General features: G+C 37.4%; 28 protein-coding genes, 1 long non-coding RNA gene, 3 other non-coding genes and 3 pseudogenes across 49 annotated transcripts in view; 19 read left to right on the forward strand and 16 right to left on the reverse strand.

Moving 5' to 3' along the window:
* Window positions 1–4,288, reverse strand: part of LOC130494485 (sister chromatid cohesion protein PDS5 homolog C-like) — a 4,773-nt gene extending 485 nt beyond the window's left edge. The window contains exons 1-14 of one of the 6 annotated variants that reach the window (XM_057003502.1): window positions 3,983–4,288; window positions 3,564–3,767; window positions 3,286–3,467; window positions 2,869–2,995; window positions 2,602–2,793; window positions 2,398–2,436; window positions 1,372–2,304; window positions 1,170–1,283; window positions 845–918; window positions 657–708; window positions 412–492; window positions 294–328; window positions 155–214; window positions 1–64 (exon numbers count right to left, since the gene is read on the reverse strand). The exon at window positions 1–64 is cut by the window's left edge and continues 485 nt beyond it. In XM_057003502.1, the coding sequence (XP_056859482.1) occupies window positions 1–64; window positions 155–214; window positions 294–328; window positions 412–492; window positions 657–708; window positions 845–918; window positions 1,170–1,283; window positions 1,372–2,304; window positions 2,398–2,436; window positions 2,602–2,793; window positions 2,869–2,995; window positions 3,286–3,467; window positions 3,564–3,767; window positions 3,983–4,084 (2,259 nt within the window). In that variant the 5' untranslated portion in view covers window positions 4,085–4,288. Of the gene's footprint in view, window positions 65–154; window positions 215–293; window positions 329–411; window positions 493–656; window positions 709–844; window positions 919–1,169; window positions 1,284–1,371; window positions 2,317–2,397; window positions 2,437–2,574; window positions 2,794–2,868; window positions 2,996–3,285; window positions 3,468–3,563; window positions 3,768–3,982 lie in introns of all 6 variants that reach the window. The other 5 variants (XM_057003500.1, XM_057003499.1, XM_057003498.1 and 2 more) reach the window with 5 other exon arrangements.
* Window positions 4,289–6,877: 2,589 nt separating this feature from the next.
* LOC130508186 (U-box domain-containing protein 14-like) lies at window positions 6,878–9,944 on the reverse strand. 2 transcript variants are annotated; one of them, XM_057003503.1, is made up of 3 exons: window positions 9,132–9,944; window positions 7,909–8,813; window positions 6,878–7,297 (listed from the first exon to the last, which is right to left on the reverse strand). In XM_057003503.1, the coding sequence occupies exons 1-2, from the start codon at window positions 9,776–9,778 to the stop codon at window positions 7,913–7,915; spliced, it is 1,548 nt and encodes a 515-aa protein (XP_056859483.1). In that variant the 5' UTR covers window positions 9,779–9,944; the 3' UTR covers window positions 6,878–7,297; window positions 7,909–7,912. The 2 variants fall into 2 exon arrangements, with proteins under 2 accessions (XP_056859483.1, XP_056859484.1); XM_057003504.1 differs by having other exon boundaries at window positions 6,878–7,325.
* A 9,509-nt stretch (window positions 9,945–19,453) lies between these two features.
* On the reverse strand, window positions 19,454–21,306 carry LOC108831417 (UPF0725 protein At2g20620-like; annotated as a pseudogene).
* Window positions 21,307–23,248: 1,942 nt separating this feature from the next.
* Window positions 23,249–26,387, reverse strand: LOC108842132 (uncharacterized). 2 transcript variants are annotated; one of them, XR_001948231.2, is made up of 6 exons: window positions 25,837–26,387; window positions 25,698–25,760; window positions 25,018–25,133; window positions 24,464–24,938; window positions 23,682–24,267; window positions 23,249–23,601 (listed from the first exon to the last, which is right to left on the reverse strand). It is a non-coding gene; the product is annotated as an uncharacterized LOC108842132 (long non-coding RNA). The 2 variants fall into 2 exon arrangements; XR_001948230.2 differs by having other exon boundaries at window positions 25,851–26,386.
* Window positions 26,388–26,992: 605 nt separating this feature from the next.
* On the reverse strand, window positions 26,993–30,628 carry LOC130508187 (two-component response regulator ARR10-like). Of its 4 annotated transcripts, XR_008942760.1 has the most exons (7): window positions 30,313–30,626; window positions 29,689–29,841; window positions 29,251–29,601; window positions 29,078–29,154; window positions 28,209–29,000; window positions 27,997–28,134; window positions 26,993–27,580 (listed from the first exon to the last, which is right to left on the reverse strand). XR_008942760.1 is itself a non-coding variant. In XM_057003506.1 (6 exons), exons 1-6 carry the CDS (start codon window positions 30,437–30,439, stop codon window positions 28,084–28,086), a joined length of 1,545 nt encoding a protein of 514 aa, XP_056859486.1. In that variant the 5' UTR covers window positions 30,440–30,628; the 3' UTR covers window positions 27,905–28,083. The 4 variants fall into 4 exon arrangements, 3 of the variants coding, with proteins under 3 accessions (XP_056859486.1, XP_056859485.1, XP_056859487.1); XM_057003506.1 differs by lacking the exon at window positions 26,993–27,580 and having other exon boundaries at window positions 27,905–28,128; window positions 30,313–30,628; XM_057003505.1 differs by lacking the exon at window positions 26,993–27,580 and having other exon boundaries at window positions 27,905–28,134.
* Window positions 30,629–32,451: 1,823 nt separating this feature from the next.
* Window positions 32,452–34,144, forward strand: LOC108840539 (deSI-like protein At4g17486). The gene is made up of 3 exons (XM_018613366.2): window positions 32,452–32,835; window positions 33,167–33,454; window positions 33,548–34,144. Exons 1-3 carry the CDS (start codon window positions 32,691–32,693, stop codon window positions 33,814–33,816), a joined length of 702 nt encoding a protein of 233 aa, XP_018468868.1. The 5' UTR covers window positions 32,452–32,690; the 3' UTR covers window positions 33,817–34,144.
* A 588-nt stretch (window positions 34,145–34,732) lies between these two features.
* LOC130508879 (small nucleolar RNA R21) lies at window positions 34,733–34,816 on the forward strand. The gene has a single exon (XR_008943064.1). It is a non-coding gene; the product is annotated as a small nucleolar RNA R21 (small nucleolar RNA).
* An 84-nt stretch (window positions 34,817–34,900) lies between these two features.
* On the forward strand, window positions 34,901–34,984 carry LOC130508878 (small nucleolar RNA R21). Its single transcript, XR_008943063.1, has one exon. It is a non-coding gene; the product is annotated as a small nucleolar RNA R21 (small nucleolar RNA).
* A 1,110-nt stretch (window positions 34,985–36,094) lies between these two features.
* Window positions 36,095–36,911, forward strand: LOC108840882 (60S ribosomal protein L39-1). The gene is made up of 3 exons (XM_018613691.2): window positions 36,095–36,191; window positions 36,358–36,461; window positions 36,724–36,911. Exons 1-3 carry the CDS (start codon window positions 36,189–36,191, stop codon window positions 36,770–36,772), a joined length of 156 nt encoding a protein of 51 aa, XP_018469193.1. The 5' UTR covers window positions 36,095–36,188; the 3' UTR covers window positions 36,773–36,911.
* A 220-nt stretch (window positions 36,912–37,131) lies between these two features.
* On the reverse strand, window positions 37,132–39,985 carry LOC108841249 (aspartate aminotransferase, chloroplastic). 2 transcript variants are annotated; one of them, XM_018614024.2, is made up of 13 exons: window positions 39,852–39,985; window positions 39,618–39,694; window positions 39,454–39,504; window positions 39,115–39,309; window positions 38,982–39,020; window positions 38,802–38,891; window positions 38,613–38,721; window positions 38,408–38,517; window positions 38,185–38,328; window positions 37,925–38,091; window positions 37,577–37,841; window positions 37,359–37,481; window positions 37,132–37,185 (listed from the first exon to the last, which is right to left on the reverse strand). In XM_018614024.2, the coding sequence occupies exons 2-13, from the start codon at window positions 39,675–39,677 to the stop codon at window positions 37,150–37,152; spliced, it is 1,389 nt and encodes a 462-aa protein (XP_018469526.1). In that variant the 5' UTR covers window positions 39,678–39,694; window positions 39,852–39,985; the 3' UTR covers window positions 37,132–37,149. The 2 variants fall into 2 exon arrangements, with proteins under 2 accessions (XP_018469526.1, XP_056859488.1); XM_057003508.1 differs by having other exon boundaries at window positions 37,132–37,481.
* Window positions 39,986–40,070: 85 nt separating this feature from the next.
* On the reverse strand, window positions 40,071–43,066 carry LOC108840412 (probable receptor-like protein kinase At1g80640). The gene is made up of 10 exons (XM_018613243.2): window positions 42,708–43,066; window positions 42,323–42,472; window positions 41,949–42,154; window positions 41,747–41,879; window positions 41,503–41,566; window positions 41,317–41,413; window positions 41,067–41,169; window positions 40,659–40,777; window positions 40,480–40,569; window positions 40,071–40,358 (listed from the first exon to the last, which is right to left on the reverse strand). The coding sequence occupies exons 1-10, from the start codon at window positions 42,847–42,849 to the stop codon at window positions 40,230–40,232; spliced, it is 1,233 nt and encodes a 410-aa protein (XP_018468745.1). The 5' UTR covers window positions 42,850–43,066; the 3' UTR covers window positions 40,071–40,229.
* A 5,700-nt stretch (window positions 43,067–48,766) lies between these two features.
* On the forward strand, window positions 48,767–50,153 carry LOC108843102 (uncharacterized). Its single transcript, XM_018616197.2, has one exon. The coding sequence runs from the start codon at window positions 48,880–48,882 to the stop codon at window positions 49,450–49,452; it is 573 nt and encodes a 190-aa protein (XP_018471699.2). The 5' UTR covers window positions 48,767–48,879; the 3' UTR covers window positions 49,453–50,153.
* Window positions 50,154–51,034: 881 nt separating this feature from the next.
* LOC130508188 (uncharacterized) lies at window positions 51,035–53,818 on the forward strand. Its single transcript, XM_057003509.1, has 5 exons — window positions 51,035–51,734; window positions 52,899–52,955; window positions 53,052–53,111; window positions 53,197–53,265; window positions 53,364–53,818. Exons 1-5 carry the CDS (start codon window positions 51,339–51,341, stop codon window positions 53,556–53,558), a joined length of 777 nt encoding a protein of 258 aa, XP_056859489.1. The 5' UTR covers window positions 51,035–51,338; the 3' UTR covers window positions 53,559–53,818.
* A 2,062-nt stretch (window positions 53,819–55,880) lies between these two features.
* Window positions 55,881–57,977, forward strand: LOC108835469 (homeobox protein knotted-1-like 5). Its single transcript, XM_018608717.2, has 6 exons — window positions 55,881–56,474; window positions 56,695–56,815; window positions 56,936–57,135; window positions 57,215–57,346; window positions 57,429–57,568; window positions 57,675–57,977. Exons 1-6 carry the CDS (start codon window positions 55,965–55,967, stop codon window positions 57,688–57,690), a joined length of 1,119 nt encoding a protein of 372 aa, XP_018464219.1. The 5' UTR covers window positions 55,881–55,964; the 3' UTR covers window positions 57,691–57,977.
* A 508-nt stretch (window positions 57,978–58,485) lies between these two features.
* LOC108835470 (uncharacterized) lies at window positions 58,486–62,923 on the forward strand. 2 transcript variants are annotated; one of them, XM_057003511.1, is made up of 18 exons: window positions 58,486–58,574; window positions 58,708–58,922; window positions 59,022–59,166; window positions 59,260–59,396; window positions 59,593–59,696; window positions 59,799–59,894; window positions 60,184–60,277; window positions 60,522–60,642; window positions 60,716–60,906; window positions 61,099–61,190; window positions 61,276–61,331; window positions 61,432–61,521; window positions 61,624–61,723; window positions 61,863–61,967; window positions 62,059–62,131; window positions 62,245–62,408; window positions 62,502–62,547; window positions 62,664–62,923. In XM_057003511.1, exons 2-18 carry the CDS (start codon window positions 58,730–58,732, stop codon window positions 62,714–62,716), a joined length of 1,860 nt encoding a protein of 619 aa, XP_056859491.1. In that variant the 5' UTR covers window positions 58,486–58,574; window positions 58,708–58,729; the 3' UTR covers window positions 62,717–62,923. The 2 variants fall into 2 exon arrangements, with proteins under 2 accessions (XP_056859491.1, XP_056859490.1); XM_057003510.1 differs by having other exon boundaries at window positions 58,491–58,574; window positions 58,691–58,922.
* Window positions 62,924–63,270: 347 nt separating this feature from the next.
* On the forward strand, window positions 63,271–65,790 carry LOC130494694 (calcium uptake protein, mitochondrial-like). Its single transcript, XM_057003512.1, has 7 exons — window positions 63,271–63,715; window positions 63,803–63,870; window positions 63,950–64,173; window positions 64,252–64,335; window positions 64,531–64,744; window positions 64,974–65,270; window positions 65,356–65,790. The coding sequence occupies exons 1-7, from the start codon at window positions 63,322–63,324 to the stop codon at window positions 65,557–65,559; spliced, it is 1,485 nt and encodes a 494-aa protein (XP_056859492.1). The 5' UTR covers window positions 63,271–63,321; the 3' UTR covers window positions 65,560–65,790.
* Window positions 65,791–66,420: 630 nt separating this feature from the next.
* Window positions 66,421–69,500, reverse strand: LOC108843452 (protein PHOX4). The gene is made up of 3 exons (XM_018616654.2): window positions 67,257–69,500; window positions 66,978–67,170; window positions 66,421–66,798 (listed from the first exon to the last, which is right to left on the reverse strand). Exons 1-2 carry the CDS (start codon window positions 69,352–69,354, stop codon window positions 67,007–67,009), a joined length of 2,262 nt encoding a protein of 753 aa, XP_018472156.2. The 5' UTR covers window positions 69,355–69,500; the 3' UTR covers window positions 66,421–66,798; window positions 66,978–67,006.
* A 785-nt stretch (window positions 69,501–70,285) lies between these two features.
* On the reverse strand, window positions 70,286–70,988 carry LOC108839568 (uncharacterized). The gene is made up of 2 exons (XM_018612319.1): window positions 70,931–70,988; window positions 70,286–70,602 (listed from the first exon to the last, which is right to left on the reverse strand). Exons 1-2 carry the CDS (start codon window positions 70,986–70,988, stop codon window positions 70,286–70,288), a joined length of 375 nt encoding a protein of 124 aa, XP_018467821.1.
* A 3,025-nt stretch (window positions 70,989–74,013) lies between these two features.
* On the reverse strand, window positions 74,014–74,564 carry LOC108839569 (uncharacterized). The gene is made up of 2 exons (XM_018612320.1): window positions 74,504–74,564; window positions 74,014–74,321 (listed from the first exon to the last, which is right to left on the reverse strand). The coding sequence occupies exons 1-2, from the start codon at window positions 74,562–74,564 to the stop codon at window positions 74,014–74,016; spliced, it is 369 nt and encodes a 122-aa protein (XP_018467822.1).
* A 2,084-nt stretch (window positions 74,565–76,648) lies between these two features.
* On the reverse strand, window positions 76,649–79,350 carry LOC108822637 (hydroxyproline O-galactosyltransferase HPGT2). Its single transcript, XM_018595769.2, has 12 exons — window positions 78,979–79,350; window positions 78,712–78,775; window positions 78,564–78,613; window positions 78,289–78,479; window positions 78,158–78,218; window positions 77,965–78,037; window positions 77,758–77,881; window positions 77,579–77,666; window positions 77,443–77,493; window positions 77,230–77,301; window positions 77,030–77,142; window positions 76,649–76,940 (listed from the first exon to the last, which is right to left on the reverse strand). The coding sequence occupies exons 1-12, from the start codon at window positions 79,110–79,112 to the stop codon at window positions 76,918–76,920; spliced, it is 1,044 nt and encodes a 347-aa protein (XP_018451271.1). The 5' UTR covers window positions 79,113–79,350; the 3' UTR covers window positions 76,649–76,917.
* Window positions 79,351–79,762: 412 nt separating this feature from the next.
* Window positions 79,763–82,083, reverse strand: LOC108822977 (ER membrane protein complex subunit 7 homolog). The gene is made up of 7 exons (XM_018596197.2): window positions 81,918–82,083; window positions 81,654–81,700; window positions 80,968–81,067; window positions 80,782–80,845; window positions 80,579–80,695; window positions 80,367–80,475; window positions 79,763–80,185 (listed from the first exon to the last, which is right to left on the reverse strand). Exons 1-7 carry the CDS (start codon window positions 82,010–82,012, stop codon window positions 80,100–80,102), a joined length of 618 nt encoding a protein of 205 aa, XP_018451699.2. The 5' UTR covers window positions 82,013–82,083; the 3' UTR covers window positions 79,763–80,099.
* A 613-nt stretch (window positions 82,084–82,696) lies between these two features.
* Window positions 82,697–84,155, reverse strand: LOC130508777 (vesicle-associated membrane protein 711-like). Its single transcript, XM_057004446.1, has 4 exons — window positions 83,735–84,155; window positions 83,391–83,581; window positions 83,125–83,288; window positions 82,697–83,029 (listed from the first exon to the last, which is right to left on the reverse strand). Exons 1-4 carry the CDS (start codon window positions 83,952–83,954, stop codon window positions 82,942–82,944), a joined length of 663 nt encoding a protein of 220 aa, XP_056860426.1. The 5' UTR covers window positions 83,955–84,155; the 3' UTR covers window positions 82,697–82,941.
* A 1,637-nt stretch (window positions 84,156–85,792) lies between these two features.
* On the forward strand, window positions 85,793–90,093 carry LOC108851323 (PX domain-containing protein EREL1). Its single transcript, XM_057003514.1, has 10 exons — window positions 85,793–86,187; window positions 86,511–86,621; window positions 86,885–86,983; window positions 87,103–87,189; window positions 87,414–87,522; window positions 87,610–88,409; window positions 88,527–88,691; window positions 88,810–89,052; window positions 89,179–89,373; window positions 89,606–90,093. Exons 1-10 carry the CDS (start codon window positions 86,095–86,097, stop codon window positions 89,861–89,863), a joined length of 2,160 nt encoding a protein of 719 aa, XP_056859494.1. The 5' UTR covers window positions 85,793–86,094; the 3' UTR covers window positions 89,864–90,093.
* On the reverse strand, window positions 90,068–96,051 carry LOC108842315 (pantothenate kinase 2). 2 transcript variants are annotated; one of them, XM_018615185.2, is made up of 23 exons: window positions 95,938–96,051; window positions 95,352–95,639; window positions 95,036–95,260; window positions 94,891–94,943; window positions 94,541–94,657; window positions 94,296–94,415; window positions 94,108–94,202; window positions 93,936–94,029; window positions 93,737–93,868; window positions 93,547–93,659; window positions 93,255–93,447; window positions 92,257–92,465; window positions 92,130–92,174; window positions 92,009–92,057; window positions 91,811–91,893; window positions 91,624–91,740; window positions 91,469–91,532; window positions 91,234–91,380; window positions 90,993–91,154; window positions 90,827–90,910; window positions 90,547–90,741; window positions 90,375–90,446; window positions 90,068–90,301 (listed from the first exon to the last, which is right to left on the reverse strand). In XM_018615185.2, exons 2-23 carry the CDS (start codon window positions 95,626–95,628, stop codon window positions 90,200–90,202), a joined length of 2,748 nt encoding a protein of 915 aa, XP_018470687.1. In that variant the 5' UTR covers window positions 95,629–95,639; window positions 95,938–96,051; the 3' UTR covers window positions 90,068–90,199. The 2 variants fall into 2 exon arrangements, with proteins under 2 accessions (XP_018470687.1, XP_018470685.1); XM_018615183.2 differs by lacking the exon at window positions 95,938–96,051 and having other exon boundaries at window positions 95,352–95,833.
* Window positions 96,052–96,537: 486 nt separating this feature from the next.
* LOC130508190 (uncharacterized) lies at window positions 96,538–99,546 on the forward strand. Its single transcript, XM_057003515.1, is given in 4 exon segments — window positions 96,538–96,862; window positions 97,161–98,169; window positions 98,172–99,343; window positions 99,345–99,546. Coding segments are annotated over 4 exon segments (2,283 nt in total). The 5' UTR covers window positions 96,538–96,796; the 3' UTR covers window positions 99,381–99,546.
* A 313-nt stretch (window positions 99,547–99,859) lies between these two features.
* On the forward strand, window positions 99,860–100,821 carry LOC130499065 (ATP synthase subunit b', chloroplastic-like; annotated as a pseudogene).
* A 968-nt stretch (window positions 100,822–101,789) lies between these two features.
* Window positions 101,790–104,565, forward strand: LOC130508191 (E3 ubiquitin-protein ligase KEG-like; annotated as a pseudogene).
* LOC130508192 (uncharacterized) lies at window positions 104,522–106,017 on the reverse strand. 2 transcript variants are annotated; one of them, XM_057003517.1, is made up of 6 exons: window positions 105,942–106,017; window positions 105,649–105,851; window positions 105,471–105,570; window positions 105,280–105,379; window positions 105,062–105,156; window positions 104,522–104,989 (listed from the first exon to the last, which is right to left on the reverse strand). In XM_057003517.1, the coding sequence occupies exons 2-6, from the start codon at window positions 105,794–105,796 to the stop codon at window positions 104,686–104,688; spliced, it is 747 nt and encodes a 248-aa protein (XP_056859497.1). In that variant the 5' UTR covers window positions 105,797–105,851; window positions 105,942–106,017; the 3' UTR covers window positions 104,522–104,685. The 2 variants fall into 2 exon arrangements, with proteins under 2 accessions (XP_056859497.1, XP_056859496.1); XM_057003516.1 differs by having other exon boundaries at window positions 105,921–106,007.
* A 64-nt stretch (window positions 106,018–106,081) lies between these two features.
* TRNAR-UCU (transfer RNA arginine (anticodon UCU)) lies at window positions 106,082–106,154 on the forward strand. Its single transcript has one exon. It is a non-coding gene; the product is annotated as a tRNA-Arg (tRNA).
* An 89-nt stretch (window positions 106,155–106,243) lies between these two features.
* LOC130494532 (FBD-associated F-box protein At5g22730-like) lies at window positions 106,244–108,282 on the forward strand. Its single transcript, XM_057003518.1, has 4 exons — window positions 106,244–106,457; window positions 106,555–107,549; window positions 107,647–107,778; window positions 107,860–108,282. The coding sequence occupies exons 2-4, from the start codon at window positions 106,833–106,835 to the stop codon at window positions 108,136–108,138; spliced, it is 1,128 nt and encodes a 375-aa protein (XP_056859498.1). The 5' UTR covers window positions 106,244–106,457; window positions 106,555–106,832; the 3' UTR covers window positions 108,139–108,282.
* A 4,579-nt stretch (window positions 108,283–112,861) lies between these two features.
* On the forward strand, window positions 112,862–114,041 carry LOC130494291 (auxin-responsive protein IAA29-like). Of its 3 annotated transcripts, none has more exons than XM_056991728.1 (4): window positions 112,862–113,196; window positions 113,330–113,613; window positions 113,709–113,803; window positions 113,891–114,041. In XM_056991728.1, the coding sequence occupies exons 1-4, from the start codon at window positions 112,964–112,966 to the stop codon at window positions 113,900–113,902; spliced, it is 624 nt and encodes a 207-aa protein (XP_056847708.1). In that variant the 5' UTR covers window positions 112,862–112,963; the 3' UTR covers window positions 113,903–114,041. The 3 variants fall into 3 exon arrangements, with proteins under 3 accessions (XP_056847708.1, XP_056847707.1, XP_056847709.1); XM_056991727.1 differs by having other exon boundaries at window positions 112,863–113,196; window positions 113,709–113,799; XM_056991729.1 differs by having other exon boundaries at window positions 112,863–113,196; window positions 113,441–113,613; window positions 113,709–113,799.
* A 1,636-nt stretch (window positions 114,042–115,677) lies between these two features.
* Window positions 115,678–118,121, forward strand: LOC130508193 (probable clathrin assembly protein At4g32285). The gene is made up of 2 exons (XM_057003519.1): window positions 115,678–115,850; window positions 116,007–118,121. The coding sequence occupies exon 2, from the start codon at window positions 116,026–116,028 to the stop codon at window positions 117,928–117,930; it is 1,905 nt and encodes a 634-aa protein (XP_056859499.1). The 5' UTR covers window positions 115,678–115,850; window positions 116,007–116,025; the 3' UTR covers window positions 117,931–118,121.
* Window positions 118,122–118,438: 317 nt separating this feature from the next.
* Window positions 118,439–120,247, reverse strand: LOC130508194 (glycosyltransferase BC10-like). Its single transcript, XM_057003520.1, has one exon. The coding sequence runs from the start codon at window positions 120,029–120,031 to the stop codon at window positions 118,877–118,879; it is 1,155 nt and encodes a 384-aa protein (XP_056859500.1). The 5' UTR covers window positions 120,032–120,247; the 3' UTR covers window positions 118,439–118,876.
* A 1,158-nt stretch (window positions 120,248–121,405) lies between these two features.
* On the forward strand, window positions 121,406–122,967 carry LOC108842396 (uncharacterized). 2 transcript variants are annotated; one of them, XM_018615296.2, is made up of 5 exons: window positions 121,406–121,587; window positions 121,695–121,809; window positions 122,067–122,181; window positions 122,278–122,512; window positions 122,592–122,732. In XM_018615296.2, exons 1-5 carry the CDS (start codon window positions 121,487–121,489, stop codon window positions 122,662–122,664), a joined length of 639 nt encoding a protein of 212 aa, XP_018470798.1. In that variant the 5' UTR covers window positions 121,406–121,486; the 3' UTR covers window positions 122,665–122,732. The 2 variants fall into 2 exon arrangements, with proteins under 2 accessions (XP_018470798.1, XP_018470797.1); XM_018615295.2 differs by having other exon boundaries at window positions 122,278–122,967.
* A 5,903-nt stretch (window positions 122,968–128,870) lies between these two features.
* Window positions 128,871–130,173, forward strand: part of LOC108838963 (G-type lectin S-receptor-like serine/threonine-protein kinase SD2-5) — a 3,237-nt gene continuing 1,934 nt past the window's right edge. The window contains exon 1 of the mRNA XM_018611814.2: window positions 128,871–130,173. This exon is cut by the window's right edge and continues 1,934 nt beyond it. Coding sequence (XP_018467316.2) covers window positions 129,436–130,173 — 738 coding nt within the window. The 5' untranslated portion in view covers window positions 128,871–129,435.

A 130,173-nucleotide genomic window follows, 5' to 3' on the forward strand; every position in this document is an offset into this window, starting at 1 on the left:
GGACTTCTTGCCGGACTTGGAAGCAGGAGTAGCTTTAGACTTGCTGGAACCAGCTCCCCCACCCCTGAATCAGAAGCAATATTTGCTTATCAGCAAAAATAAAATTAAGAGATTTCCACGCTTACTTTAACTATTTGCTTTCAGTTTCGTTTACTTTTTCCCTGATGATCCCATCTTTGTTTGCTTGCCTGTCTTAGCTTTCTTACTCTGGGGCCTGCATGGAGATTTACCAAGCTTGGTCATCACACGAATAGCAAATTCATCTCGTAACAACGTATCATCATCACACTTACTCTGTGGAGGCTTCTTCCTCAGCAGCTTCTTCACCCTGCTGACAGAAAATGTAAGTTACAGCAAAAAGGGAGAATGAAAAATAGAAGTCAGAGATGAATGAAAGTTAATGTGCCCCACCTCTGTTTCTGATTCATCCAGAAAATGCCACTTCTGTTTCTTAAGATTCAAGATTTCTTGATCTCCATCATCATAGATGACCTGAAAACGAAGGTAGCAACAACGTACAACAAATAAAACATACCATAAAATGCATTGAATCTAGTATTTAAAAACATGTAAAATCAATAGGCTAATGGGTCACCACAATCAAAAGAGACGGAACAAACAATAGTTATTGAGTTGACTAATAAAACTGGGCTTACCAGATGTCTCTTCTTAGCAGAATCATATGAATCGACCACACCTTTATAATACCTGCGGCAAAAATCCAATGTTCAATTACAAGTAACCACAACTACCCAAGGTGCTAGTTCAGTATCAGCTATCTAAAGGAAAAGACAAACAAACTATAACTGATTTTTATTCTAAAGAAAGAGTACAAAATTCTTACGCTTTATCGATAGGCCACCAGACTCTGACCCTCGACCCAACTATATTTCCGTCAGGGTTTTGGAGATCAGATGCCTGCCAAGGACAAGGAATTGATTCAGTATGAAGAAGTCTAACAAAAAGAAGCAAAAAATAAAATCTCGCACACAGCACATGAAACCAATACGAATAAAAGACTAAATAAGAGATACATAAGCTCCAACATGAAGATATTAAGCTGTAATCGTGCACAGTTACTACTGCAAATGGCAATTGGCAGAACATGATTTTTCACACATTCCTTTATGTGAGCAACAATCATAATAGGCAAGATTACGAAAACTTACTTTCTCTTTGCCTAGACTTCGTTTTCTCTTTGAGCTTGTATTAGGACTTTCTTCTATCGGTTCCTTCACTTCTTTCTTTGACTTTGAGGCTGACTTTCCAGAGGAAACAGCTGGCTGAAACACAATTAAACAATTTCGATAATAGTAAGCGGACAGGGAGAAGGCAGATCGATCGAATCATACAGGTCAGGGAAAAACTTACTTTTTCACTATCACCTGAAGAAGTATCATCCATGGCTTTTCCACGTCCTGGTTTTTTCTTTTCCACTTTTGGCTTCGAGGATTCTTGTACATTATCACTCTCAACTGCCTTCTTCTCTGACTGCTTAGCAGCTTTTGTCTCAGAGGCGCTTTTCTTTGAAGGAGAAACAGTAGACTTGGCCTTACTTGAAGAAGCAACCTTTTTTCCAGACTTTTTTGTCATTTTAGCTTTAGAAGTCTTTGTTTCTTCGGAAGCTTCTTCGGTAGCACTAACAGCTGATGGCTTGGCCTCCTTCGTCGAGCTCTCGTTTTTCTTCTGGTTTGCAGTCGTCTTAGGCTGGATTTCCTCAACAAGATCTTCAGCCTTAGATGGAGAACTGACATTGGCAGTTTCATCAGCTGATGTCTTTGCCTCCTTCGTCGAGCCCTCCTTTTTCTTCTGGTTTGCAGTCGTCTCAGGCTGGATTTCCTCATCAGCCTTAGATGGAGAACTGACATTGGTAGTTTCATCAGCAGATGTCTTCGATGGCACAACCTGCACACTTGTTTCCTTATCGTTTTCAGAAGCGGCAGCGTTAACAGATGAATCATCAGTAGGCAAACTTTGCACATCCTTGCTGTCCAAGAGTGCTTCAGGTTCAGTCTCCTCCTTTATATCTGAACTTTTTGATGAATCCACCTGTTTGACAGAACTGGGTTCTTCTTCCTGAGTTTGACATTCAACAGCTGCATTCTTTTCAGATGTATTATCCAAGCCAGTGTTGCTATCAAGTTGTTCAGGCTCATCTTTAGCACTCGTATCATCTAGCTTCTTTGTAGACTCAGTATCGACAGAAGAATCATTTTGTTGCGCAATGCCATTGCTGACTCCTGACTTACTTGATTCATCCTTAGGTGGATCAGTTCGCTCGGGTGTAGAAATTACTTCTGCCTCCTGTTTATCCTGCTGATTAAAATAAAAGCCAATGAACAATCTACTTGAGCAGTTTTATTTCTCAATGCTGATTTAAGGGAGAAAGAAACATACCTCTACTTCTGCTTCCTTTGTTGAAGGACCTTGACTATCCTGCGGCGTACAAAATTGGGAGAATGTTATAAGAGCATACAATGTAACTAGGAGACCAAAAAATGAGTTAAAGTTCCACAGAAAAAAACAGGTGAGATATACAACAGGCTGGGTAGAGAAACAGATGAGAAGGCTTACTTCTTTCTCATTATCAACAAGTTGGACTTCTTTCTCATTCTCAACAAGTTGGTCCTGCTGCAAAGCAGTGAATGTCCCTTCACATATCGAAGCAACTATCTTACTATACTTATCTAAAGAGACACCCGAAGATTTCACAGCCTCAGTCAGATAATTTTTGAGCTTGCTAGCACATTTACTGAGAACTTGTTCTGCTAACGTCCGTGATACTTGGGGAACCTGAGGAAAAGTTGAAAGAGTTACAGAAGAGCATCGATTACTGAAACATAACTACCAAGACCATCAATGTATCACCTCATCATCCTTTCTAACATAATGTAGAATTGGTGAAAGCATCTTTGAAGGTATCTCCTCGCTTTCTTCTAAAACAAGTGTCATAATGTTCTCCATAGAAGAAAATAAGTTCCCTTTATGATGGTCCCTAAAATTAATCATCAGAAAACATGATATCGAGTGAGAAGCTTTGAGATGCACGGGGGAAAGTTAAAACAACGTTTCTGTAAAGAAAAAGTAATCAGTCAGATAATAGATGATCTGATGTGCCGAGTGGTAACAACAGCATCTAAGAATCAATGTGGCATAAAAGGAACAACAGTTTAGGATTAATAAGCAATGCACAGAAATCCATGTATGTGGTATACTTCCTGGACCTTAAACTGTCGCTAAGTTCAACTATAACAAATATCGGAATGAATTTAAGATTAGTTGTACCTTACGGCCTTCAAGAAATTCTGGAACATCTCAATAAGAAGTGAATCACACTCGAGATCCAACATCACAACGCATGACCTGACCTTGGCCACAGTTTCGAGGATCGAGGTCCTTTTGGAATAGGAGCGACTAGAGTCGTCGTCTAGATTTTCAAACGACGATACGATTAACTTAAACACATCCTGCGCATCATGAAACAGAAGAAAAAGAGTCACCTTTATGCCCCCATTCATTCCCTCTTTAAGAAAAAAAACTACCAAACAACAAACAAACATTACCTTCATCTGATCATCATCGTAAGGAGCATCGGGAGCAGTTATTCTAGTAATCTCACTGATGCAAGCAGCCACTGAAACTTTCACATCGGTATCGGAATGCTTGACGAGTTTACCGTCGACTAGTGCTGTCATCAAGGGAGAGAGTGCGTTCTGCATTGAAGCGGGAGGTGACTGCTCAACATCTACTAAGCAGGTGAAGATTTTCTGCTTAATCGATACACATAAAAGAAGGATTATCAATCGATCCAAAACAGAGAGATCTAAAACAGCAATGCAGTAGATTCGCAGAGCCTAATGAAGAAATCAAACAAGAGTTTAAGACGCGTATCGAGAAATCTTAAACACTAAAGACATGCACACAGTTAGCATCGGAGTAAGCCGAAGAAGAGATGTAAGGGAATGGTGAAGGGAGGTCTCACGTCAAGGAGAGAAAGAAGCTCATCGAGTGAAGAAGGTGGATCGATAAGCTTCTCCCCTGCTTCCAGAATCTGATTCTCGATCTCCTTTTCAGAATCCGACATCACTCTCCCTCTCCTCGTTGTGCCTATCTAACAATCAGATCTCTACAAACCCTAAGAGGCGTAGCCGGATTAAGCTATGAAACTACGAGAAAATCACGCTAGGGTTTTCTCCTCTCCTCTCTTTTCTTTTTTTCTGTTTTTTTTTTCTTCTCAGTTTACCGGAAACCAAAATTAAAATTAAAGAATCGGGAGAACCCTCAAGCGCCGTTAAAAAAGATAATATAAATCTTCTGAAAACAATTTACAAGTATTTTATTTATTAACTGGTCGTGAATGTGTTTCCTTCTTTTATTTTTTTGACTCTCTCTTTTTGGGCTTCTTTATAAGGGAATCCAGTACCAGTATTGTGATCCTTTTCCCTTTACTCCGGATTTCACTAAGATTTATCAACTCAGGTTAAGCTAATATCATGATTGGCTTTTAAGTCCGATTATGAAAATATTTTTGGGCAAATTTGGTGGCACATAAAATTCTCAAATAACTGTAGGTTTGTTTACAGATTGCTTCAGCATGAGATTGGATTTAAGGGTTAAAGAGATTCATGTAAGATTTACTTTTGCTTTAAAAGCTATCCGGAACAAGATAATAATTTAGAATTTGTAAAAAAAAATGTATATAGCATTGTAATTAAGGTGGAAGTTTTCTTGGTCCAGGAGTTTTACTAAGAATTTATTATTTTTATATTACAAGATCTTGGTTTTGATTCTTATAAAATGTGGAATTATACAAATTAATAGATAAAAGACCTAAAAACGTTGTAATTATGATTTTTCTATATTTGTGAATCTATACCATTATATATAGATCGGTTAATAATATCAAATTAGGATATTGTGTGTTTACTATAAAATATTTTTCATTTTCTGTTTTTGTTTTTATTAAAAATATTGTCATGTTCTTTATATTGTCGCTGCGTCAACATCAAATGGCTATAATTTAAATGTTAAGGATTGACAAATATAAAGTAGAGAATTTAAAAAAAGGTGACTGCGATTATTTCATCGAGTGTTGCCAGTGATGTTAATGACGCTGAATAAAACAATGTTCATCGGAATTATCCTTGTAGTCAAATACCGGTGTCAAGCTATTTATTCTCTACATCCTTGCCTCAAAAAACTTGCAATTAAGCATTATTTTGAATGCTTGATGCATCTTTTACTGAATAGGGCTATGTATAATACTATTTTACATTAGTATTCTTAACGCATCAGGGTTAGAAATTTGGGAGGTGTTATTGATTGATTTAGAAATTCATTTAGTATTTATAAATCTAAATAAAATATACATATTTTCAATTTCTCTCAGATTAGTATTTACAAATTTTGAGGTTTTTTCGGATTTGAGTTTTTATATTTTTAACAAAGAAATCCATACGATCTATTATAAAATCAAATCTATTAATAAATTTATATGATTGAATAATAATTGGTTTGAATTAGAATTTATAAATCATTAAACTAATAATACATGATTTTAATACATATTTTAAAATTATGGAACCAATAGCACTAAATTTAATTTTGAATTTTCAAATCCATTAAAATACACTGACCAATAACCCCACTTACGATGTTTATGAGTCAAATAATTAAATTTGGAAAGCAAGAACGAGAATTTTTTGGTTTCAAAAAAAAAGAACGAGAATTTACATTTGTAGAAACAAAGTATTTCCTTTGAAAATTATGTAAACATTTATTATTTTTGTGGATTTTAGACAAAATCTAATACTATAAACAGTTTCCAGCTTAATTTTAAAAAGACTAAGATACTATCGAAAAACAAAATTAGTTATACTGCATTTTCTTTGGTGTTTTGGGGGCTGAAGAAGTTTGATAGTGGATGAGCTTGTTCCACTTACAAGAGTAATTCGGCCCAATGATTTATCGGGCTATGTCTGAAGTCTAACCCAATAGTTTACGACTGAATCCTGAAAATTCAGAAACCACATGAAGCACATAATCGCAAGAACTTAGTGGGCCAAAACCCAAAGTCGACCCAAAGTCAAACCACTTGCATCGCTCGAGCTTGGAAGCCTGGAATATTTTGAGTTTCATCCCGAAACCCTCGGAAACCAAAATAATAAATAACTGTATCCAATAGTGAAATACAGAACATATGATTCATTGGTGGTGGGACTGAAGATCATATTATATTGGTGAAGTCGTGGGGAATTGATCGAGTTCACATTCTCTCGGAAATAGACAACGACAAGTTAAAGCTGTTCTTTAGGAGACTTTTTATGCACATAGAATCAATCTCTAACAGTGTGAATGCATTAATGTGAGAGAATAATTTGATATGTCACGAACACGTTTAGCGCATCTGCCTCTCTATTGCTATTCATACATCTACTGAGCTGTTAGAGAGTACATAAATAGGTTTTAAGTTGAAAAATATTTATTCATTCGCTATCATTTGGTTATACTACCAGAGTAAATTTTTATATGCCAGTTTTGAGTCTCAAGTGGCTTAAGTTGCATAAGTCTATACATTATCAAATACCAAAGAAACGAGTTTGAAAGTGACACTAACCATAAGAAATAGGATACCTAATCTAGTATAATAATTAGCGGGAAATGAAAATGTAGTAGATAAGTATAGTGTCCATATACATAGACAGCTAGTACAGCTTTCGTAAAATGATAGTATCCACAGAAGAGTGTATTCCGTAACATTTAATCATATCATATCATATCAAACCCAATAAAATAGACTGCCTTTAATGATAGCAGTCACACTCTCCACATGCCTCATCCACCGTTCATTTATGTTCTTAATTATTTGGGACCATCGTTAGAATACTTTTAGGATTTTTTATCAGAAGGAAAAACATAGACAAATGTATAAACATACTCGAATGTTTTATTTTAAGTATGCGAATACTCACGATCCAGAAAAAGATATATACACACCATATAATAAGACTAGAAAAGCTGATAAAATTGGTAGATGTAAAAGCTAACAAAGCCCATAACTTTATAACATACCACTAAGGCTAGTAGACGTAGTGGGTATTTTTACTTTTAACAAAACCACTCACCCAAACAAAAAGAAGTAACTCCACATGGACGATTCAACGACACGACGTACGTAGGGTACACCGTACACTAGATGCTAATTAGATTGTGTCTGCTTGGCTGTTTTCAGAAGCTGAATAGATCTGTCGAAGCAACACTCTTCTTCTTTCAACGTGGAGTTACTTCAAAATGACACCTACAAGACGTGATGCCTTGTTATTTTTCTACTCATTAAAAAAAAATTCGTTACCAAACAAAAAAAAAAAATTTCGTTACCAAACAAAAACAAGAATAAACAAATTTAGTTAGATCCACAGATCCAAATTTCTCCACGCCGCCACATTGTTTATTCAGGCAAACTCTATTTTCTATTCGGAAAACGATGGCACAACCATAAACTATTGTCTCAAAAGACTCCAAAACTCTATTTAAGAAATATTTCACTGAGACAATAAAATCAAAATTAAATACGAACAATAAAAGCATAGGCAATAGTGGACCGAGCCATACTTTAAGAAAAAGAAAATGACCGACACTTTAGGCTGGCAACTTGGTAATTTTAAGACACAAGATATGTGGGTGGGGTCTCGATGATGTCTGATAAACTGGTGAAGTGCATGTGAGTGACTAAGTCAATGCCCTCTAATCTTGCATGAATTTACAACTGATGCCACTGTCAGTCAGTGAGAGACAGAGCATGGAATCAAAAAGCCTTGTGAAGAAAGTAAACCAAACTTATTATCAATGTGACAATCTCTACTTAATTTAATTATTTAGAAAGTGTGACTAATGATGAAAAACACTTACATTCTCAAAAGGGGAGGCTCTTCGAAGTGGAGCTTATAGAGAGTGATTTAAAATGCTCCGAAGGAACAAACTCTTGTGGCAAATTAGCTCTCTTTGCTATTCTCTTCATGTTGCTCTGTAAACTCTGTTGCACTAACTGCTTCACTGCTTTCCTCTCTTCGCTCATCATCAAGTCGCTTTCCTCTTGGTCCAAACCGTTGCCTCTGGTCCCGTAGATTGGTGCGGATAAGGCTCCGCATGATCCGGTACTATCCAAGACTTGCTTCCCTTTGTCTACTCTAAGACACTCTAATATCCTCGAGGCTCTCTTCTGAGACAATGCACTTCCCAAAAGGGTCAACTCTAGCAACGAGGATTCGATTCCCGCCTCAATCATTGCTTGTCTATCTCCATATCCCTTGTGAGCCATCAACATTAGAATGTAAGTCGCCTTCTCTTGGCACCCTGGAGAGTCAGTCCAGTTCAGTACATCGACCAGAACCGGGAAGGCATCGCATACTGAACTGATCGCTTTCCTTCCTTCCGGGACTGCCACTAAATTGCTCAAGATGGCGAGGATCCTCTCGCTCACTTCCATATCTCCCAATGTGTTCAGGAGAAACGTGATTAAATCCGTTTCGAGGATGAACGAAACGTTTGGTTGATATATAGAGAGGTTGTAGAGAGCTCTTAACGCGTCTTCTCTAGCTTGCGAGCTGCTTGTTTCGTCCAAGTTCTGAAGAGTTTTCACTAGGAAGATGATTGCTCCTGAAGAACCGATGATTGGTTTGTTCGAGTCTAGAGCGCTTAATCCGAGGAAGTTAGCGACCACAGCTTCTGCGATAGATTGATCAGGTGTGTTTGGAGACTCGATCAGCTTCAGCATCTTGTGAACCGCACCTGCTTTAACAATTGCTGCTTTGTTCCTGCAATAAAAAAAAAAAAGGTTACTTCAGAATCAAGGAAGATCTAAAAGTGAACAAAAAATTGAAATAAATGCTTCAAGTTATTCACATTGTTCATATTTTTAAAAGAAGTATGAAACCAATTTAATTTTTGGCCGAGAAACACATAAATTATTTCACCCAAACAAACAAACAACGACGAAAATATCCACATAAAAACAAATAAAACGAAAACAACAACAGTGTAGTAAAAACAGTGAAAAACATCAAACAATGTAGTAGAAAGAACAGTAAAAAAACATCAGACAATGTAGTAAAAAGGAACTGTAGTAAACTTACGCGTCGTTACCGATGCCAAGATTGAGCAGTGCGTACAGCGAAGCGATCTGAGCGTCTGCGATTCGCGACTCGTCGATCATACTAACAAGCGGCGGAATCGCGCCGAGCATCGCCAGCGTCACTCTCGCCTCCGGATCCTCCTTCGCCAGCAACCTCACCTCGCTCGCCGCCGCTACTTTCTTCCGACAGCCTCCTCCGTCTTCGTCGTCAACTCCACGCGCCGCCGCAGCCTGTAGCTCCCCGACCACGCGCTTCAGCGCATCGAGCGCTTCCTCCTTCATCTTCGTCTCCACGTCGGCTTCCACCTCCGCAAGATTCAGCAGATCGCAGAGCTTCTCCGACTTCTTCCCTTTCTCCTCGAACGATACGCCATTCAACGCCGCGGCGATGGTGTTGGCTTTTGTTTCCCTCGGTTTGACCGTTGACTTCTTCTCCGTCACCGTGACGACGTAGCTTTCTTCTTTGTCCTCTTCTCGGAGCTCGTGACGGTAACGCGAGCTGCCGCCGCAGCTAACGGCGTGCAAGATCTTCCTGCGGAAAGAGGATCTGGAGAAGGTGCTCCAGAGGCGGAAATGGTAGCCGGAAGAAGTGGTGGGAGCAGGGTCGTGAATGAGAGATCCGATGTTGTTCCGGTGACACTTGGCCATTGTTATCGCTGATCAGTTCTCAAGCTTACCTACATTGGTACAAGCCCAGCAAAGAGTGCGGAACAAGATTTTTTCTACTTTCTTTTTTTTAGTGAGAAAGAGAATTATTTTTTTTGTTTGTTTATTGAGAAGCGAAAACAGAGGAGACGAAAGATGAACTTCGAGATTAGCGACCTGTTTGACTGTTGATTTATTCCTTCTTGGGTTTTCCCTAAGGCCGTGTTTGGATACAGTCACTAACTAGACCACGGATAAGATTCAGGTATCTTGACTATTTGTATTTTTTTATAATGTTTTGTTTATATGAAATTAATGTGTATTGATTATTTATATGTTTGATAAAAAAGGATTATTAAGTTATTAGAAGTACGTGGATAATGTCTTTTTATTTTTTTAGCTTTAGAATTTTTTTTTTTGCTTTAACAGCTTTGATTAATCTATTGAAATTTATTCCAAAAACTGTATGTATACGAAGAGTACAGTGACATATGCTAACGTGAATAATGTTTTTTTAAAAGCTTTAGAGAACAATGTCTAAAGAAATTTCTGTTTTACATTGGTTTTTAATAGTATCACTTTTATTCATATGGTTTAGTATTCTTTTTTGTTTTGTACCACCAAATGGGTTAGTACTCAAATAAACCATTTTGGTTCGAACCAGATCCTTTTTTTTTTGAATGAACATCACAAAGTAAATACATCTTTAAAATATATAACTCGCTATGAGATGGATTATGGTTGGTACAATACGTATTTTACTTTATTTATGTTCATTAATGTGCTATGAAAAAAGTTATTCGGTGAGGCCATCACTGATTAAAGAACTAACGCAAAAACCAGTTAATAGAAAATAATAGAAAGAGAAATGGTAGCCTCGAAGTTCGGGACAGGGAGAAACTATATCCTATGAAAAATATGATAGTGAAGCTGGTCGAGATTTCTCTCCCAGGCACGAGCGACGAGGAGTTGACATTATAGCTTGCTACACTCTTTCCCATGATGGCGACCTCACGTAAGGCTTACCGCTTTTAGTAATACACTAAAAGAACCGCTGGTTAGTTGCAAGGGCAACCCTAGTTCTTTACCGAAACCAGCATCCTCCACCACTCTTCACTCAAACCTCAACCAAAGCTCAAACGCCTGCATCTTAGATCTGCAACATCTCACTGAGAATCTGGAACTGGTGCACACTCGTTCCACTTCGTATAGGAGAGAGCTACCGTTTGAACTACTTCTCAACACTTTCCACCAGATATTACTACGCCTAACCATCGGGTTGCAGAGGTTCTCGGAGTCGACGAGTGTTACTACTCCTCCAGAACACGATTACTACGCCTAATCAACAACCCTAGTTCACTTGAAACGACGAACCCTCCCTGATACGTTGCTGCTTCTGAATCAATGGAGCGTCGCTTCACGACTGCAGAGAAAGGCAAAGGGGTTGTCTCAGTAAGCCAAGACACAAATGTCAGGAGAATCAGAGCTCCACCTCTAGATACCACGGATCTCGTCCGAGAAAACGCTCTCACCTTGATAGGACGTTTGACAAACCCTTCTGAACAGAGGATAGGGTCGCTCATACCCTCGCAACCTCGCAAATGGGACATTCAGGGTAGGGTAATCGGGTCCGATATTGGGAACAACTGTTTCCAGTTCAGGTTCGAGACAGAAAGAGACCTCCAAAGAGTACTGGACAACAGGCCCTATCACTTCAACTACTGGATGATAATCCTGCAGCGCTGGGAGCCAATCATATCTGAAGCCTTCCCATCAATAATCCCTTTCTGGGTGCGCATCAAAGGGCTCCCTCTACACTTCTGGCAAGAAGGCATGGTACGCAGCATTGGGAGAGAGCTTGGAGCATACGACACACATGAAATCACCAAAACATCGGCCAAAGTAAGAGTAATGGTGAATGCCCTGAAACCGCTGATAACGGAGACAATTATAGAATTTGATACTGGTGAGGAATGTAAGATTAACCTGGAGTATGAAAGATTGGAGAATCACTGCTCCCACTGCGGACTTCTCTCCCATCTGCCCTCTCACTGCCCTACAACACCAGATGAGAAAGTTGACAAGGAAAGAGGAAAGAAAGACGACGAACACAATATCCAGTACTCTCTTACCCAAACGCAATCGGAAGGTCAACAGAGCAGAGAAGTATCAGAAGCCCGACCATTCCAGCAGAGGGTAGATAGACATGGAAGAAGATATGGAGACAGAGTGAGCACGAAGCAAACACGGGTCCCCCCACCCGTAAACCGACGTAGCTCAGATCCACCTGCTGAAGCGAGAGGGAGAGACAGAACGATGAGGAATGATACCTATCAAAACACCTCCCCACAGTATGTCCATAACAGACGCCATCACCCCTATGAATCAAGCCATAGACGTACACCTTTCCCTCCTAAAGAGATGAAGGAGTGGAGAGCAAAGGGACATGTACCTGAGCAAACAAACAGGACGGCGCATATAGACAACAACCTACCCCAGCTAAATTCCACTCCTGCTAGAATTATGGAAACACCAACTGAGGAAGAGAGAGGGGTGCAAATTCCTACTCAGGAGGAAGTGATGGATCAACTCCATGAAGTCACACTGCAGTATCTCAGCTGCGCAGACCCAACTGAAGCAGCAGCCCGCCAGAGGAGGGTGATAGCGAGTGACAGTAGAGGTTTAACTGAGGAGACTGCAGCAAGAATCATTCGCACAGCTCAATTAGCAACGTCTCAACCTATAAACAGAAGAAGAGATGTCACTACCTCTGAAATACCTACCCTCAGAGATCAGGAGACGCCGCGAAGATCCCGAACACCTCCACCAGTTAGTCAGGTGCACCCCCCTGCAGCAAATCAGATCCTCTATATCGACAGTGGTGGAGTAGGCAACTCACATACCTCCCCACAACTAAAGGAAAATACCAGAAGGGAGGGAATGACTGAACCACAGAAACGGAAGAGGGGGAGACCTGCAAAACTGAAATCGCTTGTGGTTAGTCCTAATGTCCTCACAGGAGCAAGCTCAAAGAAAGTCTTAATGTCTCAACTTAGAAGATCACCTGCAAGGACGGGAGCCTCACCAAATCAATCTCAAAGCCAGAATCAAGCGAGACAACGACAAGGAAGTACAAGCAGAGTCCAATCTACGACGGGCCTTAATCCTCCTATCAACCTGATCCCAGCAATGGCAAGAAAGAAAGGGGATTTTCGGCCATCTCCACACCCGGCTCCTTAGTCGTGGTAAGCTGGAACTGTTGTGGGCTGGGGAACCCCGCAACAGTCCAGCGGTTAAAGGAGATACATCGGAAAAACTCCCCTGATGTTATCTTCTTATCGGAGACCAAAAACGAGACAGACATGGTCCTCAAAGAGCTCGAGTGGTTCCAACCACAGCATCACCACGCAGTTCCCCCTATAAATGCTGGAGGAGGTCTTTTCTTGCTCTGGAAGAAAGAAGTGGAGCTCACAGTATTACAATCAACGAAGAACTTCATCCACACAAGAATTATAACAAAAGGGAAGTCTTTCTACGCTACCTTTGTATATGGCGAGCCAGATCACACAAAAAGATATATCCTCTGGAATGAGTTGTCCACTCTCCGACCCCCAATAGGAGAACCTTGGTTCCTCACTGGCGACTTTAACGAAATAGTGAACAACGAAGAGAAATGTGGGGGCCCCAGTCGAGCAGAAGGTACTTTCGTCGCATTCAGAACCTTCATTGGTCGCAATGATCTGTATGATCTCAAGCACCATGGAAGCTTCCTCTCGTGGAGGGGTCAGAGACGGTCCCATCTGGTACAATGCAGATTGGATAGGGCAATGAGCAACACCGAGTGGGCTGATCTTTTCCCTTCTAATAGGTGCCAGTACCTGAAATACGAAGGATCAGATCATCGTCCTCTAGTCTCATTTCTGGATACTAAAAGAAGAACAGGAACTAGAATATTCAGATATGATAGAAGACTGAGGGACAATCAAGAAGTCAAAAAGATCATCCAAGAGACCTGGGACAGGTACGCTGATCTGCAGGTAGAAGAGCGCCTCTCACATTGTAGGAAGGCCATCTGCAAATGGAGCAAAGAGTTTCATGAGAAGAGCAATAGAACGCTGGAACAGCTAAAATCTCAACTAGATACCGCCATGTCAAACCCGATCCCAGAAGAAACCCTTATCCAAGACATAAACACTAAACTTCTACTAGCCTATAAAATGGAGGAGGAGTTTTGGAGACAGAGGAGCAGGCAGCTATGGCTTACCTTGGGAGACGCTAACACGGGGTACTTCCATGCTATAACCAAAGGCAGAAAGACAAGAAACCGACTCTCAGTGATGGAGAACGAAGCTGGAACCCCAAGCTTCGAAGAAGATCAAATCTCAGCTGTTATTTGCGACTTCTATGAGAAGCTCTTCGACTCGCCGGGCTATGTAGTTTCCTCTGCAGTAAATGAGGCGTTAAAACCGTGTATCTCCACAGAGCAAAACGAGCTATTAATCAAGGAACCAACACCAGAAGAGATAAAGCGAGCTACCTTTGCGATACATGCGGATAAAGCCCCCGGACCAGACGGCTTCTCGGCCAGTTTCTTCCACTCAAACTGGCAAGTCGTGGGACCAGCAGTAGTAGCAGAAGTCCAACAGTTCTTCCTCACGGGTGAGCTCTCTACAACGATCAACAATACCCATGTTAGATTAATACCGAAGAACGCAGAAGCAAAGAAAGTTGCAGACTTTCGACCTATAGCCCTATGCAATGTGCTTTATAAGATTATTTCTAAAGTGCTGGCTCTAAGGTTGAAATCAGTCTTGGGGCTAATCATTTCTGAGAACCAATCTGCGTTTGTAGCTGGGAGAGCTATAACAGACAATATCCTCATAACCCACGAGGTTCTACAATATCTCAAAACGTCTACAGCAGAGAAAAATTGCACTATGGCAGTTAAAACTGACATGTCGAAGGCTTATGACCGACTAGAATGGGGTTTCATAGCTCAAGTACTACAAAGGCTGGGGATTCATGCTAAATGTGTTCAGTGGATCATCCAATGTGTCTCCACAGTTACCTACTCTTATCTAGTTAATGAAACGGTGCAAGGCTCGGTTATACCTAGAAGAGGGATCAGACAGGGGGACCCCCTGTCTCCGTATCTATTTATCCTATGCAGCGAAGTTCTATCAGGCCTATGCTCCAATGCAGCAAGAGATGGTACCTTAAAAGGCATAAGAGTCGCTAGAGGAAGCCCACGGGTTAACCATCTGCTCTTTGCAGATGATACCATGTTCTTTTGCTATGCCACGCCAACAAGCTGCGAGACTCTGAGGACGATCCTTAAGACCTACGAGACAGCGTCGGGACAACAAATAAACAACGCGAAGTCATCAATCACATTCTCATGCAAAACATCAAAGGAGATTAAACAAGAAGCGCAGAAAATCTTGAACATCACAAGAGAAGGAGGTTCTGGGAAGTACCTTGGGCTCCCTGAGCATTTTGGCAGAAGAAAACGAGACTTGTTCACCTCGGTGGTTGATAGGATACGTCAAAAAGCAGTCAGCTGGTCCACGAGGTTCCTCTCCAAGGCAGGCAAACTAACCATGCTGCAGTCAGTTCTAACTGCCATCCCATCTCATACCATGTCCTGCTTCGAAATCCCCGTAAGCCTGTGTAAGAGAATTCAGTCAGTTCTCACTAGATTTTGGTGGGATGACACTGAAGGAACTAGGAAAATGTCGTGGGTGGCATGGGACACGATAACTAAACCGAAATCGGAGGGGGGACTAGGCGTTCGAGACATCCAGATTTTTAATCAAGCACTATTAGCTAAACAAGCGTGGCGCATCCTTACTAAGCCAGACTGTCTCCTAGCTAGAGTTTTGAGAGGGAAGTACTGCCATAGTAAATCCTTTCTAGAGGTTTCCCTACCGGCTAGCTGCTCACACGGATGGAGAAGTATACTACATGGCAGGGATCTTCTAATTACGCACCTAGGCAAGTCTATTGGCAATGGACTAGAAACTAAAGTCTGGAAAGATTCATGGATTTCTCTCGATGAGCAAATCAAAATGCATGGACCTCTACAGGAAGAAGTTATTGATCTTAGGGTGGCAGACCTACTCACAACAGACCTCCAATGGAACAAGACAAGAGTCCAGGAAATCTTACCTTCGGTAGCACCTCAGATACTGTGCCTGAAACCAAGCCAAACAGGAGCCTCCGATGCTTTCATCTGGCAGAAAACCTCCTCGGGTACCTATACAACAAAGTCAGGGTATTACTCAGCAAGGATGGATCATGTTCAGCAGGAAGCTATGATAAACTCAGACTTCGACTGGAAGAAGGATGTATGGAAAAACACCTGCTCACCTAAGCTGAAGGTTTTTCTCTGGTCGATTCTAAAAGGAGCTCTACCTCTAGGTGACAACCTACAAAGAAGGGGAATCAACACAGAGGTTAAATGCCCACGTTGTCAGGGAGAGGAGACAACAATACATACATTCTTCCTATGTCCATTTGCAGTGGAAGTGTGGAAGCTGATACCTCTTAGAGATGTAGTTCACATAGCTACGGATGAAGCGATCCCGGAAGTGCTGACGAAATTCAGAAACAGCATCTGTCTACCTCCTTCTGGAATCACCAACAACATCCTCCCCTGGGTAGTCTGGTCGATTTGGCTATCACGGAACGCCCTAATCTTCGAAGCTCTAACCTCTCCCCCTGAAGAGATTGCGACAAGAGCAATAAGATTAGGCCGCGAGTGGACGTATGCACAAGGGATCAAAGCAACTCCTACTAACGTGATTCAAAGGGGGACGAACAGCAAATCTCACCCGGTGGAGACAGAGGGAGAAACTCTCTGTCGGTCAGATGCAGCGTGGAACAAACAAACAAAGCAGGCGGGATTTGGATGGATCTTCACAGGACACGGCTTCACAACGGCAGTAGAGGGATCGAACTCGCAGGATTATGTAGACTCTCCTCTGGTAGCGGAAGCGATGGCGATGCGACTCGCCCTCATCAAGGCAGCGACCCTAGAGATCAAAACTCTCAGGATGTCCTCCGACAATAGAACGCTCATTCGAGCAATCCACGGTGACATGCAGGCTAAGGAAATCAGAGGAATCGTCCACGACATCCTTGAAATCTCCTCTGTTTTCGTCTCAATTTCCTTTTCTTTTGTTTCTCGCGATTTCAACAAAGAAGCTGATGCCTCAGCTAAGCTTTCGTTACGTCGTCGTTCTGTATCAACCCTTAATGGGTAAACTTTGGGCCTGAGGCCTTTCTTTCTGATTAATGAGATCGTATGTGCACAAAAAAAAAAAGAAAGAGAAATGCTAGAGGAGTACAAGAGAACGGTGAGACCATTACTGATTTCAACCGTTAAGATTTATAAATGTGTCAGTGAAGCTTCTCATACAAGTCCCATCGTGTTATGTTGGATAATAAAGTGATACTGTTGAGGTCATTTCTTTGTTTCTTAAAATAATCATTTAGATATATACCACATTTTATTGATTTATTTTCTAGCAATAAAAACTTCACACTCATCTGACGTAATGGACAACCATTGGGAGTATTCTACAATGATTCATCGGTGTTGTTTGCTCACACAACTCTCTCAATTCTCAACCTTCTTCTGGATCGCACTCAACTTCATGTACTCACCCAATCAGTTGTACTCAACCAACTACAGATCTCATGGAGTATCCATCCAGTATTAAAATTGTTTTGCTCCACATTTTCATATGCTTAACTTACATCTTCATGGACAAAACTACTATTCTTTATTTTGATTTTGGTTTGGAGTATCAGAATCGACCAGAAACACTCACGATAAAGACTTCGTGTTGTTTTTTTTTTTAAATACTCTAGAATAACATGTAAATCTCTGTTAATTAGTATCGATTTTATAGTCATAACGTATTTTTAATTTCGAAATGTAACAAATATGACAACACGTGACTAGTTTAGACCACTTATATGGGGCCAGTATACTTCTATATAATTTAAAAAAAAAATGTAACAAATATCTGTATTTTATATTAATTTTACCATCGGGAGTTTAGTTACTGGGAGCTTAAAATGCTTATAACTAGTAATACAATATATGATTTATATCAAAATAAATAGATTTCAAGTAAAACTAAATGAGGGGAGATTGGGAAGAGACAGTGCAAGGCAAAGGGTACGCCGCATGATAATTCTGAGTGAAACATAATAAAGGTCTACGCGCGTGGAAGCTTTGTCTGACTTAAGGAGAAGAACATTGAATAGATTGTTTTACTCGTAAGTCGTAAAACACCATTTATTATTATAGTCACCAAAATTCACGTCCTGTTGAACTTGTCAACCTATAACTTATGGACATACAAAATTTATAGCAAAATCGAACGTTGATACTATAGTGAGAAAATAGACATCGACATATGATATCATTGATATGCAAAACATTTATCAGAAAAATATGATATGCAATAGCATGTAAAAAGCTTATGGGCATTAACCAACACACACACAAACAACTTTATGGGCTGGGGTATGTAAATTCGGAACACTATCAAATGATAGAACCCTTACAAACATCATCAATGCCAAATATACATCTCGAGCTGGTTAATAGGAGATCACTCAAAAACATTGACGAATCACGCCAACCCAAAAAAAAGTCCGAACTGGTCCAGAAGACGAAAATGATACTGCTATTCGACAAGACGAACTCAAGTGGAATATTAAATGCTGAACTTATATAAAACGGTATTGAATGCTTTTAAGTATTCTTAATACCGGTGTTAAACTCACACGTATAATCAAAGATTCCTTTCCGGCATGCACTTGGCAAGTAGAACACAATAATAACAAAAGAGGGATACGTGTGACAAAAAAAAAACAAAAGAGGGATACATCTACTACATCTTCCGTTGTTCCGCATATAGCCCCACGTTGATGACTGCCGAAAGTTCTAACGATTTTGATATAGGACTTTCAATGTATGTCCTTGTTTCATCGTTATTCGTTTAGGCTTATATGCCACAAATGCATTGGTCCAGGGTGAATCTAAATATACTTTCTTATGGCCTTATATGGGTGCACAAAGTGTATAACGTGAATCACTGAGTGCAATAAAAATTTTCTCTTTTATCCAGTATTTTTCTTTCATTTTGTCATACAAAATAAATTTTTTTTTTAAATAGGGTGCACATGCACCCCTTGTCTTTGCTGTGGCTTCGCCACTGCGCATTGGTCAGTACATAAAACTTCATATTATCATCTGCAACATATATATATATATATATATATATATATATAAGCTTATTAAATTTATTGAATACACGTTCGAAGTCAAATGAATCTCAAGAACGGGCGAGGATAATACTCTTTATAATCAACTTTCCAACAGAGCTTAAGTCACTGCCATCGAGATTGATCCAAGGATTGAGAATTGCATACGATGTTATTCTTTCTCAATTTCATGTTGTATTATGTACATCAACAACGACTTCAATATATCATTATAGTATAAATATATGTAATGACATATTAAAATTTTGTATAATTTAATATATTTTAGCTAAGTTAGCTGACTTTATTCACACACAATAATTAGCAACTTAAACATGAAAAGATCCAATACATTAAACAGGAAGAGGAGGAGACATTTCTTTCTAGATCTCAGCATCACACTACTTTCCCAACATGCATGCATGTAACTTCAAGGCCAATGTGTCCTTGTATACCATCCCTTGTTTGCCTTATGATAGCTTTCCACTCAGGACCCCTGTGGGCTTTGAAAGTCATGTAGAAGATTGCATTGCTCGATTTCAGCTTCATGCTCGGCTCCACATCTTCCTTGTACGCACCACCACTTTCTTCACCTCCAACGGCAAATCAGTTTCCTGCAAGTCAGATAAAAAAAAAACTATTGTTGAGACAAGGCAAGAGTTTATGAATGAACGTCACAATCTCTACACTATTTTTTTTTTAAATCCTTACCATGTAAGAGGGCCGCTCTGAGGACAATGCAATTTCAGCGTATAGATTGAGCCATTCGCTATCCTGCAGTTCTGAGTCCTTCACCTGCAAATTTTTGAAACAAATAAACACTTGTGATACATACAGCTCTCACATAATGAAAAATCGGGTAAAGGTCATCAACTCCAATGAAAACACACAAACCTCATGAAACTGAAGCTTATTAGGTCCGGTAAGTTCATCATCCTGTAGCCAATTGGGCATCCTACATGTGTAGAATTCATCTACAGCATCTCGGTCCCATAGCCATGAGGTACGACGTTCTGCATCGGTATTTCCTGTAACGTAATGATTAACTCATATTCAAAAGAAGAAGACACCTAGCTATGACCCTAGAATATTATGAAACAAACAACTAATCTGCCAGAAGTAACAAAAGAAAACTTTTCCTTACACAAAAGAAAAAGAGACTACCAGCAGCAGGCCCTAGAGGCTTTATCCTGCATTGTTTAGTGATCAGTCTCAAGCGCTCTTTGTTCTCGGTGGCAGAATCCCAAACACAGGTTTGGAAAGCAACAGGTGAATGGTTGTTGTCTGGATCCACGGCCTCCAAAGTAATATAGTAATTCACAAATGAAACGGCTTCTGCGTTAACTTTCTTTACAGCCCTGAATTGCAATTTTTTCCCCTTACATACAATAAAGAAGAACTGATGTTAACTCATCAAACACCAAGCGTAAAAGAAAAAAAGAAAAAAGGAGATATTTTTTTTTTTAAATTACATTGTCAATATTGTAACAGTGGAGTCCGAGCTTAGCCAACACTGTGTCGGATTCATTACATCCACAGGGCATTATCCCACCAAATGGATGATAGCAAAAATCAACGTCGAAACCCTACGCACAAAAAATTCAAAAAATCATAATCCAAACCCTAAAAAAGAAAAAAAAAGGTTTAGGAGAATTACATCGGAATCCCTGACTTGCTGATGATACTTGGCCTCTTCCACCGGATCCATCTCGTCCTCGGCTGAATCATACTCGTAGTCGTGGCCAGAATCTTCTTTTACTGGTAGTGCAGGCGGAGAAGAAGACGATTCCACGTTCCGTTCGTCGAGCCACAGCTTGGCCTCATCCAGCATAACATCGTACATCTTCCCATCTCCACCTAACTGCAAGCAAACTCGTTAAGAGCGTACAGACTCTAGGGCTCCTTTTCTTATCGCAACTTACTTTGCCTCTCGCTTTTGTCCTTCTTGTTCACCTCAGATTTAGACTTTAGACCTCTCAACTTTTATTTCTCAATCTATTTTTATCTCCATACTTTTAATTTGATCAGTTGACCACCCAATTGTCTGTTCGAATTTTTTTGTTGGGCCTCCTGGCCTAACTTAAATTCTTGGCACGTTAAACTGAATTGGATTATGAACCGGAAAGTAAGTAACTAGTAACGCGGGTTCAGTTCAATTTGAAAATGCTTTGATTCCCACTTTGGTTACATTATTACCAAGCAACTCTCCATGACGTATCATAGTCTGTACGTCACGTTACCGTGTCCATTGGCACATCAACTGGTTTCTGATTTGCTTTAATTAATATATTACTAGTCCGATGTCCGCGCTACGCGCGGAAAATGTTTGATGTTCAATTGACATACATTATATTGATTTTTTATTTTCTTTTATATGAACATTGTATATTTACGTTGGGGTCATTTAAGATCAAATACTTTAAAAAACTATCCGATGATAAAATTTTCTAAAATTTAAATAAATTCAAGTATCAAATTGTGTGGGAATGAGAATAATAAACTGAATGATGGTTGAACCTCGTCCGTGAAGTAAATCATCGCACCTATGGTCCAACCAATTGGGAGAGAATCAATAGATTCCTTTTCGGGAGCGATTCATCCTTTCCGAACATCGATTCTTTTCTTTTGAGTTTTTTTCATGTGGTTTTGCATGAACTAAAGTCCTTCTTCACTTCATGCTTGATCTCTTATTCGTCCTTTGAAATGCTTGATGTATTCGATTGATTTGTTGAAGTAGAATTTTTTACTGGTGATGAACTTAGTTGTAGTTTGCGTGCAAAATACTGTATATTATTTTAATTGTGTTACATGTAGTATTTTATTAAATCCTATTTTATTAATATATTATTAGTTTAATAATATATTTCTTACGATTATAACATGTTTTTACTATTATGGTAAATAAGGATAATTTAATATATTCATTGTTTTAAGTTAAAACATGTATTTCCTTTTCAAAACAAAGACATACAACAGATTAAAGAAATTTAAAAAAAAAAAATTATGATTTGAATTCACTAAAACTTCCTTAGAAAAAATATATTAGTCTAAGTTTTCAAATTTTTAAATTTAAATTATAATTTTTTGAGTAAGTAATACATATATTGTTTAAAAATATACTATGAATGAACTTAGAAGATTATTTTTTTTAAAACTAATTCAAAATTGGTTGTTTCAATAACACAAAGCATAAGCTTTTAGTCAAAATAATAACACAAAGCATATTTTAGATGTTAAACAATAAGAAGGTGAATATAGAATTAACTAAACCTAGTTGTGATTCGATTGTTTTCTTATTTCAACACAACATTTCAACTTTTTTTCCTGTTTGTATCGTTTAAATTTCTACACTAATAAACCCATTCCTCACCTTATGTGAGACAGTAAAATTAAACTGAAATAGAGTTACTAATAATGATAGAACAAAATGTTATATTTTATAAATATTTTATACAAAAGGTTATTTTCTATAATTTGTATAATTTGTATTTATATTTTAACATATAAAAATTATAAGCTATTATTTAAATATAAATTGCTAGACAATTTTAAAATATTTAAAATTATTCATTTTTTTGTCTTACAAACTTGAACTTTTAATATTTTTGTTATTGAAAACTATATATAAGATGATGAAAAAATGAACAGAAAATAAGTTAAATTTTAATTAGATTTGGTTGGGCTACAGAAATGTTTCAATCACTTATAATTTCTTATAATTTTTTGTTTTGAATTAGCTTTTTAGTAATTTAATGGACTCTTCTCCATAAATCAACAGTCTTAGATTTTTTGTTCAGTTTTATAGTTTTTTAACCATCGGTTTAAAAGTCATAATATTTTCTATAGCTAAAAACACTTACAATTACATCGATAAAAGCTACAAACTAAATTCTTACAACAATTTTCTGCATTATAACCAAACTAATTGGACCCATGATCTAAATATTCTTTTATCTTATTAGTTTTTTATGTGAAATATTGTTTAATGTACAATTTTTTTTTTTTTAGATTTAGAATCATTGAAATCGTAACTTTGAGGGTGTTAGAAATTTTCCTTTTGAATTTACTTCTTCCACTTCGTCCTACATATGTTTTGATGTATGTGCACTATATATATATATATATATATATATATTAATCAGTTTTGAACAATGATCACAATCGTATTATTTTCCCAAAGTTGGTCGTCGATCAAAACATTTACTATCAAAGTATTAAAAAGTTGTGTTGTGGTTTTTGTCACATGATATGCATCACAGGTTTTTCTCTTAGCACAAAACAATGTAAACAACATGTCTAGATCGTGGTTTTCCTTCAGCTCAGTGTTTTCACTTTCATTCCCACATCTTATCTTGGAACCAAGGCTGACTTTTGTGGTTGACAATCCCGACTAAACCACCTTACGTATACACATACTGCTTTTCAATTTGTACTTAAAGAGTTTTGTGAGCTTGTTCATTCTGTGGCTCAACATTTGTACATGTAGCATCACCGTTTGTGGTTTCACTGCCTGCAACTCTGCTGGTGCACAGAATCTCTGTAATCTGTGAAACAATGAAGTCAAGATTGTGAGAATGAAAGATTTTGTTAGGTAAATACAGCAGCAAAAGTAGGTTTGGGTTACGTAAGGACGTAGGCGTTTAGCTCTGACACCGTTACATGCTGTATTCTCTAGATACCTCCATAGTTCTATTTTCTGGACACTTGCATACTTTGCTGAACTGAGGACCACGCAACTGCACTGAAAATAGTGTGAGATGTTGACAAAGTGTGTGCGAGTATACGGACATCTTATCGCTCTAGGGTTCGGACTTATCGCATAGGTTGCATTAAGGAACAGGTGACCTGCAAGCAGAGCTTACTTAGATCCTTAAGATGCTCAGATGAACAGTTTGTAGAATGGAACATGTGCAGCAAAGAACGTTGGTGGAGTGTGTGACTGAAATACATGGTTGCTTAAAGGGTAAAAAATTTTCGAATATTCTTATATTAGCAGTGCAAAGAACTCAACCAAATACCTAATAGTTTGAAAATGGCAAAACGCCAAAAATTATTTGATTAAGGAAAACGACAGCAAGCAACATGATAAAATAAGCTTCCATATTCATCTATTCCGTACAGGCATCCTTAACAGGAGGCTCGATTGAATTGAGCTTTGGATTCTTGGATATGAAGCCATCCACTTCAATAGATCCGTGCATCAGCGTAGACTGATGGAAAGAGCAAAAATAAATATTAGAAAATCCGGTAACATGAAAATGTTTAGAGGGCTAATAGGTAATATGAAAATGTTTAGAGGGCTAATAGAAAAGAATGGTGCTTACATATCAAAACATGAAAATGTTTAGAGGGCTAATAGGTAATATGAAAATGTTTAGAGGGCTAATAGAAAAGAATGGTGCTTACATATCAACACTCATCGATGCTCAGATAGGCAAGGAGAGTGTACGTAGTCGCCATCGGAGTCGATTGCTTAGACAAAATTTGCTTCTGAATATTGCTTGAGTTGAACTGTACATCGCAGCAAAGGGCGGTGCGATATTATAGGTGAAGCTTCAGTCGGTTACGGTGGAATACGAAGAAAAGATTGAATGATCGAAGTGGGAGAAGTGAAATAACTACGGGTAACACAGAGTAAAGAACTGAGTAACGGATGGTGGAGACGTTATGTAGATTGGAATGTCGCTTTAAGCTTCTGTAGGATCGCATCGTGGAGGTACCCCTAGCGAGGTCAAGAGCGAGCTGAACAACAACTTTAAATGCTAAATTTCTTCTTCTGTTCTTGATCAAGAAGGATTTCAAAGCACCACCTTGAAGATATTCAACAACATAACATTGTTTGGCATTGCTAGTGGACAACTCTCTGTTTGTAGTTGTAACCCTGATGCACCCATTGTAGCTCCTATCACTATCTGACAGTGATTGTACCAAAAGGGTAACTGCATAAGTAAAATATGTACCTTAGTAACATTTGGATGGTCCAGTTTATGCCAAACAACAACTTCCTGAGCAAAATCTGCCCTCAAAGACACAATCTCAGCTTCTGATCTATGCCTTTCCTCCCAATCAAGCTTCACTGCTCAGTTTTACCACAATGATTAGCTCAATTTAATTACAGTAATAAAGCTTGTTTTAATATTTGCATTCATGGAATCTATTAGCTATTCATCCCCTTTTTCTCTTTAAATTAAATTCTTGAAAAAGAGAGATTGGGACAACAACAGCTGGAATGACATGAAAGAGATCCACAAAGCAAGAATCATAATTAGCCAAGTAGGCCTTCCTAGTAGCTGAAAACACTTAAACCGGTGTCGGCTTCACGGAGATCACAAGAGTTGCTTCTACCCACTAACGAAATAAACTAAATTTATTTAGCAAACTTAATCAAAGCTTTTTTAATTTTTCTTTTTCTTCCAGAAGTAGATGAATCTGAAAAGCAAATTTTTGTTCAAGTAAAAAACTGTAAGAAAAACCCAGAAACAGCCTTATAGTATGGCTCAATGTTGTAACTTTAAGTAATCTGATTTGACTGTAAGACTAAAAGTTTCAACGTAAACAACACTTTATAGTTACTAATCATATAATCAAAAGGGGAAATACTTAGAAGGATGGAAGATAAAACGACGGTTAGCTGACTCACCGGCGACATCTTGACCGTCGTAGATACCACTATCACTTTAAATTTTGTGACCTGGATTTAAACCTAGAGTCAGATTTTTAACGACGGTTAGGTGAAATACAATATTTGCAAAAACATTAAATTATACAATTTTATCAACCTTTTCATTCTTACTTTTCAAGCCATTGAACCGGGCGTGCTCACTACAAATTCAAATCGTCATCCACAACAGGTGGACCTTTTCCAATTGGTTTGACCGGACCGGAGGAGATTGCTGCTACGCCTTTTGACTTCATCGAGGTGACATCGCCGGAAGAGACACCGGTCTGGACGATTGGTTTGACAGGACCGGAGGAGACCGCCGCTACGTCGTCTTTCGGTTTCATGGAGCTGATGTCGCGGAAGAGACACCGATTTGGACCACAGGTTTAACCGGAGTTGAGGGGACGCCGCTTCACCGTGAAAACTTCTGATGACAACCAAAACACAGAGAATAAGATCTTATATAGAATCTCAGAGGAAGAAAGCGAAAAGAATCCATTAATGTGATTAAAGAGTGAAAAGGAGTGGGGAGAGAATTGATTGTTCGTGGGGAAAGATTATTAACGGAGAAAACTAAGAAGAGAAGAAAAATAGGAAATCAATCGACAATCAATTTGGAAAAATAGGATTTGTTCTTCGCGAAAAGAGAAAGATGATCTCAGCGTGAGATGGGTTTCACAGGCTCATCAAATTTAAACGAAACGGGCCGGTGATTTCGAAGCCCAAATGTTAAAGTCACATATCTGACGTGGTTAAATGCTCTCTTCCTATTGGCCGATTTAATTTGAGGACGTGGACATCTTCTCTATGGCTTATATTTGCCTTTTAGTATTGTATTGATACCTTGGGTTTATAAAAGCATAATATTTCTAGTAATTATAGTTACCTATTCGCTTCATGACTTGAACCAACATAAGAACATCTCCCACCCATTGTTATTTTCATTTTTACGATGCTCTAATGTGCACATGAACATTTAATTGTTTGATGTCTAAGCAAGAATGTTTTACTTGTTTCATCAGATTTTCTAGATACAAGGCACATCAGTTCAATCCTTCCTTAAAGAAGACAATGAGTTTCTATTCTCATTCGCCTGACATGAACAAATGATTTATGGCAAAGGTACACACTTGGTTAGCCCATGAATAACGTTTTCACTGAGAAGTTAAATGTAAAATGAGAAAACATGTTCTTAAGATACATTAATAGTGATCATATTGATAGAATACTTCTCTGTTTATTCATTCTACAGTTGGAGAAGATGAGAAAGACTGAGGCCTCTGAAGCAGTTGATGATGATGACATTGAAGATAATGTGGAAGTACCCAGGAAGCAAACGAAGAAGAGATCACAAAATCTGGCTTATTGCATGGGGGTTGGTGTTAAAACTGAAAATCCACATTCTAGGTAAAAAAAGTTTCAGTGCTAAACCAACGCGTGTTGGCCTAGTGGTAAAGGAACTCCGGCTGGAGTGTCCGCCTTGGGTTCGATCCGCGTTGGCCACGAGAGAATTTACATGGGCTTCTCTCGCCTCCCAGACCACTTCGCGTAACCAGGGGCCCTTAAGTGGAGGCTTAAAAATTCCTGTAATGGCATGGGCATAAGCCCGGTGGGCTAGTCGATCACGCTTAGTGGTCGGATACTGGGTTATTAAAAAAAAAAAAGTTTCAGTGCTTCCTTAACTAATTATATGAGTTACAATCTCTGCATTTGTTCATAAGTGCTTGGAAATGTTGCAGATAATAGAAAACGAAAAGTCATGATGTGATAACGTAGGCTCAAGATGAAGTCATGCAGTAATATGCCAGTGTTGTTCTTATGGTCCTAATCAAGGAAACAAGAAAGGAGGCTTCTGTTGGAACCTGAACAGACACGCAAAATAAAAAATGCTCCCTTAAATACTAGTATTACAATATGTAGCTAGCAAACTCGAGCATCTAAGAAAATAAATGTACTAAACAAGTTATAGCAAAAGCCAATATTAATCTGAAAACCCAATCAAACATATTCTAGACAATTTATCAATTTACTCCATAATGTTTACAACCGACTCTGTTTTTTTACTTGGATAGTTGGATGTGTATGGCATCAGAGGTCCATGAATATTGCCTAGTGTCTATGAGTATTGCCAGGTCCATGAATATTGCCAAGTGTCTTTTTTAAAAGAATGTATTCAGCAGTAAGAATACGTGACCAAATTATTTTAGATGAAATTTTGTTGTAAAACGTAAAACACGTATTTATTAAACCAATGAAAAAACTTGTAAACAGAGCTTACCTTTCCTTCACAAAGAAAGAACAGAGCAAAAATAAAAAGACAGAACCAAAGACTTGTGTCTGAATAAAACACTCTCATGCTGAGCTATTATGCCACCCAAACCCAATCTCCTTCCGAGAACTCGGCTTGGCTCTGTTCCTACTACATCCAATGAACTAATCTTCACATTCTAGAAGTGAAAAAAGAAGAAGAGCAAATCAAATGTTTTATACCTGAGTCATCATGGAATTGACTATATCATCCAAGGAACCGGTATCTGAAGCCATGAAGCCGTTCTCTAGCTTCTGTTGTCCCATGAATAACCGTTCATTACCACTGCTACTTCTCAACAGTTGAGCAACTGTCATAGGACTTAAGATGTTTTCATGCTGCTGCTTCATCTGTAATGGATCAAAAGAGTCTGCTTGGGCAGCATTTGGGGATCCAAAATCTGTGTCTCTGCAGAATGACGTCTGATTTGTTGTATCCAGGTTTGGGCTGGTTGAGTTGCCGAACATGTTCCATTCCAAGGCATCTGGTTTTGAATGAAGATTACTCTGTGGAATGTTGTTTGACAACACAGCGCTTGACCAGTCTTCAAGACGTTTGTTGATCTCCAAGCGAGGAGAAAACCCCTGGTGACCCTCAGGAACAAAGTGATTATTGGGAGAAACTAGCGGAGAGCTTTGTTGTGAAGTAAAGCTCGGAAAAGCCTTGTTGTTGTTGTTGTTATTGGCTATATGAAGAGTTTCTAGTGGAGGAAGTGGCATTCCCTGAAGCATGTAACCTCCATCATTGTGGTTACAAGGAAGCGATGATGAGAACATTCCTGCCAAGGTCCTATTTGAAGGGTAATGCCTCATGGTTGCGGCTCCACCATGGAACTGACTGGATCCAAGAGGTATTGGACGGTAGTGGTGGAAGCTGCCAAGTCCTTTGAGAGAACTCATTTGCTTGAAATGTGAGTCCATGTTAGCTTGTTGATTGGCTTCATTGTTTATTTTCTTCAAGGCTAACCGGAATTTCTGCAAATGGAAGAAGACAATGAAGTTGTGTTAAATGGAAACCATATAAGAATCAGAAGAATCATTGGTCAAATCACCTGAAGGTGGCTTCCAACATTCTCTCTTGTGAGATTGTCAACATTCATCAGCTCAAGAATCTTCTTTGGTACAGCGTCTGCATCATTTTAAGTTTTAAATAAGAAAATGATTATTACAAAGAGAAGCTCATTAGGAAACTATAGTTATATATATATAGAGAGAGAGACATTACTCTTAACGCCCACATGATCAACAGCTGCTAGGAACTTGTTGTGCAGCTCTCGCGTCCAAATAACACGAGCCTTCTTTTCATTCCCTCTTTCTTGTTCGTCTTGTTCTTCATCTTCCTCTTCAAGCTGATCTTTACGCTTTCTGTTTGCTCTCACCCCGTTTTGATCAGAGTTTCCCTCAGATTCACCACTAGTAGTCACAACGCTCTTCATCTTCTTGAACTTGCTTTTCCTCACCACGTGTTGCCATATGTTCTTGAGCTCCTCGATTCGAACCGGTTTAACGAGATAGTCGCAGGCACCGTGCTTGACTCCTTTCATCACATATTTTGGATCGCTATGCGCAGATAACACTGCAACAAACAATCATCATGTGACAAAAAAAACATTCTCTCTAGGAAGCATGAAAAGAAATCAAACTGAAAATAATTTGGACGTACTTATGACAGGTAAGTCCATTTCAAGACCAACAAGCTCAACCAGCTTGAAACCATCCATGTCTGGCATGTCAACATCGCTGATCACGAGATCAAACTTGTTCTTGTTCTCCCTCAACAACTCCAGTGCGGTCTGTGCCTTATCCGTTGTTGTTACTGCACAACATACAATTACCCCCAAAAGTCTTTAGTCTTTATACAGGGCAAGAGAGACTTATTCATGAGTTTTGTGACAGAGCAATCAAAGTATTCAATAATTTTCCCAAAAGTCTCTGCTTTTTTTTAACAGAGCAATAGACTGTTTTAAAAGTAACCAACTTAGAAGATGTAACGTAAGAAGAACCAATGAGCTTAGTGACACATGTGAAGAAAGTAAAATCCGAAACTTTTGGACGTATCTAATTAAATCTTATAGATTCCTCAATCTCATGTTTTAAGAACATATTAATCTACGTAAGAAACGATTTGATGGTGTTTGACAAGAAACGAAATCTGAGGGTAAATATGGTGCCCTGAAGTGAATAACCAAATCCAAAAGCTAAATCAAAATCTAGAAAGTCGTTTCTCAACAAATAGCTGAAAATAATCTATAGTGAAAACATGACACGAGAGAGAGAAGGGGGGGACCGTGGTATTGGCAGCGGTGAAGCAAAGTCTCGAGAATACGGAGACAAGTTTGGTCATCGTCAACGGCAAGAACTCTCATCCCTAGTGGAAACTGGTCCATAGCATCAATATCTTGTTCCACTGTCATCTTCACAGATTCTTTTTCGACAGAAACAAAAAGAAGTAGGAATCGAAGTAGAAGAAGGACAACGTTAGAATTATTGGGCAGAAGAAACCAAAAGTTTTATGTAAAAAAAAAAAAGTAGTTTCTTTTTCCTCTGACGAGAAAGGAAGAGTGCAGAGAAGAATCTAAGCTATATATGTAATGAAAACTCCCGTGTTATTATCAAAATTAAACTCATTTATGGAAATTTTCTCTTTTAATTTCTAACCATTTCCAAAATAAATTATTAACCATTTCTGTTTTTTCGGACGAGACTCTGTTATAAAATTCAGTGGGACGATCAATCATTTGAGCGTGTGAGAATTTACGCGCCTTATGGAACATAGTTTTGTCATTGACTATATAATCCAAAGTCAAAATTATGAGCCTGACCGGTTCGGTTTTAACCAAGCATCGTTTCGGTTTATATGTTTTCATATGAAAATTTTCAAAAATTCATTGCTCAAGAGTGTGATATAAGTCTATCCGAAAATAATTCTCACTGTTCCGAAATATTATGAATAGAATACTGGAGAAACTGGTAAACCGGCTGTGTCTCAAACCAGAATCATAAACGGAATATTTCGGTTTCGGTACATACCCGATTTCACTACATGCCTCTTGGTCTAAACTGATTTTATGTTTTGGATAATTATGTTATTTGAAAAGGAAAGAAGATCGAAAAAGAAACAGAAATTAATGAGTACAAATGGAAAAGTATTTATGTATATGATTCTGTATATCATGTAATTAGATTTTGAGATTTGTTTTAGATATTATACTAAGTATTCAAGGCAGAAAATGGAATTTTAGTTATTGCCATAAATTAAAACAGAAATGAATACTTTCCTAAATCTATGTCTCGAGATTTAATTGACTATCGAAATCGAGTATTTGGAGCTGTGAAAACCGAGATTCTGATAAAATGGACTAACCGTGGTATTAATGCAAATTAATGTAGTGTAAAATTTAAATTTTACAAAAGAAAAAAACATTTTAAGAGAAAGAGTTCATAGGTTTCTTCTTTTTGATCAAAAGAGTTCATGGTTGAACTATGATACTCCATCTGTTCCACTTTATGTGATGTTTTAGGTTATTGCACGTAGATTAAGAAAACACATATTTTTATGTAGTTTATCTTGGTAACATAAAAATACATTAAATAAAACTAGTTTAACCAATAATAAAAAAATACAGTATTTTATAATTGGTCATAAAATTCAAATCATATTAAATTCTACCTAGATTAGTGAGAACATCACTTAAAGTGGGACAAAATAAAAATCCTAAAACACCACTTAAAGTGGGACGGAGGGAGTAATAAACTGTTCCCTCTAATGATTCCATTTGCAATAAAATTCCAAGTGTCTCTTTTAAAGGAATGTTCATAACGATTTGTAAAATTGATGATTTGTAGACTAAAATAGATTCAAAATAATTCTGGTGTAACGTGAAGCACGTATTTATTAAACCAGTGAGGAAACTTGTAAACAAGAGTTCACGGTTCCCTTACAAAGAAAGAAGAGAGAGCAAAAAAAGAGGACAGAACAAAAGACTTGTGTCTTCTTAACAAAACACCCTCGTGGTGACAACGAGAATAAGAAAACACAGATTCTCATATCATATGGCATGTTTTGAGTGAGCTATTATGCCACTCAAACCCAAGCTCCTTCCGAGAACTCGGCTTGGCTCTGTTCCTGCTGCATTCCTGCAAAGGTCCTATTTGAAGGTTAATGCCTCGTGGTTTCGTAGCCACCATGGAACTGATTGGATCCAAGAGGTATTGGACGGTGGTGGTGGAAGCTGCCAAGTCCTTTGAGAGAACTCGATTTGCTTGAAATGTGAGTCCATGTTAAATGGGCTTTTTAGGTATCCAATAGCCGAAGGCAAGTAGCGGGCTTTAAAAGGCCTATGCTAACAAACTTAAAATGGGCTTCCATATATAAATGGTTTAACTAATATTTTTAATATTAAATGCAATGCGTTAAAAAATTTAATTAAACAAATGTAACAGAAAATTAACAGAAAGGGAAGGGGAAAAAGTTATACGGTAACAACAAGAGAGGAGGAAGAAGACGAACCGAACCCCTTGAACATTCGAGAGAGTCTTCGCAATTCCTATTTCCTGATCGGACCCTTCCAATTTATCGTCGATTATACGTTGCTATCGATCTCTCTCTCTCTCTTTATCTTCGCGATGGATTGAGGAGGAGGGAGGCGACAAAAAAAAAAGAAGATGATGTTTTGCAGAAACGTCTTCGTGAAACGGAAGAAGAAGAATCCAGGATCGGTGCCTGTTTATCTCAATGTTTACGATCTCACCCCAATGAATGTCTACGGTTACTGGCTCGGAATCGGCATTTATCACTCTGGTCTCCAAGGTTCCATCTTTTTTTCTTATGTTCTGCCTTTGATTCTTCTTTCTTGACTTGTCATGACATAAATCAATTATTTAATTTTTTTTTTTTTTTTAAAAGGAGAATCCTTTCTCAGTTTTGTTGGATTCTAACATTGAGTTGGGTGGGAATAGCTGAGAAAGATGATTCTTTTCAGGATAGATGTGATGTCTTGATATGTATAGTGTTTTTTTTTTCTTTATGTTTGGTTTGGTTTGTAACATCAATAACTGAATGTTTCTATTGCTCCCATTGGTCAAGAACTTATTTGTTTTTTTTATTTGTTTTGGTTTTGGATTATCCATTTTGTTTGTAGTTCATGGGGTCGAGTATGGATACGGGGCGCACGAGCATTCAAGCACTGGGATTTTCAAAGTGGAGCCAAGGAAGTGTCCTGGTTTCACCTTCAGGAAATCGATCCTGGTGGGTGAGACGGAGATGAAGGCCAAAGAAGTTGGAAGCGTTATGGAGGAGCTAGCAGATGAGTATCAGGGGAGTAAATACCACCTCATCACAAGGAACTGCAATCATTTCTGCAACGATGTTTGTTTAAAACTAACTCAAAAGTCAATCCCTAACTGGGTCAACCGTCTTGCTCGCTTAGGTAGTAAACCCAATCTTTCTGTTTGTTTATCACTAATCTTAAGAGGAGGAGGAGCATTGAAATTAATTTTTGTTTATGAAAATATGTAAAAAGGTTTCATGTGCAACTGTGTGTTACCGGCTAGCTTGAACGAGATGAAAGTGAAGCAGGTAGGTAAAGACGGGAAGCTCTTGGAAGTAGGATCAAGTAAGAAGAATAAAAAGAAGAAGAATAAAAAGAAGGCGGGAAGCAGATCGGGTCCTTTAGCTTCTTCATCTGATTCAAGGGTAGCTAATAATAATAATAATAAAAAGCCTTCACATGCCAGATCAATATCAACCGGTAATCCTCCTTGTTCTGCTTCTTTTTGTCCTTTGAAGTAACAAAGATATCGAGTTCCCTTCTCATGGTTGCATCTGGAGCTCAAGATTAGAAAGCGTAAGCGTGTGAAGACATGATTCTTTGTCATTGCTCGAAAAGCTAACTATATATATATTTGTATATGAACTGAGGGTCCTTGTATTTTATTCACAAGTGTTAACAACCCTTTTGGGTTGGTTTTTATTGTTATAGGAGAATCATCAAAATCTGCCAAAAGAATGTGTGAATTCGACTTTCCTCTTGTATGTTTTGGATGTAATTTTTTTTTTAATATTTGTACAAATTACTTTTCTGAATGTTATCGAATTCAATTGAAATAAGTTTATCTTTCTTTTACATATGTTGGTCCTCTGATCATTTTGGGACAATAAAAGAGTTGCTCTCAAGTCCAAAAGATTGTACTTGAAATCGCAGCAGCCTGTGTATGATGTGGAAGTGTTTGAACTCTGACCAGCCAGATGTCTCTGTCACATTCTTCCTCGCGGATCAGGTTACTCTAAAGTACATACGTACCTTCAGGGTTGCAACAAGCCAGGAAAGTCGATAAGTACTTTACCGAAAAGGTATTTTATTCTTTTATACAAAACAAAAAAAGAGTTGGAAGTTTTAGCTGGGCCTTAACTAACAACCCTAAGGGCTTTACTGTTTCAGAATCACGAGATCCTCCTATAAATACCTTTCAAAGTCCTCTCCTCTCTTTCGCGCAGCTACAACAAAAACCCTAATCCAATGTGCACCTCCAGACTCGCATTCTTTTTTTCTTTGTTGATTCCTTTTCTAATTGCCTTCAAATAGACTAAGGTTCGGTGTGATAGGATTCGTTTTGGCTTTGGCTACGTAGTCCATAGGCTCTGTTTGTGGATACTTGTCATAGTCGAGCTTAAATGTTTTTCTCTGTTTGGTTTGAAGCGTTGGAGAAATCCCTATGATGACTTATTAGTAAAAATGTTAAAAGTAGTGACTGATATCTTCTTGATTAAAAACTATCAGGTCTGAGGGATTTTCAACTGTTTTTTTCTCTTCTAATGCATATGATTATGATTTGAGTTCTTGTTTGCTTAACATTCAGTTGTGTTGCCTTAGCTGGATCCCAATGATGATGAATAAATAAAAAAATGTTAAAAGTAGTGACTGATTATACCTTGACGAACAATCAAATTCTGAGGGATCCAGCTATTATTTTCTTATGGTAACAAGAATATTGTTCTCTAAGTTGAGTTATAAAGAGACACCTTAACTGTTTCCATCCCAGTGATTACTTATGAATTATGATTTTTGTTAAAAGTAAGGTCCGAGTTCTTCTTGATGAATAATCTTCAGATTTATGTTCTATTTTATTTCTATGTCAAAACTCAAAATTTTTTATTTATTCGTTTTGCATTCTTGTGATCATATTCTTATTATTATGTTTTTCCAATATTATGCGTAGTTTCTCTGTCATCATGCCTGAACAACACGGAAAGAAAACTTTCAGAAAAAATCTGGAAAAAAATGAAATCTGGACTCAACTCGTTTGTATCTTAGAAAAAATCCTGCTAGTGTCTGAAACGGGCCTTTAGGGATGACCAGACCAATATTTGAGAGTATTGGTTACATAACTCGACCAGATGAAAACCAACTTGACCTTGGACAAATGAGAAAACTATGACGACACTTCCAAAAATATTGCATTTAATAATGGTAATGAAAACTATATAAGAGAGCCATTTGCACCCTATATACAAAAGTTAATAAATTTATGTAGTGTATAATATTTGAAAGTTCCTAAGGAACATAAAAACAAACCGCTTTTCCAAGCTCATTTCGTCTTCAGCAGCAAAGGATTATCAAATGGTACCGGTGTCCTGCTAAAAGCCGCTTGCTAGTTGTTAGGCCCGTCTCAGTGATCTATGAATATATTAAAAAAACACTATTATCAAGGTGGAGCTAATTCATAGAAAGATACAAAGAAGAGAATAACTTCCATCTTGTGTTTCAAAAAAAAAAGAGAATAACTTCCACTGATGAAATTCTATTTGAAGATTAGAACTGGATGCGATGATGATGAAAACATCATAGATTTTTGTTGGAAACAAAACTACAAAAGTGTGACATGCTAAATCTTATTGGCATCTCAAATTGATGAAAAAGGCCCAACAATAGATAAATATTTTTTTCTTCCGAGGCAAAAACAAACAAGCAAACAACCTATAGAGTGGGCCTTAATCATTGCTCGACTGTAAAATGGGCCTTAAGCCGAAAGCAAATTCATTTCGAAAAAGCCCAGCCATCAGATCACTAGGGTTTTCTATAAGTTCAAAAGGAGGTTAGTCGCCGTTTCTTCTAGCTCATCTTCGGTCCCCTCCCCAGCTGCTGCACATCGCACGACGTCAAGATGGTAAGCGCTCTCTTTCTCTCCCGAATCTAGAATGACGTTTCAATCGATCGTTCGTTTTATCATGTTTGAATTGAATTAAGAGCTTGATATCAGTTAGAAAGTCGAACGAAGTTACTGATTTATTGCTTTGTGTGAAAAATGAAATGGAAATGGAAACGAAACACAGCCGTCGCACAAGTCGTTTATGATCAAGAAGAAGCTGGCCAAGAAGATGAGGCAAAACAGGCCCATTCCTCACTGGATTCGTCTTCGCACCGACAACACTATCAGGTTCCCATTTTTTCCCTCTTCTTCCTTTCCGATCTGTCAATTAGAAATACGTAATTGCTGGTGGGACGATTTAGGGCGAGACTGTTGTCGGAATCCTGAAAATGTATGTAGTTGTCTACGTTGGTTGAGTTAGAGTTTAGCTAAGAAGCGTAAATATGTGGTTGTCTCTGTGGTTTTGATTTGATGGCAGAGACAGTTAGTGAGTTTCTGAATTCATTAGTCATTATCTGTTTTGTAATGGTTTTCGTGTTTGGTTTTTCAGGTACAATGCCAAGCGCAGGCACTGGCGCAGAACCAAGCTCGGATTCTAAGTGAAAGATCAAGACTTGTTGTCTTCTGTTGGATTTAGCATTTCCCTAAGTTTCTGGATTTTTGTTATGACATGTTTACATTTCTGCAAGACGATGTTACCAGATTTTCTATTTATAAGAGTTACTTCTTAGCACTTAATTTTCTTGTTTCTCGTTTGCTTACATTTCCCCTATATATGCAAAAAAAAAATATGTTCCTCAATCTGTTCTCGAGCAGTTGGTTCATGGTAGTTGTTTGCGTTGAGGCTTTCAAATTTCTTGCTAGTTTGTTGTGATTGGTTCTGATAAAGTTATGGAGTAAACAATTTGTATAGTAATAGAAAGTACAATAACATATGTGAAATTATGCAAATACAAAAGATAAGTAACAATTTCTTCTATAACTCGATGGGAGTCTCCCAGTACAACAATGCCTGTCAAACACAATCAAAATAACAAAAGGTTCCTTGACAAAATGTCTAGCTGATCATAGTTTTAAGATAGCTTTATTCATTTAGCTTTCTCTTTCAAATAATATGAAGAAGAAGCTAGAAGGGTATAAATATAGTTCTTATTGTAATCTTCTTGAGACCAAAACTCAGCTTACGTTATGGTACGAGTCGATGATGGCATCAGCAAGGTACTCGCATTTCGCCATAGACAATCCGGCCAACGATATCCTCCCGTCTTTAGTCATGTACACATGCCACTTGTCCGTCATATTATCACTCTGCTCGTTTTTAACAAAAGCAAAACATCAAGACTTGATGATCTCTCAATAAAAGATAAAATGATTCAAAGGAGCATCACAGTTCGAACATATACCTGAGCCTTGTTGAGTCCGGTGAACGAGAACATGCCAATCTGCTTCAGAATAAACGACCAGTCCTTACCACTCTTGTCCTTCGAAACGAGGCTGTCGTACAGCTTCTGTCTCACCGTCTTGATCCTTCCCGCCATCATTTCCATCTCTGCTTTCCACTCGTTGAACATAGCCGCATCGCCCACGACGTTAGCCACGATCCTCGCACCGTGAACCGGTGGGTTCGAGTACATAGGCCGAGCTATCCTCTTCAACTGGCTCTTAACCCTGTAAAAGAAAGTACAATGTTATACTGGTGAAAAGTTTCTACAAAGTTAAAAAAAAACTAATTAGAGTTGAGCGTTTTTTACCTTGTAGCAGCATCGGCTGATGAGCAGACCACGTTGATCGCACCAATTCTTTCAGCGTAAAGGCCCAAGTTTTTACTATATGACTGAGCGACGAAAAACTCCATTCCACGCTCAGCAAATAATCTCACAGAAGATGCATCTTCATCAAGGCTTCCACTAGCAAAGCCCTGGTAATATATTATAGGAGTGCATGGATGATATGGATCTGCTTATACTCTCTTGGGAACACTAGGAAGTGTAGGAATGAGATTGATACATACCTGGTATGCAACATCGAAAAAAGGGATATGGTTCTTTTCTTGAATGACGTCAGCAATTTTCACCCACTGTTCTGGTGTTGGGTCAATTCCAGTTGGGTTGTGAGCACAACCGTGTAGCAAAATGAATGATCCTTCTGGAGCTTCCTGTATAATTTTAAGATAAGGTTAAAGTTCATGATGGACTGTGTATAAGGAGGCAATGTGGTACTAAAGAAAAACAAACCTTAATATCTGCTATCATCCCCTCAAAATCCAAACCAATTGTCTTGGGATCATAGTAGCGGTATTCAGACCAGGGAACTTTGGCGTCGTTAAAGATATTCTTGTGATTACCTGAAAGTAGCAGTTGATAAAAAAAAAGGATGTTTTAAATATGAGAGAGCGTTAACACAAAAACATTTTGTTGGGTCAGGGGTAAGTAAACGTACCCCATGTTGGTGCAGATATCAGAACTTTAGCTCCAGGAAAGTAACGCTCGATAAGAGCCGCTGCTAAACGGAGTGAACCTGTTCCCGAAAGACCCTGAATTGTTGCCACCTGAGCCCAAAGGAAAATGAATTAGCTCAGAGACAGAGATTTGCACCATGAGGAAACATAGACATAAGATCCAGATATACCTTTTGTTCCTTGATAAGAGGATGACCAGCACCAAACAGCAGCTCAGCAGTGGCCTTGTTGAATGCAGCCAACCCCTCGATTGGGAGATACTGCAGATTTTCCATCCAAGCTTTAAGTAAGTTTCAAGCAATATGCTGATGATCTAATTTGCTTGTAACAACACACATTTTTCAAGTTACCTCTTTGTTATCTCCTCTCTCCAACATCAGGTTCTCCGCCTGAAAAGAAGCCATGCGGGTTTTAAGAAATGAATGAATGAATGAATGAATGAGATAAGTAAAAGCATAGAAAAAGGCTAAAAAGCTTCCAAACCTTTTTAACAACATTAAGGACATAAGGCTGGAGTTCCTCAGTTCGGTACGCACCAACACCGAGATTGAGCTTAAGCTCGTTAGTATCAGCTTTGAAAGCTTCGCTGACTCCAAGAATAGGGTCGGGTGGAGCCATGGTAATACCCTCAAAGCGAGAAGGCTTGACTGCAACCGACATGGTCACTCGGCTACAAGACTGAAACCAAAAAAAGCCATTTATTTGATCAGATACGCTAATACAGATTACAACACACAAATCTGATGTATTATTAATCTCCACAGGAGTTCTAGTCAGCTCTAAACGTAGTTCAGATTGTCATAAGGTTGTTCAGACCGTAACCTTTGCTTTAAGGAAGGAGTTTGAACCGGAAGTTCCAAGCTTTAGCTTATCCTGTTCGTTCGAGATCAATTAGGCAAAGGGGCAGGATTGTCAGTAAACGGATGTGGATTATGAACAAAGTGATCTCTCTAACAGTCGATAGAGAAACAACAAAATGAGAGTACCTTGATAAACTCGCGAGGTAACAGAGAAGTAGAACCGAGAGACAGCATTGAAGAAGCCATGGGAATCAATCAATAAGCTGCAATAGATCATCCCAGATCAGTGATATTGGACTTAGTACGTGGATAAGCAATTCAGACACATCACGTGTTCTGAATATGAATATGATCCACGTAATTAGATAATAACTGAAAGAAAAAACAGGTTTAGCTCATAAGAGATGATTGATTTGTCACCTGAGATTCCTTAGAACCGCGCGGTTTCGAAACGATCAGATCGAGATTGGGTTAGCAAGAACAATAATGATTCATCTAGTCAACAGTCGATATGTCCGAAGTTTTATCAAAGCTTGTCTTGAGAGGGGGAGATAATGGTCATTGGGCCATGATTAATAAATTTATGGGCTTACAAAGTTCAAAGAGTGGATTCTTCTTCTAGATAGTGGTTGGTGACAGTTCAGAGCAAAGATGCAAAATGCTAAAGAGATAATAATTGTTTAAATAGCCCACAAATATCGAATATTTACTTGGTGAAAAATACAATATACAAATACAATCATTTACCCCCAAGAGTTCTGCGTAAATACAAGCAACAATGTATTTGCTTTAGGATGATCATGGTGTTAACCGGAGAGTCCCTCCAAGCTCTACCGGAACTAGTGGAACAAGTGAGTGAAGAACATCTGTTATCAACGGTCTATAACTCGGTTCTGGCTGTACACAAAGCACTGCCACGGCTGCTACCTGACCAAAATCATTCCCGGTTTGATTAACAATTTAACAACGGACTGGTGCAATATATATTCTTCTATTGGGTAATCATTATGATTCTAAGCGTAAAACCCAAAAAAAGCAAGACACAGACCTGGTATAAATGCTTATGATCCATTGTATCTTTGATAACCGGATCAACGATCTTAGGAAGCTTCGATCTATCCGTAAGTTGAGGCATTGCCTGCAATGAAAATGCATTAGACCATTAAACATTGATTTCTATTATTTTATTTTCTTTTATAGTAATAGCATCACCCTAAACCGTTTTACCCAAGTGACAAGAGATTGATACTGAACCGAACTCAATTTCTCAACCGGCTTTCTTCCTAGCAACAATTCAAGTAGAACCACTCCGAATGCGTAAACATCACTTTTATCCGTTAATTTACCTGAGCAACATAATCATGTTTTTAATTTAACAACCATGCTAATCTGGTAACTAAACCGATAATCACGGTTTTAATGACCCGCTGACCACTCTCTCTAGCTTGATAATGATTGCATGTGATTAGTTGAAATCAAACATCGATATGATTTGCTTTTCTATCACAATGTTAATCGTAATAAAAGAGAAATTTAATGTTATGGGACACGCGAAAACATATTATGATAACTATAAACGAATACATAACAACGAGTCAAGTCACCAGAAATAGATTGGGAATGTGAATGTTTTACCATCTAGGAGATATTCTGGAGCAACATAACCAAGTGTCCCAGATAGTTTAATGTTGTTCTTGCCGTGCATCCCGTTCGTTACCGCAAGACCAAAATCAGAAATCTGAATGTATGATCGATCACAAAAAGTCATGTTTTGGATTGCTTGGCAAAATGATTCAATCATCAAAATGATTTAGGACTAATTACAAATTGTATCCGGTTATCTCTGGTTTGGTTTGATCAATAGATTCTGATTTCAGTTAGTTACCTTGGCGTTGAAGGAAGAATCAAGGAGAATATTTGACGACTTTATATCTCTGTGGATAACCGGAGGGCGACAACGCTCATGTAGATACTCTATACCTCTGTTTCCAAAAGAAAATACGGTTTACTTAAACATACCAATAAAGAAAACCGGAAAGATGATTGTTAAATGTGGGGATATTGATTGTACCTTGCTGTATCAAGAGCAATCTTCATCCGCATGTGCCATGTTAAAGCCGATCCCCCAGAAGGCCCTTAACCATTAAATGATGAAAATATTAAATGTTATGAACTTATGATTATATATAGAACAAGACGTTATTTAATTAATCATTTTCATATGGTCCCATGATCTATTTTTTTATCTCATCATCTCCCTAATATATCAAGATCCCATGGATTAAATCATTAAAAGTATAAAATCTTGTTTTTACCGTGTAACTGTGCATCCAAAGATCCCTTTTCCATCAGCTCGTAAACGATAAAACTCGAGCTGATTTCACTTGTATGTCCCAAAAGTGAGATGATGTTCGGATGGTGAATCTTACTCAATAGATCAACTTCGTTCTGCAAATGAAAGAACCGGACTCAGACTCTTTAATTATAACCTACTAGCTAGGACTTGTTTTTGGTTACCTGAAACTCTCGTTTTGCTTCTTGGCTGACGTTTTCGATTTTTTTAACGGCTGCTAGAGTGTGATTGTCTAAGCAGGCCTTGTAAACTAATCCAAACCCGCCTCGTCCTATAAGATTACTGTCTTTGAAACCACCTGTAGCTTTCTCAAGTGTCTTATAATCGAAGGACTGCACAAAACCCTTCTTGGATATTGAAATCCCACTCTCTTCCGCATATACAAAACCATACATTCACGTATCAAAACAGATAAACACACATGTTGAAACTTTGATACCAGTAGGATCAATGTATCCAAACAAAAGAATCTTGTTACAAGTGTAATATTAATATATTTCATTCTTGAATTAGTATGGTGAAAAAAAAAGAGATTTACCTGTGTTCTTGGTGGTTTTGGGAGATTGGTTAGACCGATAAACAAACCAAAAGCATAAACAACAGAGAACTATTAGTCCTAGAGACGAGGAGCTGACTATAAGGGCGATTAAAAGTTTATTGTGTTCTTGGCCTCTGCCCATTTGGATTCCTGAGATTACAAAAAGCAAAGAAAGAAACCTTGTTGAGATCTTTTGTGATTAAGAAGGGAGTTTTTTGGGATACCAATTGTATAACTGATTAGAGGATACGTACAAGATAAGGCACTCCACTCAAGGAGCAGCTCAAAAATATAATTGAAAATCAAATTTACATTGGTTTTCGAAATTTATGTCACTTACCAACACATATCAATCCCAAAAAGAAATAAATAGAGAGAGAGATACCTGGAGAGAAGGAAGCCATGGAAGTGTAAAAGGGAGAAGGAGAAGGCTGTGAAGCAGGTGGATAAAATGCTGTACAAGCATAGACACTACAGAGGAATTGAATAACCAAGACCTTAAGAAGTAGATGAAGATTCTTTCTCATTTTGCCTAACAAAATACTTTCGGATTTGATCCACTCTCAAGACTTGTAGGATTTTCAAGTTGAAAAGAGAGAATGATGAGATCTTAGAGATTTACAAAGGGAGTGTGAGGAGTCTTTATCTCTCACTAATGGAGATCTCCTTTTAATTTCATTTCCTTTTCTTGTGTCTGCATAAAGGAGGGAAAGAGAAAGTGGTTTTACAAAAAAGTCGAAATCATTCTCTTTAAGTTCTTTACTTCTTTATCATCAAAATCTAACATGTGGGTTTGAATGCGATAGTTGTTACAGCAAATATCTTTATTTCTTAGTTTACAAAAAAAAAATCTTTATTTCTTAACTAATCAGTGCAGTTCAAACGCAATTTATTACGAGCGTTTGAAACATATTGTTACTGATCATTTACATTGGACCAGTAGTATCTTTTAAGTTGAAAGATAAGTACAAAATTTAGAATGGTCGGTCATATGATCATCTGACCATTGCATGAAAGTTTGTAGCCTGAAAGAGTAGATTTACTGACCAGACAACGACAAAAAGAAGTTGATTTGCTCAAAAAAAAAAAAAAAGAACTTGACTAGTTGCCAAACCGACAAAAAGAATCCACTTCATTGGTAAGTATTTTTCCCCCATTAATGTTAAACTGTAGAGAAACTTTCTTTTCTTCTTATTTGTTGTTTTTTGGTGTAATCTTCTTATTTGTTGTCCTCCTTATAAATACAGCTTTCTCGGAGTCACAAACAGTTGTTTATGTAATGATTAATGAAAATGCCAATACATATAGATAAAGAGACACTTTAGCTTTTCAAAAGTCAACGGATCTAAATATAAAGTAATGGCAAAACTAAACACAAGGACGCTTGTGGAAGAATTTTTTTTTGCAAATACTGAATCTAGAATGAGTGTGAACATAGTGAAATGGCACTCTTCTATTTTTAAATGTTTGTGAGATTTACGTTATAGCTTCTAACCTCTAACCACTACTAGAATGTTTAGATATATTTTATGCAGACAGAGTACTGGAAATCAACCATAATAAAACAACTAACTAATCAATATATTGTAAATCTAAAATGTTTTTAGTGTATGCAATATCGAAGCAAATCACAAATACTAAAATTTTGGGAAGCGAATATTCGATCCGATCCGTCAATATATAAATACATGTATATTTTGATTATATTTAAAATTTTAATTGTATAAAATTATTATTCAACATATGATTTGACAGATTCTATTCATATTATTACTTATATAAAAATATTACATAAAAGGAAAAAAACATTTATGACAATTATAATTTTTTTCTTCAGTTTTGTGTTATTATAATTGTTAATTAAGTTTAAAATTTTACAAAATATGTAGATTCATTGTATCTTTTAATTTTTATCCTTTATATCATGCAAAAAAAAATATTTTCCAAAAAAAATTTGTATCAAATTTTTAAGATTATTTGTATTAATCAAAACAAATGAGATATCCGTAAGTATCCGCAAATATCCGCAAATATCTATTTATTTTCCGGATATCCGTTTTTCCGAATATCCGTATTTTTCCGAATCAAAGCAAATCGGAAAATTAGATATCCGTAACATTCGAAGCAAATCACAAATACCTTCAAAAACCCGGATATCCGATCCGTGCCCAGGCCTACCCAGTGATTGTCATGTGTAAACTTCAGTTGCATCATATATTTCTTAGTTTATAATCTTAAACATAAACATTAATTGATGGATACAACGAGGACTATATTTCACATGCAACCCAAATGCAACCATAAGACTAGTACGGCAAATAGCACGATGCAACATACACGGGAGTGTAAATGTTTAAATGCTCTATTTGAGAAATATCCGCATGCATGTGGCACAAATTCAGTTGGATAATGATCCAAGTTGACCTAGAGGACGGACATGTGAAAAAAAAATAGAAACAAACAGAGACTAAGAGCAAAAAGGAGAACGAGAAGTTAAAACCGTTTGGATCTAAACTTTTGAATTAGCTGAGGGGGATTTTACTCGAACGCTCTGTCTGTCTCTCACTCTCTCTGAATCTTAAGAGTTAAAGGTTACAAGTTAGTAGTTGAAAAAAGGTTACAAGTTAATAAAGAGAAAGGACCCATCTATGGGTTTCAATGTAACTCAACCAAAGAGTTGATTAGAAGGTGTTAGCTACGGATAAGACATTTAAGTAGTTAACGGTCCAACATGTTAAGCAATAATTTCCATTTGACAACAAACTTAACGCATATGCTGAGTCAGTTGAACTTATTATGGTTTAGTGGTTACGTGTGTTGCGTCCCTTTTAGATGTGTCTTTTTATGATCCCAATCCATAACTTTGTCGTTATTTATTTTTGATGGGTTAATGGTTAATTGTGGTAGACTGGTAGTGTTGGTTACTTGGTTATAAATATTGCTGGACGTTTTCTTACGTAAGTTCTTAACAAAATTAAGATTAAGTTTACACAGCCAAAGTAAACTTAATTTTGAAAAGATATTTGCAAGAAAAGGTCCAATATTATTTAATCCACGATGATAATCACGCCAGTGGAAATACGATCTGTAAGGTTTACAGTGTTTTCGATTTATGAACCGACCAGCGGAGACATTTATAATCCTTTAATAATATGGAAGACCATTATGGAGCAGACCACAACGGTCCAGCCATTTGCAGATGAATTATAAAACGACAAAATATTTTTTTCAATATTTGTTGAAATATGGGTGATCAGTTTAGTAGTTTACCAGAAGACAATGCACATTTTTCTTCATAAATTATTGACATAATCTATTTGACTCCTCACTGAGACCGGACACCAAAATAATTTGAGTTGCTGTGTTTTATCTTCAGGTCTTCATGTTATCTGCACTTGATGAACTCACCCCAAGAGAACATGATACTCTTGTACGGTTGAACAAAGGTATGGTCCTCAACTATCATCGGTCCGTTACATTAGGGACTTACTTTATATAGAAACTAAATTTTCATTTCCACAGAGCTCAAAAGGAGGAGACTGGCATCGTCAAATGAAAAGCTAAACCAGGAGCAGGAGGCATCTGGGTTGGATACTTCAGCGAATGCAGCTATCACCAGATTCACCACGACAGGTGAACAATGGGATACGAAGGTTGCAGCCACGACCAAGCACCCAAGACACAGGGCAGGGTGTTCGTGCATTGTCTGCAGCCAGCCACCGAGTGAGAAAGGCAAACACAAGCCGTCTCATACACTCGTACTGTGTGCGAGGCAGTGAAAAGGCAGTTCGAAGACTCTCTCATGCTGCGGGAGCGGAATAGGGAAGAGGCAGGGCAGGCTAGCCAGCAGACGCGGTCAAAGTGCAGAGCTGAGACAGAAGTCGAGAGCATCCCAGCTGTTGAACCAATAGCAGGGGGAAACATTGACTTAAACTCAGACCCAGGGGCTTCCCAAGTGAGCATGATGAGTCTTCTGCAAGCTGCATCATTTTCTCTGGAGACATTTCTGAAACAAAAAGCTGTTCCAAATACAGCAGCAGAACAGCAAAGTAGTGATATGGTAAGGAAAGAGAACGGTTCTTCCTCGCATAAGAAGATGACAGAGATACGAGTGGAGCTCTTGAGCCCCTGAACTAACTAACTCCTTTATAATTATCCATGAGTATTGCCTTGAACTAACTACTGCCCCTTGGATTTTTCCATGAGTACTTATTCTTCAGAGGTATATTTATATATGCATACAACCTTGTTCAGTTTTCGTCCCATGGTAGAGTGGTTAAGAGTATTCTACCCAAGTGTGGATCCAAAGAAATGATAATTTATTGTTTCTTTGTTTTATTGTCTTTTTGGATATTGCTTTGGTTTGGTTTTCTTGTGCGGGATGAGGCTTGAGAGAAACAGTAGAGATGTGAATCTTGATTGAGGTTTTGGAAATGCATAGGACAACAAACATAGTCCTGGACATTTGTAACATGTGTATACTTCTTTTTTGGACAACATGTGTATACTGGTCAAAACCTGAAAACAACCAATGATTCTATCTAAGACATGGTTGCTAAAGTTTCATGTTTGTCATTTGTACCACAAAATTGAATCAAGTTTATGATTCCGGGGCCAACGGTTTGTCCTGGTTTAAATTCTGTACTTTTCGGTTTCTTAACCGGTTTAACAAACCGAAATTAGATTATCAATCCCCATCCTTTATAAAACAATAATTGAATTGGAGGACGTAGGAACAATTAATACATTTTTAATATTATTATTTGAGCCGACCTAAGTTGAGTCGGCTCGATTAACTTACTCCGAAACTACTCACACAACTTCACGCCATTCTTATCGTCAAGCTACACGTGTGTTTTTCTTTGATTTACATGAAGTGGAACACATGGATATTGCCTTCTTTCCTTTCAGTAGAAGGCAACCTACCTCTATTTATGAGTAATTAATTACTAGTACATAAATATCTATGTCCATATGCCTCCAGAATTAACAATTCCGAGTTTTTAAATATCATTCCTTAACAAAAAGATTATGAATACAAATATAGATTACAGACATAAAAAGATGACCAAGTAGTATTGTAGTAGTAATCAAAAGTTTAATACTATTAAAAAAATATAAAAATGGCATGGTCAGAGAAGGTAGACGAGTAAGGTGTGGCAGTAATGTGAATAAGTTGAAATACGGAGGGCGAGTTGATAAGAGAAAACTCGAGTGAATAATGGAGGGGAGAGAAAAAGGAGGAGATAGAGAGAGATGGGGAGCCTGGAAGTAGACCCACAAACGCGTAAGAGTAACAGGTTAGGTTTTGGTAAAGCTGAGGTCGTCTCGTCGTGGGTTCCTCTATCAACCCTAGATGGAAACAACTTCGTACTCACGCGCCCCATTTCACGTTAAAAATTTAATTATTATTTTTGGTCGACCACTTCTTTAAAATGTTATTCCCAGCACATTTTATAACTGGCTCTTATTTTTAAATATATTACTTAAATCCGAAATATCTGAATTTTAATGAAGTGAAATCGAATCCTATTATACTGTATATCCCCAGTTCATTCATTTTTTTTTCTTTTTCAAATATGACTAACTATGTACCAGCTTAGGAGGGTTTTCGATGAAGACGGTAAATAAATTTGTATGTAAAATAAACAGTGTATCTATCTCAATAAACATGTTCAATACATTTTCGTTGGAATGGTAGAATAGTTGTTTTCGTGTTTCAAAAAAGAAAAGAAGGTAGAATAGTTGTTTTGTCCTTCTTACTACGATCTAGCATACATATATAATGTTATTATAGTTCTTAGAAATACGATTATGGATGCAATGTACGGGAATAATGTAAAGCTGTCGACAAAAAAAAGAAGAAGAATAAAGTAAAGTTCACTTAAAGTTTATATATATAGACTTATTTGATGTGTAATAATGAAAGCGACAAATGCACACTTAAAAAGATAACTTGCTTTGATACGGTCAGGCAAAGCTGCTTTTAAAAGCTAAAATCATTTTGTACTATTTGAGGATTTGGTTGAATTATAAACAATTACAATATAACAATAGCCTTTACAGTAAGTATCCACGATAAATCGAGCTATGCTACGATTTAGATGAACCATAACATTTGGTTAGGTATATATCAAAACCGAATACATAAACTTTTTGTACTAGACAACGTTTCTAAATCAAATAGGCCCACATAGTTATTGAAGAATCGAGTTGGAAACATACCTTGCCGTATTAATGAGTTTCCTTCGTAAAGAAAGCAGAAAGGCAATTACAGTTTTCAAGAAAAAGAAAAAAAAAATAGAAAAAAGAAACAAATTAGTGAAAAAAAAAAGAAAAAGAGAAACAAATCAGCGCGTGAGTTACACCAACGAGTAGCGAAAGTAGGTTAAAAAAACGTCTTAAGGCTATCGTGGGCATATGCTGGTAACTCTCATCAATCGTGTATAAAGCCACAACCTTCGTCTTCTCCGTCCTCCACCACATATGTATTATTCTATCATCTCTCCTCTTCTTCCTTCTAATTTATTTCCTCCTCAAGAAATATTCTTGAAACAATGGGCGTAGCTGTTCTAAATCCACAGGACTGTCTGAAACAACCTTTCTCCCACATGAAATACCCTCGTAACCATACCGTATCATGCCCCAACAGGCAGAAAAAACCGGTTTCAAACCGAACACGCCGGAGTCCTCCACGTAACCAGACCACCAGATCTCCTCCCAAAGCGCCTCCTCCTCCTCCTCCTCAACGCTCTGCCGTATCTTCTTACGTCCCAAAGGGAACGGTTAAGAAGAGTCCAATCGCTGGTCAGGTTAGAATCCTGAAGCGCGGAGAGGAGATCCCTAAGAAGACAGCGGATTTGGTCGTGGAAAAGCCAGATCTGGTCTCTACTCAGCGGATCGGACCAGATCCGTGTCTGATTCCAAGCCAGATCCGTCTCTCCGACCGCAAATCGAAGAAAGCCACCGTTCCCCCGTTTTACGCAGGTCCCGTGACCATGGCCTCGCCGCCTCCGAGCGACGTCCCTCTCCCTGCGTTCTTCACCACCACGAAGAAGAGCGTCTCTTTGTTCCAAGCCGCCGAGGCTACCAACCGTCTCATCAGTATCCTCGGCATCGTCGTCGAATGAAGGCGTATGTATGTATGTCTCCTCTCCGACCGACCGATGATATCCATTTCTATTTCAAGTGTTGAACGTTTTCAAAATTTCCCGATCGTCCGATTCGAATCTACAACAAAGCATCTACAGATCCGACGAATCTTAGAAGACGAGGAAACAAACGCCATCTTCGTTATGAACCATTTTCGAATCTTCCCTTATTTTTTCAAGGGGCAAGGTCGAAATATCTTTCTTAACAGGTCTTAGTTTCTCTTTTCTTAGGGTTTAGTGTTTGTGTAGGAAGTATTTGTTTTCTTAGGCTTTTGTAATTTCTAAGTAATCTGCGTCTGTCTTTCGGGTTTCAATTCGGTTTTTTTAGTCCTAAGTTCCTCTGGTAAATTATAGGCTCGCTTTTGTGTTTTCTTTTCTTTATTATCGAGTCTCTTGTTATTCCTAAAGGGTCATAGAGGTGTAGCCTACTGGTAATTACCCTTTCGTTGTGTATGCCCAGTATTACAGTTCTATGTATTTAATAGTAGTTGTTTAAGGTCGTCATAGAGGTGTAGCTACTGGTTAATTACCTTTGCGTTGTGTATGCCCAGTATTACAATTCTATGTATTTAATAGTAGTTGTTTAAGGTCAGTCGAGTTTGATTTGTAATATGAACTTATGTTTCGATGTAAGCAGTATTGCAGTTCTCTATCTATATAATATTATCGTTTTTCATTTCCTTTTCTACTTATTTGATTATGCTGAACAAGCTGCACAAATGAAACATGTTTGAAAGAAACATTTGGTTCTTTAATCTGCATAAGATTATTTCAACACCAACCTTGTTTATATTCTAGAACTCGGGTTTATGCTTAACTTGATTATTATCTGTCGGCATGTATATACTACGACGATTCTCATTACAAAACTAAGTTTCGAGGAGAACAAATTGCAGAGCTCTGGTGCCTATATTACACAGGCAAATAGATGGTCACGAACTGTATGATTTGAAAAGTCTAATTATTATTGAAGATGCACTTGATCCTCTGACTAACTCCAATTTGATCTTGACTTTGGAAAGAAAATTCAACAATCTCCGATTATCCTCCCTTTTGTGTACATACATACAGCTATGAATGTCATCTTATCAAATTTTGACTAATGACATTTGGTAGGCCTAGCTTTTAAGATACCTTCTCTAATAGATGGGCAGCCCAACATTGACCCGATTTAGGGCCCATAAGTTGAACAGCTTGCGTTAAATTGGTGAAACAAATAAATCCTAATTCGAAAATTTTGCAATGTTAAGATTCATTTGAAGAGTCTACATTGGAAATAAATCACAAGTTTGGATATCTGATACTATTAATGGCACAAAACAACTCATCTTTTTTTATTTACATCGTGTCAAAATTAACGGTGGCGAGGGACCTTGGTATAATGACAAAGGTAATTGGTACTGCTTTGTTGATATTCTACACTTCTACCTAATTAAATATGCCAGTTTAATAATCTCAAAAGTGGGTTTATTAGGAGAATCTTAACATATAATTTTAGATATACTTTACCACAAGGTCCCACAATGTACTTGATTATTTAATTGAAAATAATTCCAAATATGCAAATCCCATACCCTCCATCTAGCATTTTCGCATCGACCTTAAAATGCAAAAAAAAATCAAAATATAAAAATACAGTGAAAATGAAAATGAATAAAAAGAGGAATAATATAGAGAGAGCCTCGTATATAACACCATCCAACTATCGTTTTTCCTCCTCTATTTCGATAAAATCAACTTCCCTCTGTCTCTTTTCTTCATTCTCTCTCCTGTAACTTGTCTTCTTCTCTCCTCTCTCGCTCCTTTTGTATTGTATCTGATTCCCTTTTTCTCCGGGAGCTGTGATTTTGATTTAGTCAGCGTCGATGAAGAAGGTTACATCTGCAGCGGCGGCTAAGATGGCGCTCAAAGATGAGTGGGTGGCGACGGCGATGACTGACGACGAGATGGTGGTAGAGCTTCTAATACGACTAAAGCACGCGGGAACGGTTGTTTCGGAAGATCCAGCGACGAATCTGCCTCCGCTGCGGTGGGGAGGAGCCCGTCAACGGCGGTCACGGACCTCAAGATTTGGTTGTGGCGGCGTTGCCGTTTCGTTGAAGAAGGATGTGTATTCCGCTAGAGGCAGTCCGAAGACTCCGCTCTCCTGGAGCGGCGGATCCGGAAGCGGCGTCGGCGGTTCTGCGTCTCCCTCGGCCGATGGATTCGAGGACACCAGTCTCCTAGCTAGCTGCTCCACGTCTACAGTATCCGGATCTAAGGTACCTTCTCTCTCTCTCTCTCTCTCTCTCTCTCTCTCTCCTAGAGCGATTCAACTCGATTTAGTCTTCTCTCCATCTCCTTTCTTAGCTATGCGATCTCGCGGGTTTTTTATTTTTTCGATTTTCTCGGTAAATCGGATTTCGCCGTCCGCCGCGTGTTCGTAACTGTCATGATCTTTCTCCTCTCTGTGTCTTCTTTTTATTATTCTCTACTAATCTTCGAACGGAGATGATTCTATGATGAAGCCATCTCTCTCAAGCCTTAGCTCTTGATTTGTTAGTCTCTTTTTTTTTCTTTGTCAAAATCCACCGGAAAATAATCACCATGCGCTGGACTGATCTCCCTCGGCAATTACGGCGGAGCCAGCCACCTTAGTTTTCTTCTCTTACATCTAGGTTAAACGCATTCTTCCATTTCCAAAAAAAGTCAGAGCTTATTTAACTTTATTTTTCCTTTATTTCCTTTCACACTTTTTATTTCGATGATGCTTTTGTAGTTTTAAATATTTTACCACAAGCTTAAGAGGAAATTCTTTTTTTTTTTAAAATCTGGCGGTTTGCTGTTAATCGTCTTCTTGATTAACCTAACTTTCCGGTTTGAACCGGGGATGCAAGCAGATCTTGCCGTGTGGGGCGTCTGATAAATGGCCGGTTCAGGGGTGATGATTAGGAACCGGTCAATTTTAATTTTGTGTCGAGCAAGGAACAATAAAAGTGACTTTTAGATAATGCGGTAGCAGTACAGCTAATTGGTCAAACGAGCGCGTTAACTGTTACGTTTTGAGGAATAAATACGACAACGTTTTGGGTGAACGGTTGGAGAGGCAAGTGAATCTTGTCGGAGATCACGTGATCTTAAAGAGTGATGACAACTGATGTCCACATTTACACGTGATTTTCATTCATCCCTTCTATAAAATTATTTTTCAACTGTATTCGTGTTTCAAAAAGAATAGATTTTTTTTTTTTACATTTTATTCTCTGAATATTTTGTTTGAAATTTCTATTGTGGGTAAAGAATCTTTACTCTCACGTTAAAGAAGATGTTGTGTTTGATTATAAACAAGTAGAAGATCTCAAACCCAGTTGTCGTTTACTCTTCAGCATTTACTCGTTTTGTTGGAGCTAATCAAATGCGTTTTTTTTTATTTTGTTTTTTTGCAGGATTTTCCCACAAACGAAATCACCAATTCTTTCTCCAAGAGATTGAAGATAAAGAAGGTATACATGGATAAAAATCCCAAACTGGAATCGCAATTCTTAAATCTCTTAGTAGTGTTTACTGAGCTGATAGATTTGTTTTTGATATCTGAACAGTCTTCTGAGCTTAAATACCAAGAGAAGTTAAAGTTGAAGGAAAGAGTCGACCTTGAAAATGTAAACATTCTCTGTTCTGAGCTTTTTGTTAGGATCTCACTCATTTCCATCATATTTCTAACAAAAAACGGTCTCTGGTCTACAGGATATTGCAAGTCTCCGAGCAACGTTCGACGAACAAAACGTTAGGAACCACATGTTGAAGAGGATTAAGGTAAAAACATTTTGTTAGCCTTCTGATCTTCCATATTCTTCTCTCTTTTTTGTTCTGGTTTCTAGACTGAATCAAAATCTTCTGTTTTCTTGTCTCAGCTTGACTTGAGTTCAGGCCGTATCAAGAACGTGACTCCTCAGGTTGATCTGATTCCTAAACCACAGGGCGAGTCGAAATCTTGCAGAGCAGAGGACAACAAAACCGATAGCTCGGAAAATAAGGACAACTTCTTCTTCCTCCCTGATTTGAACATGGTACCAACCGAGGACGAGATATTGTATGGAACTAGCTAAGAGGCTTATCTGAAGACTTTCAATCTCGATCTGATTACAGTTATGAAAGGAGCCAGAGAGGCTTGATGAACGTAATAAGAGGTTTCATTCATTGTTTTCTGTCTCCTTCCTTCTCTGGGGTGAAAATTTTAGATTTTTTAGATTTTTTTTCTCTCTTTTGTCCCTATTCGTTGTAGTTAAGCTGTGTGTTTTTGCTTTTGTCAACGAAAATTGTGTTAATGACAACTAATAGACTTTGTTTCAAATCTGCCCTTTTTATTTATCTAATCTCTAAATCTTATTATAAATTGACATTAAAACCCTTGTTTCGCTCAACTAACCCAAGATAGCTAATTATCTCATTAGCCATGACTATTCGCTACTAGTATATTTTTAAAAATTCTTAACTTGTGAGGTGTAATGTTATTGGTGGTTCGTCGGCGTGTCTTGGATATAAATAACTAGGATAGGATAAGACCTGCGCAAGGATGAATATATATAATTAAAATATAAAATTTTAGTATTGATAAATTTAAAATTTATATATAATTGTTTTTATATGTATTTGAAATTTTAGAATTTTGAAAATTTTATATAATTATATATACGTAGGATCAGAAACAATTGTAATTAGAACTATAGATCAAAGCTTAGAATTTAATGGACCCGATTTCATATATCTTTTCACTTTTCAGTGGATGATGATGGAAAATAGACGGAGTGTCATTGGGCTTGATTGGTAGAGTATTAGCAAGTTCTCTACCTATTTATCTTCAATTTTTTCTCTTGTTGTGTTTTTTTTATTACTCGATGTAAATATTGATTTTGAAGTTTATTCTCATTTGGTTTGTTTGTTTTGACCTAGAATTTAGAACATACTTAAGATTTAAAATAATTAAAGAGATACATACTTAGGTTACGATCTGCACTTTATACACAGTAAGTATTTTATATTTATTATTTATTTTATAATTTTCTACGTATTATAAAATAATAAAATAATAAATAGATATATTAAATAACTAAGAAATCAGTTACTATTATGTAATAAATTGGTGTATGCATATAAATTTAACCATTACTCTTGTTTATTCGCAATTAGGGAAAATAAATCAAAACAATCAATCTTATATATCATATATGATAAATAATTAAATTTCAATGATATAAACATAGTAATATAGCACACTTAATATGGATATTTATTAAAATGAGGTTTCTACTCATATGATTTTATGATTATTTGCATATTTGTGTAACAAAACTTTACACCAATGAATTTTTTTAATGTGAAATGTTTAGTAGTTTCAATAATTTATAATCATTTTAAAAATTAAAATATTAATGTTTCAATATATGTTCAATGCAAATATCAAAATATAAGTATGTATTTTCATACGATGTATAGTTTAATTTAAACGATATGAAAAATATATATATGTATATTAACATAAAAACTATGAAAATAAAATTATTTCTTCATATGGTCTTATAATCATTATATTTTAATATAGAAAAAAATAAAACCTTGATCCTAAAAGTTTATATGAGACTTTAACAGTTTTAGTAATTTATACTCGTTTTGAAAAATTCGAAATACAACATACACAAAAAAATCCAGATTTTTATTATATGATTAATATAATTATGTAATTTATTTTAATATTAAAGAATAAACAAAGTGAGAAAAGTATACAAATTGTTATCAAATCTTTATAATTGAAAATTATTAATTGCTATATATATTTTAATCACATTAGGTAATTCCGTAGGTTTTATTTAAGGAAAGCCTGTGAAACAATAAATACAACTATATAGTCTATGATATATTAAACTATACTATAAATATAATGCGACCGAAATATTAGACTAAGGTTAATAAAATCGCCTATAAAACCGCTACGTCAGACAATTAAGAGCATAATAAACTGCTATATAGGATGAAATGTATTTTTAATTAATACAAAATTGAGGTTCATATTTTTTAAAGTCTTCCCTTTTAATATATAGGGGATGTCAAATGTGTCTCATCGGTCTTTTGTCTGGATCCAAATTATAATTATTGTCGAGAAGTTTAGAACTTAGTTAGATAATCTTTTAGTGGATTTGATGGTAATTATACTTTATCAATTTAATAACATGTTCAGTTTAATTTTATTAAATCTATTAATGTAATTCTAAAATGAGTAAAATTGAATTTTATTAAATTTAATCAATAACCATATGAGTAAATTAAAGACAAGATCTAATACTGTATTATTATGCTAAAAAGTTGTTAGAAACAAAAATATCCAAAAAGAAAGAATAGAGAAAATAAATTATTAATTAAGACACACTTGGTCTTGAGGAGTAATAGTTTAAGACAAGTAACAACTAGGGGACAGAGAAAGTGGTTGTTTTCTCCGATCCCCAAAACGCAGGAAAACAATGTCGTTTAACAGCTCCCACCTCATTCCTCCGCAAGAAGACCTCCCTCTCCGACACTTCTCCGATCAACCACAGCAACAGCCGCAGCCTCACCTAACCGAAACACCGACCCTTCTCACCGCGAGCTTCCTCAACCTCCCTTTCAACGCAGGCACCACGGCGGATTCCGATTTCGCGCCTCCGCATCCCAGCGGAGACAGCTCCGCCGCCGCCACGAACCGACGGTGGCTCTCCTTCAGTTCCGAGATCCAGAACACCGGAGAAGGCCACCCTGAAGAAGTCATCGACGGAGTCAACGAAGATTGGAAGAGCGCGAGCTGCAAGGCGGCGATTGTGAGGCATCCGATGTTCGAGCAGCTCCTGGCGGCTCACGTGGCTTGCCTCAGGGTCGCGACGCCCGTTGACCAGATTCCGAGGATCGACGCGCAGCTCAGCGAGTTGCACACCGTCGCCGCGAAGTACTCCACTCTTGGTGTGGATGTGGACAACAAGGAACTTGATCATTTCCTGGTAAGTGGTAACTTTGCAAAAATTCTAAAAATTCTATTTTTCAGTTTTTCAATTTCGTTGAATTTGACATATAGTATGCAGAAAATCAATTTTGATTCATTAGTAAAATTTGCTTCTCGAAGTTCCACTATAAAGAAAACATAATCTTCTATGTAAGTTTTTTTGTATGTATGCCTTCTGGGTCAGAATCTTACTCTTTTTTTTAATGATGATGATGCAGTCACACTATGTTGTTCTCTTATGTTCGTTTAAAGAACAACTCCAACACCATGTTTGTGTTCATGCAATGGAAGCTATTACGGCTTGTTGGGAGATTGAGCAGTCACTGCAATCTATAACAGGTAAAAAAGTGTGTCTCAATCCGAAATCAATTGTTACCTTCTCTCTCTCTAGAAGGTGTCTTGATTTTGTTTTGTTCTCTTTGTCTTTCTTCTGATATTTTTGTTGTGTGTGGTTTGTAGGAGTTTCACCAAGTGAAAGTAATGGCAAGACAATGTCGGATGATGAAGATGATAATCAAGTACAGAGCGAGGTGAGCATGTTTGATGGAAGCATGGACGGTTCAGACTGCATGATGGGATTCGGTCCTCTAGTCCCAACGGAGCGCGAGAGATCATTGCTGGAACGTGTCAAGAAGGAACTGAAGCATGAGCTTAAACAGGTAGCTGCTTAATCAAGTTGCCATATGTTACATCAAACCAAACTAAAACACATTGTGTTATCAATGTGTGCTCCTATAGGGTTTCAAAGAGAAGATCGTGGACATAAGAGAAGAGATAATGAGGAAGAGAAGGGCGGGAAAGTTGCCGGGAGATACAACGTCTGTACTCAAAGAGTGGTGGCAAACTCACGCCAAGTGGCCGTACCCAACTGTAAAAGCCTCAGCCAAAGAAAGTTTGTTACGACATTCCCAAAGACGGTTTTTTGATTGTTGATTGGTTTTTTGAATTGTAGGAAGAAGATAAAGCAAAACTGGTTCAAGAAACTGGTTTGCAGCTGAAGCAGATTAACAATTGGTTTATCAACCAGAGAAAAAGAAACTGGAACAACAACTCTTCCACATCATCCTCTCTCTCCAAGAACAAACGTAAACGGTAATAACAAGATTTTTGCGTTTCATCGTGATACATGTATATATAGTTTTTCTCTTGTGCAATTTAATCAATACCTGTCAATATATTCTATCTGAACCAAACTCAGGACGGGGAAGTCGTAGGTGACATTCGTGGCTGACCAGAGGATGATTCTTGCCACATGAATCCAAGGGAACCGGATATGAAAGACGTAGTTTGCTTATAAAACCGGATGGTGGGGGCTATATTCCTTGTTTGTATCGGCTTGAAAATCTATGTTCATATATGTGTATATATAGTAGTTCTTGGAAGTTATATGTTTTGTTTGTTTATGGCGTCTTGTAATGAACGCTTGGTTGGGTGTGGGTTCTTTTGTTTGTAAATTGATATGGTTCATTAGTATCAAACACAATATTCATCACAATTCAATCGTTTGTTTGACCAAAAAACGTAGTTTTGTATAGATGCAAGCAGCTTACAGCTGTGTATGCTCCAAGGAGGACGCTGTGTTACGTAATGTCAACGTTTGCAATAGAGTAGTGAAGAGTAAACAACAACATTTGTTAGTGATACAGTGATACTGATATACTGTAGTTTGCTAAAAAATGTTTTTTTTTTACATTATTTTGTTAAAAAATGTTAATTCATTTTTATGCAACTTTATATTTATTTGATATCGTATAATTAGTTAAATGAAATTTTATATGATTTTTTGAATTGTATTTAATTATATATATTCAATAATACTTTTCGAAAAAAATATGTTCTTTATATTGATATTCTTATAGTAAAAAAACAATTTTGTTTTGTGAAAGAGCGTAACTAGTTATTACCTTTTTAGTAGCCGACCAAAAAAAAAGTTTTTACTTTTTAGTAACAAATGACACGTGTAGTCAAGGGTATTTAACTATTTATATAAGCAACATCCAGATATCCGAGGCGGGTTAAATTAAAAATTGGATTTGGTCCAGCGCCACTCTTCTTCGTCTTCTAGAAACTCTCCGTCGTCGTCGATTCTCGTCCGCAGGTAACGACGATAAACCCCTAAACCCTAGATTTTAGGCACACTCTTCTTCCCCTCTCTCCTGTTTACTTTTTTCCTGTAGCTCTTTTTGGTCGTATTAACGCTATTGAACTTTCTAGATTTCTGCGATTTTTAGGGTCCAGTCTAGCTCGGGGATTATGTCGGAACCACAAGAGGAACGATCTCCGTCGCTTGACGATTGCCTTAGGCTGTTGAAAGGGGAGAGAGACGAGCAGAGGCTCGCCGGTTTACTTCTCGTCACCAAGTTCTGCAAAAACGATGATCTCGTTTCCCTCCAGAAGGTCTACGAAGCCGTCGGTTCTCACTTTCTCGACCGCCTTCTCCGCACAGGTAAAAACAAATCTCGACTTACTTTCTCTAGTTTCCCTCAGTAGATAATCGGACTCAGTACTCTGAAGTTGGATTGTTTGGGTGTTTTTTTTATTGCAGGTAGTGGCGAGGGAGGTGAGAATCGTGATGTGTATCTGCGGTTGTCAGTTACAGTTCTTGCTGCGTTTTGCCGTGTTCCCGAGATAGCTTCTTCAGTAGAGATGGTCTCCCGGATTCCCCTTATTCTCGAAATCATGTCAAAAGGGTATGTGCTGACTCTTTTAAATCTGTAACTTTCCTTGGAGTTCTGCGTCTTTTGACTGCTTAAAGTTAAGACTTTGGCTTTTGGAAATTTCAGATCAGCTACTAACATTCTTGAAGAATGCTATGAGCTTCTGTATTTGGTGTCCACGGCTTGTGAAGCTGGTGTCATGGCTTTGATTAACTCTGGAGGCTTGAGAGTGATAGCTCCCCAGATGTCTGATCTACCTGATGGTAATTTATTTATTCCTTTGCTTTGCATTGTTTCTCCGTGTATATATGGTGTACGTTAGATACAGTGAATGCTCTTTTTGGATTAGCATTGAATTCCTGATGGCGGATTGATTATATAATATAATCGGTGTAACATGCCATGTGTTGAGGGTAGATGGATTTCCCCTGAAAGCTAATGTGTCGAAATTTTATTCAGGCTCACATGCTATGGAGGTTGCTATAAAGATTCTGCAGCTGTTGGTTAGCAAGCTTTCCAGCGAGAGCATGAATATTGAACGCTTCTTTGAATTGTCTTTGGTGGTGAGTCTACTTACTTGACTGTTTTTCTTTTTGTTTTTTTGCAATTATTGCTAAAGCTACCGTGGTATGATGGAGTTTAATGTCATGTTATATGTTATTCAGGTTGCTGCTGTTGCACGGCAGTTTGCGGTCTTGCACAATGCTCTGAAGTTTGAAGCACTCCATCTACTGTCTGCAGTCTTCTGTTCCGATTATTCTGTGAGTTTTCACTCCTTTACCTTAGCTGTATCTGAATGGAGTTATGTTTTTAGCTGTAGTTACTAGCATGGTGTAGGTAAATCTAATGACAGTCTAATTTTGAGTTTTCCTATACGTTTCATTCTTTTGATTGGATGCAGTTGTCATCCTCATGACCATGGCTTCACTATGTTGATGCTCTTTCATATTCATATAACGTTTCTCTTGTAGTCGTAGAAGCTCTACATATTCTGTTATTTTTTACGTCCAAATATGTCTATATGCTTCTAACAGAATTTCTTATGTGTAGGCACTTCTTCATGAACCTCTTCGTTCCATGCCAGATAACAATTGGGCAGACTACATGCGCACAGGTGTTGTGTCTATTCTGCAGAATCGCGTGGGTGAGTTTAAAGAGATCTTTAAGCAGTTTGACTGGGTTGCTGAAAACGGCATTACCCATTTATGGCATTCTTCCTTAATTTTTCCTATTTGTTTTCTGAAATATACCTTCTCTGGTTATCTCATACGAAAGAAACTGATGCCAGCATTGCTAATAATTGTTACATGTCATTGAATGCTTGCTTACATCCTTTATGCTATCGAGGCTTCCCAGAAACTTAAAATTTTCTTGTTTGAAATGTGCAGCACCTTCGGAAAAGCTTCATGCGTTGATTCTGGCTGAGAATATGATGTCAATTCTGGGTGAGAAGTGGCTTATTGGTAGAGTAAAATTACCCAGTGTTGAGGACTATCTTCCGGCTGATAGGTAATCATAAGGATTCACACATGACCTACGTTTTGCAGCCAAATGACTTTATCATTCTGATTTCTTTTTGTAGGTGTCTTCTGCTGGTATTAGAGTCATCACATGTTGAGATTTCTGTTTTATCAAATGAACTCGCATACATGAAATATGAAGCTCCTAGTTCAACTGTTGAAGAGCATCTCTTGAAGCAACGTTATCTTGCTATCGCATTTTCTTTGGTGGAAAAGATCATCAAGTATATATCAACCGTTGGTGAAAATGAAGGTATCACATTTCTCCTATACGACCCCTTTTCTATAAACCTTCCCGTTTTTTATGTTTAAAAGACACTATTTTCTGAATTTCTTCAATCTTTTAGCTGTCATTTCTGAAAAATGTTGGCTTGGCAGTTTGCATAATGCATGTCGGCCATTTTCCTATATAAATGTTTTGGCATTTACATATTGAGTTTTGCAGGGGCGCTAAGTGATGAAGCTGTCTTCCTCAAGGTGATTAAGACGCTTAACGAGACAGTAGGAGTGGTGCTCGAGTTTTTGAAAGACGCGAAGGTTTATATCTGATAACTTAAAAATCCCTTTTCTCTGTATTTTTGTGTGTAGAAACTGTTTTTAATGGTAGTTCTGTTTTATACAGGAACATGGAAAGAAAAGAGGAAATGATCTTCTTGCATCTGTGCGAGTGGTTGGGAGGTATTTGCTACTTCATTGAAATCTTAGTACTCCTTATGGTAGAACATTGATAACCTCCATCACTTTAGCATTCACTGAACTTATTTTTTTGTTTCAACAGCTATCTTGCTGAAACTCCTGATGCATGCAAAGAGCAGGTCCAAGAACTTCTGGATTATATGCTTTCAGTTGAGGGCGAAGAGGAATCCAGGTTCGTCCGAAAGGATCCTGCCCTATAATTTTTACTCTATTACAACGCTGTTCACGTAGTGTCTCCCAGGATAACTTGATCTGACTATTTTTGTTTGGACAGCCCGTTTTTGTCAACCTGCTTCCTGCTCCCAATGCTTTGCCAGATAACAATGAAGTCTGAAGGAAGTAAACTCGTGGCTGCTTCAGGAGGCTATGTAGCTGTGAGTATCTACGATTTATATCTTTCTTACACCAATGCTAATTAACACTTGACATTGTGCTTGAAGAAATTTATTTTCTTTTGAACCGCTTGATCTAATTATGTCGCACATGGAATTCTCTAACATTTCTTCAATGCAGGTCGTGGGATGCCTAGTAAAGCTGATCCGGTCCGATGGTCAGACTGGTGATGACAATGGAAGCATCTTCCTGGCTTGTGATACCGTCATGAATCTTCTTCTGAAGGTATCCCTTTTCTGCCTAAGATAAGACCTGATTACATTGTTTCCAAACCCCTTGTTCAAATGATAATTACACTTGTAAATGTTGGAAACAGAGGGAGGAAATCGGATTCTCGCCGGAGTTGTCTACATTTTCATGTCTTCTGGAAGCCTTGGCGCATTGGGCAGGTGATTGTAATCTTTAGATCAAAAGCTTCCTTGTTTTTTATTTTGCTTGAAATGTTGATATGAGTGTTTCTAAATATTCTGACTTGTCAATTTCCTTCTTCCTTTTGTTACAGATGGTACTAAGGATCTATCGGCAGCAATGATGGCTGCAAGCATCTGTTCTCTGATCTTCGATTTCACATCAGAGGATGCTCTACTCAAGCAGGCTAGTTTCAGTGGTTGCACCTTGGATAGCTTGGCCAGGCTAATTGCTAGGAGCTTATCCTCATCGAGCCAGGTATATGATTTGTCCTGTACTCAATTTAGTCTCTTGTTAAAAATTCTCATTGTATGCTATTAGATGACTGTTGGCAAACCATTATCAATGCAGGATATGTCGTCGGATAATGCTGATCTTCTGGAAATCATAACAGCAGGTTTGGTTTTGATATCTACCATTTTAAAATCACCTTTTATCCAATGCTTCTTTATTTTCTGAATAGAAAACACATTAGTTTTTCGTTTTCCTAACATTATGATGATTGTGAAACAGGATACTCTCGATGGTCAAACTGTTTCCCCACCGTTAAGAAACATAGCCGTTGAGCAATGACACGGAAGTAGTCCTTGTGTACAAGATCTCTATATTTTCATCTAGTCCATGATGAGTCAAGTATGAAATTATTATGTTTTTTCTCATGCTGCTTTCTAGGGGATAGAACATTGTACTATTTCTATTAAGCAAAAGATTTTTGTCAGTTTCAGGTTGTATTATATACAATGTAGATGCAGATTATAAATTATGTTGTCTCATGAGAAGTTTTGGATCTGCTTAAGCTCACCATTTTCAGTAACTTTACAATAATTTTCAATTTCGAGAGATACAGATGCAAAAAAGTTATAGATAGAAAACTGACAAATTTTTAAAACAAAATTACACTGATGAGCTTTTTAGGTTTTTCATTTATGGTTCTCTAAAATTTGAGCAGTCTAAATTCTAAAACACAAAAAGAACTAAATTTAGAAAGGATTCTCATACTGACCAAAAAATCTGCAAAAACGACGTCGGTTTGTAGCGTACCAGACCGAAACTGAAAACAAACGCGTTTTCGAGTCTTTGGAATCTCTATATATAGCCTTTAAGGAAAGTCTTAATAGCTTACGAATCCTATTCGCTGGATCTGAAGAAAAAAAACGAAAAACAGATAATCATGCCCGCCTTATCTCACTCCAAAGCACTCTCATCTCTACCGTCCGTTTCCCGATCTCTCCCTCTCATCCAACGACTCAGGAAGATCCATGGACTCTCATCTTCCTTCCCGGAATCTTCCCCCTCCCCCGCTCCGTCGAATCGCGCCGCCCTCACTTGCGGCTCTCTCGCTAAATGGATCTCCGGGATAGCAGCTGGCTCCGGCTTAGGGTTTCTGTACTGGTCCTCCGATTCTGACTCGACTTCTGGTTTGTTCGGTGGGATTAATTTATTCTCGTTAGCTGATTCTTCATCGACTTCTTCTGTCTCTGACGGCGATCCGAAACAGAGATCGAGATCGTTCATCCCGAAATTGGCATTGCCTGGCTACAATAGCTCTCACTTCATCTTCGGAGGTCAGCTATGATCCTTTCTCGTTTCTATCTCATTGATTCCGTTTTTTTTTTAAATTCTTAGTAAATTGATTCGTTCTCGAAAAGCAGATGCGTATAGAAGGAAGATCTTCTTCAATTACGAGAAGCGTCTGAGATTACAGAGTCCTCCTGAAAAGGTGCGTTTGACAATCAACGTTTAAGCTTTCTATGTTTAGGCAATGTAAACAATTAGGTTTGTTCGTTGACTGTATTTAGGTTTTCGAGTACTTTGCATCTGTTCGTACATCAAGAGGAGAATTGCTGATGAAACCGGCTGATTTGATGAGGGCGATCGTGCCTGTGTTTCCTCCATCTGAATCTCATCTCGTCAGAGAAGGATATTTGACTGGGGAGAGGAATCCAGGTGAACTTAGATGCTCTCCTTCCGAGTTCTTCATGCTCTTTGACGTCGATAACGATGGCCTTATCTCCTTCAAAGAGTGAGTTCTCTTTTATTCATTTTCTGTCGTTTTCGCAATTGAGATTTTGAAATTTTGGTTGTTTTTGTTTGGGATCAGGTATATCTTCTTTGTGACATTACTCAGCATTCCTGAATCAAGCTTCGCTGTGGCTTTCAAAATGTTCGACACCGACAACAACGGGTGAGTAGTCGTTCAAATTTGTAAATAGATCAATCCTGCTTTTGGTAACTTTCCCTTTTTTCCTGTTGTGGGAATCTGTGGAGTCTCTTTTGAGTTTACGCTCTGAGTCAATGTTAAACAACTCTGGTCAGTGCTTCCTATCCTTTGTAGCTTTTCTTTCATTGAGACGCTTCTGATTAAATGTTTTATTTTTAGGGAGATTGACAAGGAAGAGTTTAAGACAGTGATGAGTCTGATGAGATCTCAGCATAGGCAAGGCATTGGCCACAGAGATGGCCTTCGTGCAGGGTTAAATATGTCTGGCTCTGTCGAGGATGGAGGCTTGGTTGAATACTTCTTTGGAAAAGATGGCAGTGACAAACTTCGTCACGATAAATTCACTCAGTTTTTGAAAGATCTAACTGAAGAAGTAAGCAACTCTTAATCCTTTGATTATTCATCTCTCTTGTTGTACTCTGGGAACAATACTGTATCCCTGTTATTATATGTGCCAAGTAAAAAAGGTCTTGTTATAGCCTCATGTATTGTAGACAATGGTTTGGAAGAGATAGGCAGCTTAAGATAGTAGGCTCTAGTTCATGATACATGGATCAACAATGTTATGTTACTGATGAAGACCTTTATCTTGATATGTATAGATGCTGAGGCTGGAGTTTGCACATTATGACTATAAACGAAGAGGAACTATATCAGCCAAGGATTTTGCACTGTCCATGGTAGCTGCGGCTGATGCAAGCCATTTGGGCAAGCTGCTTGATCGAGTGGAGGATCTGAGCGAACACCCGCATCTCCGGGACATGCGTATCTCGTTAAAGGAATTCAAACAGTTTGCTGAGCTACGCACTAAACTTGGGCCGTTTTCTCTCGCGCTTTTCGCTTATGGCAAAGCCAATGGTTTACTTACAATGAAAGATTTCAAAAGAGCCGCCTCTCAGGTGACTCCTCAACATCTAATGGGTTTAGTTTGTGCATGCAAGCATATATATACTTTTTATTGAACTTGTGCAACAAATTGAACAGGTATGTGGAGTATCATTGTCAGACAATGTTATAGAGATTGCGTTTCATGTGTTTGATTCGAATAGAGATGGGAATTTGAGTGTTGAAGAGTTTCTGAGGGTTCTACATAGAAGAGAGAAGGATATCTCACAGCCAATTGCCAAGGGACTGTACCAGTATTTCTCAGATGGATGGAGCGATTCTAAGAAGTGTTCCTCTCCGTAAAAGAAAGAAGACACGTTTCTCTTTGGGACTCACCGATGAAACTCGAAGACTAATGTTTTTGCGCGTCTCTTGGGTTCATACGAGAGTGAGCCCAGAGATTTTATTAATCCACGGTTGCATTGTGTAAGAAAGAAATCTGAATAAATCTTTGTACAGTAGATGGACCTATGAACCTTCTTTTTAAGTTGTAATCCGAGCCTAATTAGTTATATATTCATTGTCATTTATATATGTAACCACTAAACAGAAGTGTGCAGTTTTACACTTGAAAGAAAAATTAGCCAAACACCAAAAATAGATATAGTACTAGGGATGTCAATTGGGCTGTCCGGACGGAAGTGGACATGTCCAGATGGGCTTTTTTTTTTTTGGGTGTTTTTGGTTTTGATGTCCAAATAGTCCATGTCCAAATAGAACCATGTTCAAATAGTCCATGTCCAAATAGGACCATGCCCAGTTAGACTGTCCATGGAGTCCAGTTCGCCCACTTGATGTAAAAAAATATACAGATTCTAAATTTTATATATAACAACAGATATTTAGATTAAAACTACATGTTTGAGCTCGAATCGAGAGAGATTGAGTCATGGAGAGCTTGAGATCGAGAAATATGAGATCGAGAGATAAGAGTGACGGCCAAATAAAAAAAATAATTTTTCCCTAATTAAAAACCCTAGACATTTTAATAATTTGGACGATCCATGTTCATCTGGTCTTGTCCATTGATCTTTGGGCGTTGTCCAGTTGGACAACAAAATATTTTGGACGGATTTGGGCATGTCCATATTAGTCCATATTAATTTGGACATGGACGTCCATGGACAGAGTGTCCAATTGACATCCCTAGATATACAGCAAATCTGAGAAACATCCATTATTCTTTTTCTTTTGAAGATAAAAACAATCTGAAGTCATACAATAATAATCACTCATACAACAATCACCAATTTAACAGACACTAATCCAAAACAAGAATGATTACAGAGCTATGGTATAAAACCAAACAAAACAAACAACCAATATGTTGTATAAAATCTGAAGAGAAGAGAGTTATAACCATCTATAACCTTCTTCTCTGGACTGAATCCCAATCCTAATTAGTTTCAGCCACCACATATGAATATCGCAGAGGCCAAGAGTATATCCCGTGGAGATCGATATCCACCCAAAAAATAAAACATAAAGGGAGGAGAGAAAAATGAACACTACTCCCAAACAAACAATGTGCCTGCAATACATCTGTTAGAAACATTCAAAATATTAGCTTTCCATAACAAGATCCAGACTAAATCTACCTACTATACCCTAGTTCATGCTCCATAACAAGAATGGTTTATCAATAACTCATGCGAAACTAACAACTTAAGATTACTATAGAAACATAGCATATTTCAAGATATGAGTTACTACTTGCTTACCTACTGATACATATGAGAAGAATGTTTCCTCAAGCAGACTCAGAAAATACATTCTCTAAGATATCATGCAGTTTTGGGGCTCGTCTCCGGAACATTGGTTCTAGCCGGAAAGATGACACCCCCATCTGCCATCTTTTAGCATCATACATCTCATTCCACGCCTGTACTATCTCATCAATCTTGAACCCCATACCTACGTTTATTACAAACAAGATTGGTTAGATAACAATTGAACTGTGACCTTCAAACTTTAGTATTCTTGTCAGGAATTTTGATTACCTTCAAGTGCACTCTCGCTTGAACAATGATTCTTCACCATCACAGCTATATCAGTCGCAGAAGCTCCAGCCAGTTCAAATTTCTCAACTGCAACCTCCAAACATTCCTCCCAAGTTGTTAGCCCCAGCTTATACTCCACTATAGACCGTTCATACAGCAAAGAGCCCCACAAGAGATTAATCTGAGAACTCATATTAGCCGTCTGCTCCACCGTTTCTTCATCTGCAGCAGCTTCTCTAAACCATCCATCCAACCCCATCTTATTCAGCAGTGCTCTCTGTATATCCAGCTTTGAGATTCCGTTTAAACGACGTTCTTCCATCTCTTCCCAAATCTGCATACCTCTCTCCATGCTATCCTCAGCTTTGTTATAGAGCATAAGGACCTCCTGAGCGACCTCACTCTCCACGTCTACCTTGCCTTTGAGTGCATGGTACCAGCAAAGCTTCGCCTGCTCAAACTGCTCTTGCCCAAGTGCAATGAGAGCTTCGTAGAAATCAGGTTTAGTACTGATAGCTTCTTCATATCTCTTAGCAGCTTTGTTGTACTCGTTTCGTGTCCACACAAACGCAGCCTCAACCGCTTCTATTATAGCTTCTCTCGAAGCATCTTCTGGCAAACAGACTTGCTTCCTCGCCTTAGACATGTGAACGTTACCCCAGTTGAACATAGCTAGCGCAGCCATTTCTTGGAACTTATCAGCCGCGATTTCAAAGAGTACTTGCGCGTCTTCACCGGTTACAGCATCTTCCATCGCTTCTGTGTACAGCTTCATCCCGAGGTCATGAAGGTCCAAGTAAGAATCGGAATCAAACCCGACATGGTTCTTGAACAGCTGCGCAAACTGGAAGATCCAGTTCTCAAAGCACTTGTCAGACTCCACCATAGACTCTCCACTATCCGCAACACTGCTCAATCTCTTCACAGCCTTTTCAGCATCATAGGTCGGTTCCTGCTCAGGGTTAACTTCTGCTACGTATAACCTAAGGGAAGCAAGCTTATCATGATTAGAAGCAGCAAGCTTCAGCTCATCTGATGTGGTGATGGTAACCAAATCACCCTCTGTGTCCTTATACTTAATCAGGAACCCCTTTAGAGCAGGAAAGCGATCCCTTATTACATCTCTCACAAGTCTAATACTGAAATCCAGCGGCAGTTGCGCCCACCTTATATCATCTCCATGTACCAACTTAACCGTCCTAGTAACCGTCGTCTCTTCTTTTGTTCCTGTCTCTCTTTCAACAATCTCCGAGGCAATGATCTCTTTGTCCATGACAACAACCTTATCATCTTCCATTATCTTCCTCTCTTCTCCTCCTCCTGCCTTAGCCTTATTACCACTCTTCTTCTTCTGTTTCTTGAAAGTGATTTTCTTTCCATCAATCTCGGACTTATTATTATTGTTATCACTCTTTTCCTCTTTTGGCTTATCTTTACTCACCTTCGGACTCTCAACAACAAGAACAGCTCTGTGGCTCTTAACTTCATCTTCTTTCTTCTTCTTCTTACTCTTCTTCACAGCCTTCTTCAAACGAGACGCTCCCAGAGGCTGCACATCCACAAAGCTCTTTTCCATCTCCTCCACATCGACACCTCTCTCCACAAGCTCCTTCTTCACCCTCTCAAACACCTCGTTCCCCGCCGCGTTCTCAGGCTCCATGTTCAGCACAACCCTAGCATCCCTAAACGCGTAATCCAGCCTGTTCAAAGCCTCGTAACATCTGGCACGTCTCAGCAGAGCCTTGCTGTACCTAGGAGAAGCTTCGAGAGCCTGATTACATTCGCTAATCGCGTTCGGATACTCGCCTAGTCCCATCTGCATATAGCAAGAGGCCATGCTGGTTCTCAGATAAGCCACGTCGATGTGGTCCTTGGGGAGAAGCTTCACGGCTTTGTCGTAGCAGAGCATCGCTCCTTCGTTGTCGCGTTTCTGGAGCAGCTTGTTGCCTTCTTCTTTGAGCTCGGATGCTCGGGTGATGAAAATCTCCATGTCTTCGTCCAAGGCTCTGGAAGCAGAGCGGTGGTTGGTTTTAGCACCTGACTTGCCGCCGCCGGTGGAAGCATCCTTGTGCGTCTTCTTAGCCGTTGGCTTTCCCATTAGAGTTCGATTATGAATCAAACAGAGAATTTGAAAAGGTGTTGACTTTGTTGTAAGGAGGAGGAGAAGCGTTTTATGTGACCAACCAAATGTGATTTTTGTTGATATTTCAAACAAACAGAGACGACACGACACGAGAGATGGAGTGAACCCTAATCCACCCAATAAAATAGTGTTTTTTGATAAATAAATAAAAGATATACGTAATTTGTTTGTTGTAATTTATTATCATAAGGGACGGACGAAATGGTGGTAATGGGGTCCAGACGGGAAGTCTTCGTTGTGCGTTTGCTGGACGGTAGTATGGTCTTGGGGGGACCGACCAGACGGGAAGTCTTCGTTGTGTTTTGCTGGAAATGTGGAAAGTTTTTTCCAACTTTAATCAACTTTTTTTTTTTAAGTGTTTAGAATTAGCTAATGTGCTTACCTTGCTTTTTCAATTTGTTGGGCTTAGTACGAAAAAAAAATAGTACGAAAAAAAAATCAAACAAGAGAATAATATTTCGTTTGCTTACTATGGTTTTTTATAATTCAAATTCAGTGTTAAAAAAACCAGAAGGTTTCCAATTTCAAAGCTATAATTTTAGAGCGGAAGAGATGACTAAATTTGTATTTTCACGATTTAATGCTACCTAGTACCATTAACGCTGGCCAAGAGTTTGTATAATGCTACGTTTGAGACCAATTGGTTATAATATACGGGCTTGTAAAAGGCCTATGTTTCTGTCGGCCCAATTATTCTTTGTTTTGGGTTTTCTACCCAATAGCTCTGGTGACGTTTACTAACATTTATGGCTGTAAAAGTTTCACAAATAAGGATGCGCACATCAATATTTTGGCAAAAAGAAAAAAGTCATATTGCTTGCGACGCAAGAGAACTAATAACCTTTGTTCACAGACATGAATTAGAAAGTAGTAATAGCAAAAGGAATTAATTCATGCAACTTCGTCTGATCATGGAGCTGACGGGTCTGAAGACGTAAATCTGGCCGACATAAGCGAACTCAGCTGTGGCTCCAGCTGGCAAAACTTCTCCATTAATCAGAAGACACGCGTTTCCTTGTGGGCGAAGTAGCCATGGCTTGACAGGATTCACAGGAGCAAACCCTCGGCATGTGAGAAGCACCTGCTTCTGAGGGCAGTTACACGTGTTGACCACCGTGATTTTCCACTCCGGTTGTCCGGCAACTTCTCTTCCCGTCCTCACCCCGCCGATCTGGAGGTTGGTGGCACGGCAGCGGCATTGTCCTGTGTGGGTTATAATTGTCCTTTTTATCAGTTTTGTAACTCTATATGTATATGAAAAAGAATGGAGACATGGATATACACTAATACACATTGTCACATATATATGAGGAAAGACATCATCCTAATAAATATATGAAACAATATCTTAAATATTCGAAATTTCATTTCAGATCATGTATTTCATATAATATAATCCAAAGAACAGAAGCATCAACGAAAAAAAAAAACGGATTAAGCATCCCATGATGATGACTGGATATAAGATTAGATATATGCACTAAAACGCATGCATATATGCAAAAAGTCTTTAGAGATTCGATTACATTACCTTGAGTAACCATAGATAGAAGTAGAAACATAACAAAATACTTGAGAGCAAACGCCATTGTTATTGTGATTTTTGTTTTGTTTTTAAGAGATTGAGAGTGATAAAAGAATCGGTCAAATTTATATAGCCATTGCATATATTAACGCTAAGTCTCTTGCTTCCGTAATTAATAAATAATAGAGTTACAATTCTTGAATTCATTAGAATCTATACACTTTTTGAACGATTTTAGATTATATAAACACAATTAATAAATAATCCATAACTAAATACTCCACCCGTTTTATAATAGTATAATATATTTTAGAGAAGATTTGATGTTTCAAAAAAATAAAGTGTTTTGTTATTTTTAAGTAATTTTAATTTTATTAAAAATTAGTTCATTAATAATATTTTAATGTATTTTTGTGATTAGTTAACTCAATTTAAAGATATTACTAATAATATTTTCTTTTAAAAAGTAAGTTTCTTAATATTTGAAATTTGAATCAAAACATATGTTATTATGAAACACAGATGGAGTATTTAAAGACCCTTTGGGCCAATGTATATTAATAACTTGTTGACTGCTTGTATTGTATATGCTCGTGGCTGGTCAACGTATCTTCCATTCCATTTACGACATTTAAAGTAGCTTACTGTTTTCTATTTGTATCATCCACGGAGAAAACTATGGGTTGACACATTTATCAGCATATATGAAAGTAGGCATAGAGACATATGCCTCTACAACCAAAGAATAGAGAATGTACTAAACCAAAATAACCAAAATTGAACTAAATTCTGTAAATAATTATATATATATATATATATATATGGAATCAAAAAGTCGCAACCGAGAACCGAATTACCCGAGAAATTCACTTTTCATCTGATATATTTAAAAATATATAAATTACCAGAAATTTTCATCCAAGCACTTGAATTACTTGATATCTAATCTATTAATTTAGGGTTCTATTTTTATCTACTATTAACAAGTCATAGTAGGACCACTTAAAGAATTAGTCAATATGACATATTTGATTATTTGTATTAACAATAAACCAACTATAAATATATTAACAATAAACCAACTATAAATTTGATTTTTTTAATTATAATAAAATCTGTTGAGAAAGAATCTAACAAAATCTTAGTTTAAAATTTAAATATTTTCTTATAAATAACACATAAATATATTTCGAAATTAGTAATATAATATTATTATAAGTAAATTTAACTAAAACTTATTATAAAAAAGAAAATAAAAAATTCTTTATACTAACTTTTTATAGATTCTATGATATATTCCGTATTATATAAAAATAGAAGTGCTATATGAATTAAATATTAAAAATATATTAAATAGGTAAATTAACAAAAAAAATTATTTTTTTTTAACTTAAATAAATTATTGATCATCATTATAATGGATTAAACTTCGAAAACTATATAATACTTTTATATTAAAATAAATGTATTAACATAAGTTAAAATTTTATATTTACAGCCATACATTATCTTTTTATTTATTTTGAAACTATTAGCAATATATTGCTTAAAATGTTTATATACAAAAATATAATAGTATATAATAACCTTTAGTTCATATACTATTTAAAAATATGTTATTAGTAAAATATGAAATTTCAGTAATTCATTTAAAATATTAGTGACAAAAATCAAATTTTAATTATAAATTTTATTTTATTTTAATTGTAACAAAATTTGTTGATAAAAGAATTAAAAATATCACCAAAAATTCAAATATTTTATAAAATAATACAGTAATGTAGTACCAAAACAAATTCAAAATTCATGTATTATTCCAAACTCAAATAGTTGTGTAATTTTCCAAAGTTGTCTCGAAAAATATATTATTTTGAAAATAAATATTCAAACTCAAAATGATAATATTTCAAATTTTACAAAAGACAAAATCATGGATAATAAAGATTAACTTTTTGAAATGTACCTGAAAAAAAATTAACTATATATGTTGTAAAAATTTAAAGTAACCTAATGTTTTGACGTCTTAATTTTAAAAAAAAAATAGAACTTAATATCATAACATCCAAAACAAATATCCTATATAATAAATTTAATAAAATAGTATGATAGATACTACTATGTATAAAGTTTACTAAAACAATAGGATTATATTATTTAAAATAAATAAATCCCGTAAAATACTAAAATGAGATATGTTAAAGTATATTTTCTTAAACACAACATGTAAATATAATTATTTTAGTCATATTTATTTTCTATAATATAAATAAATAAAATTTAAAAATGTATTATATGCAAAATGTTTAAATTAAAGAAAACAACATAATTTGAATGGGGTTTTCTATTTGAGTATTTCATATTTTTATTTTATTTTACCTAACTCGAAAATATATTAGTAAGTAATAAAAATCAATAACAAAGTAAATTTTTTTAGAAAAACCATTATAAACAATAATATGATATAGTAATACAATATATAACACTAAAATAGAAATTATATATTTAAAACATTTTTAATAATATAAAATATATTTAAAAAATATAAATATATCCGCACGAACGTGCGGGTTAAAATCTAGTTTGACTTTAAAACAAATTATCCAACATTACCTGATAAATCAAAACCAAATTGTCTCAGAATATTTTTTTGCTATCCCAATCAAATAGAAAATCGAAATAACTGACCCAAACTAGAATTTTGTAAATAACTGAACTTTTAGAACAAAAAAAAAATCAAAATATCGGAACCGAAACCAAACCGAAAACCAAACGTGTTAGATGAAAGTGTGGTCAAACACTGCAGTTGAAAGGAGTATTGTTTTCGAAGGGCTTAGATGAAAGTGTGGCTTAGAGAAATGTAACGACATAACACTACAAATATTTTGTCAGCAGAATATGAAATGTAATAACTACAATAAATGACATAAAACTCAAAAATAAAACGAGTATCTTTATTATCTTAAATCTTTTATTCTTATTAATGATTCAGACAATCTATATGTAATAATGGTCATCGGCTTCACATGCTCATCAGCGCAAGTAACTAAACAAACATGAACAAAGACCAAATTAAACCAAGGGCAGAAAATTTAAGAACAAGCTATGGTTCCCGACTTGATCTTGATATCGAACTCCTCGGTCCATACGTATTTGAAAACAAAGTCAGTTTCGCCATATAGATTGTTGATGAGCGAACACTCGTTACCAGATACCGATATCTGCGAACGGTCGATGGGTGTGAGCGATTTGAAACCGACACATGACAACACTATGTCAGTGCCTATGCAGGGACAAGGGTTCGTCAATCTCACTTCCCACTCTGGTGTGTTCTTGATCATTTTTCCGGTTTTTGATTGTTTCAGATATATATCACTAAAGGATCCAGAACACCCAAATCCTACATTTTCCAAGAGCAAAAGAATTACGAAAGAAATTTAGTTATTAAATACACATTACGTGCTGACCGGCTGTTATGTTAAAAACGGTGTAAGCTTTAAACGAATTGGATCTGGTATATATATAATAATGTGCGAAGATTCTAACATTTTGTTCTAAATAAATACAGTATAACACTATTACCTTGGGAGACGAAGGCAAACAGGAGAATGAAGCAAATGAACTTGCATGCGTTTGTTGCCATGGTTTGATCTTTGGATATTTAACAGAGTATATTAAACTTAGTGAATATGAGAATCTGGAAGCTCCATTGTGATGTTAGTGTTATTTATAGGGATATATTGGGTATACACCAAAAAGTTTTAGGTAGAGTTATAAGTTATGTTGAACAAGGAAAGAAGTGCGTAACGGTTATTCAACTGCTATTAAAATTGCTCTTACAGTTTTTCAACTGCCATTAACTCTCTTTTTTTTTTGTTCATTTGCCTGTTAAGTGTCGAAGCTAATTATTTGACCTGGAGTCAAAGCTAATTAATTTATTTGAAGAAACATAATTTTGAAATACTGTGCATGCAAATAAGATCGAATTAAGAAGAAGAAGAAAACAACCCACTCATTTCAAAATTTAAATATGCTACTCCCTCCATTATATAAAACTGTCATGTTGACACTTTTTGTTACAAAAAGTTATTTTAGAAAATTTAATGTATGTTGACCAAAAAAAATTAATGTAAATGTTTTACAAATACACCAGTTCTAACTTCCAATCAAATCTAAATGTATTTAATACTACAATGACTCTGATTGAATTAAATACAATAATTTAAAATCTTTAGGGTAAAAACATAATTAATTAGGATATAATTATAAACAAACACACAGAATTAACTGCAGGCTTGGTTCGTGTGGAAACAGTTTCTAAGAGCATCTTCAACTCATTACTATATTCACCTCCAAATGTTATAATAGAGTAAAAAGTGTTCCAAACCATTGTTATATTCATTTCTATAATGGAGAAATGCTATTTTTCCTCTATATAGCATAGATGCATACTTTTTTATTTTCAAAATAGTTCTTTAATTTTTAAACTTTTATAACTATTTCAAAAACAATTATTGATAACTTTTTTAGTTCAAAAAATGTTTAAATCATAATTTTATATTTTGTTCAAAAAGGTAGAATTGACATTCTAAATAGTAGAACATGTAATATAGTTTTTTCATTGAATCTACTATGTTTAGAATACGTATACTACGTAAATAATAGTAATCTAAAAATATTTGGAAAACACATTATACGCTTCTATAGTTCTAAAATCTGTAGAAATTGAAATCAACTCATTACTATAAATCTAAAACCTGTAGAAATCAGAATCTACATATTACTATAAATCTAAAACTGGTAGAAATCGATTTCTAACTATTACTGTATTCTACCTATTTTAAAATACATGTTATACGGATAAGGATAATATTACAAGAGAATATTTTTGATATTTTGTTTCCTTAGTTATTAATAAAAATCGATTTCTAAAAAAAAGAAAAAAAGATCTTTTAAAAGAAAATATTTTAGTAAAAAGTATATATATTTTAAAATCTTTTATTAAAAAAACTTTTAAAAAAATCTTAAAAAAGAAGAAAATCTTTAAAAAAGAAATTCGTTTTTTTGGGCTAAAAAATTAATTGACATTTTAATTTTAATTTTTTTAACTTTTTAGTAAAAAAAATTATTTTAATATTCAAAATTAGGTTTTTAATTGTAATTTTGAAATTTTAATTGAAATTTAAGGATAGTATTGCCATTTAGAATAAAATTAGCTTAATAGGACATAAGTAAGAGATTAGACTAAGATGACATAGTTGTTGTTTTTTGGACTAAAAAACAATTTTCCCATATATTTTCTCATTGTGTTTTCTAATTACATTACAACATATTCAGCAATTTAATGTGGTCAACTAAACAAACATGTCTGAAACACAAGACTTGGGGTATCAAAAATGAAAAAGCAAGGTTCCATGTGTTTTGTGAAACATTTGGGCAACTTGGAAACTGAAAGGAAAGGATTGCATTGTTAAGGATGACCATGAAACATGCTGGATTTCATATGGACCATGAAACCACCACATGACATGACAGACGCCAACTTCACCTGGACAAGTGATCTTCGCCCTCACTTGCAATCTAAGTATGGTCTTAACCATATCCTTGCATTCACTTGCAATCTAAGTATGATCTTAACTGTATGATAGGTGTACTGATTTGTTCTGTTACATTACACTTCTCATATCCTTCCAAATTAAGATTATATGTGTTTTTTTGGTCAAACAATGTAATAGTTTTGCTGAGATTCGGGCTAAAGTTATGTTTCAGTACGAATGATGAATGGCGAAAAAGTAACACTTAATTCACAGCTATACCATTTCCCCATTCTCTTACTCCAAAGCTCAAGGGGTATGCACTAATCACAAAACTGTAATGAATGGCCTAATCATACTTTCATTGTACCAAAAGAACTATAAATTTGGCATCAGCTCAAAGAGTAGAACTTGAAAACCCGATGTATTTTGTTTGGGACAAGGGAATCAGCTACGCAGTGATCATGCCATGGAACATACTTTTTCTGCAAAATGATTAGATTTTACATCGGTTATCAAGCAGCTATTAAGACAAGGAGAACAGTTTTTGTTTGTGAGAGATTAGTATTCACACCTTGTATTGTGCCGCTGCAGCAAAGGCGGTTGTCGTCTATATATGTTGCCTGGACACCAATCATCCAAGATCCAATGGTGGTATCATCAAACGCATATGTCTTCAACAATCCACTGCATTTAACGTTGGAGAAAACAAGCAATGATTGTGAACTGAACTTAAAGGTGACTAAATCCTTTCCCACATTGTGAAAAACTAACCTGTTTATATTGATATACTGAGCCAGATTCTTGGAGAGTATTACAAGCGAACCAGTTGCATGACGGAAGTACCTAAAATAAAATAAAAATAAAAAACAAAGAAACTGAGTAAAGACAACATAAAGGTGTTGACCGTAGAGCTAAATAACAAATGAGATTCTATCTTGAGTAGAAACATAAACGAGAAGATCTCTGAGGTTATTAGAGACTTACGATTTGTCGTCTCCAAATTTCCACCACTCAGGCTCGTACCATTGACTTCCCCTGAACACAACCATGGAAAATGAAAAGTGAGAATGTGTAATGCTCAATCACTATGTTAAGTGAATAAAGTTGAGTATATACGAACTCTTGAGTAACCACATCTCCAGACTTCATGCACCCAATGTAAGCACCATCTTGACCACGTCGGCTTTCAAGTAGCCCAATCAACCCCTCTGTTAGATCGAAAAACATTTTGTCAAACAGATACATTGTTGATATGGTAAAAAGTAACACAGCTTTGGAAGAAGAGGTGGTAAGTATTACCAAGATCAAGGTCAACGTTGTCATCAACTTTGACATAAAACTCTGCATCCCAGTTCTGAACAGCAGCACTGTAGAAAAACTTCACTTTCTTGGGTAACTCTTCTAGGGCTTCCTCGTGATTCTCCTATGGCAGCCACATCAGTGAGCTTAGATTCAAATAAGCAGGCAACGAAAAGAGAAGTAACTAAAAGGGTTATTCTTACTTACAAGAATCAAAAAGTCTTTAGTTGCAAGATTTTCTTGGTCAATTTTCCGGTCTAAACTGTCACCTCGGTTAGCACTGGAAAATTTATAAAGCATTAACATCAGTATTATCTCACCCATATGATTGAGGCAAAGCGAGAAAAACATTGCCAGCAGTAGAAAAAAAGAAAAGGAAGGAGAAAGTGAGTAGGAAAACCTCCGACCAATCACAAAGCGTATGACAACTCCTCTTTCCTCAAGCTTTTTCAAAGCGTCGTCTAAAAGACGAGAGAAAGTAAAATCATTGTTGGATGATGAGCAAATTCAAAGCAAAGATGGTGATATAACCTCGTGGCATCCAAGACCCTCTAAATTTATTGCGCTTCAAGTGACTCCCGAAGCCTGTGTAGACTCCAATCACAGCAAGCAACTTCTTCCCTGAAGAAGAAGAAGAAACACTTTTCTGGTTTTTAAGATAGCCTTGACTCTTCGCCTGTGCCAACTCCATTTCGGTTTCAACGATTCTCCTCTCAAGATCTCTATCAAACAGTTAGTTAACATTAGCAAATGATAAAACGCTATCCTATCAGAATTAGAAAAATAAAAAAAAAGAATCAGCTTACTTGCATCCAAGAACCATCAGCTTGTCATCAACCGTAAGAGCCTTAGGCCTCTACACTCCACAAGAACATGATCAGACAATTTTTTAAAAAATATTCAGATTTGAGGAATGAAACATTCTCTTGAAAGAGAAGCAGAAGAAAGACAAACCAGTTCATAATTTTTCTGAAGCACAGTGTTGAGTGCGACTCTGTGCTGTGAATCTTGCCATAACCTAACCAGTAAAAAAACACAATAATAGATAGAGATCAGAACCAATTGATACGGATCCAGCGACTGAATCTGAATTTGTGCGAGATCTATGAACAATCAAAACAATTGTAAACAGCTTTACGTTACACATTTGTCAATAACAAAATTTAAAATCAATGAGATTTGATTGATTACTCCCCTGGATAATAAAAAATGAAAACGTACCGGCCAGCGACGTAGAGCCAAGCTAGACAGGAGAAGAAGGCCATGATAAGAGAAGGCTTGGAGTTGTTCTGAGACTTGGAAGACCTTCCTCTCCTGTCTGATTTCGATGATACAGTCGTTGGTAAGCTCTCCATCTCGGTCCACGGCGAGACAGAGAGAGAGAGATCAGAGGCAAGAGAGACGACCAATTCAGATTCACAAATGAGAAAGTGAGGAAGGAAAGCAAACAAGAAGTAACAGATGATTAAGTTTTGTTTGATATGTTTCCTTATTTGTAATTTGATTTTTTGTTTCTCTTTTTGTAGTGAAGAGGATGAACCGTTTCTCTTGTGGTCGTCGGAGATTGGTTTATCCCGACATGATTCCGTTTTCAGTTGACAAGAAAATAGTTTTTAACACTCTGATCCAGACAGAGGTTAAGTTCCATGGGCCCACTGGGCTCAAATATTTTTATATTTATTATTGATGTTTGTAGTTTTTTTGTGACTTCAATTAAAAGCCATAATAATTTACTTTTGTCGACTCTCTTTCATCATGGTTTTGCAAACTAGATCTTTCCAATAATTTACATCCACTGTTTACCAAACAGTTACGTTTTCATATAACATTGAAATTAAGAGTTGCTGTTGGAAACGTAAAATCACCAGAACAGTAACGTTTCCACTACAATAGAAACTTGCTCAAGACTTATTACAAGCTTCTCTATTAAACGCACATGGTCTGTATTCAGTTCACATAAACACTAGTGATCTGAATAAATCCAATTCGTGTAGTTCCTTCAAGATAGTAAACATAGTTGCCACATTATATCAAGAGGATGAATGCAATATACTCACTTGAAACATTCCAAACCAAAGAAGTAGAAGAGAAGCAAAACGTTTAACAAGAAAGAGTAAGAAAAAAAAGCAGATTTAAAGGTCAGCTTGAGTGTCACATCTAACAACAGTCCAAACCCAAATGATGCACTAACAAAACACCATCATTAGCAACCTCAAGTTAGTTAGATCGCTTAAGGAATTTCCTGACGTTGATTTCTTCCAAATGCTCGTCAGAAGTGTTATGCCGGTACATGCAAGAAGTTCTGGGTCTTGGGACTTTTGATTAGTGCTGAGGAGATCTCCTTAGCGGCTAGCGGGCAACAAGCTAGAGAGTGAAGGCACTCCTTGGTTTCTCAGCTCCTCTTGTGTTCTCTTCATTTCCTCTGGATCTGTTTCACCATACATACCAACAGTTCTCAGGAACCAAATATATCTAAATTGCTTATTCTGGTTACTATCACGATGATTGCTACTAGATAGAGCGAGCGAGACCCACAAACGACTTTAATGATGAACATTGATAATACATGGATACAAGATAACAACAAGCGAAGGGCTAGAGAAGCGTACCTATGTTCTCCATCAACTTGGGCATTAAGAACACAACAACAACCATGAATCCCACCATAAGACCCATTGGACTTTTCAAAATTGCCATTACATTGAAAGGTTCACGCATCTGCAAACAGTACATGATCGATAAGAAAACAAGAGGGAGAAGCACATAGCTAAAAACTAATCAAACCCATTAAAAAAGAGGAGATATAGTATGAAGTATTCACCTCATAGTATTGGTCTGCCCGTAGAGGCTCCAAAACCAGCTCGGTAAGACTCCTCCTGGTTTCTGTTAGTGTTGCTTGAACCTTGCCATGGTGCCTAGCGCTAACATCAACTCGCACCTAATTTTACATCATTGATTGAAGAATGAGAAGCGAGTTCTTAGTTCTGCAAAATCATAGATTACTGAAACTAAAAAAAAACTTACTGGAGAGAAGAAGAAGCCCAACGCATAGACTTCAATCAGATGAGTCCCAGCTGTCACTTTGTGGCTTTGAAAAGTGAAGGAAAACGTGTAACAAACAAAACAAGTTAGCAGATATATCTTGAGTTAGAAATATATTATATATAAGTATACTAAAGGAAATTAAAATTCGAAGGAGCAGTAGAATACAATGTAAAGTAGCCATCAGGCCTGAGGAAAGTAATATTCTGTCCACCATTGAGGACAACTTTGATATTTGAGAATTTTGCTGCGTGACCAATCGCAGTGCCTGCCAAAATAAATTCTCAATTAGTTTGGGCAAAAAAAGGGGCAGTGAGGCTAATATATAATGGAAAGGAGATGGAGTGCCAAGACAACAATGACAGAAAGAGTAAATTGCCAAAAGAACACCATTCAAACTATCATAACATAATGCTCATAGTTCTCAGCAAGCACTCAAAGACAATGATGACAAAAACCATAAAAGTTAAACAAAATTTTATTCAAAACGTCCAATGCTCATACTCTTTACCAAGCACTACTCATAGCGAGTCAGTTATAGAGACGACATACTACTTAGCAAAGTTAAACTCCAGCAGAGAAATACATTTACAGAACGTAAAAAACCACAAGGATGATAAGACATTCTAATAAAGTAAAGAAAAACACATACTAATCATAGCACAGTGGGAGGTGCATAATAACTAGGCCCTAGTAAACAGATATTAAAATCTCAAGATGCAGCTACTAATCACACTCACGGATCAACTAACGAAAATAAGTTCTGGACGGTTCAGACAATCCGACAATTGACAAGATAGTATCTAAACTAGACCACAAGGCAAAGAAAGAAAAGTAAATCGGGTGGAACATACTTGCTGGGATCCTTACACGACCCGTGATCGTGTAACTATCCTCAGTCCTGCAAACAAATCGAACAAAAAAAAAGATCAGAAAGAATGTCTATACACAGTTGAATTCAGAGAGGGACATAGCTAAGGTATATAAGATAGATTCATCAAGCAAGTACATTAAATTGAAATCAACGTTGCTCAAACTATCAAACCCTAAAACTCGAAGATGAGAAAAAAATAATATATAGAGGATTTGTAGAGATGGAGGATAAACGATCTGATTACCCAGACGAGGTTGGCAGAGTAGAGGCAAAGAAGAAGAGAGAAATCTGAAAGACGAGCAAAGCGAGAAGGGACGTGGATCTGAGAATCGGCGCCATGGTCGTCGTCGTCGTGCGCAGATTGTTGAAAGCCAAACGACGAGTTTTTAATCCTTCTCCGATCCAGGAGAAGAAGAAAGCATATACATATATTATAGATACGAATTAAACCTTCCGAGTCACCCTGAAGCTTACGACCGAACCTTCTAAATCAGCTCGAAGGTTTAGGATGAATCGGATATATTATTGGTCCTCTGATTTATAAACATTCACCTTTTAAGTAAATCACTTACCAATTTATTTTATGAACTGACTTCAATTAAAAACTCGGATGGTTAGAAGTTTTGAAGGCGTAATATCTACGTACGTATAGATTGTAACTAAGAGTTGAATGTTTTGATCATATTGGCGAAAATGGATTTGTGTTTGCATCATTTGTAGCGTCACGAGAGCTTTCTGGCTTTTGGAACATTCTTGTATATTTTGGTTCAATCTTTTTTTTTTGTGTAGGGCATGCACATCACTGCAATTCTGACATATTTTTAGCAATTGTCATTAACTTTTAGCCATCTATGTATGTATTTCTTCCACAAATAAACCTTTTCATATACATTCTCGCATTTGTTTCTGTCAACCAATTCTAAAAAGGCTTTTGGTGTCTGTGTGTCCCATTTTTTTGGAAAATATTTTTGAGTGATCAGTCTTTTTAGAAGTTGGTGTTGGCAAACACAAAGAACACAGTGATTAGTTACAAAAACTTGTATAAACGAATCAAGCCTGTTATTACTCACACTATGTAAATAGTTATAGAGCATGATGACAGCACAAGTTCACACACAGCTTGCAATTTTTCGCAAAGCAATGAGCTTTCACATTGATCTATAAAATAAGAATACTTCCATATAGGTGGGTGTAAGACATGCTTGTTTTTTTAAACATAAGGATTTGAAATCACAAGCAAGGTTCCTTACGAGATAGATGCCACTTACTTAAATGCAAGATGGTAGAAGAGGTCCGTGGCAGACAAAGGCCACGGCAATATATATGATCACCAGTAGTACTAGTATTAAGAGGAGCCTGCAAGAAGAAGACACAACTTACCACAGTTAGTGACAATATTCTTCTATTCATACAAAAAAAAAAAATCAAAAAGTTAGATGAAAACAACATACGTGAGCTTGCAGTTTCTCCACCACACGGTGCTTCTGAAACGGCGAGCTTGCTTCCTAAAACGGAAAGTGTTCCCTTGCATATTAGCGGTTTTGTCAACAAGTAGCTCCAAGCGTTCACCTCTATCTAGAACTTTGTCAATGTTCTCTATCATGACATCACGCACCTAAAAACCCACCCCGAGAGATTAAAACATTGTATGTCAGCGTAAAAAGCTTTTTAAGTAAGTTTACATTCTCAGAAACAAACAGAGAGAGAAACTCAGGACCTGACTCATTTCACCCTTAATCCGATTAATCCTATCGGCGTTAGGATCATTAGAGTAATACTCAATCTGCTGACTGAGAACTCTAGAGAACTCGTCGTTCATGGCGTAAGCTTGTGCTGTATGAACTGCCCTCCCGTACGTCCTCACGAACCTCTGGTGAATATCCTCCAGAAACGCAAACGGAATCCTCCCTGAGATATTATTATTACCATACACAAAAAAAAACAAAACAAAACTTGAGTACATAGAATATTCGAATCAGACATATAAATAAAAGATTACAACTTTGAATCTCAGTTTCACGAAAGATCAAAACTTTAGCCATAGAAGGAGGAGAAACGTACTGCCGGCGGTTTCCTCGGCCATACAGAGGACGGTGAGGCCATCGGTGCGTTTAACGTGGAAGACGTAGCGATCCTGAGAGTAGGAGACGTTGCTGTCGTTGTTGTTCCCGGGGACCTTCTCCAGGATCTGCTTGGCGATCGTGCTCGCGTTCGTAGACGTAGCGCTGAACTCCGCCAGCACCACCGTCCCACGCGCCACCAGTGCGTACAGAATCGCCATGACGGAATCAGCAAAGAGAGGGAAGATCAACGAAGAAGGTTTCCCGCGGAAACCAGACGAATCGCCAGATCAAATCAGAGAGAAGGAGAACCAATCAGCCTCTCGCCTCTCTGCTCTGCATATGATTGAATCTCTCTGCCTCTCTCCTCTCTCCTCTCTCCTCTCTCTCCTCTTGGAGTTTAGCTGGAGCTGGATAGATCTTTTCGCCTTTGTCAGATTTAAAAGTATTAAATTTAGGATAGCTACAGATTTTACATTCTCATTTTGGATTAAATAAATATTTATAAATTTTTTATATAAAATAATATACTTACTTGTTTCATTCTTAAAACAAATCTATATATATATATATAATCTTATAAAGTTGACAAAAGAAATCTTATAAATAACCAAAAAATTTACTTTGTAGATATACTATTGAATAAGTAGATAATAAAAATAGTAACTGTGAAAGATAAAAGGTAGTTATTTACAAAAAGAATAAAAAGATTAAGTTTTTGAATGATTTCAGGTTTAATACACACTAGTTGGACGGGTATTTATTTTATGTTTTAGTTTTTTAATTATAAATGATATATTTGTAATATTTAAATATAAATTTAGATTGAAATTAACATTTGTAGTTATAATAAAAATTAAAAGTTAAAAAAAATATTTTGATATAAATTTTAAATTCCTAATTAAAATAATATAGAGATGGGTCATAATTTTTTCCAATTCCAAAATCTTAACATTCTTAATAACAAATAAAATAATTTATAAATACATAAAATATATAAACATATTTGAAATTAAAATAAATTTGTTAAAAAACAAATCTTACACCATTGTTGTTTATTTCTATAGTTTGACCCGTGGCCGTATAAATATTTTTCTTTCACTTCAATTTTTTTCTTTGTTCTAATGATAATATCTATATATATATATGTAAATTAATATGTATTACATAATTGTTAGTATAACATTTTAAAACAAAATTTTTATTATTACTTTAAATAATTATATTATGTGATTTTAATCGTCTATTATATCACAGTGTATCATATAAAAATCTAATATTTTTAATAATTGGACTTATATTATAAAGTGTTATACTAACAATTTATAAATAAAATATTTATATTTTATTTATATGATATATAAATTGATTTTGATGTGTGATTTTTATTTTATTTTTTATTAATAAATATTGAAAAATATTAAATGTTAAAAAAAATCTATTAGGAAATTTATTTTGGTTAAGATTCATTCTATTAAATAAATCTATTATTTAAATTAGGAAAAGACATTAAATACTTAAATATATCATTTAAATAAGAAAAAGACAAAATTCTCTACTATCTTTGTTACCAAACAAAATTTAATTTTTTTAAAGACTCATATCCCTATTACCAAACAAAAGCTTAAAATACTTCTACTTTAATAAGATAGATATTCTAAAACTGATAATCACAATTGTAAAAAAATCTTACCATCTGAATTTTTTTTTGCTATCTTATTTCACCAAATCCCTTGAAAGTAACTTTGATGATTTTCACACACACTTGAGTTTAGAAGTTAGAGAAACAAGAAAAGGAACAGAGACAGTCAGTTCCGGTCTAAATGAAAATGAGATGGATAATAGCCAATGAGGCTGAGCCCAACAAAACTTGTAAATCTGCGATAGAGAGATAAATAGATAAACCCAAACTGAAACGAAAACCGAAACGTGGTTCACGAGTCACATAACCCAAACCGAATCTCACGTCACGGGAAGAAAGGTGGGGGTGGGGACATGTACATACATATATATACACGGTAACGGGAGACTTGGCGCCTCCGTGAAATAACGTGTAGCTGTCCTCTTATCTTTTCCGTTAAAAGTAGACGACACCGCCGTTTATCGCCGTGGTCCATGGAATTCAACCAGAGGAAGACAAGACCCTGAGAGACGACATCTGCTCCTTCTCCTCTCTCTCTCTCAAAAATCTACCTCGATCTGACGATCCTCATAAACCCTAGATTTTGCCTCAGATTCTCGTTTGGAGATTGCGTAGTTTCTCGATCGGGTGCTCGATCGCGTCTCTGATTGGATTTGATCGGAATATTATTAGATTTAGGTTCAGAAAATCTGGAGAGAGGTAGGTAGAATTTGGCGAAGATGATGCAGAGACGGAGTCCTCCGAAGCATAGGCATGACGGAACTTCGCCGCTTCCATTGGGGATGGATTGGAGTCCTCCCCCACGCAAATGGGTTAGTTCTTAACTGCTACCAAAAATTCGAACTTTACTTATGTTCCTTGGGAGTAGCGTGCTATTTCTTCAGATTTTGGAACTTGAGAAAAAATGTGGATATTTTGCTAGTGAGTGTGAGTCCCGAGCTATTGGTATAGCTACTAGTCCAAGGGTAGAATCAACCACAAAAGGCTTTGCTTTAGGTCCCTTCTCCTAAGTAATTGGATATTCCCAACTTTTAGCTGAAGCTGCTGACTGAGAAATATCATTCTGTTCAATTGAGTTTCATATATGCATAAGGAGAAAGGCAATAATATTTTTTTTAATGTTATTTTTGTGCAGAATGGTAGAGATACTGTTTGGCCTCATGACCCTCGAACTGGATGGAGTTATTGTGTTACGATACCCTCCTGGGTTGTCCTTCCTAAATCAAGAAATTCAGATCCTGTTGTGGTACTTCAAAATACTTTAATCTCCACTGTTTTATCTCTTTCAAGGGCATACTTTTCAGTGTTTACTCAACTGGTTATGTCAACCATATCCTCAAAGTCTCTGGATGAATAATCTTTATATTTGTTGCTTGTCCTTCATAAATTTTTTACTGGCGTGTGCCTTTTTTTATGCAGATGAAGAATTTTGTTGTTGTGCATGTGTTAAATTATTCCAATATTTAGTTGAGCTTTACTTACGTATGTAGTAACATTTTAGAGGAACAGTTTTACAGGGTTCAGATAAGTGTGCAATCCCCTGAAGGTGCGACTACAATGCGGGGAGTGTTGAGAAGATTTAATGATTTTCTAAAGCTATTGACGGATGTAAGAAATTGTTCTCTTTTATAATCTCCCTATTCAACTCTCTTGTTTTTTTTTCTCACTTCTCAACGATATTGATTAACTGCAATGTGATTAACTGCGCATTCATGTCTTCCTTGCAGCTTAGAAGAGAATTTCCCAGAAAGACTTTTCCATCAGCTCCACCCAAAGGGCTGTTACGTATGAAAACTAGAGCACTGTTAGAAGAGGTATATATATTTTCCTGGGACTAACTGAATTAGGTCACTTATGTAACTACTGTTACTCTCATTTTCCTCTGTTTTTCCCTAACCGCGTTCTTTAAACCCCGCCCGGCAAAGAGTAAGCACGAATACTGCAAATGTATAACTATGAGGAAAGCCATGTACTCAGCATAAAATTATTTATGTAAAAAAAATCTGTTTCGCAAGTGATAGCTGTCACCTTGTTGCAGAGAAGGTGCTCTCTTGAGGAGTGGATAATGAAGCTATTATCTGATATAGAATTCGCAAGAAGTGTCGTAGTTGCATCCTTTCTTGAACTGGAAGCTGCTGCTAGGTCTGGTATGATCTACAACAGTATGCTCTTAAGCTGTGCATTAGTAAATTCTGTTTCATGTCATAGGAGTCTAACGTGATGTTGAATTTCAGCATGCCAAGATGTCGATCAGAATGCTTCTGATGCCACTAGTGATAAAAATAGCTCAAGTTCGTCACCAATGGTTCACCCAAGTTTGAGCTTGTTTCAGACTGGCGGTGGTTCTTCTCTCACGTCTGACTATGGCAGCGATACTGCTTATGAAACGTCTGAGTTTGGATCTCCAAGTTTAGGACAGGATGATGTTTCTGAAATTGGTACCGAGGATCTAACTGTGGATGAAGAAGTAACAAATCCAATGGAGAAGCTCCTTAACTTAAGCATGTCCAACATTGACGAGGGACTTTCGATGAGCCAAACTATTCTAGATCAACTTGAAGACTTTCCCAAACATAAAGTCCGATCAAGATATGTCAATAACATCCCAGGGAAAGATGTGTATAATGGAAATGCTTCTAAAGGTGTACTTCTTGCTAATAATGGCTCACGACTTCTCTCTGAACCAGAGCCGTTAGCTCACTCAGTTATGCATGGTAGAAATCTTTCTTTTGAGAGTGCTGACGGGTTTTCTCTACACACCGGTGAGACATCAACATCTGGTCTCCTAAGCTCAAGCAGTGATAGCCACTTGGATATGCACCGAGGTGCTGGTGCATCGCTTGGAACTGGTATTGTTTGTAACCCGGAGAGGCAGGGTAGTGCACAAATAGTTCTTCCACTGGACCTGCGTAAGAAATTGAACAAGATTCTGTTAGCCACGAATGAGAGACTTGTCAATGCAAAAACAGATATGGAGGATCTTATAGCAAGACTAAATCAAGAGATAGCGGTCAAAGATTACCTGAACAAAAAGGTACGAGAAGAAAAGTAACGATGAACTTCTCTTTTCATTTTTGGTTATAAACATCTGTATCTTATCCTTTTTTCTTTGAAGCGAATGGTAGTGTTGTAATCTTGTTTTACTGGTCAGGTTAATGATCTAGAAGGGGAGCTTGAAACTACTAAGCAGAGAAGCAAAGAGAACTTGGAGCAAGCTATTATGACCGAGAGGGAAAGAGTTACTCAGATGCAGTGGGATATGCAAGAACTTAGACAAAAATCCTACGAGATGGAAATGAAGTTAAAATCGAGAGAGGTATGATTAGAAATAGTCCCATGTCTATTGAATTATCTCTGCAACCAAACTGGTTCGCACAGATCGTTCATAATTTCCCTATCTTTGAGAAGCACGCTGATTCAAATCATCATGACAGGATGGGAGCTCACATGCAGAACCTACAGAACAGTCAACTATTTCTGAGAGAAATGTTTTGTCAGAAGAATTAGATGCCCGAAAACAACAACTGGAAGATCTCTCCAGGCGATATGATGAACTAGAGGCAAAATCAAAAGCAGATATTAAAGTTCTTGTCAAAGAGGTTAAATCTCTGAGGCGTTCTCATGTGGAACTAGAAAAGGAGCTGACTCAATCTTTGACAGATAAAACTGAAGCCGAGGTAATTTCAGGCTCGTATATTATTATATATAGTCTAATTTGGCAGGACCATAGGTTTGTGGTTTTTTACTTTGCATGTATGTAGACAAGAGAGATAACTGAACCTGGAACATGTTGCACTTTTCAGAAACTACTAGAACATGAGAGAAAACTACTTGAGAACACAGTATCGGCTAGAAAAAAGTTGCTTAGTGACTGCAGAATTCTCCACGACCGGCTTAAAGAGTACAACTTGAATTTGTCAACAGACGGAAACGGTAACTTCCTAGAGGTATCAGATGCTTTGCGTTTGCTGTCAGTATCTGATGATCAAATTGAGGAGGTATTGCTGCATCTCTGCTTTATCTACTTTTAAAATCACAAAGTTTCCCAAGTTAGTTTACCCAGTCACATCCATGGTTTCCTCTAGTAGGATTTGCTTTTCGCTGCGCCTTGACATATGCATCAGGATGAAGTTAATTTGTTAGGTTTTGGCTGCAGCATTGCTAAGAAAACTTTGCTTGTAGCAGTGGGTTTGCATTTTTACAAGTTTTAACAATGGTGGCCATTTTCAGGCTCAGCTGCTTGCGGGGTTTGATGAAGCTGCTCAAGACATTGATAAATCTCTCAGCATCGATAATGAAACAAGAATCATGGAGGACGAGCTAAGGAAGATATTAGCAGATATTTTTGTTGAGAATGCCAAATTGAGAAAACAGGTGAACTCTGCAATGCTTCGTGCTCTCCAGAAAGACGTAAAGACAACCGAAGATGTGCATGAGGAAAATGGCGACGAGAAAGAGGAGGCATCAACGGAAACACTGAACATATAGGGTACTGTAATCATATAATATTTGGCTTTGTCCCGAGACTAGAGAGTTTACAACGAGAAATGCCAATTTTTATTTTTATTTTTTTTATGAAAAGACTGGTCGCTTTCTTTTACAAACGGTTGGTCTCTTGGAGAAGCAGAATTAGTTGGAGCTGTGTAATCAAATATATACAGAAACACGTGAACACCCCTTTTGATAAGTACATAAGGAAAAAACATTTGTATTGCGTATGTTTGTTGTATTATTGCATTGTATTGCATTATCAATCGTCGCAAAACCTTGTTCTTAAAATGTATTACAAGACGATTCAGTTCTTGGTTCGGCTTTCAGTTTTGGTTACATTTCAGAAAGAGAGGGAGGCTCGTATCTGCAGACACAGTCATATATGTTTCCCTTTATCAGCTTGTCAGCCAATCTCTGATTCTTAACCATTGCTAGCTGCAAAAAGTAAGAGAGGTTTCAGTCAAGAGTTTCAATAGTAATCTTAGAGTCAAAACCTGATGTTTCAAACCTTGAGAGACTCGCATTTGAATTGAGCGTTGAAGTTTGTGTGAAGAGCTCTTCCCATACCTTCCAAGATAACCTGCAAATCATCAAACACAATGAACAAAGCTTATCTCTTTTGTGTGTGTTTTAAAGAGTTTTTTTCAAGTATAAACAGAGAAGATGTTTTTAGTGTATACAAGATCAGCGTCTTTGGCAGCAGCTGCAAGCTCGGAGCTGACTTGTCTGAGGTCAATGCAAGGACTTCCACATCCATTTTCAACAACCATCAATGGTGCTGAAGTTGAATCCTTCTTTGACCCATCTCCTGGATTTACCATCGCATCCACAAGTAAGCCTCCCATTTCTGCCGCTCTCCTCAGGATGTCACAGTGCTTAAAGAGTAAAGACAGAACAAAAGAGTTAGTTTGCATAATGATTACAACAACTGAAAAGAATCGAAAGTTAAACCAACAATACCTTAGCAGCTCCAGCAACTATATCAGGAAGTTCCATAGCAGTCACATCGTTAAGAGCAGGAAGAGAGTTTGCCACTAGAACAACCTAGAAGAGAACAACAATTTGTTTAGTCTTGCCGCAAGCAAACTATGGTATTATTATGGAAGAGCTAGGGAGAAATACATACTTCAGTCCCACGGCGAAGAAACTCTCTGGCAAGTGGAAGCATCCCAAGAATGACATCTGCTCCTGAGTTATCAACAAAGAGTAACGCTCTTTTATGTCGATGAGGCTGCTTACCTCCTCCAGATCCAAGCATCCTTTCTTTGAAAGCATCAAAATCATCTACCTGATTTATTTATGCTTAAAACTAACAATTAGTAAACAGTAAGCATTCCTTTCTTTGAAAGTATGTTTTTGTCTCTCACCCTCCAAGGTCTCTGCATCTTGTTACGACTCATTCTGTATATTTCAATAATGGTTCCTTTGCGGTATAGATCCACACATGCTCGAGATCCCCAGTCGAATATGTTTGCAGCAAGAACACCTTCTATTAGTGTTAGCAACCTCGCCTCCTGAAAAATCCAAGACAAGTTGTCTCATGGTATATCACTAAACTTTTCTACATAGATGCATAGAGAGGAAGATTAAAAGATCACAGACCTCGTTCATTGAATCAAGCTCCTCTAGTAAATCAGGTAGAACGGCAAGTGATGCCTCGTTCTCCCTGTCAATACCGGTAGAAAGAAAGAGAGAGCATAAGATAAACTCCAAGTAATGAAAGAGAAAGAGATCATAGGACGACTATGTTTTAATACCTTTGCTTGATGCTACTATAGGCATCAACAAACTGGAATTCCCTTAAGCATTCTTCCCTAAGTTCCAGGAGATTTGCTAGCCCCAGCTTTCCATATGCAGCTGGCTCTTCCATCAATCTCCAGCCAGAGGCAAAAAAAATATATCAAGATTTTCTGTTTTATAGATTTGTTGTATGATGAACCAGACCTTGCCAAATGAGCAGAAAAAGCACGAGAAAAAGCATCACCACGCCTTTTCGCATCTTCAGTTCCTCCTTCACTAGCCACAGCCTATAAGCCATGTCCATAGAATCAAAGTGAAGCATGTGTTAATAGCCATAAAGAAAATCTTTACCACCAAAAAAAGGTGGAACCAAATTCATGTGTGTTAACATTTAATAGTTACCGTATCAACGAGGTCTGGCAAATGCTCAGACAACACTTTGAGCCAGTACCTAATACACCGAAACAATAAGCAATCTAAAAAAAACAATTGTTTCCAATAAATAAAAACAAATATTACTCACTCTCTTTCGCCTTGGTCTGATAAGTCAATCGTGTTAGGCTCATACCTGTAGAGTAAAACGACCGAAAGTGAATCCTCAACAAGCGGCAAACCATCAGAGATACGTACTCAGGGACAAGTCCACTTACGTTTTGGGGTCAGCCAGCAAAGGGAACACCTCTAGCGTGGGAACAAGATGGAGAACGCCAACATTTAAAGCACTGGCGTCAGATCTTAGAGGACTACCTCTTGATGAAGGAACATCAAACCCTCCAAGACCAGTTGTTTTCGATGGAGTCATCGGTACAGGCGCAGTTATTTCAGTTCCTCTACGCACAAACTTCTCCATCCACGAAATCTGAAAAAGCAACCGGGAAAACCACCTTTAATACCCAAACCGGAGTGAATATACAGAACGCTTATAAACTAGTTGAAGTGGTGTCTCTTTAGAATAAGCCAAAGAAAAGTTGAAAAGGAGTAAGAGGACCTGATTCCAACTAGTATTCAGAAGTCAATGAACTAACCTCTGATGTATACATAAAATAAAGAAAGATACTCTCGTATTTTATATATGACCAGAAATCAATAGAGCAATCAATCTCCCTAAGTAATAAAATATAATATAGACGAGAACTTAATCTTTCTTTTTATTAATCTTTCTGTCACATAAAAGTGATACTTTGTACAAATAAGAAAAAGTCAGCAGCATACTTCACAGGCAATATATCAATACAAGCATAACTACGAACTGAAAAGAGAACAAATAAAAAAGAATCATAAATCCGAATTGTTCTGCAGATCATTGATTTGATAAGTAACTTATACGTAACATATAACTAATAATATATATTCTCTGCTCAGAACCAGACTCTTAAATATATTCTAGTGACAAACTAGTCAGCAGACACGCCATGGAAAAAGATCATTCGTCCGTGAAAAAATCAAACAATTGTCAAAATTAAAATTCTGTCCAGTTTCAAGAACATAATCATATTCTATAATGGTATTGCCTAAAGAATATACTATAATGGTACGCAACACGCACTAAACCCATCACAAGGTATAAACGGTTACGGTATCATGGGAATATTTTTAGCAAGTACCATATCCAATCATGGGAATCTATTGCTGTCAGTTTCAGAAGTACCTTCTCGTTCAGGTCACCGAGTGGTGGTCCATGGATATTTCCTCCAGTGTATGGTGCACCCATTGGGAACCTCTCCACCAACTGATGTGACATTAAATCATCCAATCCGTGCTTCTCATAGCTCATGAACGCGCCCATAGCACCAAGAAAGCCTTCATGCCTCAAGAACATAGCTTGCATCTCACCTTTCGACCTTAGGTGTGATCAAACACAAAAATATTAAAGAGCTTAGGTTATTATAAAGTGGAGTAACGCATAGCACGTCTAGGTTCAAGTTTGTGAGTGAAGTTACCAGAAATGTACAGCAAACGAGATTGTGTCCATGGTATAAGCATGACCCCTTATGAAAAATCCTCCAAAAAATATTCTCTTCAACCCAAAGCGAAGGGCGTTCAAGTATGATATCTACATAGCAAAATATACAAAATCATAAACACAAATAATATTGTCCATACAGACACTGTGGGTACACGACCACATACCTGTCCAATGTTGTATGAGATCATCCGCAAAAGAGACAAGGAGATATCTTCAGGTCTGTAATCTTCCAGCTCCTTGTTTTCAGATATGGCCTTGCCAAAACTAGAAGCTATTGTTGAAGCAGAGAGGCCAATCTGTAATGTTGATTAATGAGAATCACTATTAAGCATTCTTGTTTATAACAGAAAAACAGATTAATACCTTGGAGTAATCCATGCCACCGTATATATCACCAACAAGCATGTCAATGGTACTATTGTCTCCCTTTTGGCTGAGTTCTAGCAGTTCATCGAAACTAAAACAGAAGAAAACATAGTTAAGCATAGGAAAGAAGAATATAAAGAAGCATTAAAAAAATCAGATTCATTATGACCTCTTGCACTTGGTTAGAAGTTTTCCTAAGCCCCAATAGGTACCACCACCAACATTTGTCCCACTCACACGTTCAAACTTTCCTTCCCCATCAACCTGCACTTATTGAAAAGCCTTTTCGTGAAATCTCTATAGGTTCATGCAATTTTCTGATCTCGCAAAATCTATAGGCAAAAGGTAAACAAACACCTTGATTATGCTGACACCAGATCCAACGTTAACAAGAAGATAGGGGTACAAGTCATTGGGATCTATCTGTACAAATTCTTTCTCAGCCTCCATGTGCGTGAAGGCCTCGTGTCGAATAGCCTTCAGAAAAAAACGTGAAAAAAATATAAAATCCAAACGTATACTGGCAGACACACTCAGATTGCAAGTGCTAGTAAAAGACATACTACATGGTATGTTGAATATAAAGAAAGGTCTTTACTTACCTTGAGCAAAAAATTTGCACCAGAAACAAGGCAATGCATTTCATCTTCTTTTTCAATACTAACGCCCAGCCGTTCCTTGAACAAGTCTGCAAATTTATAGGCCCCACCACCTGTAACCTGTAAGATACATATGTACTTATCTGTTTAAAACAAAGCAATCATCAACTAATCTCAAAGCCAAATCTACAAATCACATTACATGAATATATAAAAAAAAACAATGATTATGAGAATTTATAATGTTTTCTGGTGCCTCAGAAGACAAAAGGAGGTAACTATATAAGGAAAGAGCCTCTCATAATGTGATAAAGGATTAAAAAAAACAAGTAAGACATCAACATGTCATTTACCTTGATAACACCAGTCCCCAAAGGAAGGGTCTTCGAACTCCAAGGATAAGGATCTATTCATTGATTCAAACAACAATTGGTTGACACCAAACCAGTTTGGTAACAAAGCATTCTAGCTATGAGAAGAGATAATAGGCAAATATACCTCGGCGATGAAGCTGCTTAGAATGGATAAAATCCAAGCACTCGTTTATTTTGTGTGTCTCAAACTTGACGAAGTGAAGTCTACCACCAAGAACAGGATAGCTTCTGAGGTTGCCACTGGTTATTATACCCAACCTCTCCTTGATGGTCCTCTTCCGCTTATCATCATCGTTTGAGTAGTCCTCCTCGTGCCGACGTGAGAAATACAGCAACTTTATCAGAGATCCTGTGTCCCAGATAAAACTCAAATGGTTTTACATATTTCAAACACAGCCAATGAAAGAAGGCACATAAACACAAGTGTAGTAGAATCATACCACCAATATCAAGTGCCAAATGAGAGATATCATCAGACTGATTAGGCAATAGAATGGTGGGATCTCTCTCCTCGAAATTTCCCTGAATTTCAGCTTTGCTCAGATCAAGCTGTGGTCTAGAGCCGGATCTGTGAATAGAAGGCCCAGGAGCAGAAGGAGCCATATCTCTCTCACCACTACCACCACCAGAAACACAGGCCTGAGATCTTGCTTCAGCTTCTCTTTTACCGTCAAGAATTGGATCATGCTGCTCATCATCATCTCCTGGACCCGCCATATATATATATCCTTTTTTTTATATAAAAAAGTTAAAAATAAGACACACCCAGAAAAGTCGGATCACCAACAACTGCCTAACATTACAAAAGAGTATTAAGATGTTATCTTCAATTAGAGCCAAACAAGCTAGAAACCCAGAACACAGAGAGTTTAGTCAGCAAAAACCAAAAAGCATAAGGACACGAACTGCGAAGACTTTCAAAGTACCCCCTCAACTATAAATGTTGACTAATTATGTCACATTTATCTTCTATATAAATGTAATTTATGATTATTTAAATAATATTTGATTAATTTGATAACTTACCACTTAATTTTTTCTTTTAATTACATTGTAAGTAAATGCATGCCTAAAATTATGGATTAGGGTGTGTGGTGTTGTAGACCAAACTCAAAATCAAAACTCAAACTCAAACCTGTTTATGAGAAGTTTGGTGTAAGAAGAGGATAAGATGTGGATGAAAGCCTACTCATATGAGAGAGTTCGTTTTATGTTAGTTATGCTACTCTGTCTTCGATGCTAATGGATCTTATTAATACTATTGGGCTTATTGGTGATTAAATGGCCTTATGGGGACCCAAATACTACACTTATTTTTATTTCGTGAATGATAATGACAGACTCACTTTAATCGTTGGCCCATTTATAACCACGCGACTTATTATTAAAAAGAAAAACCATGCCAAGTCACCAAAAAACCTTATTTTAGTACTAAAATAGATCCCGTGGCGGCAAATTTAACACGTGGACATGCCGACATAAAACTTGTGAATAAGGGCAAAAAAGACTATTGGCTTTAGCGACGATCTCAACTCGCCAGCCAACACGAGCCTCTATTTCTTTTTTCTAATCCTTAAAACAAAAATTAAATAAATTTTAGTTTTATCCAAAGTCGGGTCCTTTTCAATGATCCATTGCCTTCTCCTCTGCAATCCATTCCTTACCTTATTGCTCCAACCTGCCAGCTTACATTTTGCATTTGTATTCTCTCTCTCTCTCTCCCCCCCTTCTTAGATTCTTCTTCTTCTTCCTTCGATTTGGGTTTGCTCTCATTAGCCCTCTTCAAAGGCCACTTCCTTAATCATACGACTGAAACAGAGATAAAGAGTTACTTGTTGTTCTTCTGTGTAGGAAGGAAGGAGATTGTTTGATATGCTCTCGTGAAATGGGTTTCTCTCAGGCTATTCGCCTGAACCTTTCTTCCTACTCTTCTCTCTCTCCCTGCCATCAGGTTTTCCACCTTCTCACTTACCTTTCCTCTATTACAACACTTTTTGATTCTCATTACATTCTCAAACTGTTGTATTTTTTTTTGTTAAAAAAAGCTCAGAACTTTCGTGATGTTTTTTTGCTGTCTTATTATTATTTGGGCTTTTGTTCTCTTATTATTCTTTGCTTTCCTCAAAATGATGCTTTGTGTCTGCCCCAAAACCATCAAGTTTTGCTCTTTTTTTTTTAAACTTTTCCTTACAAGAAAAATGAAGACTTTGAGTTTTATTTTGATTGTGTTTGTTATTTACTTGATGCAGACAAGTGTAAATCAGAAGCAGAAGACTCTAGTTGCGTTCAAAGGAAAGAGACGTTCTTTACTCAACGTTAAATCAGTCCTGAACAATACAAGACCAAGCTTCAACGACAATGGAACAGCCGAGCCTTCCAAGGTTCTTTTGGATAAACTATTCGCTCGGACACAGGAACTGGAGGGCCAAACGAGTCAGAACTCGGTGTATCCTCCTCCTGATGAGCCTCTGTCCTACTCAAGCAGCCTTGAGTCTGAACTCCAGGCTGCGCTAATGGCCTTGTTGAAACGGGAAGAAGATTTGCATGATGCAGAGAGGAAGGTTCTCTCCGAGAAGAAGAAACTAAACCGGGCGAAGGAAGGGCTGGAGAAGCGGGAGAGAGTGATCGCCGAAGCTTCTTCGAAGCACGAGAGTCTACAAGAGGAGCTGAAGCGGGCCAACGTGGAGTTGGCTTCACAGGCAAGAGAGATCGAAGAGTTGAAGCATAAGCTTAGGGAAAGAGACGAGGAGCTCGCTGCTATGCGGTCGTCCTTGACTTTTAAAGAGCGTGAGCTGGATCGAATGCGCGTCGAGATTTCGATCAAAAGCAAGGAGGTTTCCGTGGCGAGTTTTGAGTTTGAGAACAAGTCACAGCTCTTGAGCCAAGCCAACGAGATCGTCAAGAGACAGGAAGATGAGATAAATTTACTTCAGAGAGCACTCAAGGAGAAGGAAGAAGAGCTAGAAGTCTCTATAGCGGCGAAGAAGCTTGAGGGGGAAAAGCTCAGAGAAACAGAAGCCAGCTTGAGGAAGCAGACGGAAGAGTGGTTGGTAGCTCAGGTTGAAGTGAGTAAGCTTCAGGAAGTAACCGTGAAACGCTTGGGAGAAGCTAACGAAACCATGGAGGACTTCAGGAGAGTGAAGAAGCTTCTGACCGATGTGAGATTCGAGCTTGTTTCTTCACGGGAAGCTTTGTTATCTTCAAGAGCGCAAATGGGAGAAAAGGAACTGTTATTAGAAAAACAGCTAGAAGAACTCGAGGACAGAGGAGAAGCGTGTTGTCGTATATGCAAAGCTTGAGAGATGCTCGCAGTGAAGTAGAGAGCGAGAGAGTAAAGCTCAGAGTCGCCGAGGCTAAGAACTTTGCACTCGAGCGGGAGATATCACTCCAAAAAGAACTCTTGGAAGAACTACGAGAGGAGTTGAAGAAAGAGAGATCTTTATTGGAGAAAGCTATGCTTGATATCTCCACCATTCAAGACGAGCTCGACAAGAAAACTAACGAGTTTCAGGTGTCACAGAGTCTACTTCAAGAGAAAGAGTCGAGCTTGGTGGAGGCCAAGCTAGAGATTCAGCATCTGAAGTCTGAACAGGCTTCTCTAGAGCTATTACTGCAAGAAAAAGATGAAGAGCTCACTGAAGCGAGGAATAAACTGGAAGAAGTGAACCGTGAGGTTACAGAGCTAAAGATGCTTATGATCAATAGAGAAGATGAGCTTACGCAGGCAGCTGAATTGCTGAAGGAGAAAGACGTCCACCTTCACAGAATCGAAGATGAGTTAGGCAGTTCCGAGATGCGAGTGAGTGAAGCTGAGATGGTGGTGGAAAGAATCGCAGAGCTGACTAGCAGATTGGTTATGTCAACCACCAAGGATCTGATAAGCGTTGAAGCACTAGAGAAACAACCTCGTGTTGATTACGGAATGGAGAACAAGCGGCTGGTGATGGAGTTAAACTTCACCAGAGAGAATCTACGGTTGAAAGAGATGGAGGTTTTAGCTGCGCAGAGGGCTCTGACGTTTAAAGACGAAGAGATCAATGTGGTGATGGGAAGACTAGAAGCAAAGGAGAGGGAACTCAAGAAACTGAAAGAAGAAACTGACAGTGATAGTGAAGATTTGAAAATGCTATACGCATTGGCGCAAGAGAGAATAGAAGGGAAAACAATGGGTGATCTAGCCATAGAGAAGCTTCAGCTAGAGGCAGCTCAGCTCGAAGTGGAAGCTGCAACGAGCGCATTACAGAAGCTTGCGGAGATGAGCACAGAGCTTCTAACTCAAGCTGACATGAGTATCATCGATGCAGATTCTAGTTTCGTTGTGATACCAGATGACGAGGTTAATCAGCAGGAAAACAGTTGTATAGACGAGGTAAAAACAGAAGTTGGGAGGCTCTGGTCATTGACAGAGAAACTCCTAGAGAATGCAGGAATGCGTTGATGGTACATCCACATGTATTGAAGGATTATGAAGAGATTAGATCATGCAGATTAACTTTATAAGGTTCATCTGTGATGTGATTTTTGTGTGTGGATCTGTAGTCTTACCTGGTGTTAAATAAATATGTTGAGTCTCAAAACTAAGATTGTTCTGCATACAGGGACTGTAAAGGTTAGACATGTAACTGTATCCTCTTACATCTCCTTGTAAGAATAAAACATCTGATCACAAATGACATTATGGTTAAATGGTAAAATTTAAATTACAACTCTGGTTTTTGTTTGTTTACATGTTTTTTTTTGACATCATTTGTTTGCATTTATGATTTAACTAAAAGTAACTTTATAATGTCAAAAAAAAAAAAAAAACTAAAAGTAACTTATATATTTGAACTTTTTTTTATATATAACTTTTTTTATATATTTGTTTTGTTTTCTAATAATATTTTTCCTGCCCTTACATTTGTAAGCTCACCACCACAGCCTTTGCTCTTATTTTGTGTGGTGAAGAGAAGAGATAACATTCCTAAGAAGATTACAGGATACAGAGATACAGTGTTTGAGCATTCTCTCATCTCTCCAAGCCAAACCTCTCTCTCTATCTCTCCCTCTGTGTGCTTGTGTGTGGCCATGGCTAACTCGATAATGGCTTCCTCCAAACCCCTCATCTTCCTCTCCTCCTCCTCAACTCAACCAAGCCGGCGTCCACCTCCCCGCCAAACTCCCCCAAATCCCCAAACCCATCTCCTCCTTCCTCCGAGCAGCTCTGTCTTTCTCCTCCGCCACCGTAAAGTCTCTAGCTTTAATAGCCGCCCTGGCTCCTCCCTCGATGGCCGAAGCGATGGAGAAGCGCAGCTCTTCGACTTCAACCTGACGCTCCCGATCATCGTCGTGGAGTTTCTCTTCCTCATGTTCGCGCTGGACAAGGTGTACTACTTCGCCGCTGGGGAACTTCATGGACAAGAGAGACGGAGAGATCAAGGAGAAGCTGGCGAGCGTGAAGGACACATCAACGGAGATCAAGGCCCTCGATGAACAAGCCGACTCTGTGATGAGGGTGCTGTAGGGCTGAGATCGCCGCCGCGCTTAACAAGATGAAAAAGAGACGGAGGTAAGGAGAAAAAAAAACATTTTGTGATTTTATTATTGTCAGATGGTAGTAGTGGGGAAATGAAATGAAATGAAATGAAATGAAATGATGGTGTGAAATTATTTGGGGCAGGCGGAGGTAGAGGAGCAGCTGGCGGAAGGAAGGAAGAAGGTGGAGGCGGAGCTGCAGGAGGCGCTGGCGAGCTTGGAGAAGCAGAAGGAAGTTACCATTAAGGCTCTGTATTCTCAGATCGCTGCTCTTAGTGAAGACATTGTCAAGAAGGTTCTTCCTTCTTAATAAACAAACAAACCTCTTTCTGTGTTCTGTCTTTTCTCATTTCTCATTTTATAAGACATTACTGTAAATCTCTCTTCTTCTCTCTTCTCTATCTGTCTCTCTTGGATTTGTTCGTTTAATCAAGAAGAACAATTTTATATATGTAAGTTTTTTTTTAAATGATTAGCTCTCTCTTTTCGTATGTTTGATAGTGATTGAAAGTTGGCTGTTGTGGATGAATCTTCGTAGACTCTTATGGTCACGAAATTTTCATGTCTCTGAAATGAAATCAAACTAACAAAGAGCAAATGAGAGTTTGAACAGAACAGAGCAACTGACGCTGTCAAAACCAAACAGTCTAGCTTCAAACTAAATGGATTCACAGACAGTAAACTGGGCTCTGTCCAACAAGGAAGCCCAACCTTCAACCGTCACTATTATCGGCGTTTCTTGTCACTTGTCACGCCGTATGTTTGTTTTATCCAGCGCCTGAGCAACAGAAGAAACAAAGGGGTTGGGGATCTGGGGGAGCTACTTGGTCTCATGATGTTTTTTAACATTACAGATCTTGTTCCACGCAACACCACTGTAACACTTCAGCTTAGAGTCTGTCGTGAGGATTACCCTCTGTTTGTTTAGTGGATACTGTCATTAAATTTTATCTGTCCTAGACTGCTAGGATGTGGTCCTAAGCGATGGCTAAAATCATCCTTATAATCTGAGTCTAATTAAATATGTTTTAACCAAAGAAAGCTTTTGGTTGTTCATAAAAAAAAATTAAATTTCTTTTTGGGTTTTGGTTAGCTAAAATAAAAGTAAAGTGGGCTTTTGTGGTTGTGGTATTATGTACGGTAAGGTGTCTCATTAAAACAAACTTACGGGGCCTCCACGCCTTCCTCCTTCCTTCCATCGTCCTTCAGTTCTCTCTCGCTTCTCTTCTGTCTTTATCAGCTTCTCAAGTTACTTGTTACACTTTCCGATGATCCTGTTTCTTTATTAGTTATATATTTTTGTTTGTTTCTTCTGTCTCTCTCTTTCATCAGGAACTCGTAGTTATCATTACCCAACCAGCGGTGTTAGGTTTTTATCACTCTCTTCGTCTTCGCCGTCACTACCTTGGTGTTACGGTTTCGAAAAGCCTTCTTAATAATCCGTCGAAATTTCTGTTTCATACGCAAGTCCTCTCCCTTCATTGCCGGTTTTGCAAATTTCGATCTAGTAAGATTTTGACTTTTCTTTGTTTGATTGATTGACTTATTGTTCTATATATCTTGCGCTAATTGAGTTTCATTTTGATGGGCTACTGTTTGCTTGTTCGTTCTCCTACTTCTCCACGACACTTGTCTTTGTCCCTTGTTTGTATCGCTTACCTCTCTCTTGAAGAATAATAAACACACGTATCTTACTTTTCTCTTCCATTACATATACTGTGAGGTTTCTGTTTCACATTTTTGCTTGCTTCGATCTGCTCGTAAGGATTAGTTAAACAAGTTAAAAGGTTGTTCCTTTTTTTTTTACTATGTTCTTGTTACTTACCATACTTTGAGTCGTAACGGTTGAAACTATTTTTTTTTTCTTGGTTCAGATATGGCTTCAAAGATAAGTGCTGGAAAGACGGATGATTCCGAGTACGAGATCATCGAAGGTGGCTCTGAGAGCGCTTTAGCAATTAGCACGACGAGCCCTTGGATGAACTCTGCAACCTTGAAGCTTCGCCATCGAATCGGAAGAGGTCCCTTTGGTGATGTTTGGTTGGCTACTCATCATCAGTCTACCGAGGACTACGATGAGCATCATGAAGTCGCCATCAAAATGCTTCATCCCATCAAGGAGGATCAAAGGAAGGTTGTGGTTGATAAGTTTGAGGATTGTTTTCCAAGTGTCAAGGAGTTGACAATGTATGTCTGCTCCGTGGTGTCTCTAGCATTAGTGGAAGGGTAAGTTCAAAAAAAAAACAAACATATTGTTTCTCTTAGTTTCCTTTTTTTTTTTTTAATTGGAGATTTGTGAGTTTTGTAGATATGTATCATCATGAAATTCTATGAGGGATGTGTTGGTGACAAGATGGCTCGGCTCAAAGGAGGAAAGCTTTCACTCCCTGATGTTTTGAGGTAATATTTGCATTATACAAGCAAGCAGCTCCTAATAGTAAAGTCTTCTTCACTCTTTTATAGCGTACTAATGTCTTCTTATCTATGTTGAAACAGATATGGGGTTGATCTGGTTACAGGGATCCTGGAGCTGCACTCAAAAGGGTTTCTGATTCTCAATCTCAAGCCCTCTAACTTTCTTCTCAGTGATAACGACAAGGCCATCCTCGGGGATGTTGGAGTCCCTTATCTCCTTCTTAGTATCCCTCTCCCAAGTTCTGATATGACGATGAGACTTGGAACTCCGAACTACATGGCTCCAGAACAGTGGCAACCGGAAGTAAGAGGTCCTATGTCCTTTGAGACTGATTCTTGGGGGTTTGGATGCAGCGTTGTGGAAATGCTGACTGGTGTTCAACCTTGGTGTGGCAAATCCGCCGATGAGATATACGACTTAGTTGTCAGAAAGCAAGAAAAGGTTAATATCCCCAGTGGCATACCACCTCCGTTGGAGAACCTACTTCGAGGTTGCTTTATGTATGATCTTCGAAGTAGACCTTCGATGACTGACATCTTACGTGTTTTGAAGAGGTAAAACGTCTATTGCCACCGTTGTATATTCAGTTTGAATAGATCAGTGCAAAAGTTTGTATATTAACTGGAACTGGTTTTGCAGCTTGCAGAACTCAGAGGAGGAAGAGGTGTGGGGAGGCATTGATAGTAGAGAAATCAGGAAGAGCTCGGCTACTCTCGGTTACACAGAATGGTTTCTTTCAAAGGATCATCTGCGAGTTGGCGACACGGTGCGTTCAAGAAAGCCTGCCAATTCTTTTAAGCATGAGAACATGGATGTGCCAGAAGGAACTGTGGTTGGTCTAGAACGTGACACCGACCCAGATGAGTTTGCTCTGGTTAAAGTCCATGGTGTTCATGATCCGTTAAGGGTTCACGTATCAGTTCTCGAACGGGTGACTAACGGCTTAGCTTCTGGAGATTGGGTACGTCTGAAGGATGGAGAAGACAAGAGGCACTCTCTTGTTGGTGTTATCCATTCAATAGACCGTGATGGAAACGTGGCTGTTGGGTTTATAGGGTTGCCAACTCTCTGGAAAGGGACTTCATCGCAGCTTCAGATGGCTAAAGGATACAGTGTGGGTCAGTTCGTGAAGATCAAAGGCAACGTGTCATCCCTAGATTCAAATGGATGCGTAAAGGTAGAGGGATTTGGGCAACGGGAAGGATCTCTAAGGTTTTACCAAACGGTTGCCTCGAGGTGGAGTTCCCTGGAGTGTTGCCTTTTGGAGAGGAGCATGGAAGCTGTCTTGCGGATCCAGCTGAAGTAGAGATTGTGAACTTCAACACATGTGAAGGAGTTGTGAAAAAATATCAGCATCTGGAGGACTTTCACTGGGCTGTGAGGCCTTTGCTGATTGCAATGGGTTTATTGACAGCGATGAAGTTAGGGTTATTCGTTGGGAAGAAAGCAGGAAGATCAAAGGATGGGAAACAGCGTGATGGCTCTGGTGGACAAGGTGGTGATTGTCAGATTGTGGATGGTCAGGACTCTGGCAAGTCAAAGTGGCTTGTGTTCAGTGTTTAAGGATGTGCTTGGGTCTGTCTGGTATGCTCTGATATAATCTATGTTCTAGTAGTAATGGGTACATGTACATAATAATAACTTTGTTTTACTTTCGTATGATGTTTGATGATATCAAAGCATATAACATCATCTTTATAAAAAACCAAAGACTCGTCTTATCATTCGTTTCTTACAAAGTGCTGGTCAGGCCTCCAAACATATAAACATGAAGATTGGGAAAATAAAAATCTCTACAAGAACCAAACGAGAAGAATGTTTAGCAGACAGAGTAGTAATGAGTCTTATTTCATGTTTTCAGAGATGAGTTTCTTCCTGTTCCAGACATCCTTGTCCGAGTAACACCTGAAACGAAACCTTGCGATGAGGTTGTTAAAAGCTCTGAGGTGACTCGTCGTAGAAGAAGCAGTCACGTTTCTGTGTTTAGTTCCTCGTTGACTTGGTGTTGACTTGTAAGAGAGCCAACCTCCCAGGAATACAGTCGAGAGAAAGCCTGGTTGTGTCTTAGTGATGGATTCAACACCGTCTTCTTGTCCTTGTGTTGCTTTCTTTTCCCAGGTTTTGGTTTTTAGTGAGAACCTAGATGGTCTAAAAACATGTATATGCCTCATGAAATGCTAAAAATATGAAAAGGAAATGAAAAGAGAAAATATTTCTTACAGTTTGAGTTGTTTCAAAGAAGAAACATGTGGTGTCTTGCTATTATGGTTCACCATCATGGTGCAGTAGTTTGATATATGGCGGATGAACCGAAGCTGAAATGATGTTTGTCAGTGGTAAAGATCAAACAAATATCAGACTCATGGATGATGCATTTCAATCAAACTATGTAGTTGCCTTGTTACATGAGTGAAGAAAAGAGGGAGGCGAGTACAAACCTGGTCTCCGTCTTTAATGCCGAACTCGATGAGGTAGTTAGCCTCGTTAAGCAATATGTGATCTCCATAGGATAAGCAGAACTGTGCCCAAACATGCGGCCTACATCGAAGTGGTACTCACAAAAGAGTAAGATTAAAGATCATCAATAATCACATAAAGATAGACACAAGAGGAAAGTTAAAAAAGATACCAAGAGACTTTGCCAACGCCAGTGATGGGCAAGTGAGAAAAGGCAGCTTCTACAGCCATCTTGAGCTCACCTACTGTTGCTGTCTTCATCACTTGAATATCTACACAGAAACGACTAGCTCAAAATCAAGTTCAAAAAGTTGATTATAAGAAAGCAAGAAGATGATGGTTCGTAGTACCAAAGGAAGATCCATCAAGTTTGAGAACAGTGAGTTTGATGGGCTCCTCAGGCATCTGGTTATAATTAAAACTCCTCCGACGAGGGAGACCATCGATGAGGCGGAGAGGAGAGATAGAAGCAGCCAAAGAGCGGCGTGGAACTTCCATCGGAGAAAATCAAGAACAAGAAACTGGTTTGTTCTTTTTCTTTTCTTTTACCTGACTGAAGAAAGACAAAAGTGTGGAAGTTGAGTGTCAGAGTGGGAGAAGATGAGAGAGATAGTGGAGATACTTTGAAGGGAAACAGGGTTACTTCCTCAGGGATCTCTCTGCTTCTTTCCAGCTACTTTACTTTTTTCCCGGTTGTTAGATATGTTTTGCTTTCTGAGAGAGCAATATAAAAATACTTTAATCCTTGCTAATATAAAATGTAATGGAGATGATGAACAACAAGCACCCATGGCCTAATGGATAAGGCGCTTGACTTCTAATCAAGCGATTGTGGGTTCGAGTCCCACTGGGTGTGTCTATTCTTTTTGTATTTGCCCAGTTAAGTTTATTGGTCCGAATATACGGTGCATAAACTATTTGATTAAAACTCAAAAAGCAAACCAGGAAATCAAATCACCAACCCAGCTTGAGTTGTGTCCCGTTTGAATTTCACAAAGGAGAGAGAGAGAGAGTGTTTGCATTCACTTCATCATATCTACTCTCTGTCTGACATTCATTACTCGTCTCTCCCATTAACCCTAAACTTTACTCTTCAAGTGAGAGCTTCATCTCCGTTTCTGGCCGTTGAATCTTCCAAAAAAACCCTAAAACCCATCAGGTCATTTCTTCACACGTTCTTGGATCCTTTCGTACTATTGTTGGTTTTGGGTGTTGTGAAAAGATCATCCTTTTGAGTTTTTTTTTGGTAAATGCAGAATCTTTGCGTTCAAGGTGGGATGGAGGAAAGAAATTCGAAAGAGAGAGGAAGATGCGTCGTTGATACCTCCTCAAGCACAACAAGAGAGGAGGATCTGATAAGCAAGTTACCAGACGCTTTGATCTCTAAAGTTCTGCTGTCGTATCTTTCACAAAAGAAGCTGTCGGGACTAGTGTTCTGTCCAGTAGGTGGAAAAGTCTCTGGCTTTTCTTCATCTCTGAGATAGATTTGGACACTTGTCAGTTCCGAGGTAGTTCCGCTGCCTTTGTGAGTTTTATGGAAAAGTTTCTAGCTTCCTCCAGGGTAGAGAAGCCATGCTTGCACAAGGTCAAGCTCATTGTTGAGGATCTTTTTTGTTATCCTCCTTTTATCACGCGGTGGATAGATCTCGTGGCAACACCTGAACTCGAGCATCTTGATCTCAAGTGTGAAAATGTGCTTTCTGGGTATTCTGGAGTGATGATGCCACTGAGCATCTATACATGTTGTCCAAAGCTTCTTCACTTAAGGCTCCATAGGGTGTTTGTCGGTACATTGGACTCCGTCTCCTTACCTTGTCTCAAGACTATGCGTTTGGAAAACAATACATACGCCAGTGAAGCCTCTCTAGAGTTGCTTATCTCATCTTGTCCGGTTCTTGAAGATTTCAGCTTTGTTAGAAAGCTTGATTGTGGTATAAAGGCTTTACGAGTGCACTCTAAGACATTAACTAGTCTCAGTATAAGAACTGGTGCCATGATTGATTATGATGCCTTTCCTCCTCTTCTTGTACTCTCGAATGATCATCATAGTAGCGTGAGGGTTTTGATTAATGCCCCTAGGCTCAAGTATCTGAATCTCTCTGATCACATATCCGAGTGTAAAATCATAAGCAATCTAGGTTCCTTAACCAAGGTCAATCTTGGTAGTTGTGGTGGTGACTATCTCCCTGATCATTTCTTCACCAGTATCTCGCAAGTTAGGGATATGAAGATCATTCACTCAACTTTCAGGGTATGTCTGTCTACACATATAATTCTCGTTCATTGAATCTTTTGCTTACAGATATATAGACTCATCTTGTTTTGTGTGTGTGTGTGTGTGTGAGTAGTTCATCCTCAAGATCAAGCCATTGCCCCAATTTTGCAACCTGTCATGTTTGGAAGCAAAGCTTTACTTTTGGGATATGGATATCCTTCTACAGTTTCTTGAAATCTGTCCCAATCTAACATCCCTCATCTTGGTAATGACTTGCATAAAAGTCTGGCTCATGCACTTCAGAGATTTAAAATCCATTCATTATGTTGTATGTGTGTGTTTGCAGGATCTGTCTCATCCATCGATGTCGCTGAGACAAACAAGATTCACGCATGTGGCTGAGTGTTTGCTGTCATCGCTCGAGTTTGTAGAGATAGCAAGCCCTTTGGGAGGACTCCCTGTTGAAATAGAACCTGTAAGGTACTTTGCAGAAAACTCGGTAGTCCTCAAGAAACTTTCTCTGCGTTTGAAACCTTCCATGGATGAAGAAGATTCTGTCGCTTTAAGGGATCTCCTCCTTGCATTGCCAACGCTATCTAGCGAGTGTGAGATTGTGGTTTGTTGACCACTGTAATAGCTTTTATGGTTTTTGTCTATGATCAAATGTGGACTTGTTATTTGATCAGACTTTTCACTCTTTGAGACTTTAAAAAAAAAAAAAAAACATTTTACTAGACAATTGAAGAGACGAGAGAGCTGAGCCTTGATGACTTAGTTTTGGGTGAAACAAACATGTTTTAGATCTAAAGTAAAAGTCCACATCTACGGACACCATTTCAACAGTACCAAGGAACATTATTCCAGAGGGGAACATGTTTCTTCTATTGATATACACATATGTTCTTGCAGTGAGATTTGTAACTCCAAATCTTCACTTCTTTTCTTGATCGCAAATTATGTCACGTGTTTGTGTATATATGTGGGCTAAGGCCCAATTAAATACATGATTTTTGTATTGACTCGTTAAAGTTTATGGGTTAAGCCTGATCGGATCTCAACATTGATATATTTTATTCCTTTTCGTTTTGGGCCGACATGATATTGCTATATGTTATTGAACTAATTTCAGTTACAAGCAAAACAAAATATTCAAGATCAACTGTATGAGAAACACTGTATATTTTAGGCTAACAAGCAACGATTTACTATTTGAGGGTTTTCATAAAGGAGCGATAATTGACCATTGTGGAGAACGTTGATGACGAGCCGTTTTTTTTTACATGCAAATCACGAGATAGGCTGGCATAATAATAGAAGCCATATTCTGGATTTTCGATCAACATTTGTAATGGATAGAAGAAGAAAAATAAACTCTTCCATCTCGTCCTCTTAAGGGGAAAACTCTACTGATAAGAGTTCATATGTCAACTTTCTGGAACTTGTAGCATCGTGTAAACGCAAGGTAAGGTAGAACCCATGTTGTAGAATGAGATTACTTTGTAATTAGGAAGTTATACACTATACAAGAATCTCTGTAATTCTTATTTTGGTATAGACTTTTTGGTACTGAGAAGCAAAAGTTAGATCATATATATTTGAGTATTACCAATGCTCATTAAAGTTTCATCTTAACTGTTAATCTCTTAGTGTCAAGAAGTTCGAACAATGAATGAATGGGGTAAAGTTTGTGGTACGATTCGTAAACTAGTAGTTGAGGAGACAAAGAAGAAACATGATAGGACTTTGGTATTTACAACTTGATGGAGACAAGACATTAAGCCAAGCTGTCCGAAACAGCACCGATCAGAACTCTTTTTCTCAGTGTTTTTGAGTTAAAAGTTAGATTCATTCACTTCTCCCCTTTCCTAGAACACTTGTTTGTCCCCCTCTTCTCACTCAAACAAACACTTTCTATCCTCCTACGTGCGTCCTTTATTATACATCTCACCACTTATAGATCTTGAATTTCAGTTCTCTAGTGGATTAGGTTTCTTGTCGGTAAATTATGTGACCATTATATTATTAGATTTGGGTATAATTTTATTCGTTTTGTACCTGCTGCTGAATAATTCTCATCCGATCCTAAAATAAGGATTTTAATATCATATCACATTAGATTTCCTTATATTTATGATGGTGAGATATTTTAGTATGTTTATTTATTTGTTCGCTTTTCTCCTCTTTAAAAATACTTGCATACCCTAAAATCATGCAAAAAATTGATGGTGTTTCAGACTAAAAATGTTGATGAGTTATAGTTTATAAAAAAAGCATGACATTGACACTGAACGTATATACTACTAATATTCTTAACCAAAATATAGTATAAACTAATAACGTAACCAAAAATTGGGATAAACAATTAAGTCTTTATTGTTTTTAAAGTTTTGCTACTTTTCCTAATGAAATAATAACAAAACCAGTGAAGAATAGACTATCAATAGGAAATCGAATCAGGGCTTGGAACGTTCAACAAAGTTGTGTGATGTGCGGAGAAATAGATGAGACAAGAGATCATAATTTTTTGCATGTCCATACACTTTTACCGTGTGGGATACTCTCGTTAGCAGACTGAGTCGCGGAAGAACTGATCCAGACTGGACTATTACGCTGCAGTTTGTTTCTGCTAATACGCTGCAAAACTATGGACAAGATCCTTGTTAAAATAGTGTTTTAGACATGCATCTGTTACATGTGGAAGGAGAGGAATGAATGTAAACATCAGACAGGGTTTCGTACGGCTGCACAAGCCGTAAAGATCATTGATAAAACTGTACGAAACAGGATTAGCTCTCTTGGGTACAAGGCAAATCACAAATTTGCTGGATTACTAAGAAGATGGTTTGAAGTCACTGATCACCTATAAGAGTTGACATACTTTACACCAGTGTATAGTTTGATTTTTCAAACTCTCTGTTTTTCTGTAAATGTCTATTCTTTTATATTTTATCAAAAGAAAAAGTAATAATAATAACAAAACCAGATCGATCCACGAGCTAGACTACAAGTGTGAAAGTGGTTCCCACAAGTCATATGGTCCTTCAACTTTTAAAGCCCATTACTTCAGTGGTCGACCCGACATTACGGCACGAGTAGTCACGCACGCACGACTCTGTCCACGTGACATTCACGTTGATATTTCCCCATCTACTCTCAGCTGTTTGGTTGATCTTAAAAACATGTAGACCAACCAAAGTTCATATTAATATTATGATATAGACTTCAGATTCAAGTGTCACTTTCGTAAACCAGATTTACATCTTACGGAATTATTTCTTGAAAAAGTTGTGGATTAACTTCTTAATATTATGTTATGCACAAGCACAACATATATCCTTATATCTACAGTACTTTTTCTTAAATTAAAACAAAGATATGTCAACGTCAAGCTAACAACTGAATTTAATAATTATATAGAATTTAAGTATTTGTTTGATCTATTTCTCTGGTCTTTATGGTGTTTTTGTTGCTTACTAAATCGGTTAGACCAAATAGTATAATTTAGTTTAATTACAGTTGCGAGTAATTCTACCATTTGGAGAGAGGTACCTAGGTTATGAGTTCGAGTCTGTTGACTGTCATGGTAAGCTATCTAAACAAAACATCCGCAATAACAAAAATATGTTGTATGATCCATCTGCAAATAACAAAAACAAAACACTTGTTAAAGTGTTTAAAAAAAACACTTGTTAAAGAAAATATTTTTGTAAACAGTAACACATTCCTTCCCAAGTAGGGAAGTGTACTTCAAGCTCAGGATAGGCATACTAATAGCTAGCTCTTACTCTAAGTTGATCTAAATCTTCCCCAAAAATTTGTAGTTGAAGTCAAAATTGTAATAGTGAAATCAAGCTAGAAGAGTCTATTGATAGTTGCCCCTTAAAAGGTTAACAAAACTGTGACAAGCTGAAAACAATTCAGAGGTTGCTTTTGGATAACATCATTCTTAAATGTCAAAAAAAAATGTCAATGTAGTTCGTGTGAAATCAATTTTCTAGTAGAAACATAGAATGTAAACAAAAATATAGGAGGTTGTCCGCTCCAACAATAACCAAACTTGACTATTAATATCCATGTTAGATGGGTGTTCAGTGTTGCATGTCTATATTCGTTGAATCATGTGTCCCTTGACGATGGTCGATGCTTCTTCTTATTTCTAGCCTAGTAATATAGAGATACAGATACACTTCTATCATATCTTTAGTATTTGCTTAATTTGGCTCTCTTAATAAATACGCTAATTGAATATTGCGATAAATGAGAATTAGTGACGCAAACATAGAAAATCAGATATAAGCCAAGCACACAAAAAAACTAAATCGATAACAAGTTTATATGATTAAAAATCGGTGGTGGTAGTCTAGTGGCGCTTGAAGAATTTAAAAAATCCAATAAGGTGAACTCGGGTTCAAATCCCACCGGCCACACGGATATGAACTATTGCTTTTGACTCATTTGAATGTTCAGGAAAGGGTCTATCCGTGGGCTGTACCTTCACCCGGAGATTAGGCTTGTGTCATCATTGATCCGGGTTTAACCCTTTATTTAGCAAAAAAAAAAGTTTATATGATCAAAGATAGTTAATAATTTATCACGTAAGAAATGTATCTACAGAGTCCATACATTATATTGATTGTAATCATATATTTGTAGTTGAAGTTATAAAACTGCAAAGAAAAAAGGAGTTAGCATCTAGTGTAGATATTGAACAGAAGTAGCTATTTTATAGATGAAAATCATAACAATTTAGATAAAATAATACTAATGTACAAAGGTGTTAGCATCAATGTTGGGATATTGGCCGACCTGAACTTAATTAATGTCGGAAGTCATTACTTCTATCCCAAAAGACAAAGGTCATTGTTTCTCTTTCCCCCTTCGGAACTTCCTCACTACCTTTCTCTTCATTTGAAAGCCTTAAATGTGTTACATATTAGAAATCAACTAAAATTAGTTTTGTGAGGGAGACTATCTCGTATTCTCGTTCTTTTAAATGCTTAATTTTGCACGATTGCTAGTCTGCTAAGCTATTATTTACTTCACCTAAACATAATTCGTTTAACCGGTTAAACGTTACTTCTAGTCTAATATATATGTTATAGTTGTTGGTCCAAGAAAATATATGAACTATATTAGTTGAGGATTTAACGGAAAAGGAATCATTAGTATTATAATACTTTGATTGATTACTTGTTTAGTTTATATAGTATCGTGTTCCTTAAGATACTAAAGACACATCCATCGACATCTATTTTTGTGTGATTACAAATATCTTGACGATAAAGCCAATATATATCCTTCCTTGACTTTGGTACCCTTTCCCTTTTACTATAAATAGGGAATACTCAGAATCCTCTAATCATGCACACAACCATATAGCCTTTTCGAAACCCAAACAAGAAAAGAACATAAGCTTTTGGTTCCATCAAAGACGAAGCTGTACCTAAAAGATGGAGCTGGATCTTGATCTCTCTCTATCACCTCGTACTAATTCTTCAAATTTCGGGTTTGGCTTCGACCTCAACAAGCATTTGAGTACCAAAGAAAAACGTTTTGAGGCGATGCTTGGGTTGGAGAATATGGAGGAAGATTGTTATGTGCCAAAACCACGATCGTTTTCTTTGAATGGCCAGCCAGACGAGGAAGAAGATCCTTTGGAGTCCGACTCTGCTGTTGTTTACGAGTGAGTAACAAACTATATATGACAATAGTTAGGTTAAATTAAGTATAAGTTTCTTAGAATCTCATGTTGCGTAGTTATACAAAAACCGGAGAGGCATTATAGTTTTTAAAATAATTAGTTAATTTTTATATAGTGAGGAGGAAAATTGCAAAGTCGTGGGATGGCCACCAGTAAAGTCATGTATGACAAAGTATCTTAATTATCGTCATCATAGTCGTAATCACCCATATCACCATCATGGTAGGAGGATCAACATATCTAATCCAGCGGCTACCATTGAAAGAGGTAGAAGATCAACATCATCAATGTATGTCAAGGTGAAGATGGATGGTGTGGCAATAACAAGAAAGGTGGACATCAAGCTTTTCGACTCTTACGAGTCTCTCACGAACTCCTTGATCACCATGTTTAGTCAATGTGAGTAAACATTCTCCTAAACCTATAAACATATTAACATAGCATATAACTTCTCAAAAGTCTTCTGAACATTGCATATATTTCCGTTTTGTCAGACCAAGATTGTGATAGAGAAGATACAAACTTCAAATTCACCTTCCAAGGGAAAGAGGGTGACTGGCTATTACCAGGGGATGCTCCATGGAAGTGTGTAATTACTTCTCTGTAGTTAATATTTCTCTATGTTATGGGTGAATGGCATATTAATAATCTGATTTCTTTTTATTTGGTTTTGCAGGATCTTTGCTGAATCTGTTCATCGTATATCAATAACTAGAGATTGTATGTGTCCATATACAAGACTTTTGTTCTAAATATTAAAAAAAAAAATCGAATACTATTTAAGTATTTGTAACTAAAATGTCTATCTCATTAAATTTCTACTCGAATTCTCGTTCTGTATTCTCCTATAGACTACAGTATCTAGTTCATTGGTTTGGTATTTTGTCACTTATCAAGAATCATGGCTAAACATGCACGGTAACGTAAAGGAATCTCCTGTCTTTTTTTTTAACAAACCATACTACTGCTAATTTCAAGTTTCAACCTCCATTAGAGGAGGAAGATGTACATAAAGAAGCATAAACATGTAGTATATTTGCCAAATCAAAGGCCAAATAAACTACAAGATGAAAATATAAATTTTCAAGGAACAACTTAAAGTTGGAATAGCGAATAAAATCAGATGAACATCAACTGACCATCAATTGTTGCAGAGTGTTTAGTTTTTTTTTTTTTTTTGAAACAGAGTGTTTAACATTTTTTTGTGATTCTAATCAATGGGTGTTTCAAAGTTTGTCTGCAAGTAAGATCGTAAAGAAATTTCCTTTATAAGAAGAATTCAGTGAATAAACTACGGATCAACTTTGCGAAATGAATGGGCCTTTTAGATATTACTTCGATCCCTAATTTTTACTTCGATCCCTTACTGAAAATTTTAAAACTCGTTTGATTGAGAAAACTAGGAAACTGAGATCGATGTATGTGGAACCATGATATCAAATTTCGCGACTAGGTGTGTATGGACATGTCACTTGATCTGGTTGGTTTAAATATCTGAAACCACTTAAAATTGATCTGGGGATGATCCAAAATCATAAATTTTGAACAAATCAGAACAAGATGGATAATCATGAATAAACAAAAATGACATGACATGAAAGATGATAAGATTGGCATGCCGCTTATATATATATATATGCTTCCACGGGAGTGATAGTCTTGACATTCTCAGCTCGATTAGAAGCCTTATATGATAGTCATAGATTTGCATTGTAATCCATATATTTAATAGTGTCATGTTTAGTGCCGTCTAAAGGAATGATCGAAGATTAACAGGGAAACAAAGAAGAAATGTACTTTAGTTTTCCACGTGGGAATCGCGTGCCGTCGGTGAGGATGCAATAGCATCTTCATTCTTGATTTTTTTTTACAAAAAATATTTTATTATAAAGTAATAATGCAACTAATTTTTTAAGTTGTACCATCCATAAAATAACATTTTTTTAAGAGTATTTCATGAAAACTTCATAAGCTATTAAATGGAAATATTTTCTCATTATTATTACTTTTTAATTTAATACTTACTGATATATTTATGATAATTCTGTCACAATTAATTATTTAATTATTGTTAAAATTACTGTAAAAAGAATTTGTATCTAAATTTTGCCAAAGATTTTAGCAAAAAAATGAAAATCTGCTCAAATTAATAGAATACTAAATTTTTAGAAATATATAGAGAAATTCATCTAGTAAAAGAAACTATAAAAACAGCTGTAAACATTTATAAAAACTCGTACAAAACGTTGACATTGCTTTTCACAAATTTTGTTTTAAAAAAAAAAAAAATAAATCATCAACAGTGTTCAGACCAGAGAGTCGAGTCTCAGACAAAACGGCTCCGTTAGTTCCGGTTACAAAAAGAAAAAAAAAATCATCGCATCCCCTTAAGATCAAACGGCTTTCGTAAATCCACGTCATCCTCAACACAAGCTCTCTTTAAATCCTCTCCCTCTGTCTAAAGCCACTTCATCTTGGACTCGTTCGATGAATAAGTCGTAAAAAAAAATGAGATCTTCTTCTTCACCTTCTTCATAGATCTCAGATCCCGATTCCGTCTCCTCCACACATCCAACGCCGGAGTAACACCTCGTTCCTATCTCTCTCTCTCTCCCCCTCAGATCTAGCGAAGAAAGGTATTTATTTCTCTAAAGAATATTTCCAAACCAAAACTAAAATATCGTAACGATCTTCGCTGATTAAACTCGAAATCTCCTTCAATCTCTCAACTAACTTGCTCATGTTTTTACTTTGTGATTTTTCTTTTTTTTTTGTTTTTGTTTTGTTTGAAGAGTTGACTCAAAAACAACCATGGCGTTGAGCATACGCAAAGCGATCGGCGTGGTGAAGGACCAAACAAGCATCAGCATAGCCAAAGTAGCCAGCAACATAGCTCCAGATCTGGAAGTCGCGATCGTCAAAGCCACGAGCCACGACGACGACCAGTCCACGGAGAAGTACATCCGCGAGATCCTCAGCCTCACCTCCCTCTCCCGCGGCTACGTCCACGCCTGCGTCACCTCCGTCTCCCGCCGTTTAGGAAAGACGCGCGACTGGATCGTCGCGCTCAAGGCCCTGATGCTCGTCCACCGCCTCCTCAACGACGGCGACCCGCTCTTCCAGGAGGAGATCCTCTACGCGACCAGGCGAGGCACGAGGATCCTCAACATGTCTGATTTTCGCGACGAGGCGCACTCCAGCTCCTGGGACCACTCTGCTTTCGTTAGGACGTATGCTAGTTACTTGGACCAGAGGCTTGAGTTGGCTCTGTTCGAGAGGAAAGGTAAAAACGGTAGTGGTGGTGGGGGGAGTAGTAGTCACCACAGTAATAACGGTGAAAACGATGGTTATGGTCGGTCTAGGGATGATTTTAGATCTCCGCCTCCTCCGAGAGGTTATGATTATGAGAATGGTTACGGTATGCCTAAGAGGTCTCGTTCTTTTGGTGATATGAGTGAGATTGAGAAGAAAGATGTGACTCCTCTTAGAGACATGCCTCCGGAGAAGATTTTTGGGAAGATGGGACATTTGCAGAGGCTTCTCGATCGGTTCTTGTCTTCACGACCTACCGGTTTAGCTAAAAGCAGCAGGATGATATTGGTCGCAATGTACCCGATTGTGAAAGAGAGTTTCAGGCTTTACGCTGATATTTGTGAAGTTTTAGCTGTTCTTCTTGACAAGTTTTTCGAGATGGAGTATACGGATTGTGTGAAGGCCTTTGATGCTTACGCTAGTGCGGCGAAACAGATTGATGAGCTCATTGCGTTTTACCATTGGTGTAAAGACACTGGTGTGGCGAGATCCTCTGAGTATCCTGAGGTTCAGAGGATCACGAGTAAGTTGTTGGAGACGCTTGAAGAGTTTGTGAGGGATAGAGCTAAGAGGGGGAAGAGTCCTGAGAGGAAAGAGATTGAAGCTCCTCCTACTCCTGCTCCGGTGGAGGAGCCTGAACCTGATATGAACGAGATCAAAGCGCTTCCTCCTCCAGAGAACTACACTCCTCCTCCTCCACCGGAGCCTAAGCCTGAGCCGAAACCGCAAGTAACCAATGATCTAGTTGACCTGAGGGAGGATGGTGTCAGCGCTGATGACCAAGGAAACAAGTTTGCTCTCGCGCTTTTTGCTGGTCCTGCTAGTAGTAACGGGAAATGGGAAGCTTTCTCCTCTGATAACAGCGAGGTGACATCAGCTTGGCAGAATCCAGCAGCTGAGCAAGGGAAGGCGGATTGGGAACTTGCATTGGTCGAGACAGCTAGTAATCTTGAGCATCAGAAAGCCGCAATGGGCGGTGGTTTAGACCCGCTGTTGCTCAACGGGATGTACGATCAAGGAGTTGTTAGACAACACGTGAGCACCTCGGAGTTAACAGGTGGAAGTTCAAGCAGTGTCGCCATGCCTTTACCGAGTAAGACCAACAGCCATATATTAGCACTCCCTGCACCTGATGGAACCGTTCAGAAAGTGAACCAAGACCCTTTCGCTGCTTCACTAACGATCCCACCACCTTCGTATGTGCAAATGGCTGAGATGGACAAGAAGCAGTATCTATTAACTCAGGAGCAGCAGTTGTGGCAGCAGTATCAGCAAGAAGGAATGAGAGGTCAAGCTAGTTTGGCTAAGATGAGTCCAGCCCCAAACGCAATGCCTTATGGGATGCCACCGGTTAATGGGATGGGACCGCCACCGATGGGGTATTACTACAACAACCCTTACTGATTTCATTTGGCATGGCTTTTGTTCTTTTTCTTACATAAATATTATATATTTTCCGAGCAATATAATTACTTTGTGTTACAATCCTGTTTCTTCTTGTATTGTTTCCGGTCATATGGCTCTGCTTGGAACGTGTGAGACTTTTTCTGTTTTGAGTTTGATTAATAAAGTCATCCATAAACATTTTTCTTGAATTTGTAAAATATTGTATTCTTATGAGATCGCTTGGTTGTCTTTGCCCGTTTGGTTTGAGTTGGGGTGAAGCTAGCGAGTAGTGTTTGGTAAATGTAATTATCTTTCTGTTTTGTTTGATAATCTGCTTTTGGAACTTTAGTAGGTGACTTAACTTGTTTGCATAGTTCATGTTCTCTTTTATATCAGTTTCCCTGCTAAATAAACAACTCTTTTTCAATGGTGAATGAGACAAATGCAAATAAATATAATCTAAAAACTAAAACAAACCAGCAACTAAAGCCACTAGATCAACAAACATGGATCATTTCATTACCACTGCTCAACAGAAGAAGAATCTAATGAAGAACATGAAGCTTGAGCATTCATCCATTACATCTTTCCTAGATTTGATTCTCTCAACAAAGCTAAAGATTTCTTGAACTCAAGTTTAAAATTTGTGAATTGCTTTATCTTCATTTGACATGTACTCAAGATCAGCCCAAGTTTTTGAGGAACTCTGACAAATGTATATGTATCTACTCAATTTTTCTTTCCACCACACTGGTGAGCGATTGTGAGGTAAATTGATTTGCTGATCCTTAATTTCAGTTGCAAATTTATGAGGATGAGACTGAAGTTTGACTCGCACACCTTGAAAGTACAATGATAGACTAGGTTTTTTCCCAGCTACCACTAAATTACAATATTATTTTTTTCTACTCTGTTAAACAAATATAAAACTACTACATTTACAACAATGACAACAGAGCAGCATTCACGCAGTACCGGCCGAGTCATTGAACAACACAGTTCTAGCCATACCCATCAAAGGCCCAAGAGCTTCGGGAGAAAACTTCCTAGCGAACAGAAACGGATCACTCCGCTCAACCACTGACCAATCCGAACCGTTAATTCCATCGTCACCGTATCTCGGTCTAGTGTTCCTCAGCCGCAAGATCAGCTCAGGCACCACTTCCTCTGCCTCGTACATCCTCGGGTGGCCTCCGTCGCTGACGGTCCAGTCCACGTGAGTGAGCGTAGCGGGAACACACCCGCGCGGGTCCCTCATGTTAAGAAGTGTCGGAAAGTAATTTTCTTCGGGAAAGCACGAGCCTTGCCACAAACACGTCATGTTAAACTTCTCCCAGATACGCCGATCACGCGCCACAACATGCGCGTGCCTCCGTTTCAGAACCCAGAACTGAGACCCGATCCGAAAATCATCGAACCTCACCTCAGGAAGCATCGCGAGGGGCCCGCGGGCGGCCCATCTTTCGAACTGCAACGGCTCGTCTTTGAGTATCTCGATGAAGCTCCGGCGAGACGTGACCAGAGTCTCGTAGGTGAAGTCAAAAGAGCGAATGGGCACGCAAGATGGAGAGAAGAGAGCGAACATGTAGTTCTGCGGATCGTCGAGAAGCGCGTGAGCTATTAGCCGACGCGCCGCCGCGGCGAGAGTCGGTGTGTTCCGTTCCGAGGGCTTCGAGTGAACGACTCGATTCTCGAACACGCCGGAGAACGGCGGGTCGTACTCTCGGGTCGGATCCGCGTGAACGTAGACGTTGTATAGCTCCTTGCTGCTGCTTCCGTTGAAGAACGTTTCCCATAATGGCGCGAAAGGAAGAGGCGCCGTCGTTAGGAACATAAAGGCCAGCTTCCGGATCGACCCGGGAGAAGGCTGGTTCGGGTTGACCCGGGAAGCGAGTGCGAGAAGCTGTTCGTCGTCCTTGGGAATCGGCTGTCGGAATCGAACCACCGGGGAAGAAGCGTCGTGTGCATTTCGCGGGTAGAGAGAGAAGAAGGAGAGAGAGCGGAAGCCAAACTCCGGCGAGACTACGGCGGTGATTTCTCGTTGGACGGTGAAGATGAAGGCAACTGGAAGACAGAGAAGTAAAACGCAGAAGAGAGTAAACGACGTTGGAGACAGCATATCTCTACAGTGAGAGCGGGATGTTCATCAATAGAGTATTATCTTATATTAAGAAATTATATTTAGTTTTGAGTACAAGTTAAAAGGAAATATTCAATTCAATTGAATGGCAACTATATAAAGAAAGATTATTGTTTTTCCAATATCTCATTTAATATGCTTTTACATAACGTTCTTAGTTTTTCTTTTGCCACTAATTCTCTTACGAGTAATTCATGTTTGGTCAACCTAATACTGGTTATTCGTTGATTGTATACGAGCTTATTCGTTGATTAGAGTTATTCAAAAAAAAGTAGTCATAAATATTCGATTATGTTCATAGTCTTCCACGTGGTGCGATAGAAACCGTTGGTTAGTATTAGTACTCTCTAAATGAACTCACGTGGCTGCATGGATTTTCGTAATCGATACGTGTATTAGGAAACATTTTTCATCTCGAACGCAAACAGAGCTTTGCTGGATACCATACTGTGTATCCACGTTCCCGGCATGCATCATACTTGGGCCTTTAAATCTAACTTATTGGGCCTTGCTTCCAATAACGGCGACGTGAGTGATTTCAGTTTGGGTCTTCATCAATGAATATTGACTGAGCTTTATTTATATTTTGGTGAGCTCAGAGATCTTATTTTGTTTTGTGGTTGTCAATTCAGAAATTTTATATCTTTTGTCGTCATCGTGAGTTGTTTCAGTGTCAGAGATTAAACTATAGCGAAAGGTTCGAGGTGGTACGAAAGCAATGCTTTTTACTTCAACTAAACAATTAAACTCGTAAAGTTTCTTTATGGATAGATATGTACTGGTTACTCTTTTTAGTTTACTTTTCCATTGAGAAAGTAGTTATAGCGAAAGCTTCGAAGTGTATTGCATCATAATCAAGAATGAAAGCGATTTGTTAGGATTGAATTTCCATAAAAGACGTAAAATGTTTTGCAATAGTGAATTTTTATTTTTGATCAAACAAATACTGAATTAAAATCGCTGTGTATCTAATGTTTTTAGTCTTCCCAATTACCCAGTTGAAATAAAGCTTTACATTTATAAGCATTAGTGCAGATGTAGATCATATTTAGAAGTAGCACTAAGATATGGTCAATGTACTAACATATAATGTTGGTTAGTTACTAGCATATAATGTTGGTGAATTCTCTGGTTTTATTATTATTGTGGAAAAGGAGATAATCTATAAAAAAAAAGTTAATTGGACTGCAACCCTATAGAGTATAGAGTCTATAGACTATAGAGAGTAGGCCGGACCATAAAAATCATAATAAGTGGAGTAAACCGGAATGAACCGAACCGGACCAACTGACAAGACAGTCTTTCTCTCTCCCACTTTGATATTATTGAGTTGAGTAGTGAAAGGAGGGGGGGGGGGAAGCGAAACAATCTGACTTTGTCTTTTCTCTCTCTTTCTCTCTCTCAGGGGAGCTAAAGAAAGTGGTGGGAGAGAAGATGCCGAGGCCAGGGCCACGACCGTACGAATGCATCAGAAGAGCTTGGCATAGTGACAGACACCAACCCATGAGGGGTTTGCTCATCCAAGAGATTTTCAGGTCATCTTCTTTTCTCACACTGTGTATTAGTGTAATAGATGTGTGCATGTGTCTTCTCTCTGTTTTCTTCAGCTCAATTGTTCTATGAAACTTTTCTTTTTTTGTAGGATTGTTTGTGAGATTCACAGCCAATCCACCAAGAAGAACAACGAATGGCAAGAGAAGCTCCCTGTTGTTGTCCTGAGAGCTGAAGAAATCATGTACTCCAAAGCCAATTCTGAGGTTCTTTTCTCTCTTTATAAAAATTTAATCTTTCAAACAAAAAAAAAATTAATCTCAAAAATTTAAAAGACTGTTCATCAACAGTAATATCGCTTCAGTTATTGTGGAACAGAGAAGTAGTTCATTGAACAGTGAGATTGATACAGTCTAGTGATGTTCTGCTCCATTTCACAATGTCACTGTATATAGACTTGATTAAGTAAAGTGTCCAAATTAGTTGAGTCTTGACTATATTATTTGATTTACTTCATTGTTAGGCTGAGTATATGGACATGAATACCCTTTTAGACCGTACCAACGACGCCATTAACACCATAATCAGACTCGACGAGACCACTGAAACAGGGGAGTTTATTCAGCCTTGTATTGAAGGTATAAAATCTCTAAAACTGTCCTATTATCATTCTCTGGATTTTTCTTCTAGGCTCATATCAACGAGCAAAGTCTTTGTTCTTTATGCTTCTGTAGCTGCGTTACACTTGGGTTGCACGCCAAGGAGAGCTTCAAGAAGCCAACGGAACATAAACCCTAGATGCTACCTTAGCCAAGACTCGACTAACTTGGACAACGTTTTGTCGCGGCAATACCAAGTCTTCATGAAACCGAACAACAACAACTTTGGTCCAAGGAATCTTCCGGTTATGACTTTTCGCAGCAGCGACGTTCAAGAGAAGCGTGTCGTCGAGAGATGCCCTGACTCCAAGTACTCAACCTACCCTTTATGTTATTCCTTCCCCGTTCCTTCTTTGCCAAGCTCTAACAATTTCGGTGACTCGTGCAAGTCCAACAAGAGCAGCAGACCTGATGCAACAAATGGGATTACCTTTGGTGGGTGTGATCTGTCTCTGCGCTTAGGACCTCTTGGAGATATCACAACTCCTAGTCAAAAACGGAGTAAGATAAGCAGCTGTTCCTACAACAACAACCAAAGCTGAAAACTGAGAGTAAGATAACGAGTCTTGTATTAGAGGATGTTTCTTAATTAGTTTAGCTATTTTAGTTCCTCTAGTTTTCTTTAGATATGTAAATGGAGTAAGAGAGAGAGAGTAGTAGTAGTAGCCTTCGTCTTCTTTTTGCTAGTTCATTAATCTTTGTATCATCAAACTTCATGTACTTTTTATTTTTTTAATACCATGATTTCGAAAAAAATATCGAGCCTACATCTGTAGCTTCACAATAGATACAAAAAATATTCGTAAGATCTACCAATCACAAGATCTTGTGATGAAAAAGTTGTGACAGGAGCTTGCTTGCTTCAGTTAACGTCGCTTCTCGGCAGACTCTTGTGTTATACGGGCTTTTTATGGGCCAGTTTTGAACTCAGCGTGCGCCGATTTAATAGTCCGACCATTCTCATTGGGCTAAATTAACTTCTTCTTTTTTACGTTGCATTATACAAGACTAATACCAAGCCTTTCACTCTTCGAATATGAGACCTATATGGTAACTATTCACCACAAATTATTTGCTAATTGTTCTAGTGAAACCGGTTAGGGAAACTAAACAAAAAAGATTCCAAGCTTTAAATTATTTGATTCCCATGTATATGCTACTGCTTCATGTTTGACAGTTTGAGTTGAGACTTGAGCAGCACACACTTAAAGAAAGCTCATGAAGCGCTACATGCAGACTTGAATATGAATCTAAGAAGAAAATCTCAGATGCAAAAAAAAAGTCTCAACAACCAAATCTCTTGTGTCTATACGAATATATATTTTGATTTTTGCACTTGCACTTGCACATATTATAACATAGAATAAAGGCAATATATCTGATCTCCCACGTAAAACCATTTTACCGATTTCAATTTCAGAAGCGTAATTCAACTAATTTATTGACAGCTTGGAAGACCTCGTCAATTTTAAACTTTACCTAATACGAATCTTTGATCTCAAGACTTCTTTATATCGGCATTTTTCCAAGCAGCCCATTATTGAAAACATGGCAAAGTAAGATTAAAAAAAAGGTTAAGCTTTTTCTAATCTATTAATCTCCTCACAAAAGTAATTTCTCATTGGATTTTGAGTGATGCTTTTCCTACTCATTGCCCAACCTTGTCCATTATTATATTAGATAACCTTGTCCAGTATAATTTATGTCCTACCTAAAAGTTGATCCAAGTGGGTTTAAATTACTTAAATTGGTGACCAATTGACTCTCTACGTATTGGTTTGACAGGAAATGTCCAGTTCTCATTGATTTTAATTATTATTTTTCTTGGAATTAAGCGACCCATTATTGATCAATTACTATGTATTATAGTACTACTTTATAAAACAAAAAGTAGAGAGAAATCTCAGTTATAACTTGACGTCTTTCACGTTCATGAATCGTGATGATATCAAATGTGATCATTCGTATGATTGTAGTGGAAGAGACATGACTAACTATACCGATATGCAAGATAAAAATTATATATATTTTATATGTGATTTCTTAAGATAAGATTTGCGGATTCTTGTTAACGCACATGCCTACATACGTATTATTGTATGTGTCTGTAAAATCATGATATGCAAACATATGATATATATATATATTTGGATACATGAAACATATGTGCGCATGAAAGAGCTACGTTGTTATTGTTTATTAAACAACATATAAGATTCTTATGTTTTTTTCTTCTTTTACATCGGGTGCTAGCGGATTAAACCCTGAGAATACCTAAAACGCAGATATTTTTAACCACTATAATGAGACCATCAGACCATACAATTGTTACTGCTTTAAATTTAAATTGTTGACCCAAAAAGACATATTTTATGTGACTGCTCTTTAGTCTTGATAAAAGGGGACCAACTTCTGGTTCTCCATGCATTCCTTTGTCATAAAACTTTAACAAAAAAGATCGATGAATAATTACAAAACCGAAAGAATATATAGTTTTTTTGAAAGAAGAATAGGTGGAAATTGGAATCAAACATGTTGAAATTAAAACATGTTTTAAGCAAAAAAAAAAAAGAAATTAAAACATGTTTTGATAATACGTACGATATCGTGAAATTATTCTTTTTTTTAACCAACATATCATGATTAAATTTAATTCGTATGAGCTGTCTGTAAGAAAGAAAGAAAATACCAAAAATGAGGCGAGCGATATGTCACGTTGACGTACCACGGACAAGATTTAGTTTCTTACAAACCACCTAATTGCGTGATTAACAAATGATATCAAACATTAAAAAGCATCTTATTCTTCTTATTTCCATTAAGATCTTTATGCCAGCTCTTTTTCTGTGGAAAGGCAAATAAAATACGTGAACCCAGAGTCTCTTTTGATTTATGTAATAAGACAAATTAATCTCCATTTTGATAAAGTAGCATTGTGTTCACATACTCTTACTTTACGAAAAGTCTTGTTTATTTCACAATGTAATACTCTTTTTGTTTTACATTAAGTGTCATTTAGACAAAGGAGGTATAGACGTATTTCCTCGGCCTTTCCTCACTCTTTCTGAAACGACGGAGGGAGTATTTTTACGAACATCTACAACATTTTTGCTTTGAGAGTTATAGTTAGCATTTAGACATTGCTTTTTAATTTGTTATGTTCTCATACACATACGGACGTTGGGGGTGATTGGTCGAGCTGTAACTGTAAAAAATTTACTTTAGATTTTAGTCTGTAGAATATTTTGATTTAGCTTTAAAGAATGTAGCTTTAAAATTTGTTACAACTAAAATGATAGAGCTTTAGAAAATAAGGTTTTTAAAGCCATTTTTATTATTTCTTTGTTGTAACTTTATTTTTTTGGTTGTAACTTTAAAAACCAATATAAAGTATGATTGGTGATATTTAGGATTGTAGACAAAAATTAAAGGTAAAGTCACTTTTTACAACTCAACCAATCACCCCCATTATCTAGTTAATAGATTAAATTTGATAAGTTATAGGATGCATTAACATATGTACATTTGAAATCTCTAAGAAAGGGAAAAACATTTATAAAGATAAGGCTCTTAAGTAAAATAACTTATAGAACTGGAATTAAAGGACTTCAGGAAAGAGTTATTCTTGGGTTCACCCCTTAGGGTGAACCTTTAGATTCACCAACCAATAGAATTCAAGTATTTTATATTTAATGTCTTTAAAAAATAAATAAAATATTGTTAAATTATATTATGTTTTCAAATAAATAGCTAAAAATAAATAAAAATAGTTGTAGTTGCAAATTTTTTTTTAATAAAAACTCTAAACCCAAAATACTAAACCCTAAACCCTAAATACTAAACCCTAAACCCTTGGGAAACCCTAAACCCTTGGGTAAACACTAAACCGTTGGATGAATCATAGTTTTAAAAATTAAAAATTCTTTTTTTCAATTATTACTGTTTTTTTTATTTTTAGCTATTTATTTTAAAAACATAATATAATTTAACAAGATTTTGTTTCTTTTTTTAAAAGATATTAAATAAAAAATACTTGAATTCTATTGGTTGGTGAATCTAAAGGTTCACCTTAGGGGGTGAACCCAAGAATAATTCTTCAGGAAAAAAGAATATAAGTATTATTTTTTTTTGATAAAATACTATGACATATATTGATAATGGATATTTATAAATGCAGATGACAATAGTACATATCCAGTAGACATACATAATTATGTATATATAAAAATAGTGGAAGATGCATGTTTGAGGAAGTTGCATTTATGGTTTACTTAAAAAGACCTATGGTGCTGTCACTGTTTAGGTCACATCGACTTGTATCACTATGATCCATTACTATTGCGTAGCTGTTTATTATTTTTCCCAATTATTTTGGGGGTTTATAATTTAATGCTTGTCATTTTTCATTAGTAGTATTGAAATACCATGGAGGTATAATTAGGCCTAGGTATAATACGCTTGGCGATTCGCCAACTCATTTCAGAATAATTTATAACTTGGGGATTTGAATGGGAGTAGATGATTGCGGGTCATTAAAACCAAAGCTAACTCCCCAACTACATTTCATTTGAGCAATTAATATGATGTAACGTTTTAATGAAAATGTACTCTTATTATATTTGTCCTCTCTGGAGGATCCGCTGAATCAAGAGTTGAATACTTATCTAGCTACTCTAGCATATATATCAAATTATCAACAAAGAAACTAATCACATGTCAAAGCTTTCACATGATTGACTTGGTTTACAGAATAGCAACAACGATAAATCACCGAGATTTTTAAATGGTATGGGGAGGTAAAAACATATCGATTAGCCTGTGTCGCCTAACAGTTAACTAATGAAAATTGACATTAAGAATAGTATTACTCATACTGTTCGATTCAAGAATAACGTTTAGCTGTTGAAAAAGAAGGGTTGATGAATCTGCTTTAAAGATTGAACCATGAAGTCAAACCAAACACCACGTCGGTAGTGAAAAAGGAGTAATTTGGTTTTGGTCCATTTCATCAAGCAGGGGTCTATTGGGGATTTCGACATTTACCAGACATTGGATTGATGAAAAGTAAGAAAGTACACGGGGAGTTCGGTCTGCTGACAGCTGTGGCTTCCGTACTCAGTCTTACCTTAACAATCAAACAAACACCTCAATCTATTTTTCACACTTCCCCACGTCCCTCTTTGTGTTCTTTTCCAATCCGATTCATAGTTTCTTTTTCCTTCTTAATCTCTACGTTTTTGTGAGTAAGATTCTGTTTTTAATAGTTCATGGGAAGACTTTGTGAGGTTAGGTGTTATTTGTTGACAAAGTTAAAACATAGTTTCACTTTTCACGGTAAAGCAGTAAAGGCAGGAAAAGACGAATTAGACGTGCATTCAAACTACACACGCAAAACTCACGTTTTGACGCTGGCTGATCCATCTCTGAATTCCACATGATCAAGGGGGTGTTAGTCGGAATGACTAGTTATCCGTGAAGAAAGAAATAGTTATCTAGTTTCATTTTCTTAAAGAGTTGGTTAGATTACAATATGTCATTATGAGATAATCAAAATTATGAAAAAGAGAAAAAAAGAGATGGATGGTCCAATTGATTGTTGTTTTTTTTTTCTATTTCATTGCATAGGTAGTTTTCGTTGATGTCGAAAAAGTTGAATGCATATAAACTAAAAAAATATTGTTTAAAAAAAATAATATTCGATATGCAAATTTGATATAGTTAATTCTAGCGGTGGAGTTAAAAAAGCATGTGGATCAAATGACCCATGTGAAATTTTGTGAAAAAAATTTACATATAATTATCGCATAAAATCTAAAAGCTTTGTTGATCCTTACAAAATACAAGTGCTATCAGTTTGATTCATTTAAATTAATTTTCTCCTTTTTGCACTGGTTACTAATCATGAATATTTATATTATTTGTTTGATCACAATATATAAATAAAATAAAAATTATCTAGAGATATGAAAAATATTTATATTTTAAAATAAATAAATTTTTTTAAACTACTTAAAATATAAAATAGAAGAAATACCATTTATATAAATTTTAAATCTACGTGTTTTACAAAAAGACAAGCTTTACAACTAAACAAAGACCTAAATTACTTTTGTAACTTTTCTATAGCCCCATAAATTTATTATAATTAGCCCATAGCTCATGTTCTTTTCGCCAAAACAATGAAAACATAATAGGAATTCGAATTTAGGCGCACATTATTTTATTTTCCTTTCTTTCATTTGATGTGGAATTTATGAATTCCCCATGATTTTACATTTACAAGTAAAAAAAAGACAATTATAAACCCAAATTCAAGTTTGATACGTACATAATTTTAAGCAAATTCAAGTGTTTTAGATTTTCAAATATTCTACAAACTTAACAACAAAAGAATAGTCTTTCATTCCACATTTTTTCCAGTAAAAATGCACTTTCTTTTCCGAACATAAATGTAATCTGTACGGTGCAAATTTATCTACAAATCCTTTACTACACCATCAATTAGACCTGTTCTCTTTGAAAAGTCAAAAAGGGTCTGGAAAAATTTAAGAACATGTTTGGTTAAAAAGAGAGACCCACCCAAGTGGTCGGATCTGTCCAAAATAGTCTGTGACGACGGTCATAAGAGGGAGAAGGATAAAAAGGAAACGGATTTAAAGGAAACGGCACAGACAGGTTTTTTATTGATTAAGACACTCTTACACAACCTTCTCTCTGTTTCAATTAATCCCCCCAGTTGTCGCCTTCCTCTATTATCATAGACCCAATTCAAACTTTCATTGAATGTGAGACAGATAGGCAAACACACACACAAACCCAGAGTTCTCCAACCCCTTTCAAAATAATCCAAACATTTCTGCTTCCGACCGACCCAGTTCTGAAACTCGTCGGAAAGTTTGGAACTTTCTAACCCCAAACAGAATTCCGGTCTGAATTCGTCGGGAAAGTTTGAAACTTTCTAAGTTGTTCCTCTGTTTGATCTGATTCGATTATTCCTCTGGAACCTCCTTCAACTTCTCGGGTTTTGCGATGAATCTAGGAAGAGTCAGTTTCCATCTACAGATGCAGACCGTTCACCTGACAGAGCTCTGAGATTTGTCTGTTTGCATCTTTTAGGAATCTTTCTTTTGTTTGTTTCTCAGATCCATTGACTTGATCCACACACAAAAAAAAAGGTTTCCATCTTTATAAAAAAAAAAGGTTTTAGTGTGTTAAAATTCTGGGCTTTTAGCCATGAGAAGAAGGTTCTTCATCCTCTTCTTAACAACATGTCTGTCTCTCTTCCCTCATCCTCTACACGGCGGTGTACCCTACACCGGCAGCATCTCTCCAGGCTTCGAAGGATCTCAGATGAACTACATCAACAACAACGGTATCTTCCTCGAATCCAACAGCTCAGCCTTCGGCTTCGGTTTCGTAACCACCCCAGATTCCGTCACTCTCTTCACGCTCAGCATCGTCCACCAACCCAGCTCGAGACTCATCTGGTCCGCGAACAGAGCTTCCCCTGTTTCGAACTCCGACAATCTCCAGTTCGACAACAACGGAACAGTCCTGCTCCGTACAGAAGGAGGATCCGAGGTCTGGAAACTGGACAATTCAGGCAAAAACGCCTCGAGAATCGAGCTCCGCGACTCCGGGAACCTCGTGGTCGTCTCCGGCGACGGAGCTTCGATCTGGGAGAGCTTCGATCATCCTACGGATACTCTGATCACGAACCAGGGTTTTAAACAAGGCATGAAGCTCACCAGCAACCCTTCTTCTTCTAGCAACGTCACTTACGCTCTCGAGATCAAATCAGGAGATATGGTTTTATCCGTGGACAGCTCGGAGACTCCGCAAGTGTACTGGTCCATGGGGAACGACAGAGGAAGGATCATCGAAAAAGACGGTGTAGTGACTTCGTCCTCTCTCCTCGGGAACTCGTGGAGGTTCTTCGATGAGAAACAAGCTCTGTTATGGCAGTTTGTG

The sequence above is a fragment of the Raphanus sativus genome, chromosome 2, assembly GCF_000801105.2.
Source record: "Raphanus sativus cultivar WK10039 chromosome 2, ASM80110v3, whole genome shotgun sequence".
Taxonomy (NCBI): Eukaryota; Viridiplantae; Streptophyta; class Magnoliopsida; order Brassicales; family Brassicaceae; genus Raphanus; species Raphanus sativus.

Excerpts from the sequence above, each read along its gene's own strand:
- LOC130508186 (XM_057003503.1), bottom strand. The coding sequence starts at position 9,778 with ATGGCCAAGTGTCACCGGAACAACATCGGATCTCTCATTCACGACCCT. Across the intron at positions 8,814-9,131 it reads CTTGGCATCGGTAACGACGC|GAACAAAGCAGCAATTGTTA; the intron begins GTAAGTTTACTA and ends TTTTTATTGCAG.
- LOC130508187 (XM_057003505.1), bottom strand. The coding sequence starts at position 30,439 with ATGACAGTGGAACAAGATATTGATGCTATGGACCAGTTTCCACTAGGG. Across the intron at positions 29,602-29,688 it reads AATGGACTTACCTGTCATAA|TGTTATCTGCGCATAGCGAT; the intron begins GTACGTCCAAAT and ends TGTTTGTTGCAG. Across the intron at positions 28,135-28,208 it reads TCAATTCCATGATGACTCAG|GAACAGAGCCAAGCCGAGTT; the intron begins GTATAAAACATT and ends TGGATGTAGTAG.
- LOC108840539 (XM_018613366.2), top strand. The coding sequence starts at position 32,691 with ATGATGTTTTGCAGAAACGTCTTCGTGAAACGGAAGAAGAAGAATCCA. Across the intron at positions 32,836-33,166 it reads TTATCACTCTGGTCTCCAAG|TTCATGGGGTCGAGTATGGA; the intron begins GTTCCATCTTTT and ends TTTTGTTTGTAG. Across the intron at positions 33,455-33,547 it reads CAACCGTCTTGCTCGCTTAG|GTTTCATGTGCAACTGTGTG; the intron begins GTAGTAAACCCA and ends ATATGTAAAAAG.
- LOC108840882 (XM_018613691.2), top strand. Across the intron at positions 36,462-36,723 it reads CGCACCGACAACACTATCAG|GTACAATGCCAAGCGCAGGC; the intron begins GTTCCCATTTTT and ends TTGGTTTTTCAG.
- LOC108841249 (XM_018614024.2), bottom strand. The coding sequence starts at position 39,677 with ATGGCTTCTTCAATGCTGTCTCTCGGTTCTACTTCTCTGTTACCTCGC. Across the intron at positions 38,722-38,801 it reads CTCTTATCAAGGAACAAAAG|GTGGCAACAATTCAGGGTCT; the intron begins GTATATCTGGAT and ends CTTTGGGCTCAG. Across the intron at positions 37,842-37,924 it reads TCAGCCGATGCTGCTACAAG|GGTTAAGAGCCAGTTGAAGA; the intron begins GTAAAAAACGCT and ends TTTCTTTTACAG.
- LOC108840412 (XM_018613243.2), bottom strand. The coding sequence starts at position 42,849 with ATGAGAAAGAATCTTCATCTACTTCTTAAGGTCTTGGTTATTCAATTC. Across the intron at positions 41,880-41,948 it reads AAGCAAAACGAGAGTTTCAG|AACGAAGTTGATCTATTGAG; the intron begins GTAACCAAAAAC and ends TTTCATTTGCAG. Across the intron at positions 41,414-41,502 it reads ATTGCTCTTGATACAGCAAG|AGGTATAGAGTATCTACATG; the intron begins GTACAATCAATA and ends TTTTGGAAACAG.
- LOC108843102 (XM_018616197.2), top strand. The coding sequence starts at position 48,880 with ATGGGCGTAGCTGTTCTAAATCCACAGGACTGTCTGAAACAACCTTTC.
- LOC130508188 (XM_057003509.1), top strand. The coding sequence starts at position 51,339 with ATGAAGAAGGTTACATCTGCAGCGGCGGCTAAGATGGCGCTCAAAGAT. Across the intron at positions 52,956-53,051 it reads AGAGATTGAAGATAAAGAAG|TCTTCTGAGCTTAAATACCA; the intron begins GTATACATGGAT and ends ATATCTGAACAG. Across the intron at positions 53,266-53,363 it reads ACATGTTGAAGAGGATTAAG|CTTGACTTGAGTTCAGGCCG; the intron begins GTAAAAACATTT and ends TTCTTGTCTCAG.
- LOC108835469 (XM_018608717.2), top strand. The coding sequence starts at position 55,965 with ATGTCGTTTAACAGCTCCCACCTCATTCCTCCGCAAGAAGACCTCCCT. Across the intron at positions 57,136-57,214 it reads TGAAGCATGAGCTTAAACAG|GGTTTCAAAGAGAAGATCGT; the intron begins GTAGCTGCTTAA and ends GTGCTCCTATAG. Across the intron at positions 57,347-57,428 it reads CCAAGTGGCCGTACCCAACT|GAAGAAGATAAAGCAAAACT; the intron begins GTAAAAGCCTCA and ends TTTGAATTGTAG.
- LOC108835470 (XM_057003511.1), top strand. The coding sequence starts at position 58,730 with ATGTCGGAACCACAAGAGGAACGATCTCCGTCGCTTGACGATTGCCTT. Across the intron at positions 59,697-59,798 it reads TCTTTGAATTGTCTTTGGTG|GTTGCTGCTGTTGCACGGCA; the intron begins GTGAGTCTACTT and ends TATGTTATTCAG. Across the intron at positions 60,643-60,715 it reads GACTATCTTCCGGCTGATAG|GTGTCTTCTGCTGGTATTAG; the intron begins GTAATCATAAGG and ends TTCTTTTTGTAG.
- LOC130494694 (XM_057003512.1), top strand. The coding sequence starts at position 63,322 with ATGCCCGCCTTATCTCACTCCAAAGCACTCTCATCTCTACCGTCCGTT. Across the intron at positions 63,716-63,802 it reads CTCTCACTTCATCTTCGGAG|ATGCGTATAGAAGGAAGATC; the intron begins GTCAGCTATGAT and ends CTCGAAAAGCAG. Across the intron at positions 64,745-64,973 it reads TGAAAGATCTAACTGAAGAA|ATGCTGAGGCTGGAGTTTGC; the intron begins GTAAGCAACTCT and ends TGATATGTATAG.
- LOC108843452 (XM_018616654.2), bottom strand. The coding sequence starts at position 69,354 with ATGGGAAAGCCAACGGCTAAGAAGACGCACAAGGATGCTTCCACCGGC. Across the intron at positions 67,171-67,256 it reads AAGCGAGAGTGCACTTGAAG|GTATGGGGTTCAAGATTGAT; the intron begins GTAATCAAAATT and ends TAATAAACGTAG.
- LOC108839568 (XM_018612319.1), bottom strand. The coding sequence starts at position 70,988 with ATGGCGTTTGCTCTCAAGTATTTTGTTATGTTTCTACTTCTATCTATG. Across the intron at positions 70,603-70,930 it reads TCTATCTATGGTTACTCAAG|GACAATGCCGCTGCCGTGCC; the intron begins GTAATGTAATCG and ends TAACCCACACAG.
- LOC108839569 (XM_018612320.1), bottom strand. The coding sequence starts at position 74,564 with ATGGCAACAAACGCATGCAAGTTCATTTGCTTCATTCTCCTGTTTGCC. Across the intron at positions 74,322-74,503 it reads GTTTGCCTTCGTCTCCCAAG|GATTTGGGTGTTCTGGATCC; the intron begins GTAATAGTGTTA and ends TGGAAAATGTAG.
- LOC108822637 (XM_018595769.2), bottom strand. The coding sequence starts at position 79,112 with ATGGAGAGCTTACCAACGACTGTATCATCGAAATCAGACAGGAGAGGA. Across the intron at positions 78,480-78,563 it reads CTGATGGTTCTTGGATGCAA|AGATCTTGAGAGGAGAATCG; the intron begins GTAAGCTGATTC and ends ACTGTTTGATAG. Across the intron at positions 77,667-77,757 it reads CAACGTTGACCTTGATCTTG|AGGGGTTGATTGGGCTACTT; the intron begins GTAATACTTACC and ends TCGATCTAACAG.
- LOC108822977 (XM_018596197.2), bottom strand. The coding sequence starts at position 82,012 with ATGGCGCCGATTCTCAGATCCACGTCCCTTCTCGCTTTGCTCGTCTTT. Across the intron at positions 81,701-81,917 it reads ACTCTGCCAACCTCGTCTGG|GACTGAGGATAGTTACACGA; the intron begins GTAATCAGATCG and ends ATTTGTTTGCAG. Across the intron at positions 80,696-80,781 it reads TGGGCTTCTTCTTCTCTCCA|GTGCGAGTTGATGTTAGCGC; the intron begins GTAAGTTTTTTT and ends ATGTAAAATTAG.
- LOC130508777 (XM_057004446.1), bottom strand. The coding sequence starts at position 83,954 with ATGGCGATTCTGTACGCACTGGTGGCGCGTGGGACGGTGGTGCTGGCG. Across the intron at positions 83,582-83,734 it reads GGCCGAGGAAACCGCCGGCA|GGAGGATTCCGTTTGCGTTT; the intron begins GTACGTTTCTCC and ends ATAATATCTCAG. Across the intron at positions 83,030-83,124 it reads TGGAGAAACTGCAAGCTCAC|GCTCCTCTTAATACTAGTAC; the intron begins GTATGTTGTTTT and ends TTCTTCTTGCAG.
- LOC108851323 (XM_057003514.1), top strand. The coding sequence starts at position 86,095 with ATGATGCAGAGACGGAGTCCTCCGAAGCATAGGCATGACGGAACTTCG. Across the intron at positions 86,622-86,884 it reads GAAATTCAGATCCTGTTGTG|TTTTACAGGGTTCAGATAAG; the intron begins GTACTTCAAAAT and ends TTAGAGGAACAG. Across the intron at positions 89,053-89,178 it reads CAGATAAAACTGAAGCCGAG|AAACTACTAGAACATGAGAG; the intron begins GTAATTTCAGGC and ends TGCACTTTTCAG.
- LOC108842315 (XM_018615185.2), bottom strand. The coding sequence starts at position 95,628 with ATGGCGGGTCCAGGAGATGATGATGAGCAGCATGATCCAATTCTTGAC. Across the intron at positions 92,058-92,129 it reads TCAGACCAAGGCGAAAGAGA|GTACTGGCTCAAAGTGTTGT; the intron begins GTGAGTAATATT and ends TCGGTGTATTAG. Across the intron at positions 90,911-90,992 it reads TTCTTCGCCGTGGGACTGAA|GTTGTTCTAGTGGCAAACTC; the intron begins GTATGTATTTCT and ends GTTCTCTTCTAG.
- LOC130508192 (XM_057003517.1), bottom strand. The coding sequence starts at position 105,796 with ATGGAAGTTCCACGCCGCTCTTTGGCTGCTTCTATCTCTCCTCTCCGC. Across the intron at positions 105,380-105,470 it reads GGCGTTGGCAAAGTCTCTTG|GCCGCATGTTTGGGCACAGT; the intron begins GTATCTTTTTTA and ends ACTTCGATGTAG. Across the intron at positions 105,157-105,279 it reads GCATTAAAGACGGAGACCAG|CTTCGGTTCATCCGCCATAT; the intron begins GTTTGTACTCGC and ends ACATCATTTCAG.
- LOC130494532 (XM_057003518.1), top strand. The coding sequence starts at position 106,833 with ATGGAAAAGTTTCTAGCTTCCTCCAGGGTAGAGAAGCCATGCTTGCAC. Across the intron at positions 107,550-107,646 it reads TCATTCACTCAACTTTCAGG|TTCATCCTCAAGATCAAGCC; the intron begins GTATGTCTGTCT and ends GTGTGTGAGTAG. Across the intron at positions 107,779-107,859 it reads ATCTAACATCCCTCATCTTG|GATCTGTCTCATCCATCGAT; the intron begins GTAATGACTTGC and ends GTGTGTTTGCAG.
- LOC130494291 (XM_056991727.1), top strand. The coding sequence starts at position 112,964 with ATGGAGCTGGATCTTGATCTCTCTCTATCACCTCGTACTAATTCTTCA. Across the intron at positions 113,614-113,708 it reads GATCACCATGTTTAGTCAAT|ACCAAGATTGTGATAGAGAA; the intron begins GTGAGTAAACAT and ends CCGTTTTGTCAG. Across the intron at positions 113,800-113,890 it reads CCAGGGGATGCTCCATGGAA|GATCTTTGCTGAATCTGTTC; the intron begins GTGTGTAATTAC and ends TTGGTTTTGCAG.
- LOC130508193 (XM_057003519.1), top strand. The coding sequence starts at position 116,026 with ATGGCGTTGAGCATACGCAAAGCGATCGGCGTGGTGAAGGACCAAACA.
- LOC130508194 (XM_057003520.1), bottom strand. The coding sequence starts at position 120,031 with ATGCTGTCTCCAACGTCGTTTACTCTCTTCTGCGTTTTACTTCTCTGT.
- LOC108842396 (XM_018615295.2), top strand. The coding sequence starts at position 121,487 with ATGCCGAGGCCAGGGCCACGACCGTACGAATGCATCAGAAGAGCTTGG. Across the intron at positions 121,810-122,066 it reads ACTCCAAAGCCAATTCTGAG|GCTGAGTATATGGACATGAA; the intron begins GTTCTTTTCTCT and ends CTTCATTGTTAG. Across the intron at positions 122,182-122,277 it reads TATTCAGCCTTGTATTGAAG|CTGCGTTACACTTGGGTTGC; the intron begins GTATAAAATCTC and ends ATGCTTCTGTAG.